The 141,875-nt window shown below is 41.1% G+C and overlaps 7 protein-coding genes across 13 annotated transcripts; 5 read left to right on the forward strand and 2 right to left on the reverse strand.

Moving 5' to 3' along the window:
• The first annotated feature begins 1,353 nt into the window (after positions 1-1,353).
• LOC137478067 (lipase member M-like) lies at positions 1,354-11,473 on the forward strand. The gene is made up of 10 exons (XM_068197594.1): positions 1,354-1,559; positions 2,993-3,104; positions 4,223-4,340; positions 5,049-5,247; positions 5,733-5,842; positions 6,568-6,704; positions 7,203-7,349; positions 8,373-8,444; positions 9,900-9,971; positions 11,083-11,473. Exons 1-10 carry the CDS (start codon positions 1,432-1,434, stop codon positions 11,314-11,316), a joined length of 1,329 nt encoding a protein of 442 aa, XP_068053695.1. The 5' UTR covers positions 1,354-1,431; the 3' UTR covers positions 11,317-11,473.
• A 23-nt stretch (positions 11,474-11,496) lies between these two features.
• On the forward strand, positions 11,497-27,283 carry LOC137478068 (lysosomal acid lipase/cholesteryl ester hydrolase-like). 3 transcript variants are annotated; one of them, XM_068197596.1, is made up of 12 exons: positions 11,497-12,341; positions 13,414-13,528; positions 14,317-14,398; positions 17,589-17,727; positions 19,006-19,120; positions 20,162-20,360; positions 20,982-21,091; positions 22,592-22,728; positions 23,317-23,457; positions 24,581-24,652; positions 25,522-25,590; positions 26,566-27,283. In XM_068197596.1, the coding sequence occupies exons 4-12, from the start codon at positions 17,596-17,598 to the stop codon at positions 26,797-26,799; spliced, it is 1,209 nt and encodes a 402-aa protein (XP_068053697.1). In that variant the 5' UTR covers positions 11,497-12,341; positions 13,414-13,528; positions 14,317-14,398; positions 17,589-17,595; the 3' UTR covers positions 26,800-27,283. The 3 variants fall into 3 exon arrangements, with proteins under 3 accessions (XP_068053697.1, XP_068053696.1, XP_068053698.1); XM_068197595.1 differs by lacking the exon at positions 13,414-13,528; XM_068197597.1 differs by lacking the exon at positions 13,414-13,528 and having other exon boundaries at positions 17,672-17,727.
• Positions 27,284-28,113: 830 nt separating this feature from the next.
• Positions 28,114-38,413, reverse strand: ANKRD22 (ankyrin repeat domain 22). 2 transcript variants are annotated; one of them, XM_068197600.1, is made up of 6 exons: positions 38,074-38,413; positions 31,944-32,135; positions 31,146-31,253; positions 30,753-30,830; positions 29,966-30,064; positions 28,114-29,211 (listed from the first exon to the last, which is right to left on the reverse strand). In XM_068197600.1, exons 1-6 carry the CDS (start codon positions 38,092-38,094, stop codon positions 29,134-29,136), a joined length of 576 nt encoding a protein of 191 aa, XP_068053701.1. In that variant the 5' UTR covers positions 38,095-38,413; the 3' UTR covers positions 28,114-29,133. The 2 variants fall into 2 exon arrangements, with proteins under 2 accessions (XP_068053701.1, XP_068053700.1); XM_068197599.1 differs by lacking the exon at positions 38,074-38,413 and having other exon boundaries at positions 29,073-29,211; positions 31,944-32,316.
• An 8,369-nt stretch (positions 38,414-46,782) lies between these two features.
• On the forward strand, positions 46,783-52,757 carry LOC137478069 (lysosomal acid lipase/cholesteryl ester hydrolase-like). The gene is made up of 6 exons (XM_068197598.1): positions 46,783-47,109; positions 47,948-48,084; positions 49,055-49,195; positions 49,912-49,983; positions 51,280-51,348; positions 52,524-52,757. Exons 1-6 carry the CDS (start codon positions 47,049-47,051, stop codon positions 52,755-52,757), a joined length of 714 nt encoding a protein of 237 aa, XP_068053699.1. The 5' UTR covers positions 46,783-47,048.
• A 2,687-nt stretch (positions 52,758-55,444) lies between these two features.
• On the forward strand, positions 55,445-77,102 carry STAMBPL1 (STAM binding protein like 1). Of its 2 annotated transcripts, none has more exons than XM_068197603.1 (11): positions 55,445-55,587; positions 66,813-67,006; positions 67,874-68,091; positions 69,479-69,554; positions 70,753-70,848; positions 71,454-71,808; positions 72,373-72,497; positions 73,357-73,494; positions 74,130-74,242; positions 75,754-75,853; positions 76,795-77,102. In XM_068197603.1, exons 2-11 carry the CDS (start codon positions 66,923-66,925, stop codon positions 76,849-76,851), a joined length of 1,362 nt encoding a protein of 453 aa, XP_068053704.1. In that variant the 5' UTR covers positions 55,445-55,587; positions 66,813-66,922; the 3' UTR covers positions 76,852-77,102. The 2 variants fall into 2 exon arrangements, with proteins under 2 accessions (XP_068053704.1, XP_068053703.1); XM_068197602.1 differs by lacking the exon at positions 55,445-55,587 and adding an exon at positions 55,905-56,128.
• Positions 77,103-77,526: 424 nt separating this feature from the next.
• On the reverse strand, positions 77,527-98,139 carry ACTA2 (actin alpha 2, smooth muscle). Of its 3 annotated transcripts, none has more exons than XM_068197605.1 (9): positions 97,938-98,139; positions 85,374-85,545; positions 83,545-83,673; positions 82,107-82,217; positions 81,528-81,612; positions 81,282-81,443; positions 80,845-81,036; positions 79,756-79,937; positions 77,527-78,975 (listed from the first exon to the last, which is right to left on the reverse strand). In XM_068197605.1, the coding sequence occupies exons 2-9, from the start codon at positions 85,500-85,502 to the stop codon at positions 78,832-78,834; spliced, it is 1,134 nt and encodes a 377-aa protein (XP_068053706.1). In that variant the 5' UTR covers positions 85,503-85,545; positions 97,938-98,139; the 3' UTR covers positions 77,527-78,831. The 3 variants fall into 3 exon arrangements, with proteins under 3 accessions (XP_068053706.1, XP_068053705.1, XP_068053707.1); XM_068197604.1 differs by lacking the exon at positions 97,938-98,139 and adding an exon at positions 88,068-88,217; XM_068197606.1 differs by lacking the exon at positions 97,938-98,139 and adding an exon at positions 86,500-86,658.
• A 4,867-nt stretch (positions 98,140-103,006) lies between these two features.
• Positions 103,007-116,308, forward strand: FAS (Fas cell surface death receptor). Its single transcript, XM_068198559.1, has 10 exons — positions 103,007-103,049; positions 103,222-103,802; positions 109,894-110,041; positions 110,608-110,742; positions 112,660-112,768; positions 113,284-113,348; positions 113,450-113,527; positions 113,664-113,734; positions 114,254-114,278; positions 115,096-116,308. Exons 1-10 carry the CDS (start codon positions 103,007-103,009, stop codon positions 115,509-115,511), a joined length of 1,671 nt encoding a protein of 556 aa, XP_068054660.1. The 3' UTR covers positions 115,512-116,308.
• Positions 116,309-141,875: the final 25,567 nt, after the last annotated feature.

Raw genomic sequence — 141,875 nt, forward strand, 5'->3', positions numbered from 1 at the left:
TGAAACCTGATTTTGTTACAGGAAAGATGAAAAAACTTGGACTATATAAAGGAAATAATGAGAAGATTCGAAAACATCCCATCCCCGGTGTAGAATCAATATTTGAAAACACTCTATGTTCTAAACTAGCTCTTTGAAAATCATTTCCTCTCCTAATTCACTGCCAGAAACTGAACTCAGATGTTTCTATTTCTCTTTGAAAGCCTGATAACAAGTTTTGTAGGAACAGTTCTTCTCCTGAGATTTTCTTTAATATTTCTTTCTGATCTATAAATACTAAAGAAAATAACTTCTGAGGATATATTGAATATTTCTGATCCTAACCAGAGGCAGTACTGCAAGAAGAAAGCATGCAAGCTATAATAAAAATAGAAATATGAAATCCTGCTCAAAACCTTAGTCAATGTTCATCTCAGTGTTTAAGATGATCTGTTCTATGTGGATGAGCAGTATTTGTGAGACAGAAAGAATATTTGGAGGAATAAAAATTGGGAACTGAACAAGAAAGAATAATTAGTTTCAAGATTTAAAAATACTTGGAACATTCACAATGAAAAACCCACCAGCTTTATATCAGGGTACACAAGTGGAAAAAAAGATCCTCACTCATACTTCTGCAAAGCTTGTATTGTTGTAGGGAGGACATCACTCATGGTGGAACACAGCTGCACGGGGCTTGTCCTCCACAAAAAGAAGAAACTTAAAAAGGTCACTGTCCTGAATGCCTTAAAAAGGACCTGTCTGGACTCCCTGTTCAGGCCTACCTAATTTCCCCTGCTGAACAATTCTGGCCTGCTCAGAGTATGCTTGAGACCACTGACACACGCATGCCTATCTCGGCAATGTTTTCTGAGTCTATACAGATTACAGAAAAGCCTTCTAGTTTCATAACTATTCATTTAGGGAATATCCATTCAATTCTATGGCCATTTAAGAGGTGAAATATAAATGGAGGAAAATCTCCCGAAACCAGTCCAGCAACAACATTGAATTATGGAACAGCAACCAAAGCATTAAAAAATAAAACAAAAATATGTGCAGTAACATCTGTAGAGGTATCAGAGTTCCTTTCTTCCTTTCCAGATAACATGAGAAGCTGGAATTGGTAGGTTGTTAGTAAAAGAGAAAATTGTTGCAGGTCTCTTGACAATTTCATTAGGTATGATAAGGTATATCTATGAATATATTTGTTTTCAAAATTCCTGATCCTGCTTTGCCACTCTACAGAGGCTGGTATTCTACTTAAAAATCCAGCAATCTGTGATAGTAGAAGAGCCTTGTTATAGTTGTGGTGGCTAAGGAGCTGAAAAGCATGAGGTTTGAGAATAAAAGGAGTTACCCCTCTCTGGTGCTGCATCAGGGAAAAGCTGAAGTGATAGTAGAAGGAAGGAGTAGTGGGAAAGAAACAGAGGCTTATTGTCAAGTTGCTGCATGATTGAGGAAAAAACAGTGCATGACCATCCTTTCACTGCCAGCACTGCTTCCAAACAGCAAGGAATTGAGTTTTCATTCTTCTGCAGCCACAGCTGCTCAGCCAAACACATGACTTTGGGCACAAGGTCAGTAATGCTTTGATTTATTTATGATCCAAAACTGGTGAAGGTTTCATGGGAGCTGCAAAAGATGGTATGAAACCTGAGCATGAGGAGTTGCTTTACTATTTGGGAACAAATGTATTTCATTGTTTTGTATTGCTTGTAAGTAGGTGAAAGTATGGCTAATATTGCAAGATTCCTTTTGCCTAAAGAGATTCAGGCCTGGCTCACCTAGCCTGAATTTGGTAACTCTGGGGTAGCTGAAGGTGTATGAGAAGATGGCAAGTGAGAGAATCAGAAAGTGGTGACTTTAAACTAAAAGAAGGGTGATAGCTCAGTAAAACAAAGGTTTCTAAAAGTCCCTTTTTCTACAAAAGGAACTACACACTTTCAATACACAGATTGTACCAGAATGCAGTGCTAGGAAGTGTATAAATTGTTGTTCTGTGAGAAGGAAAAAAATGCTATTCATTTTATTTGGGGGGGAAATAGTTTAAAAGTCTTCTTGAATAGAAAAACAATAAATGCAATAGATATTTGGCTGAATCAGTCTGACTGAAAGCTCTATCCCTGTGACAACAGATGTTTAGGTGTGGCCTCTGGGGGTTTATATAGTGTAGAAAAGGTGCTAATACTACCACTGCATTTTCTTTGAGCCAAGAGTATGTAGGTCTTCACAGACAGTGGAGCAGCTATGTGTGACTCTAAGCAGGACAACTATCTCTCAGGGGTTTTTTTGTTCCTTTCTTGCTTAACAAAACTGGATCCTGGTCCCTGTACTCAGTCTCTACCTAGCAATTGCATTTAGCTAAGTGTTCTTTTCCTTTATCCATACTCATCCTATGGAGTGGATAAATTTTGTCATTAAGCAGATTTGTATAAATTTTGCAAACATAAAGAACTGGTGTATTTACATTCTTAAGTTTTTTATTTAATGATAAATATTTTAATTTTTTCAATTTGCAATTGTTTTTAATTTTTTCCACTAACTATCCAACAACTTGGTTATCTCCACTTTGAAATCTTCACTGTGACGATGATTGATTTACTTACGAGTTACCCAATAACTCTGTATTTCACAGAGTTAGCCAGAAATTTTTCCTAATTCACCTACAGGTCAAATGCATGGTATGGTAATGCAAGTGACCTACTTCTCGGACAAATGGGTGAAATTCATTTCTCCAGAAGCTTTACTCCTTTTCCTGGATCCATTGATACTTTTGCCTTGATCAAGAGCAACATCCTAGCCCAAACCTGAGCAGAATTCAGGTTGCTGCCCAACGCCCTCAGACAGGTGTTTGAAGTCAGCTTTGTTCCATTTAATTAAGAAGTAGGGAGTACCAGACTGGCTCCATTCATTATTAGACAGCACTGTCCTCATAAGAAAAGTACAGAACCTGTCTGGATTGCAAGTGCAGAGGAGAACTACTGACAGATTAATATATTGGATTTTTCAGGGAGAAGATATGGCTGTTTGTTGCTGTGACATATTTGTTTCAGGGAGTTATTTATTCAGAAGAACTGGGAAGAACGAAGAGAGCTGTGGATCCTGAAGCCTTTATGAGTATTGTAAGCTGGTTGATGGAATGACCTGAGGATGGATGGCATGCATGACTTACAGCAGAGGGGTTTCTAAGTGTTAGGAATAACAGGGTAGATAAGCTGCCTTTGTTTAACCTATCCTCTCTAGTAATTGTATTTACTACTGCTTTCTCTTCTGTTCTCTTCTGCCTGCATGTGTAACAACCCATCTTCTCTCTGGTAGAAATTAAAGCAAATAGTAAATCTTCAGACTTGTTTTCCTTTTAAATATCAGTTACCAGCTAGCTATTGCTGCCGCTACCTGCCTGTCTCAAAGAATGACTATCTGGAATGTCAGCATTTCATCAGCAATGAAGTCTGTAAACAGCTAGTGGTGACCAGCAGAGACCAGAAATGGCCAGCTTTTCAGAAAAACACCTCTTGGCAAGCAAGCTTGCGTAGGAATTTCATTGTTTGTTAAAATCTTGGAGGTTCTATCCTGCATGGCAAAATACATTGAGTAATTCTCTGAGTACAAGTTATAAAAACCAATACTCTTTTGTAACAAAACAGATGGAGCATTACAGGTCAAAAGTAATATTTACTTCAGAGCTTAAGATGGGCTGTGCTAGTTTCTCTTGCAACTATGCAAATGCCTGATCTTTTTTTTTTTGCATAATTTAGTCAGCTTTTCAGCAGTGCTCACTGCCTCTATGCTGTTCACCACACCATAGTTGTGAAGCTGTCTGGATTTCTCTGAAGGTAGTTTAAATAAGCTGGTTCCAGGCTGTATCAAAACAAATCAGAAGCATTGCACCCAGACAGCTCCTTGTCTCAGCCACACACCTCATCTCAGCTCATAAAGTCCTGCTAGGAGCTTAGAGGCATTCTTATATCACCAGAATGCAAGGGCTTGTGATGATTGCATGGCAGGAGTGTAATACAGGTTTTATATGATATGTTTTAACCGGGTAGTAAAGTCCTAGATATAATATAAAAAAAAAAGGAAATTCGTTGTTGCTTTAGGGTTACATACATTCAGATGCTTAATGTATGTAGGTTAAATCCCCAGCTGTACCTGCTTTCTAACATTTCTTCATTGTGACTGTTTTATAATATATGAAATAGACTTGTGCAAGCAAATGCATTTGTACCTTCTCTCCTAGAATGAGCTCATTACTTACAAAGGGTACCCCAGCGAGGAGTATGAAGTGACGACAGAAGATGGCTATACAATTACCATTAACAGAATCCCTTATGGTACTCAGAATCAAGGAAGCCCAGGTACAGTTATTTAATATGACACAACAACAGCCTAGATAGGGCATATTCTCAAAAGAGATAACTTGTATTTTTAAAACATCCACCAAATACATGTATACTTTCATGTATACACTCATGTATACATGAGTGAAATCTTAGCAGAGTTCTGGCTGCCCTGAACAGCCTGCAAGATCTACAAAATAAATATCAACTGCCTATTTATAATAAAAGTCCACCATAGTATGAAGCATATGCTTCCTAGTAAGAGTTGATGAGTAAAACCTTTAAAAAAATTAAAAATAGGATAAAGGTTGCCTAATCAGCCTGTTTTGCAAAAGCTTTTCCAGCACCTAATTTTGCTTTGCTTTTGTTTACACCTGGTTAGTATCAGTGTCTGATTCATATTTTGGGTAAAGGAAATCTCTGAAAACAATCCCACACCTTCATCTCTCTATCAGTGTTGAGAATCTCAAGCTGATGTGTCTGAGCTCTGCAAACAATGACCAGAGGGTGCCAAGTTAGTTTGCTGTGGTGTCAGGCAGATCTTTCCATAAATTCTTTCAGAAGCTTAGAAGAAGTCTCTTACAGAAAGAGGGGTTTTGTTCTTATTATTTGTTGATTCAGGAAAAAATCCTAGTATTGAATATGAGACAATAATATCTCTGAACAACCAGGAAATGAAAAGATAAAAACAATTATAAACTGTTTTGGTTTTGCTTTATTTTTCAGCTTCAAGACCTGCTGTGTTTCTCCAGCATGGATTACTGGGAGATGCTCGTAACTGGGTCACAAATCTGCCCAACAATAGCTTGGGCTTCCTGCTAGCTGATGCTGGATTTGACGTTTGGATGGGAAATAGCAGAGGAAATCGCTGGTCAAGAAAACATCAGAAGTATTCCATTGATCAAGATGAATTCTGGGCTTTTAGGTAGACAGAACCACTGAAGGGGATACCCTTACATATTTATTTACAGGGATTTAAATATGCTACTTTTTAATAAGCATTCTTTGCATTTGCTTTGTCTGAGGTGCCCCTATAAAAGCATGTGAAGTGTAATAGTAATGGAGATGACTTTAATTACTGCTTGAACAGGTTCTTCAAACTAGAGGCATAGCAGCAGAACAACCCGGAGGAACCTGCACAGGCCATCTCCAAGCTGTGCCTCAGTCCTGGAGCCAGTTTTGGCAGCTACTTAGAAATACTAGTCTGTGTAATACAATAACCCCAAAAAAAATCTTGAGTAGTATCTTCCATATCCAGTGCCAGAAAAACAGAGAACTTAGAAAAATTGAATAATTCACTAAATCAGTCAGACTGTTTCTTTGCTGACAAGCTACTAATAAAAATGTGAATTCAATGTAAAGTCTCGGTTTTAATTTATGCATGCCTCTCTTTCAATCTCCTGCCTGCAGTTTTGATGAGATGGCAAAATTTGATCTTCCAGCAGCAATAAATTTCATTTTGGAGAAAACAGGACAGGAGAAGTTGTACTATATTGGCTATTCACAAGGTACTACCATTGGTAAGTTACACACAAGAGAGGAATTCTTCCAGAAAACAGGAGTAAAATGTGATTTAAGATACTGAGTTACTGGATGTACTTGAAGTTTTCATTAACTCTTAGTAGTTGTGAAATACTGTGTTAGTATAAGCAATTTTCAACATGTAGACATTTAAAATGTATTACAAAGATAATGAAGCATAATGGATCAAATGCACTGCTGCTGGAAATCTGTCAAGATTTATAAGAATTATATTGGAAAATGTTGTGCGTGGGCCATGCAAATTGTTTCTATCCAAGATGCAAGGGTGTGCCCAACAGCAGCTGGTAAGTTCACCAAAATAAACAAAACAGGAAGATGAGAGTACAGAAAGAGAAGTCGGCCAGTTTGGACCAGATGTACACATGAAAAAAGAAAATACAAAATTGGATTGATGGGAAGAAAAATTGCTTTTCCTCCCAACAGTATAAGAAATACATGAATGTACATCAGAAATGTACATCTATGTTTAATCAAGTCTGGAAGAAAGCTGCAAAATATAGAAAGAAGTTTCTCTGAGTAGAGGAAAACTCCTACAAGCTGGTAACTTATGGAGAGCAGGGATTTCATACAAATCTAGGTTGGACCATAGTCTCTGAAAAACTAACAAGGTTGATTATAAATTGAAAGTGCAGAATATATATTAATAATGAAAACAGTCTATTGTAAAAATATGGGGTTTTAACTCCTCTTTTTTTTTTTTCAGCTTTCATTGCATTTTCAACAATGCCAGAGCTGGCTCAAAAAATCAAATTCTACTTTGCATTGGCACCTGTCACTGCTATTAAGTATGCTAAAGGCCCAGCAACAAAACTCCTCTACCTTCCTGAGAAAATGCTCAAGGTGTGTGATATTTTGGTTTCCACTGTTTAACCATATACTTGTTTGTTCAGCTCTGAAAATGGATAAATAGAAAGTATAGGGCTTTGTGAAGTCGACTCATTTGCATGTGGGCAGGTTTACCTTGTGGTGAGGCCTTCAAGAGCTCAGACAGGGCAATAAGAAAAGCTTTCAGTCCAAGGAAAGCACAGGGACAGGTCACCTAGAGAGGTACAAAGATGCAGATCCTCAAAGGTTTCCAAGATTCCCCCAGGCAAAGCCACAACTGATATAAAAGCTTAAACTATGAATTGGAGTTAACATGTAACATATCTCTTCATTAAAATTATGTAACCCAGACTGAGTAATGCCCAAGCAGGCTGATGCAATGGAAAACCAAGTAATTTCTCACTTGTTTGTGGGAACATCATCTGACAAATGGAGAAAAGGTGAGTAAGAACCACTGAAATTGCTGGAGAAGTGTGTACATTCCTAAATTACTGTTACCTTTGTATTTCACAGGGTATGCTTGGCAACAGAGAATTCCTTCCCCAGACTGAGTGTCTAACAAGGATAATAGCCCCTGTCTGTAGCCACAGAGCTTTCTCCAGGCTTTGTAGAAGTGTCTTCTTCAATCTGGGTGGCTGTAACCTGAAAAACATTGACGTGGTACGTATAACTTCTATCAACTCTACTGAGAGTTTAAGCTTATGCTTCTCAAATTCACCTTCTATCCTGTAGTGTGAATCCTGAATTTCTATTAGTATTGCATTGCACGAAACAGTCCCCACTACTGGACAGCAGTATCTGCTGATTGCCCTATCTCTAGCGGGGAACCACTGCCTCTCCCCTCAGAAGAGCATTTGGCACCAGTTCTGCAGTTGACAGCTGCTCAGGGCCCCCCAGAATTCTGCAGTCTGCCTTCTGACAGACCTCATCCAGGGCACAGTATCATGGTCCATACTGTGGCTACTGGTCTCATCAGAGATATTTCACAAGCTGGCACACTGAAAAAGAAGAAATGAAAAGTCTACCTGCTTCATGTTTTCACTTTGAAGCACAGAAAGGAACACATATATTCCTCCTTGTCCTCATTCTCCAAGCCTTGGACCATCAGGGTAGGAGAGTATTAGGATGTACCTGGGCACCTCATGCTATGTCCAGCTGTAGGACAGATCACCTGGGAGTCAAAATTTTGCTCCAATCTTTTTTCAAAAAATGCCTCAGAAAGTGTTCATTGAGGAAGGATCACACAGCAGCTTGCTAAGAAACCACTGTACTACTAGGGTGTTTTTTTATTTCAAATATTCATGCATTTATCAGGAAATTACATTTCCCTTTGCAATTTTGTCCAACAGTGATCCTCTCTCACACAGAATCTGATACTGAATTCTGAAAAACACCACACAGATTGGGGTCTAAATTGCTGGGTTTCTATTCATTCTTTCTCACGTGTAGATTCTTTTAGATTCTTAGTTATCCTTAGTTATCTGGTTGGGGATTGCTCTTTCAGTGCTACTCCTAATCTGACATACTGCCACATGTGAGGTAAATCTGAGGGAGTCTCCAATCATGCTACTCCAATTTCTGCTGGTTTAATTGACACATGACACTGCTGTAGCAGTGTACATCTTTTGATTCACATCTGAATAGAAGGGAAGAAGAGAATGCTCACTGAATATTCTCTTTCAGAGCCGAATCAACGTGTATATTGCCCAAACCTCTGCTGGAACTTCTGTGCAGAACATAGTCCACTGGAGTCAGGTATGAGCAATCCCTGAAAGATAAGATAGGTACTCACCTTGAGCTGATTAGAGCTGATTAGAGAGGTAAGAGATTACCAGCTGTGAAGCCATTGCCAACTTCTTGGCAACTTGTGAATTGCAACTGAAAACTCAGTTCAGAACACTATTTTTCATTGCCCTTTCTTTTGCCAGCAGGATAGAAATGCTCTATGTGATACAGGTACATTTGAAGCCAACAATGAAGAGCTACATTTGAGTAAAAATATGTAGGCTGTGTGTGCACCTGTACATATCACTCTTCTTATTGTGTATCCAGTGCCTTTTATAAATGATGTCCACAGTTTGTAGGGAGTTTACCTTAAATTAGTCATGTTTCCAATGTGGTGTCAAGAAGTGAGCAGGATTTAGGCTGCCACATAAATTGTCACATTTTACTATTAAACCCTTGTAGTTTCTTCTCTCACTTTCAAGGCTGTCAGTGTCTGAACAGCAGTAGAACTATAAATAATGAATACTTTATTTAGTAGACTGTTTATATCCCTTACCTACAAGGTACTGCCATAGTACCTCTTCAGCTGCAGTGCTGATGGGAGCTGCCTTTCTGTCTTTGGGCTCACACTCTGAGGATCCGAGGTTTGCTGGCAGCACCACGGGCTCTGGAGCAGCACCGGAAGCAGCTGTGAGCACACAGAAATTGCAGGAGTGTTCATGCCCTTTTCAGCAAAGCAAACACACAGATATGTCTGAGTGACATCTGCACAGGCACTTACTCAAAATAAAATTATACTTTTGGCTGTGAGATTGCATTAGATGGTAGGTTTGAATAAATTGTTTTTGTAACCATGACCTAGACTTTTTCCTGTGAAGAAAAAGGGTTACAAAAGCAGAGTGGGGGGAGTTCTGCAAATTGACTCAGATGTAATTCAGCATCTAACCACAGACTGCAAGCATAAACATGCAGAAGTAATACTCCTAAGTCTTTGTAGTCCTTACTGTTATTACAACTAAAGGACTGTTATTACAACTAAAGGAGCTAACAGAATTTCAATACTAAGATTCTGGTGAGGGTGTCTCTCAGAGTAGGAGCAACCCATGCTGTAGGTAAAGCCAAAGGGAAGAACTTCACAGAGCTGAGTGTTGGCAGCATGACTGTAAGGATAGGACAAGACAGTAGCACTGAGATGAACTTGCTGACAGCAGTTGTTAACAGCTGTTTAACAAACTTGAATAAATTGCCTGAGAGGACATCCTTGGGTCTGTCTGCAGAAGATGTGAATTTCTTTTGTTATGACAAAAACATCTGACTCTTTTTACTTTTTGACACTTCTAATTAATTTACTACCAGCTCTTTCATAGCTCTTAGAAGAACTTCTGTTGAGGCTTTAGATTGGAGTCAGAGGTCCATCAGGGAAAGAACACACAAACTTCCCAAATGCTGGCTTTATAACTACCCTGCTCTTGTTCATCCTCTTAGGAGGCCCACTCAGGGAAGTTCCAAGCTTATGACTGGGGCAGTTCAAAGAAGAACATGGAAAAATACCAACAGGTATGTCTTGGTGAAGCAACCTTGGACAGCACAGAAACATACAGGAAGAGAGCAAGAACATAGAAGGAGACACATTTTCACAACATAAGTAAATGAAAATGTAATTGCTTTTCAGTTTGGAAGTCAACAGAGAAAGCATGCAAGCACTAGTGGCAATAGTAAATTTAATACATATTAAAAGAAAGGGAGAGGAAGAGAATAATTTTCCAATTAAATGATCAATAGGAATAAGAGGAAGTAAGGGCAGAAAAAATAGAAAATAATTTTGAAAGAGTACACAGAAAATAACAAAAACATCTTGCCTTCAAGTGTAAGTGAAACAGATGACAACATTAGGAATAGGACAACTGGAAAACTAACAGCCACCTCTAGATTTTGGCAGCCAGAGGCAAAAGGACTTTGTCCTCAAGCAGACCCTGAGGAACACCTTTTCTATTCAACACTCTAATCCCATCCTTAACCCTCCTACCCTTTAGGTCTCCACAGCAGCCTGTCATTACACGTTACATGTTTTAATGATGACTTGCATGAAATGCGGCTTCCTTTGGTTTGCCTTGAATTTGCTTGCTCCTGGAAAGTCATGGGATGCCTTCTAGGTTTTGTGTTTGGGATAATTACTTACAGTGCTCTTTCTTCATACCATTTGTGGTGTAAACCTGTCTCCTGTCCTTGCTCTGGTGTCTCTTTTCCAAACACAGCAGTCCTAAGCTTCTTTCCCTCTCCTACAGAAGCCATTCTATGATCCTTTTCATCCTTGTTGCATGTTGTGTTTTCTTTCCAGCCCACATCTTCTGGAACAGGACAGTACTTCAAAAGGATCATGGTGGGGGCATCCTGACACCTCTGTCTAGTTTCAGGTTCCTGCCCTAGGATTTCCAGTTGAAAGGGCAAAGACCCAACAATAACTCTTTGTCAGCTCAGGAGGTGTTTTACTTTTGGCTGTGCTACCAGTTGAGTAATCCCTGTGAGCACAGATAGAAAAGGCAAACAAGGGGACTTCCTTTCTCTTTGGTTTAGACACCTCTACTTCGAACAGTGACAGAAGAAAGCCCAAATAAATGTTTAAAGTTGCTGTGGTCTCCTGGACACTCATTCCTTTACTGTTTTCCAGACTATTCCTCCTCTCTACAACATAGAAGAGATGACTGTACCAACCGCAGTATGGACTGGGGGACAAGACCTGCTCGCAGATCCCAAGGATGCAGCCATTTTATTGCCTAAAATCAAGAAGCTTAGCTATCACAAGAAGATTCCTGAATGGGCACACCTGGATTTCATCTGGGGATTGGATGCACCTTTACATGTGTACAATGAAATTATTGACCTGATGCAGAAGTATCCTTAACCCACAAACAGAAGCCTTACCTGACTCATTCAACAGCACTTAGATTCACTCAGCAGAAAAATTCCTGTCTGTTGCATCTGGAGTCAGGGAAAGGGTTCCTCCTGCACACTACAGGTCACTCCAATGCCTTTTGCATCCTGATAGTGTACTTCATGCATTTTGTTTTTTTCTTCATGCACTTCATTTTCTGGCAGCTTTGTGGATCTGTAATATTTTTTCAATTGATACATTTTCAATTCTGCAATAATTATACTTTGCTAACAGAAGACAGGTTTTGCTTCCAGCCTACTCTCTTCTCTAGACTGTAACAGTAATGAAAGCACTTCCTTTTTCTGGATACATTCTTTGATTTCTAGATGTTTTCTATTCTTCAGATTATTGCTCAGTTTATTGGGCTGGCAGTTATTTAAAGGCATAGTGTAATCAAAATCTTATTCTACCAGTTGTGGTATTGTATAATTTTATTATTAAGCAAGATTATTAAACAAAAAAGTAAGTTAATACAAAAAAAAATAAAAACCACCTCACTCCTCAAAAGTAGATGTCTTGTCTTTGTTTGAAACAGGAATGCTCCCTGTTTTCATGAGGAAGAGCAAGGGACACAGGGTAGACAAACAGAAAACAGTAGCCAGTATCATGGTTCAAGCATGCACCTGGAAGCTGGGAAACTTGGCTTCAAGACCCACCCTGAGAAAGAAAAATCCTTGCTGAGTCAATCTTAATCTTCTAGGCAATGGCAGCACTTCCATGGGACCATTTATTTCCAAGTCACACCAGTGGAAACATCACACCTCCTGCTGTTTCACATGTAAGCTACTGGCTATGACAGAGCTGAGATGATACAACCTTTGTCAAGGTTGAGGAGCCTCTTTGGAGTTTAAACACTAAAATGAGAAGTACCCAAACATTGTTAGAAAGAATTCATTATCTTCATCCCATGTAAATTTAGAGCACTTTGGCCACTACTGGAAAGAGCTGCTTTCAAGACAGTGCTAAAGAATTATTCATCCTATTAATTTCCGGACGTAATTATGACTCTACCAATTTTGTTTCAAATAGGTAGTTACTGCACAAAACCACTCAGTTGAAGGGTTACCTCTGTGGTAATTAGGTTACAGCATTGTAGGTCACCATTCCTCCAAAACAAAGTTCCATTGGCTCCACTGTGAAAAGAAACACAGTGCATTTAGGGGTTTCCTTTCAGCCTGACACCCTCATTTTCCTTTTCAATGAAATGTTAATGTGGGCCAAGTCTGGGATGCTAGCCAGCACAGAGCAGCTGTTGCACTGGGACAGTTCACTGATGACACTGCAAGACCAAAGGAGCAGTGTCTCCTCTAAGTAATGGTTCATTAGCCAAACAAATTAACCATGGCTGTTACCACTTCTGCACCTTTCCCTTCCAAGAGAAACAACAGGCCTTTTTCATCTCCCGAGCCCACTGCTGAAGGCTGTCCTGTTTCCTTCTGTTTCACAAATGTAACTAGAGTTTGATCCAAACAAAACAGTTCCCTTCCAGACAAGGACATTCCCTCCATCAAATACAAATTCCTGGAGACAAATACCCTTCAGAGAGTCAATCTTTCAAGTAACTCACTGCTTGTAGGGAAAATGTATGAGGACATGAGACCTGCTTTATAAGTTTTAAATCCTTTCCATGCTATATGCAACAGCATCATACCTGAGAGTAGGTAGAGCATTCCATAAAGTCACCTAGAAAGGAGTTTGCAATTGTACAGCTGTCTTGCAACCTGGGACACCATAGAGGAGGCAGGGAGTTGAATTTTCTGGATAATCAGGAAAAGCTGGTTGAGCAAACAGCATTGGACACATCATGAGGACTGTTGATCCCACCTTGGGACATGAGAAGGGATTAGACATGTTGCAGAAGTCCTTCTGAGAGATCAGTTTATGGTTTGATGATAGTTATTGTCACTTACAGATATCAGAGAAGTCAAGTTATAATGCTTTTCTCTGAGAAATTATTGAACTACCTTTCCCACTATCCCAAACAATGTTCTTTACTTTGTATGTAAAGCAAAGCTGTTGCTGTGCCATCACCGACATCCTCTTGTTTCACTTCTTTCCTTCCCCCAGTAGTCAAAGGCATCATACTATGCAATGGTGTTCCCAAGAACACATCCCTCTTATCTGGTGCTCTTCTAAATGCTCATCAGTACATGATGAAACTCAAGTTCTCCTGAAGACACTTGTGGGTTAATTGGCTGAACAGGTTGATCCTCATGTAGGAGGATTCTTCTTAGTTTATAGCCCAGCTGCCCAAGGACATGGAACAAGTCCTTCTGCCCATGGTCATTGAGCCAATCTCAGTGAGGACTGAGCCCTCAGGCTGACTACAGCTAATTCAGCCGTTAAGCAAAGATCTCCAGATACTGTGTTTTCAGAGGTGATGAAAATGGCTTAGGATAAACAAGAACCCTTGTTTGTTCCCTCTCTGGGAAAAAGATTACATGTGTTCAAGCCTTCTTTGGCACTGGAGTGTGATTAATGCAGAATAAGGTGGGTTTCATGAGTTGTGCTGCTCACTGGAAAGCAGATTTAGGTCAGTCTGCAATGTTTAAGTTAACATAAACCAAATGAAAAGCAATAGCAGAGACAGTGTTCTTGAGACACTATGTTGAGAAAAGCTGGACACTTCTTCCTTTTCATCTTAAAAGATTACATTTGAAGCAGCCCCTCAGTTGGGCAACAGTACAGATCAAGGTCTGCCACAGCCTCAGTGAGCTGCAACACCCAGGTCCCAGCTAAACATACTAACCACTGATTTATAGGTAGTCTCTACACTCTCCTGCTCCATGGTGCGTTTTGGGGTGGTGAATTAAACCAGATCATCTTTTTCATCACAAAGATTTCCCCACTTCTGAAATACTGCCAAATCAGCACTCAAACACGCTCTGCAATACGTGTTGCCAGCTCATGACACTCACAGCTGCTCCCCTGAAGTGCTCATTTTGTTTTGACTTCCTTTTATCGGCGCAGGTTTCTGCCAGTGAATCAGTCTGCTGGTGGAGACAGACCAGTGACCGTGGCAGAAGACAGAAGCAAGGCAGTTAAAGCAGAGGTAAGTTACTTGTACATACATGCTCATGGTCTCTTCCTCTCTTTCCTGTCTCCATAAAGATGTGCTGCCTTGCTTTTGTGCAGTTGGTTGTAAAAGTAAGCAGTGTTTTTCCTCTCTCATCTGCAAGTCTATTGCTATGCACTGAAGTGCTTCTCTGCTTAAACCAGAAGACAAAGAAATTTGACCTGCACAAAAGGGAGAAAAAGAGAAACTATTTAATTTTTTTCCTACTTGTTTTCTTCCCTCTGAGAATAAGGGAATGAATGTGCAAGTATTGCAACAAGGTGTAATCTGGACCTCCTGTTCCTTCCGTATAATGCGAGTGTATGTTTTCTTAGTGAGTAAGGCAGCAAATTCTCATGCATATTTAGTCACAGTTGCTCTTCTGGTTGGTGTGCGTATGCCTTAGAGCTTCTATGAAGTAAATTCAGACTGCTTAAGGCACAAGGATAAATGGAAAAAAATCAGAATGGCTTGCATCTTAGCTTCACTAAATCTTCAAAGTACATAGAGGAACTTTCAAGGGCATTTCTCTCTCTGATATTTTTTCCATCTAAGCATATTCTTTTATGATAGTTTACCATGTTCTATAGTTACTTATGACTTCATCTCACTAGATGAAAACAGCTGTTCGCATCTCCTGTCTTTATTCCTAGAGATTAAGGGAGCAGTGACCTGCCAAGGTTGAGGCTACTTGAATATCTGGAAGTCTATAAGCCATGCCAGCTAAGCCAGATGATCAAAGAGTGCATTGAGGAAAGTTTACCTTAATAAGAGGATTAATTAAGCCTCTGCATTGCCTCAACTAATTTTGGTAGTGATGTGAAACAAGCTGAGATAATAGTAGAACTTTTTCTTGCCAAATTGAGATTCCCAGTGCAGGGAGATGCAGGTATGTTTTGCTCCCACTAGAACAGAGTGAAACAGCAGAAAGCAAAACAGAGTGTTGCACTGTTGGAGAATATAGTTGTGAGGCTTTCTGTTTTGACAAAAAATTAAGAAGTATTTGATATACAAAGGGAATTTAATGTGGTTTTATGCCAAATTTAAAATTCTGGGTGTTTCCAAATGCTGCCTCATTTCAATTGTTTGATGACTCATGAAGTTTGACTTCTTTAAATTCATTCAGTCAAATTTAAAGGTCAAATTGAAGATCACTAAAAGTCAAAACATATTTTCCTTGTTTACCTCTCTCTCATCCTACAAATTCTGTTCTTCTTCCCCATTATTTGATGGGTAATACTTCCTTATTTTCTCTTGATCTTGATATTGAACATTCCTGAGTACAAATAAACTTCACAGAGCATTATATCTTGTCATAACAGATGTCTTACGCTAGAAGCAGACTCAAGAAACATGTGGATACATGAGAACCTCTGTTCATCATTAAAAATTGCATTCTCCATGTCTAATGCCTGGTTCTCAAAAGACTTGTCTCCTGAGCCTGCTTAACTTTCTAACAAAAACTGTAAGACAGGAAGGTCTCCTACGAAATTCACTCACAAACCATGTATGGCTACTGTGAAGCTACATGGACTATGAAATGCTGACAATCACACTCTTGCTGGCTGCTCCTGAACATGACACCAGCTGCCTTTGCGTGCCTTCCCCCCAGCAAGGCTGAACCCTGTGGAGCTCCCTGTCCTCCCCTGGCAGTCCTCAGGAACTGCTGCGACCCCCATCACTGCACAGGCTTGCATCTCAGTGCTGGACTTGGCAGATATTTAACAATTACATCAGAAGTCAATTAAAGGATGGACAGGATGGTGGACACAAACACACCACGGTCATAGAAATGTCTCCTCTTCTTCTGAGGAAGCCCAGCCTCCCAGCCACTACTGGTGAGGCATTCTTACAAGATGCTGTGGTCACCGGAAGACTTACACTGCATTAAGTCCCACGGATTCTAAATATTTAGGTCTCCTGCCTGATCTTTATGGTTTTTATACACATGCAGAATGACTACTACTCTTCTCTTCGCAGGCATCATTCTCTCCTCACACATTAAAGCACAGCATAGAACAAAATTTTGAGGTATGATGTATGATGTGGCTTTTCCTAAATATGTAAGCGTAGTACTGAGCTTCATGAACCAATTGTTTTTGTGCAGTTCTTCAGAATGAAGAAGCAAAGAGCACTGAATTTGTGAGCTCTTGCTCTCCTCACAGTTTTAACCTATAATCCCACACTCAGTAACTATCTAGGTCACAGAATGTGTTCTTCTCTTTTCTAAGAGATGTTTGTGTCAAAATTATCTTATTGAAAAAAAAGTCTGGGAAGCTCAGAGAGAGCAGTGTACCTGCACTCACTGATCTGGGCTCTAGAAAATAAAGACTAAAACCTGGAAGCATACCTATTTTACATGGAGTTGGCATGAACTGGTACTAGATCGACTGCACTCTGTAATTTCTATTCAGAAATGCTAATCTGGAACCATCCATCATCCCGGGAAAGGGCAAGGTCTCAATTTCCCATAACCAATACAAGATTTGCACTATAGACAACCATTTCTAAGAGATAATGGACACAGGCCCTTGGCAGCACAAAGGCAGTCTCAGGATCTATTGCTCACTCCTCACGGCTGCTTGCCTGGTGGCCAAAAGGTAAAGCTGACTAGGAACTGATTCATGGGGATTTTGGGGAGCCACACATAGTCACCTTGTTTGCTCCATATTCTCAGAGCAACTGATTTTAAACAGAACTTGATTATGTTCTGGGGCACACCACCCTATGAGGGAAGCACAAACTGGCACTGAACGTGCAATCATGTTGTCCAACATCCATTAAATCTCTTCACAGAGTGCCTGAATTACTCCTGGCCCCTTCAAGAGCTTCATTATCAGGTCCCTCCTCCCAGCACACCACTGACAACACAAGAATAGCATTCAGTCCCAGTGGAAGAGAGGGCAAGCTTAAAGAGAGCCCATCCTGAACCTCTTTAACCTCATTCCTGAGGAGACAGGAAACAAACAGTGCTTTCTTCTCCCTTCACCTCTCCTGCTGGCAGAAGGGTGGAGACAGATAAAAGTCGACTAGCTGGGTGATGGTCATTTCAGGTGCTCACAGGTTCTTACTCTGGCAGCCCCTGGGGAACAGTTCTTAGGCAACCTTCAGAAGACTCTTGGGTCTTCCTGTGGAATTCCACACCACTTCCTAACACAAACACCCCTGCATGTGCTCTTCCACACAGCCCCGAGATGTGGTGCCTCCTCGTGCTGCTCTGCTGCCAAGGAATTGCCTTTTCAGCAGGATTCACAGCAGCCTCCGCTGCAGGTGTTGACACAAGCCGCTGCAAGAAGAGTCGCAACCCGGAATGTTTCATGAATGTTGTAAGTTGGGTCATCTTCTTTCCTTTTCTAAAGCTTCTCTTCCAGTTGCATAACTAACAGTCCTTGTCAGGAAAGCTAAGAGCCCCTTCTGCATCTCCTGTTTTCCCAGCCTGCTGTTTCCAAAACCACTGCCTTAGGGCCACTCCCACCATGAGGGCCAGCTCTGAATGTGCCAGGGACAGATGTGCCTCTTGCTCATTGCATGAGGACAGACATGTAGCACTGCAGTGGGGACTGCTGGCTGCTACCTTTGCTTCCAAGGCTAGGCAGCTCCCCAGAACCTCGTGAGGGGCACTGGAGATCCACACTACGTAATTTTGATCCCAGTGGCCAGACTCAGCCCTGGGCTGTGGGCAGAGCACAGACTACTGCTCCACTCCATATTAACTAAACAACAGACTTTGCTGTCTGCATTTAGGCTGAAGCCCAACAGATATATGATAAATGTGGAGCTGTGTCATGGCTCATGATAGCTGTTTGCAGTCAGCTTTCTCAACAGGTGTTGGTATTTCAGGCTACTGCATAACGGGAGGAATGCAAACCGGGCAAGAGAACAAGGAACTTTCCAGCACTAGCCTGGAAGAAACCTTGATTTTCCTATCCAGTCTGGGCTGCCACAGAGAAAAATTCCTTTGCAATGGAGGCAAAGGCTTAAGTGAAGCAAAAGCCTGCCCTTCCATAACAAACTGTTTGCTCAGAACAGTGGTAAGGGAGGTTGAACCCCTTCCTCAGATTCTCACAATGCAAACTAATCAAAGATGCCTTGCCATGAGTCACCAAAGATTTCCTCAGAGTATATGCAAAATTAGGTGTAGGTGGTCCCATTAGTTGCTTTGACTCCACCCTTGTTTGCTTTGCCTGTATGACTTGCCTAACCACACTTTGCCGAGAAGGGATTCATTACAGACCATCCCCACAGCAATTGGCATTGTCTTATACAGATATGGCTGCATATTTAATCTGTAGAAAGGTACAATCTGTGTAAGACTTGCATAACATGACAAATTACTTCTCAGAAGGGAGTTGGTCATTCAACACAGTTCTGCTTTGTCCCATAATAGGGGGATAAATGCCAGACAACCACCATCTAAACAGGTCTGAAGAGGACTTTGCTTCATCTTTTTACAAGACCTGTAATGTTTATTCTCAGGCATGGTCTCTGTGGCTGGGGCCTTGCTCTACCATCATAGCAAACCCACATCTGCAGCGCTCATCTTGGTTAGGCTCTAGAGCAGGACAACTGGCACATTTAACAAACTCTCCTTTGGCTTTCCACAGAGTGAAATTATCAGATATCATGGATACCCCAGCGAGGAATATGAAGTTACAACAGGGGATGGATACATTCTTGCTGTTTACAGAATTCCTGCTGGGAGGAATGACCAAAATACAGGTGTGACAGTTACAGAACACAACTGAGAGCCAACTCTTAGATGGATTCCCCATCCTTCCCCTTTTCCCCTGCAATGTCATGTTCTATACCTTTCCATTTCCATAAGATCACCTCGTCAGAAGTGTGACTTGAATCCTGAATCCGTCTGAAGTCCACACATTCAGTGTCTCTGTCCTTATTTCAGACTTTCCTAATAATTTTGTTACATCCAAGGGTTGGAGGTTTTTTTCCCTGAAATGGTCTGGCAGGTAGGCTGGTAAACAGGATTTGAGGAGGTTTTGCCTTAACAACTTAAATCATATACACATAAAAGAGTAGCCTGACAACAAAGCCCTTGAGGTTAGGCATATGAATAATTCCCAGGCTTCTGAAGGACAGAGATATTCTTAAGGAAGGAGGAAAAAAATCAGGTTGTCAGTGAAAAGCAAATGCATTTCATCAGTTTCATCACATTTTCTGAATTGAATAAAAAATTCTAGCTGGAATTTGTGGTACCCTGGGTACTGTTACTTTGATTATTAGTCCTTGTTAGTATTATAGAATGATTTATTTGGATGCCTTCCCCTAACTGCATATCCTTTGGAGATCATTTGGACTAGCCCGACTCTCAAAATAAGGCTAGCCAAGTTAGATCAGGGGCCTCTCAGCCCTGCTCAGTGGTTACTGAAGCGTGGATTTCCTTCTTTGGACTAATTTTTCTTTCTTTTCCATACACTGTTGTGCCTTCAGCAGTTTTCACCTTTGGGTAGATGGTTTCAGCATAGGGGCTGTAAGCTGGCTTTCCAGTGCAAGAGGAAGTAGGACAGGCATCCTCAGTAAATTCATTATTTGCCAGACCTGTAGTAAAATGCTTATGAAATGTCATTAAATGGTTCCTGCTTGCATAGAAAAAATCCTTCAGGTTTCTCAAACCAATATCTATGTATAGTTCTCCTGTGAGCTTCTAGAAGAAGGAAACCTCTCACAAACTGAACTCTGCACTCCAATATTAAATACACATTAATTGTTTTTACAATAAAAGTATATTTTAATATTTTTCAGGGCAAAGGCCTGCAGTGTTCCTGCAACATGCTTTTCTAGGAGATGCTACTCACTGGATTTCTAACCTGCCCAACAACAGCCTGGGCTTCGTGCTTGCAGATGCTGGCTATGATGTCTGGTTGGGAAACAGCAGAGGGAACACCTGGTCTTTAAAACACAAAACCCTTAAGCCCTGCCAGAAGGAGTTCTGGCAGTTCAGGTACTCAGTAGAGAGACAAAGACTCAACATAGAAACTCCAAGGGGACTAGATAGCTTCAGCCTGATGGCCTTTACCTAAACCAGCATCAGATCAGAACCTACACCAAGCCAGGAGAGTAAAAAACCAGACAAAGATGGATGCTCACTACTACCCAGAGTTGGGAGCATTGGCTGGGGAAGACATTTCAGAGACTGGGAAATGAAACAGGATGCTGAGGAAAAGGGAGACTGTACTCAAGAGGGAGAGGGAGAGCAAGAACCTCATCTGGAACTCGCTGAGCAGCCTTGTCTAGAAATCTGATCTCTCACAGTTGAATTCAGCCAAGGGGGAAATGGTTTGTAGCCCATGCAGGTGAAAGCACTGATTAAATTCGGTTCCCCAAGGGCTGCAGCTGTCAGGTGAAACTGGCACTCCATCCACACAGAGCCCAAGGCGTCAGGCAGCCAGGCTGCACAGCTGCACCCCTCTGCCCACCTCCCCAGCTCAAGCAAGGATGCAGACACAGTGTGCAACCTCCTCCTTCAATGGGTCCTGCTTGGTGCAATGAACAAAACTGACAGTCAGTAACTCACACTGGGATAGTCAAATTGTCTGCCAGCTTTTTGTGTTTCTCCCCACAGCTTCAATGAAATGGGTAAATATGATATTCCAGCAGAGCTGAACTTCATCATGAATAAAACTGGACAGAAGGATGTTTACTATATTGGTCACTCTGAAGGGTCAACTTCAGGTAATGTCAGGAGAATTATTGGCAAACATTTGTGTTCCTATTTGATCAGTAGTTGACTCTGCACAAATTCTGTTGTTTTTCTTGTTTGTAGAGTTAGAAAAACATTGAGATTTTTCTGTGTTGAGATTTGGAAAATATGAAAAAATTTTCTAAAATCAGCTTTGTTTACCCTTAAGAAGTGAATAAACTTAATAGAAGATGCAGTGATAGTTCAACTTTTCCAATAATTACAGACAACAGTAATTTACTGGGTACTTCTTGTACTGCTGTAGGGTATTTTTCTCATAAATGGGCATTTTTATGAAGTTCTTTTGTATTAAGACAGACAATTAGAATCATAGAATATCCTGAGCTGGAAGGGACAGAGGATCATTGAAGTCCAACTCCTGGCGCTGCCCAAGTCTGCCCCAACGTTCACACCATGTGCCTAAGAGCATTGTTCAAACGCTTCTCGAATTCTGGCAGAATTGGTGCTGTGACCACTGCCCTGGGGACCCTGTTGTTGTGAACAGGATGGAAAAACTAAAAAGATAAAACAGCCCCTATAATACATAATTTAAATTAATACCTTTCTTTAAATTAAATGCTCAAAGGCAAGGAAAAATAACCTTAAAATTACTAAGTCATGACATAATTTCAATCTTACCATTTAAATTGTAGTTCATGACTGGCTATAACTGGCCACATTGCTGTTTAAAAGCATAGTGTCAGAGACCAAAAATCAGGAAAGCAGAAACATTAATAGTTTATTTTCTCTTAGGTCCAGCCTTTGTCATTACTCATTTCATGGCCTACGAATGCAGCTAACTTTCTTTTTTCTTTAGTTGCAAGTTCTTGATGGTTATGGTTTATGTGTAAGATCCATGAATGGACATTGATTAGAAAGGAGTCACTGCCAGTTATTAGTGTAAACCACCCCCAAAAAAAGAGAAGGAATTGTGGAAAAATCATATATTGTCACAAATTCTAACCTTCTGTCTTTTTTTTGCCTCTCATAAGAGTATTTAAGGACCCTCACGGCAAAACAAACCAAGCATCTAGGCTTTCTTCATCTGCCTGTGATGCAAGCAATCAGTTGAAAATACTCAAAGCTCCCAGTATTCAGCTAATTATTCTGTAGTTTCATGAGAGTATAAACATGCATAGATCTTTAGAGACTTTAATTTGAAAAACTCTTTTTGTATGAGAATTTCATGAACTTTAGAGGGAGTTTATGATATCTTCAAAACCTAACCGACTTGTTGCCTATAAAAACAGTTCTGATAAAGACAATGCCCAGACATGCTTTAAACCTTAAAATGAACTTGCCTCCCAAATAAAATTAGTTTCAGGATTTCGCTTCAACACTTTCCTTTAGTAAAATATGCAGCACAAACACGAACAACAGACAGTGGGCTGTAAATCTACTATGATGTCTTGTTTGCTATCTGCTGTTCATGTATTTAATTTGTCTGTGGAGGATATCTTCATTAACTCAGGCTGTCTCTTCTGTGTTTGCAGGCTTCATAGCATTTTATACATACCCTGAGCTGGCTAAACGGGTGAAAGTGTTCTTTGCTCTGGGCCCAGTAACTGCATGCCCACATGCTACAAGCCCTCTGGTTAAGTTAACAAATCTTCCTGAACCACTGCTCAGGGTATGTAATTTTTTTCCTTCTAAGAGGTCCAATGCCTGACTAATCTTCACAGGGTTCCCTCAGCCTGAGGTCAAGTGTTCCCAAACAAGTGACATGCTGACACTGAGCTTGGGATGAACTGAGTGCTCTCGAAAAAACTGTTCCCAAACCATGTGGTGAAAATATTTAGGATATAGAGCTTGTAGCAGCAGCTCCCAATGAAGTAGGAGACTTGTGAAACTCTGTCCTATTTTAGGATTCCTGCTGTTTAACTAAAATTTTGCTGGTCTCATGCAGGAGGAGTTAAACCAGAACTGCAATAACAGGCATGACAATCTCTAGGACTTATTTAAAAATGAGTAGGCATTAGGGTCAGCACACTAGAAATGGAAGGATAGCTTGCTTGAGGATTGCTGATAGTAATATGAAGGAGGAACAATAAATGATGTGCTGTGGGGAAGAGGGTGTTTTAAGGGGTACTGTGAGGGTAAGCTGTTCCAGTATTCTTTGAATATTGTGTTATGAAGGCTGGGCTATTAGCAACAATTTTCTGCATTAAATTCTTCTGTAAGCAAGAAAAAAAGGTGTTGCACTTTTCCTTTCCCTCAGTTAGTGTTTGGCTGCAAAGGAGCTGCACACCAGATCGAGTTTCTGAAAGGACCCGTGACACAGCTCTGTACAAGCCTGGATAAGTTTTGTGCCCATGTTCTCTGTTACATAGCTGGAGGCAGTGTAAAAAATATCAATGCGGTAAGTATATGCAATAACACCTACTCAGAGCAAAACTAAAGGGATTTTGGCAGTTGCACTTGTGTACTATATCCTTGTCTAGTTACTGTCATGCGTGTAAACGTACACAAACCACAATGTAGTTCTCAGCAGACTGAGGGAACGCCAGGATGTGGTGTACTGTCAGCAGTGGCAGCATGGCTAGGGCTGCTGATGGGTGGGACCAACAGCTAGGCACAGAAAGAAAGAACTGACTTCAGACTGGAGCTGTACTGCACATGCCAGGATGTACCCCCTTTTGCGGCTAAGCCAAACAGATTTTTGTCACACATAGATGTTCTTTAAAAAGAGACAAAGAGTGATGGAGTCAGACTTCATGCCAATACAGCTGGCAGTTCCCTTCCTTAGCATATAGATACTGGAGTCCTCTGAACCCTGAAATAGCTAAAAGACAGAAGAAAAACCTCTTCTTCTTCCCATTTTTCAGACTATTTGCACCAAAAACTTGGTCCCAGAAGAACTACTGTAAGGGGCATTTTCCTGGTTTTGTTGACCTTAGAACTGGGCTCAACAGCCCAATCCACAAGGTGTAGAGCTACAGAAAGTCCTTCCACTGTGCTGAGGAGTGCAGCACACCTAGAGTGGGATTCACAAACACTTGTGCATCAGTCAGAGGGGACAGGAGAGACAGCAGAGTTTTCCCTCTGCTTGCCAATACTTGGATGCTGTGGCACCAATCCCCTTTACAGTGGCCAAAGTATGCAGAAGCTGGCCTGTATAATGTTTATTACTGCAGTGTCTGTAACAACTGGGCCCATTTTTTCATCTATAATCCTTTTTAAAAGCACATATGGGAAAGCAGTTAGACTCAAAGGTTCAAATCAAAATCAATTGCAGCTTTTGAGTTGCAGAGCTAAACCATGAAGGATATTTCCTGCCTCGCTTAAGTCACTAACGTGGTTCTCAGAGCAAGATAACATAGCTGAAGAAGAATCCAGGGAGATGGAACTGGGACATCTCTCTACCAGAACTATAAAAAATATTTTGTAAGCTGACTTCTTTAATAGGAACTCACTTTCTTCACAGTTTTATTCTGTCCCAGCACTGGATCCCAGTCTTTATAAAATTTCTGCTTTCTCTCCAGAGTCGAGTAGATACGTACGTAGGACATTCCCCAGCTGGAACATCGGCACACAACATTTTTCATTGGCGACAGGTATAATTGTGCACTGACATGTAAACAATCTCTTACTACTGCTTTTTATGCAAAAAGCATACAGGGAAATCCAGAGGCTTTGGATTTGGGAAACTGACCATCATACCTTTTCACCTACTGCCATGAGCACCTGCACATTGAATATGGTCTAGAATATAGATGTGCTCCTGAAGACAAAGATTCCCAACAGTCAGTCCCACAGGATACAACTAGGCAGGAAATGGACACAAACCATGAACAGCTAGTGACTCTATGGTCTGTTTTGCCAACCTCTAATGAAATCAAGTGGATGCAAAGCAAACACAGATACAGGAAGATAAAACAGCAAAGACAATGCACCAGGCAGATTTTTAGCACACACCCAGCTACTTAAATCCTGGAAGCAAAGATTTTCTAAACTAAGTTACACAAGTGAAATTATTTGTCATGTTTGTGCAAAAAATTAAATTACCAAAATAAACAAATAACTCCAGGTATTCACTCACCAGTCCTGCAAGGCATATTATGCAAGACTTTTAAAAGCCCTGGCACATTATAGACATTCAGGTTCTCTTTCCATGTGACAACTGGACCCAACTCTGCATTACAAACAGTGACCCCAACTATAGTTATCTAAGGTAGTAAAACAAAATTTTAAGTAAGAAAACATACTGAGAGTGGATCTGGACAGAAAGTTAGCAAGAGAAAAGGCAAGGATATCACTTACCCTGTGATCTATCCTCAGCACCCTGGAAGCCTGCAACCAGAGGAAGGTGTGGGAGTAACACAGTCCACTACTTGAGCCTTGACTTAATTCACAGGCAGGAATTACCTCCTGCACTCTACTCCTTCACCTCTCATATCTTTTAATTTTTCTGTTCTTTTAACAGCTAGCACATACAGACCGGTTTCAAGCTTATGACTATGGCTCTAAGGAAAACATGAAGAAATACAACCAGGTAAGGTAAAATGGATTCCCTCAGAACTTACCCTTGAGTCTTGGTGAAACTAGTAATAGAAAAATTCAAATTTTAGCACCTGTGAGTACTAACAAGGGGGAGAGATAATGTTTCAGCTGAATCACACACAAGTGTAAAAGTCTATTCACAAACAAGGCAGAGATAGACCCTTACAGACAATTAACAGAAGTTCATTTTGTTTCCCCTACTGATGCTGGGATGTGCTCAATGACATGTCAACTTACATGTCATTCAAAAATGAATGAGAACCACACCCAAGTCCTAGGACTGGGTGAGTACAGAGCTCTTCACTTGCCCAAAAATCCTCAAAGCCTGCCTTTTGTTTAAGAGAGGAAATGGATCTCACAGCTACAGTGATCTATCCAGTGGACTGGCAACCATTTCACTTTTAACCAGCACATTTGACTTGCACTATCCCGTGCTGTACCAAAATGCTGTTTTTCACAAGCAGAAAGGCTCCAGAGCTACAATCAGTCACTTCTATCTCGCACACCCAGAAATTTTCTAGGGTGAAATTATAAATGACCAAATTATTTCCTTTCTATTTCAGTTCCAAGCATGAAAACTAAGATCCAAAGTTGCACTCCGTGCACCCCAAAAAACTTACAGATTGCCTCACCCTGAATACACACAGGAAAAATCTCCACAGTTCTTGACTGATGAATACTGGCACTGGTCTTTCCATGCCCACACCTCTGAAGAGCATAAGCCAGGACCAAACTGCAAGACAACCCTTAGCCATGCTTTATAGAAAGAACAAGGATAGGATGGGTCATTCCATAGGCAGGGAATGGGATTAGGGCAATGAGCAATGAGAGGGTGGCCTTCATCCCTATGGTTTTACTGTGGGCAGTGCAGAAGCAAAAGACAAAGAGAGGTGCTTGCACAGAAACCTTTCTCTAAACACAACTTTGATACAGCAGCATTCACTCAGGTCTCCTCCCTGTCTTACAGACTGCTCCTCCTGAGTACAAGATAGAGGAGATAAAGATACCAACTGCTGTTTGGAGTGGTGGACAGGACACATTTGCAGACCCAACAGACATGGCAAGGCTACTTCCTCGGATTACTAATCTCATTTACCATGAGCATTTTCCTACATGGGGACATCTTGATTTCATCTGGGGCCTTGATGCAACTGAGAAAATGTATCTGAAAATCATTGAATTATTAAGAAAATATTTTTGAAACCATGAGCAGAGTGTTGATTATAAAAACCTCCAAAATTTCTATTTGGCAATAAGGGTGGTATGTGGGAAGAGGTAAACACACAGGCACACATAATGGATACTTCTATGGGTATTTATTAGTTCTTATTTATTTCTTGTTTTCCTCATAATTTGAGTTTTTCCATGGTGTTACTGTGACTGCTGTCTTCCCGAGAATCTGAGGTATATAAGAATTACAGCAGAAAACATTAATATATTTGAGTACATACTGCAAAGATCACTTTAAAAGTTTTAAGAATTTTAAAAGTTTTTATTTCTATGAGACTAATTTTCCTAAGCCTAAATTATGTTGTTTTCAGATAGGTCTTATTTACACAATTGAGGCATTCTCATTCCCAATTTTTTCTTCCTATGGAGACCCAAAAGTGTGATTTGGTATTTTTTCTGTTTAAATGAACAATTTTGTTTAAATTAAATTATTGATCCTCTTGACAGAGAACCTGTCTTTTTTGTTTTCCCGCCTCAAATTACGCTTAATGTCAACACAACCAAGAGATCTTCAAGCACAAGAAACTGAGCAGATAATAGGTGACTACAAAATATCAAGGAATCCAACCTCAAAAAAAATTCATTGAAGTATTCCTCTGCCCCCATGCCTACAAATCACCCAAATGTTTGTTCACACACCCTCAACCCCTCATAGTTTCAAAGACCATGGATGGCAGCTGTGGAATAAGGAGATGTAGACCCAGCAAGGTCCACTCCAGGCGGTACAGCTTCCACCCTATCAATTATTCTTCACACTGGCAATGAAAGCTGTTGCAAGCACTCTCAGCTATCAGCATTCACTTTTCCACAGCTCTGTGTCTGGGCCATTCTTCATTCAAGCAGTTCTTAAAGCATGGCAAAGCAGTTGGATGTTTTCCCCTTCTGGCCATCAGCCCTAAGAGATGGTGTCTTCATAGTCCATGCAAGTGCCTCTCCTCTTCTCACCTACAAGCTGATCTGGAGTGTCTGTCCCCAGACTGCACACAAAATGTTCATTATTACAGGCTCCAACAAGGAGCTTTATTTCATGGGGTGTTTCTGGCTGCAGCCTCAAGCTCATCTTGTCCAGGCAAGACCCTTTGTAGTTGGAGTTGACATCCAATACAATAGTGACACTGAAAAAAATATCTGTCTTTGCAACCCAGGAAAAGGACACTAGCTATTCCACACACCTACTGTAGCACCCATTAGCAATGCTGTACTGCACTTCTGACTGCTTACAGGAAAAGGCCAAAATTGTCAACAAAAATAAAGATCCATTAGACCAAGGAGGCACAACACAGCAGTGTATGAAAGAAGTTTCCCCTTTATTGCTGCATTATTAAATCACAAAGCACTGGACCACTTTAATACATTGCTTATTACTATAGGTTTTCTTCTGCCTTCACTTATGCAAGAAAAGACTCATGGATATATTATTATTATGATTGGTATTATCCCCTCCTGCATGCATCACTCTGTACATCATGCTATCCTGTCTAGTCCCATGGGAATGATACATCTGGTTTCCATCAACAGCATTTCATTTAGTGACTCCTTTTTTTCTTTAGTACACTGTTTATATTGGAAAGGTAGTCAAGAGACCTGTTTCTCTACTGAGCCAAACATATTTTCTGTACTCTTTCTTAATGCATTAAAGTGATCTGGGAATTGACTTGTTTTATGGTCTCCAGCAAGGCATTGAATCTCTTTTTGCCATTTCTTAGATGAAAACAAAAGAAGATAGTCCTATGCTATAAGATCCCTTGTAGCAACACAGTGAGAATTAAGGTGTGTGAAAACTGTAGAAAGGGCTCAGCTGAGAGATCTGTTTTCCTAGCCCCTCCCATTGTAGGAAGATAAATACTAAGAAGAAGGGTACCAGACCTTTTAAAACTGCTGTAGCATATTGTTTAGTTTCCCTATGGAACAAGTAGCACACACTCTAAAAGATATTTTATTTTTGCATTGGCTGCCAACCATGATATGCAATGTTTAGGCTTCCAGATACTTTATAGCTAGCTTTCAAAATCCACAGTCTGCAGAAGTCAAGTAATAAAACTGATGAAGCAGATGGAAAGGGCAATGTTTTGAACACTACTACACTATTGTAGTAATTCATGGCTTAGTAAAATAAAATGAACTTCATGGCCTTGGGGCACTGATGAATCTCACACAAAACTGTCCAGGTCTGCAGCAAGGAATGGGTGGATGTGGACTGAGTCTTTATCAAGTATCAGCCCTCATCCTCTGCAGGACTTCCGCTGTTGTGAAAGGTGCATTGTCAGATGAGGTAATTTTCTGCATGTTTGAGAATCCTTGATGGCTAAGAATCTTTTCTTATCATGCTTTCAATGTTGTGGAACTGTAATCTTCTTGCTATATCTAAGGGAGTCTCCCCATCCTGAAAGAAACACATGAAATACATTGCAATATGACAGATATGGGTCATGTACAAAGAGATTTCCTAACTTTGCCACCTCTGTAGGGTCCCCTGTCACTTCTGCTCTAAAATAAAGGTTTCAGGACATGCTGGGTCTAATACTCCTCTAGCTGAAGAAGGGAACAGAGACCTTCCCTACAGTAGGGAAAGCCTTTCCATTGTTTCCTGGGAGTAATATCCAAATATATGGAGCTCAGCTAAGATTTGATTTCAAGAGCAACATAGGTAATACACAGCTCACCTCAGCTCAGTAGTGCTGATACTGCCAGGTCAATATTGATTTGGGCAACACTTGAGCTGTTCTGGTAACAGAAGCAGCTTGACTTAGCCTCTCAGAAGAAGGGTGCCCAACAGCACAAAAACCACCTAGGAAGACTTTCATCTCTGCCCTGCAGTCTACATCTTAGGAACAACTGTAGAGTAGCTCTGAGGTAAGAAGAGGCAACATAAAGATAGCTAAGAGATGTGCTAAGCCAGGGGACATGCAGGCAGCGTTTACTGGTAGAAATCCAGCAGTGAAGGATTCATACTTTAAAGCTGCTCTAGTCAACAAAGGCAATGGATCAAAATTTTCATACCAACCAGGAAACAAATTGGCTGCCGGGAATCTGTGCACCCTTTTCTTTAAACTGCTGTGCACCAGCTAAGGCCTACAATGTACTTACTGGTTGACCACGATGATAAGCAAATACATTTATCAACTTCACCTTCTTACCTGATTCTTTACAGAAGTGTCTGCATGAGCTTCAAGCAGTAGAGGAATGACTGCCTGGTTTTTCATTTCACAAGCATAGTGAAGGGCTGTGCTGCCAGACTGAAGGGAAACAGAAGAAGATTAATTCTATTTATATGACTTCTTTAGTAGAGCTTGGGTAAGTAGGTTTGATACATTAGCAGGAAGCCAATAATTTCAGAGGATCACATGAGCTTGATCTCAGAAACTATATCTTAAACAATACTGTTTGCTTGCACTTCACTGTTTTAGAATTTCATTGCTGATAAAATTGGTGTTTCTCCTTTTCTACCTTAGAGAAGAGGAGCTCTTTACCTCACCCAAGTAGGCTAGTGGGTACATAATTTTGTATATGGCAGATCAGCATACTCTGAAGACCAAGAGAAGATACAGGGTCTTGCCCTGTAGCCCACAAACGTGTTCCAGTTTAAAATCTTATAAATGCTGATAAACTCAGATGCTTATATCACTAGAATCTTTATAGAATTGGGTATTTAATACATAAGTACCTGAGCCCAGCTTGCCTGGATTCTCTTATGAGTGCATTGATCAGAAAGGGAGGATTAGTTGATCAGTGGATAATTATTTCTGTATACACTATACATCTATTGCCTGAGTGTCAAGCAGAAACACTGAATTCTCCTGGTATATTAGGCAGTTCAGTCCCTGATACTCCTACCCCAGCTATGCTGCTAGAAGGTTCTGTAATCTGTTTTTAGTATTGTTTCCTGCATGTGAGCCACATTTGCATTTGTATAAACCCACTTACAGAGTCTGTAGCATTCACATCGACTCCGGCCCTAAGCAACATCTTGACCAGGTATTCATTCTGTTTTGTCTTTGAGACCTGTTTGGTGCAAGGGAAAGAGTAACACAGTAAAACAGTTAATCTGCACATAGTCTTAAGTATATTTGTGCTAAATACTGTAGGGTTTTTTCCGAAAGAGACATGGTCTCTGGAAATGTCAGACTGATGCAGTAATACAAATCTGTTCCTTCACCCGTTACAGCCACAGCAAAATCCTTGCTCCTTCTGTTGTGCACATTCCGTCTTGCTCTAAGAAAGCAGTCCATTTTCTCTAGAGGTTCCTGGCCTGAAACACTGCCATGAAAAATGGCAAGGGAAAGATACAGGGTCATTCTTGCTTCCATCCAGACTCACCATGAGAAGGTATCCAATGAGCATAACTGGCATGAGGATTATGATGAGCACATAGTCAAGGAAGGTGAACCGTTTTCTCACAGCATAATGGAGGCAAGTCCGGTCCTTCTAAACACAAAGCAGCTCTGATTAGCACCAGATTCAGTGAACTCACTCTGTTTAATATTGACTAGAGTAGATAATTTTAAATTCCACAAGCTTTCTCTTGGACTATCTAATAAGGAAATCTCCTGTGCTTTTCAAGCAGAAATAGACACATGCATCTTGCTTCCTTCAAGTTAAAGTACATTTAACACACAGAGGGTCATGGAAATTGGATTACACATGCAAGGAGGATGTGGGATCCAAAGGATTCCATGTGTATGTTGGCAAACTTGGACCTGGCTGCAGAAATTCAAAGGAGAGAGTGGGTATCTCATGTGGCTGTTGCTGCCACACAGCAAGGTGAATCAGAGGAGGAATCACCACAGCCCCCCTTCTTAAAGAGGTGCTGGCTACTGAAGCAAGGATATGTGAGACCTTAGGACATCTCTTCTGCAACATCAGAGAAAACAGGAAAGTAGTAATAACCACCACAGACTTCTATTGAGAGCAGAGTTTAAAAAAATCTTTGAATACTGAATATACCAAAGCAGCTAAAGGGCAGGTCTCCAAAGTTTTGTGCTACAGTGTCAAACTTGCTACAGGTTGTCAAAATGGAGCCTGATACATGGCCCTAAAATAAGCAGAGAAGCCAGTGTTCCCATTCCAAGAATCTGAAAGAACAGTCCCACAAAGGAAGAGTCAGTGGCCACTTACCTTATTTCTGAGGTTGACATCAGCATGTTTCCTAAGAAGATAGTTAACTATCCTGTTGTTTCCTTGTCTACATGCACAAATTAAGGGGGTGTCTCCAAGGAAGCTGTCCTGGACATTCAAACAGTTGCTGTTGCGCTCCAAAAGGAGATGAACTTTATTGAAATCGTTGTTATAAGCTGCCTGACAGATGGGCTGAAGTGAGAAGACAGCATTCATCAGCACGTGTTTCACTGACATCCACACTTCCCATTCTGGTTAACTACTCACACACCCTAGAACACTTGACAGAGGCTGTAGTTCTTGGTGCCTTCCAGAAGATGGTGGTAGGAGACACTTCTGCAGCTGCTACACAGCTCTCAGCCCCAAAGTCACAGCCTTTCCACAGTGGACTGGATTTTCTGTTCATTTTGGATGCTATTTCTATAATCCAGGAAATAAGTCCTGTTTATTTGCAGCCATTAGGGAAAAAAAAAAAAAAAAAAGCCCAAACCGGCTTCCATTCTCACAGGAGTTGGTCACTGTATTAAGCAGCAAGCAGGGACAAGCCCACGTGCCTGAGTTTACCTCAGGCTTTCCCTTTGGCTGAGCAGAATGAACCATTCCTGACTCATCCGTTCCCAGAAGAGAACTACATTTCAGGTGAAAGTTGAAAAACCAAGCCCCCACCAATGTTTCTTTTCTAAACCTTGAAATACCTAAAAAAAACCACATCCCAGGATGCCCACAGGTCAGATCCTGCTTGGCTTTTGAGAACTGCTGGCTGGTCAGCTTTTCGCTCAGAATTTCTACACATCCTTGACCTAAACTGCAATGCCTTCCCTCTCCAGTAGTAAAAAATCAGACTAAGGAGAAACTGAGAAGGGCAGGAGTACTGCAAGCTTCTAACAGCCTAAACCAGACAGAAACTAACATTTAGAAGTGGGGCAGACTGGTAGCATTTGAGCTCTCCAGTGAAAAACAGGATAAGTCTTTATTTTCTTTGATACTGAGGATTTTACCCAACATTTTCTAAAATAGAAATTTTCTTTAAATATTAGTTGTAGTTCTTCCTCTCCATTCTCCTTTTTTTCACTAAGTGCTCTACATGAAAAAGATCTAGTCCTGAAATCTGAGCTCCTTCCTCACTCCTCCAGATTGTTCCCTCCTCTCTGTCCTCCCCTCTACCCCCACACCTTCCTGCCTTAAAAATATTTACCTTATTTACACTTTTTCAGCCAAGCTTTGATCTACAACACAGGCTTATCTCCAGCATAATTACTGCTTGTTTTATGGACAGCTGTGTAAGAGAAGTGATTTATTTCCAAAGAAAGTATTTACATGCCTACCAGACTTTGCACCACTTCTAGTTTTGTTTCTATTATATCAGTCAAAAATCTACAAAGAACACATGCCATATTTTAAACTTGCACATCTGTCTGTATTTGTATAGAAGCCTATGCATACAATTTGGTATTTTGCATTTCACCAGAACAAGAACTGGTTTAATGATTTTGAAGAGAAAAGCCTATTTCAAACCCCTTTTGATGTAATTTGCACACAGGTGCCATCTAAAAGATCAGTTCTCTTTAGAACCTTGCTCTCTGTCATGTTGTTGTCTAGTACTGCATCTTCATGTCCAGGAAAATAGAAGATCCTGTGGAGTCTGTTTGCACCTCTGATTTCCCTACCACTCTTTTTTTTAGGTGTTGCTTTGCTTATTTAAAGATGCAGGAGATTTGCTCTTGGGTTGAACATCTGTTCAAATCCCAGTCATTTACCATATAAATTTGCTCCTTTCTAGGCTGGTTTTGCTCATTTAGCAGCTCAAGGATATATTCTGCTTTTCTTTCTGTACTGCCTCCAAGACTTTTACTTGCTAGGTGATTAAACCCAAGGCATTTCTGACTGATGCTTTCTTTGATCCATGGGATCTTTTTCTAAACCTTGCACTACTGCTGAACTCAGTTCTAGAGCCATGAACAATGATGGCACACAGACCACTCCCTGCGAGACCACATTATTTGGGGCTGAAGTCATGCACAGAGCCTAGCACACACAAGTCACACTTGCTCTTTCACCTACTGAAACCAGCTGTTCTCAGAAAACATCCAGAGAATGTAAGGAAACAGTTCTCATCCATTCCAGCAACTAATACCTGGGAAACTGATGTATTTAAAGTATGATGTAAAGTAAAGATGTATTTTCAATCCTTATTATTCCCCTGGAGTGGGGGTACTTTGTAGAAATTATACTGTCTGCATTAACATGTTCCATTCATATCTTAAAAAAAAAAAAAAAAAAAAAAAAAAACCAAAAAAAAAACCAACAACAACGAAGGAACACAAACTTTTTTCCCATTTGTATGGGATTTTTTTTGAGGCCCACTCTGCTGGTTTGTAGTCTTGAAAATACCTTTTATTCAAAGAATGGTGAAAAGTCTTACAGACCAAACTTGTAATATACCTCTCAAATTGGCTTTTCAATGGCTAGAAAAGCAAACATCATAGCAGAATATTTAAGTAAAGGAACAAACAGTATCAACAACTATAAATTTGTTATATTGAGATCACTAACAATAAGGATTCAGAAAAAAATGTGATAGGGAAGTATAAAGATAAGAAAAATTACAAATAGGTGGCAATCGGCCACTTGTCCAAGAAAGGCAAATGCTATATTAGGTAGTGTCTCGCACAGAAAGAGATGTTATAGAAGACACTTTCTTGGGACAGTGTGTAGAGTTCTTGTCATTTAGGTCCTACAATGAGATCAGACCATGGCAGGAGCATGAAGCATCTCTACAGCTGAGGAATATGAAGAGCCTGAAGAAAGGTTGATTTGCTTAGCTGAGCTAGGGACAGACAGCACTGTCCCTAGTGTTCCAAAATAAATTAAAGGGTCAGTGGTAAAGAAGACCAATTAATTTCAAGGAACATGGTAAAAAAGGTGATACCTCTGACCAAGAAATTTAGCATGAAAATTAGGAAGAGATTTGTATTCATAAGAAGAGTAAAGTAACCAAACAAGCTTCCAGTAGCAACAGATTGGACACAAAAACTGCCTGGCCCCAGGCTGGGGCTTGAGCATAAGCCAGGGTTTCTGTGGTTGTGAAGCCTCAGCCACAAATCTCTTTTCCACCTCTCACTATTTTTGGGTTGTCGCTCTGGAAACCCTATCTAAAGGAGGACTAACTCTGCTTAAGACTGTTTTAAACTATTCCCCAAAGTTTGCTCCTAATACAATAATAGAATTCCTTACAAGCAGATAGACAGCACCCATCTGGAGTATCAGCAGGGAGGCCAAGTAGGGAGGTAGAACAGTGTTAGGTACAAATGGTAGGTTCCATCCAAAACCCAAGAAAACATATTTCCTTTAAGTCTATAGAAAAGCCTGGAGGATAAGAGACTGGAAAAATCTCGCTCTGTTTTCTACAGTGTTAGAAGATTGCCTCAGTAGTGACACAGCCAGTTTCATATTTGTGTTATGGTTATTATTGTTGCTATGTTATTGTTATCCACTCATCACACACGAGAGAGAAATAAACCTATGGGATAATGCTCAGAGTACCTGAGCTTCACATGCCAGGGGCAAGCCATACCCAAAGGATCCAAAGTTCATGTCTTGGGCTCATGGTCAGCTGTGGCGAGGAGCAGGACAATGACAGCAGAAGTCTGATGGCAGTGGAGGACAGCCAGGAGAGCCCCTGCAACTTTCCTGGCTCCCAGAGATGCACTGGCAACTGGAGCATGGACATGTCTGTGGAGTCTCCTTTAGGGATGTGTGAGAAGAGAAGGGCTCCCACAAGTACAAATTCTGAAGAAAGCACCAATGGGAACTGAGTTCTCAGCTTCTGGGGACATTTGCAGTCCAAGACACAGAGTGGCTTCTCTTGCCCACACCACATCATTTATAAATCCCAGGGAACTCACTACAGACCTGGCCCAGCTCCATAAAGCAGCAGGGCAGACCCAGCACTGGCACAACAAACACTGCACCCCATACAGACACGGGCTCAGGTCTGAAGGGAGGGAGAGTGGGATCCACAATTCCAGCTCAGGCAAAGAGGACGAGAGGGCCTCTCGGAAAGATCTGGCAGCAAAGCCCTTCCCCTGCTCTCATTCAAACTTCTGCAGCACCACCCAGCATTCAGACAAGGTGCACAGGATGAACCTGACAGTGTGACTCTGCTCAAAATGTACGATGCAAGGGAGGGAAGAAAACAGAATCACAACCCCAAACACTCCTTTAACCCTCACCAGAGGTGCCTTTTCCCAGCCATAGCATCAGGGCTAATCATGAGCTACAGCACAGTCTGCCCAGCTGAAAAAAAAGCAGTGGGCAGACACTGGAGAATGGAAAGTAGAATTTGAAGATTAGATATGTCAATAAATCAGTGTTTAAAATCTCTCTTTCTATAATACTTTTTCTTCTGCAAGCCCTTCAGACCAGAGTTTAGTTGTTCAGTATATAAGGCTTCAGGAAAGGAGAGAAATACTCACAGGACATGCAAGGGTTTTCATGGCTGAGAACACTCAGTCCAAGATCATCAAATAAGTGGTGCAAGAAAGGCAATAACACTTGCACTATCAGGAAGGGCAGTTATAGAACCAATTTTTTTTAATTTTTTAAATCAATTGTGGAACATGATTGGTGCTAGGTCGTAGTAGTTTACCCAGATCTAGATGAACCACAACATCTGAACCTGTCTGATGTTTTCAGAGTTTCTTTCATCACACTCTGCTTAGCTTTGATGAGCTAGTGATAAACCTCCAGCTATTTAGCAAGTTCTACCACACAAGTAAAGGTTAAAGGCACAGTATGAAGGACAAAGCATTCAACCAATAGAGAGGAGGTGAAGGTAAAGCCTATCTTGCAACTTGGAGAGCAATTTCAGTTTATAATTGCTTCCTCCTTTAGAACTCCAGGGGATTGCCTAAATTGCATCAACTTTATGCAATTGTTTAGAAAAAAGGAAGACATTTTGTAATATCAAAATATTCTGAATTAATCCATAGCCTCTTCCTTTGCACTAAAATTATACCAAAAAGCATGCTCTGAACTTAGCAGGAAAGTCTAAATTATGTTTAGGATGCTGAGGAATACACTAATATCCAATACATGCTTCTCAGAAAAGGCAAGTTACAACTCTTTATTTTCAGTTTCCTAGCTTTCTATCCTGTATAAATGAACCATAGTTTACCCAGTATATGGTATCTCAAAATGTTTAAAGAAAGAAAATGAATTTATATGAAAATATTAACTAATAAGCATGAAAAAACATGGACAGCATTTGAACATTCTTTATACACCTGTGTAATTAAGCTAGACAACACTGATTTCCACTGCACTACTATCTCAGAGTAGTAGATCTGGAGAGAGGCAAGAAATCCTTTCAGAATAAGCTACAGTCTATTCAGCCAATCACCTTATGAATGCACAGATTCAAGTTTCTGGTAATACTGAAAGAGGAGAAGATGCCTGATTTCATTGAATAGCTTTTTGAAAATAAAAGGGTGGTTTTCAGCATGGAAATGTAGCCTTTAAAAGCACCAGCTATGTAATGCTACCTCCAGAAACACAAACACAACTGCAGCACACTCTTTTCACAGTCACAAAGGACCAAAACCCTCATTTGTTCCCACACATCCAAATGGGAAATTTATAACAGAATAGGTTTAAGTAGAATTTATGCTAAAGTACAGGAAAATGTTAAATGAACTGTAGTTTGGGGACAGACCCATAAAGATAAGATAAAAAATAATTACCTTCCTAAAACAATATGAGAGGAGCGGGAGGTTTTCTTAGGCATTAACTTTATTATCTGTATCAGTGTAAGCCACGGAGTTGTCTGCTTTTTGCAAAGATGTTTGGTGCTTGCACCATGTAGAGAATCGTTCTGATCTCAACACAGAACAGAAAGTGTTGAACACATTCTTAGTAAAGCCATGATAATTACGCCGGTTATTGCATTTTCTTTGCTTCTATAAACAATACTACTGACGGCTTGTAATAGACAAAGGAAAACATTTCCAAAGGGAAAACATTTCCAGATCTCTACAAGCCTGTGTATGGGAGGCTGCAAGGGGAACAAACCAAGTCCAGTGAATATCCATACCTTCAACAGCGTCAGTAACTGCAGAAAATGGTCACGTACCTCTGAATAGAGTATCCCCATGCCTATTCTTCACTCTGGAGTTCCTTCTTGTTCAACAGCCCAGCAAGTAACCCTCACTTGAAATGTGCTTGAGCTTGTTTGAATCTGGTTAATAGTTAACTTAAAAGTATCACTTTTTCTTAAGCTATGTTTCCGCTCAGTGCTTTCTACTTAGTAGCATGAAACAATTGTCTTCAGAAACCCAACCCAGGGAGGTAAACGTGAGAACAGCAGCTTATGGGAGACTGACAGAACAAGTTACAACACGGAAGCATTTTCTTTTGTCATTTTTGCAATAACATCCTCCAGTTACCTAAAAAGGAAAGTAGCAAAACAGGTCGAGGAGAGAAGGGAGAGAGAAGGGAAGAAATTTTCACAAGTAAAGAAATGGAGGACTGAAAAGAATAGAGAGCATTCCAAAAATAAAAACATATTCCAAACCTTTTGCAAGAATACTTCAAATGCTTGTCAGGAAAAGAGAAGCAACTAAATCCCACACCTTTAATAAAAACTCCCAGTATAATTAACCTCTCACTCTTTAATTAAATAGGCCGGCCGCTTTCATCACTTTTGCTCAGTCTTCTTCTTCTAGCCCAACCCAACCAATGAATATGATTCATGTTTTACCTAATAATTTTACATGCTAATTGGCAAGAGAATTATTGCTGATGACCCTGAGGATAAGATGCTGATGGCATTTCTGTACTACACTCAGTCTTTCCGAGCAAGGCATGTGTATTTCAAACTTCTGCATTCACCTCAAAAATCTTTTTCCTTTATAGTTTAAAACACGTTTCATGTATTTCAAGCAAAATTTTTAAAAAGTTTTAAAACATATGCATGTAAGCATGCATCTTCAATCCAAGCCCTCTGCCTTACATTTGAGAATTTCTATTTCCAAATAATTTTCATATTTATTCTCTGCGAGGTGGAGGACCATACCAGATTTCTTATTCTATCTCCAGCCTTCCCTAATTAAAGTAGTACAACATCACTGGCTGTAGTGTTCTTTTGCTGGCACCAGTTCTAACCCTTTCAGTGGCTGTTTATCAGAAGAAAGTTAGGCTGGCATGTAACAGACACAGACATAATACCTCCCTGTGACAGGCTCAGTGGGATCCTTACAACAAACTGATCTCCAAGAATGTGGTGAATATGACGTTGGACTAAGGACATGGAAGAGTGAGTAACACCTCAAAGCTGAAAAGGTCTTCCTCACCAGTATTTCATCAAGATCTTCTTCACATAAAGATCCTAAGATATTCACATCCTCCCACATCTATGGACCTGCTTGTTGGAATTTATAAACTACAACCTGTTGAAAGAAATATTGAATCACTAAGATGCTACATAAAGCACTTTAGTAGTTTAATTATTCTCTTCCTAACAAAAATAAATGTATGGTAATCTGAAAAAGTATTTCAAAAAACCCCAACAAACAAACAAACAAACAAACAAAAATCCTCTCCAAAGCAGAGCAATAGCTTCAGGCAACACTTTTCCCAAGACAGTGTGAATTACTATTTAATCCAGCATCACATCCCAGGTCCTCTTGAAAATCACTGAAGTGACTACTTTGGTCCGAGCTTCAACTGAAGAACACTTAAGCAGCCCAACCATGATGAGGTATGAAACTCATGCAAATATATATATTCACAGGTTCACTTCTGATTAACCGATTGCTTCAGTGCTCTTTGCCATACTTGTAAATGAAGATTAGAATCCTGAAAAACTTAGTTATTTTTTAAGAATAAGGTTTTTTTTCTCCAAAGGGTGCCAAGACAGTGCATGGGCAAACTCTTCCCTAGCCAGTCTCTGTAGGAAACATGATTCTTACTTCCTGACAGAATTCAACACTTCAAAAATTTCATGTGAGCCAGAAGGGAGCTAAATATTTTTCAGAAGGACCTTCACCAGAGTAATAATAAGGTAAACTAATTTTTAGACTAGATATCAACAGCTTAAGAACAGCATATTCAATACAAGTCACAGAAGATCATTTGTCTCTTTAAATTCCAAGCACTAGAATTTGTATTGCCACAAATCACATGAGTTATGTTACTCTCAGGAAAGTAACCTGTGGCTTGTTGGAGAGGTGTGCAGAACAGTCCTCCCAAATGCATATTCCCAAGAAATGCAGTCCTGGAATGGCCATTGTCTGTACAAGAGGGACACTGACACCTTACACTTTCCCTCAGAAGACTGTTAACCACTTGCACTACATCCTTGCAAGGGTCCCTTGCACCTCTGCTGCAGGACAGGATTGACTCAACAGACCCAACAAGCACAAAGAAACCCCTCCATGGCATGGACCAGAGCCTGTGTTTTATAACACTAAACTGAGTTCACGCTACGTCCAGCTCCAGGCCAGACCACCTGGACTTCAGTTTTGCCACAGCATTTTAAAATAGAATACTTACTATCTCAGCTGCCCTGGTTCTCTAAGTAAGGACTGCCCATCCTGGGAAAGTTTCTGTTTCTAGGCTTTATGGTTTTTATTCTCTTTTCATATGCATTACTTTCATTCTCTTTTCCCTTTGGGCTAACATATCTTTTGCTCTTCACTTGGCTCCCATCAACAATATCAGAAAATATATCCTACATCCCATATGCCACCACAAGGTGATATAGGTAAAATGTTCCAGATCATTCCCAGCTGGCAATTCTATAAAACAAAAAATGTAGGATGGTATTATCTGGGAATAGAGCAAAGTCTTCAATATTTCTCACTAAGTGGGGGTACCAGACCTGCTGAGCTGTCTGTGCTGAGCTGTGATGCTTTTCATTGAGAAATCACCTTTTTGGCTTTCCACACACTGTGCCCTACTTCATAAAGCAGAATTGTTTCTGTGGTGACTCTCAGGTTTTGTTTACTAACAAGCACTTACTTCATTCATTTTCCCTGGCAAGGCAGCATGTCATTAGCACCCACGTTTCAAAGAATTTGCTTTATTAAGAAGCCAGGCCAGTTTCAGTGAGGACCAGCCCCCCCCAGGCTGACTTCACTGAATTCAGTGGTTAGGCAGGGGTCTCTAATATATTGCGTTCACAGAGTTCATCAAGGTGGCTTGGAAATAATAATTGGCGTTAGCACCCTTTCTTGACTCAAAGTTTAAACAATGTTTTGAAACTTAATTCAGTTCCTGAGAATCCCTGAGAAGCAGAGTAATTCAGAGCAAATGCTTTTTTGTATGTTGTGGAGTTCACACCTTTCAAATCAGTCTGGTTTTGTTGTAAGATTATCTAATAAAGAAGGATTGTCCCCAAGCAATCAGCAATTCAGAAACAACTGGTGCGGAACCAGTGACCAAAACAGCTTTTGTACTACCCACAGCAGCAGAGATCACATTCACAGCTAGAAAGTTTTGAGAAAAGATGGATTCTTCCTCCTTTTTATCCCAAAATATAGGACTTACAGCACTTACTAAGACAGGTAGCAGTACAGATAAAGATCTGCCACAGCCTCAGGGAACAAGAATAACCAAGCTCCTCATAAGTATTCTAATGACAGGTTAGATGCCTCTTTACCTCACCAGATCCATGGTGCAATTTGGTCTTTCAGAATGTCATGCAACGGTGCTATTTATCACAGAATAACTCCACTCCTTAAGTACTGCCAAACAAGCAGCATTTAAACATGCTCTCCTATACATGCAGATCTCACACAGAACTCTACTGCTGCTCCTTTTATTGGCACAAGCTTCTGGCAGTGAATCGGCAGGAGACTGACCAGGAACTGCAGCAGGAGGTGCAAGCATGGAGTCAAACCAGAGGTAAGTTTGTTCATATGCATCCATGCTCTCTTTCTTCCTTGCCTGTCTCCATACAGATGTGCTGTCCTGGTTCTGTGCTGCTGGTTCTCAGGGCAACCAGCCTGCCATCCTTCCTGACTGCTGTGCATCAAAGGGCAGGTGTGCAAGAGGTAGAGAGGGAAAAGCCTTTGGCCCATGCAAATGGGAAAAAGGAGTAACTAATGGTTTCGTTTTGTTCTCCTTGTTTTTTTCCCCTAGGGATGTCACTGTGGATGCATGGAAATCTCAGCATTGAAAGCATGTATATAAATTAAATAAATCTTGTACCTTGTTCTTATAATTCCAAAAGCATTTCAGTTTTCCCTGTAAGTCAACCCAGAGATTCTGACATCTGCTAGCCTGGTGTCTCCCTGTCCCATTTATAGTGTATGTGAAGGCCATATGACTCCCTCAAAAATGCACTGATGAATTTCTAGAAGGTTTAAGGTTTGTTTTCATTAATATCAAAAACCTCCAGAAATGGCATTTTTGAATGTATCTTTCAGGCACCTTCCTCTACCTTTTTTTTTTTTTAAGTATTTCAGTTATTTCCAGTTTGCCATAGTAAATGTCAGTCTTTGGCATTGTTTTGTTGCATAAAAAGACTAGGTTATTATACAAGGCTCCTACAGTCATGACTTGGCCATTGAAATTAATGAGACAAGCCACACTGGCTTGTGTGCCAAGCCTTGGAGTTGATTGGTGTATTATGTCTGATTTACAAAGCTTCCATATTCAGTACAATGTATAGACAACTGCACACCATAAAAAAGGTAACAATTTAGCTACCCCATAGCTTCATCTTTACTACAAACTGTGATTTATGCTGAACTTCTTAGGTTTTTTTCCCAAATAATGCTCCACATGCAGAAAACGAGGAATGTGTTCTTTATTTTTGCTTGAACTAAATAAAATAGCAGAAAACAGAGAAATATTTACTGTGAAACTGTGCTTCCAGAGCACACAGGTAGGAGGATTTCTGTTGTATTGACAGAAGAATTGGAGTGTTCTCCTACAAAGTGGATAGACCACAATGAGTTTGGATTTCAATATTCAAAGTATAATACAAAGTATATATATTCTAATAATATATAATTATATATATTTTTTTATGTCTATCTATAATATTCCAATTGTGGCTTAATCCAAATGTGGCCACTCAAGGGATATGATAGATTTAATAAAAAATAAAAATAATTGACAACCCACTCACTCCCTCCCTCCTGAAGAAATTCAGAGGAAACAAATAAACATTTTACCTGTCCTTTCTACACTCTCCAAATCTTAATGATCTTCCCCATGGTGTTTCAGATAAGACACTCTGGATTTATGACCTGTTTCATCCATTCTAATTACAAAGGTGGCTACAGCCGAAAAGCAGGGCATTAGCTACACAGAGAGCTACGATTTCTGTTCAGACAAGCTTTACTGTGACCAACAGACAAGGCCTAAGATCCAGGAAAATTCAGCCTTTTCTCCAAGAAAGGCAGATTTACAATAGATAAGATGATGGAAAATATGTAGAGAGAAAGGAAGCATCAATATCATATAAATACAGGCCCCCAGGTCGGTTCCTTCTCATCCTGGAGCCTTCGACTCATTTGTGGTCCATATTAAATAGGAAAAGCTGTAGTCAATCCTGCCTTTACACAGGTACTTACTCCAGCAGCCCTTGGGGAACAGACCTCGAGCAACGTTCAGGAGACTATCCTCTTGGGTCTTCCTGTGGAATTCCATACCACTCTCTTCCTAATAAACAAAGAGCACATACTCTTCCACACAGCCCCAAGATGTGGTGCCTCCTCGTGCTGCTCTGCTGCCAAGGAATTGCCTTTTCAGCAGGATTCACAGCAGCCTCCGCTGCAGGTGTTGACACAAGCCGCTGCAAGAAGAGTCGCAACCCGGAATGTTTCATGAATGTTGTAAGTTGGGTCATCTTCTTTCCTTTTCTAAAGCTTCTCTCCCATTACCACTACCACTGCCTAACAGTGCCTATCAGGAGGCTAAAGTAAGTTCCATTCAAAGGGGTCCCTCCAGCATCATGGACCTAGAAGAAATGTTGATGCTCCTATCCAAACAGTCTGAGCTAGAGAGAAGAATTCCTTTGCAGTGGAAACAAAGGCTGGCTTCTACTCCCAAGGCCTGCCCTTCTGTAACATCCTGTTTGTCTAGTACAGGTAAGGGTGCTTGAGCCCCTTCTTCAAACAGCAGATTCTCACAACAAAATCCCTTTGCTCTGAATCAACAAGGTTTCCTCACTGTGGCAGCAGTGTAGTAGGTGGTGCTGTGAGTCTGAAATAGGAGATCCACCCTATATGGCTTGCTTAACCACACTTGGGAAAGAAAGGATTCACTGTGGTCAGATAGAGATACTGCTGCATGTTTACTGTCTAGAAAGGCACAACCTTGTGGTGGGGAGAATGAGCTTCAGACAAAGTTCATTAGAGAAGCCCTTCTATTGAGTCGTGAGGAGCTGAAAGGACCCCCTTGATTTCTAAACCCTTCAAAGGGGAGCTTGGGTGCAGGTGAATCCAGACTCTCACTGCTGAAGGCTAAGGAGTTATAAAGGTATGACTGAACCATTCTACAACTTTGTCCTGCAGGACTAACCAGATATATTTAGATTTAAAAAAGAATTATTTATTATAATTAATGATTAGATAAAAATATCCTAATCAGAATTTTTTACTACACAGAAGAGTAGCTAAAACTACTGGTATAAGATAATATAGGACAGTGCATTATAACAGAGAAATCATATAAAAGCAACTGTATTAAAGCTAGCAAAAAGAAACAATTATTAAAGTAGAGATTTATGTAACTCACCCTCACCCATATCAACTGTGGGCAGAATCTCTTTTGCTCAGCCTTGAGGAGTAACTTTGAGGGGTGTCCCAACCCAAAGGAGAAATCTTCATACACTCCAAGAAGGGATATATTAGAAGAACTTAACCATATGAAAATGGACTGGACTTTGACAGTATAAAGTGACTACCTTATGTCTCCAGGTTGGCTTAGCAGTTTATCTTTGCCAGATCTTTGTTTCATTATCAGGATGCTAATCTGGTGTTGATGCGTCAGACCTGTTTTAGCATAATTCAACTCCAACAGGAACACATGATGCTCCTTCTCAGCCCACCACTGATAGCTTGCAAAACAGGACATTATTTGAGTGGTTTGACCACATTCTAAGGCAGAATATCATACTACAGACCTGTGTCAGCCTTGCAAAACAGGATGAACTATCTCCCAAAAGGTTAGTCACTCACTTTGTCCCATAATAGGGAATCAAATTCCAGACAACAACCATGTAAGCAGGTCTGATGAAGTCTTTACTGCATCCTGCTTCTCTTATAATTCTGTGTAGTGCTTGAGTGCCACAGCTACAGCAATTACTACAATTTGAGTGATATTAAGCATTAAGTAGAATACACAAACCACTTCACAGAAATCCATCCCAACTCCTCTTGCTGCTGTTTGCATCCTCCAGCCTCCATGGCTACAGCATGGCAGCTATAGAATCATCCACAAAAAAGAGAGTCCTGGGGTTTGTTTTCATGCAGAAATCCCTATTGGTGTCCCTCCCCACCACTACAACACACAGCAGTAGAGGAAGGCTAGCAGTATGCTATCACATTTATCTTCCTGGCATGTTCTTGGCTAGCTTTACATTCCTGGGCAGAAGCAGCCTCTGAACAGTTCTTACACCAATATCTACACTGTAAATGCATGATAACAAACTTTCCTTTGGCTTTCCACAGAGTGAAATCATCAGATATCATGGATTTCCCAGCGAGGAATATGAAGTTCCAACGGAGGATGGATACATTCTTGGTGTTTACAGAATTCCTTCTGGAAGGAACAGCCAAAATACAGGTATGACATATAGGGTATAAGGACAGCCTGAGAGCCAAGTCTTACATGGATTCTCCATCCTTGCCCTTTGCATATGCAAAGTTCCATACCTTGCCATCTCAGCAAGGGCACCCAGTCATTCAGCCTAGAATGCAGCCTGAATTTTGTATATTGGTTAAAACACTCCTGTAAAACCAAATTCTGCACCTCATTTTTAACTACACATTCCCTATTACTATTACAGCCTAAGAAAATCTCTTCTGTTTTAGGGAATAAGCCTGCAGTCTTGCTACATCATGGTATTTTAGCAGATGCTACTCACTGGATTGCCAACCTGCCCAACAACAGCTTGGGCTTCATCCTTGCAGATGCTGGCTATGATGTCTGGTTGGGAAACAGCCGAGGAGACACCTGGTCTTTAAAACACAAGACCCTCAAGCCCTGTCAGAAAGAGTTCTGGCAGTTCAGGTACTCTGTGGAGAAAGAATTTCTGAAGAAAGCAACTTCCAGGGAACTAGCAAGATTAGGCAGTTGCTACCAGAATGCAGAACCGTTCCCCTTCTGGCTATATGAAAAAAAATTCCCTTCTGAATTATATGAAAACACTACATGTTTTCATATAATCTGACTTCAAGTGGGACATGCAACATTTAAGGAGACTAGACAAACTCTTTTCCACAGATGCAGCCACTCCTGGGCATATCAGGGAGGTTATAAGAAGGAATTGGCTGCATGTTCTGGATAGGCTCTTCTGGAATCAGCACACACTGAAGCAAAGCTGGAAGTACACAGATCCCCTTTTTCCATACATCATCCTGGTTTCTTTGGGAAAAGGCTTCCTAAACTGGGAGGCATCTGTAACCTTGAAGTCTCCCACCAGACACCATGTCCCAAGTGCAGAAAGGACAGGAGGCTGCTCAGCTCAGTCTAGAAACCTGATCTACTACAACTTTGTTGTTATCTGAGAGATAAATTTATCTGAGAGAAAACTAATTCTTGTAGCCCATGCAGGTGAAAGCACTGATTAAATTTGGTTCCCCAAGGGCTGCAGCTGTCAGGTGAAACTGGCACTCCATCCACACAGAGCCCAAGGCGTCAGGCAGCCAGGCTGCACAGCTGCACCCCTCTGCCCACCTCCCCAGCTCAAGCAAGGATGCAGACCCAGTGTGCAACCTCCTCCTTCAATGGGTCCTGCTTGGTGCAATGAACAAAACTGACAGTCAGTAACTCACACTGGGATAGTCAAATTGTCTGCCAGCTTTTTGTGTTTCTCCCCACAGCTTCGATGAGATAGGTAAATACGACATTCCAGCAGAGCTGAGCTTCATCATGAATAAAACTGGACAGAAGGATGTTTACTATATTGGTCACTCTGAAGGGTCAGCTACAGGTAATGGTAGAACTGTCTGGGTACCAAACAGTCAGTGTTAGTGTGTATGATTTATACATAAGGTCTGTGAACAGACTCTGGGGTTTATGTTACAGTGTACATTGTCCTTTTAGAAAAACAAACTCAGAAACAGAGGACAAAACTGGGGGAAGTGGAATTATTAGAAAATTATTTTCCTTTCTTCCCATATGTGCATTCTAAGAGCCTTTTTACAGAATTAGTAGTTCAGATGAGGTCACCACCTTTGTTGTCTTCAGATAATTATGTCAGCCAGCCAAATCCATCAGTGGAGAAATTTATATACATTCAGAAAACAGGATGGGACAAACCCATTTTAGCTTAAATACCTTCCTTATACTCTCCCTTTATGTGTGAATTCTCTTTCATGCAAGTATGTTTTTAATCACAAGGAAAATTTTATTCTTAATCTTCAGATAATTATTGTATTGCTGAATGACAGCATACACATTCACAATCTTTTAGAGACTGCAAGCTGAGAAACTATTTATTTTGAATTTAGGGAACTTTAGAGAGAATTTGAATTTCAAAAATCTGATTAATATACCTTTACAACTAAAACTGGCCATAACATAAAGTTGTCAGTTCTGACAAAAGCAGTATCATGCTCTAATAAGCTTGTATCCTTAGAATGAACTTTATCTTCCAAATAAAAGTTTTAAGCAAGATTCAAACATTCTCTTTAGGTCTGCAGCGCAGAAATAGAAAACAGCCAATGGGATGCTAATCTAGTCTCACTCCTTTGCTGCCTACTGCTTTTTTATTTATTTGGTCCGTGGAGATCTCTTCATCAACTTGATTTCCTTTTCTGAGCTTGCAGGCTTCATAGCATTTTCTACTTATCCTGATTTGTCTCAGAAGATTAAAGCATTCTTTGCTTTGGCACCAGTGGTCACCATCACACATGCTACCAGTCCTCTGGTAATGATTACCCGGCTTCCCCAGCCACTGATCAGGGTAAGTAATTTCTCCTTCTAAAGAGAAAGACATAATTGTCTGCTTTGTCTCTACTGGACTCACTCAACCTGAACTTTTAAGGGGTGATCAGTTAGAATTGAATTCAGCATATCAGACATCAGACTTTCCAGAGAGCTAAACTGCATGGTTTCACATGGTATCGCTTTTGCAATTTCTTGAAGGTAGCAGGCATACTTTCATCATTATTTATTTAAGTCAAATATTTCTGAAGAAAACTTTCAAATACTAGAACAAAAAAAAAAAAAAAAAAAATATAGTCTACTAAATCTAGCCTTAAGCACTAATAAAAACCACACATAAAATATTTTACATCTTAGTTTCATCAGACATGCAGATCATTTATGCTAGTAAACTATTTACTTGTAAACTGATAAATTAAATTTAAACACCAGAAGGTGTCAACTTAATAGAATCTGCTATGAATGTGGAAATCATGCATGCTATACTTTATGTCAAACCATAGAAGCACATCGTCTTTTTGTCCAAGCTGCACCCATGATGTGACTATAGAGCACTGAGCTCTACACCCTTCTCATTTGTCTCATTTGTCTGATCCCTCTTTACTTAGGAGTGGTAATTGCAGTACAGTTTGTACCTGCCAGGAAAAAATATTAGGGCAAAAAGGGACTTTCTGTATTCTGCAGACATCAGTGCAGCCAACTTCCTTTCTTACAGAGATCAGTACACTAAAAACAGATGGATAGTGACCTCCAGCACTCGTCTCAAGGAGAAGGAGGAACAAGTGGTCTGCCCTTGGGAAGAACACACTATAAAGGATAGTGGGATAACAAACAGTTTCAGCAGTTGTTAACAAGTAGTTTAATAGCCTTGCCTCTCGTGAAGAGGCAAGGCTATTAAAGAAGAGAGAGTGACTTAAAGAAGAGGGAGTTTTCTGCATGAAATAATCTTGCAACAGCTAAGAAAAGCTTTGCACTTTTCCTCCCCTCAGTTACTACTTGGCTGCAAAGGACTTCTTCAATACAATGAGCTGCTGAATGGACCTGCAACACAGTTCTGTGCGTGTCTGGGGAAAGTTTGTGGCAATATCTTCTGCTACATAGCCGGGGGCATGATACAAAATATGAACACGGTAAGCACGTCAATACAAGAAATCTGAAGAAGCTTTGAAGGGCAACTGGACAAAGATCTTTTTATCCTTTGCACAATTCATATATTTTCCTTCCTAAACAACAAGACATCTGACTCCTCCGAACATAAGAGATGGTTTATTTTTGCTTGCTACACGCTGAAACATTTCCAGCCAAAACTCAAAACTGTTTCTTCACACTTCTCCCGGCAGAAAGATTGCATTCCTTTACTCTGGCTGCTATCTCTTGTTCTTACAGACCTTTCACTTTTCTGTTCTTCAGTCAGTTTTCATCTCTCAGACTATTTAACAAGTGTACCCATGAAAAGCTCTCACACATGCAGCTTCATTATGCTCAAGAGAACTGCGTATTAACAATCTTTCTCTACTGATTATGCACAGCACTATTTAAAAGCATCATACAAATCATAGAAACTGGGAAAACAAAGGCCATACATGCTTCTCAAATGATGTTTTCTCTAGGGCTAAGGACTAATGTTGAAAAGATTATTCCAAAGGTAAAAAAATCCTATGTAATCATTCCTACTGTAAACTAGTGTATTTGTGAATCTTTCCTCAGCTTCCATTTTTATATCTGAAGAATGTCCCATAAAAATGGGGGTTTAACACAGCAGCAGTATGTTGCTCAGGGCCTTCACAGCTTTATTCTGTCACAGCACTGGATCTCTGTCTACATAACACTTCTGCTTTGTCTCCAGAGTCGAACAGATTCATACACGGGACATTACCCAGCTGGAACATCAGTACAGAATGTTATTCATTGGCAGCAGGTATAACTGTGCTGACATATCAACACTCCTAGTATGGCTTTCTATGCAACTGACAGCCAACAGGGAAGTCCAGAGGTGACAGATCTGGAAATCTGCCCATCACATCTCACCTGTCACAGAGGAAGCCCTGCTCCCCATGGCTCACCACACCATTCCCTGAATTTCCCCTTTGTCACCAGGATCTGAGATTTCCCCAGGGCACATCATGCCTCCCTCAGCTTTAATGGCTTCCAGCCTTCATCCTTATTTATGGAGATTTGTGCAGAAAGCTGCAGAAGTGAACACAAGCACAGTCTAGGCACTTGGCAGGTGGCATAAGTGAGAACTTTACAGTCAGGGATGAACCAAAGAAGTGATCTAGGTTAAAGCTTGTCTCCCAGAGGGTTAATTGCAGCCTTGATTACCTCCAAAAGCCAGTTTAATGCACAAATGCTTATGTTGACACAATGGCAAACTGGGGAACTGCCTCTTCTGCTGGTACCTCATGCCACTTTCAGACCTAAGCTTGTTCTGCCTGGACTCTAAATCAGACCAGGACAAGATGGCATTGGCTCAGAAACACATCACTCTATGTGAACTATGAACTTAAGTGAACTCTAAGTGAACTGCGCCATTTAAACCAGCCCTTAAATACATGTGTGCTGCTGTACATCCCCTGCCTAAAATTCCTGGTATCCAGACCAGAAACCCAGCACCCAGAGCCAGAAAACAGAGATGAGCTAGCAGATTTCTATCATATCCTCAGTTACTTAGAGGTTTAGATTTTAAAAAATGCACACACAATATCAGTAAGACAGGTTAATTCTTTATTATTTTGATATTCCTTTTAGACAAATCACAGAAGACAAGAGTTTAGTGCTAAGGTAATCACACCCTGCTCCCAATATTCTTGTATGCAGTTCAGAGCCTCTGATATCGCTGCCACTACTGTGAGCAGACCAGACCAGACCAAGCAGGCACACAAAAGTTGAGGATTTTGAAGAGGTATCCCAGCCTAGTGAGAGCCCTGCCATGCTCCTACATCACAAATAGCTATGTTAGCTAACTAAAGAGCCAATTAAGATAGGGCAGCAAGGTTTTTTATAACTAAACATAACAAGGGTGGTGGCTGAAGATCAGGAGAAAATGTTACCAAGAGGAAAGATGGTGAAATCATTTATCCCACGATCCCTCCTCAGTATCCCTGGAATTCTGTCTATTGCCAGAGACTTGAGTTCAATCACATGCAAGAAAACAACTCCTGCACTCTGTCTCTTAACATTTTCATTTTATTTGTCCTTGTTACAATATGAACAGATAAAACATGCAGACCAATTCCAAGCTTATGACTACGGCTGTAAGGAAAACATGAAGAAATACAACCAGGTAAGGCAACTCATTTTTCTGAGAATTCATCCTTAGGTCCTGGAAAAACTAAGAATAGATCAATTCATATATTAGCACCTTGAATGTTACAAAAAGAAGGAAAGGGTGGTCTTAGGTAAAGCTTCACCCAAATCTGATACTCATAATTGTCAGAGTCCATTCACAAACATGGCACATATAGATTCTTGCAGCCTCCCCTACTGATGCAGGGATGTGTCCAACAACATGTCAACTTGCCTGCCATTCCCAAAAGGCTAAGAGTCACAGCCAGGTCCTAGGACTGGATGAGTACAGAGCTCTTCCCCAAAAATCCTGAAAGTCTGCATTTCAGTTAAACATTAAAACGAGGATGAAAAAAAAAAAAAAAAAAAGTGGAAATGCATACCTTGGTTTTCAGAGGCTACATGCTGTAAACATTAAACTTAAGGGATGGTTCAGTATGGCACAGTGGAGACTGCTGGGGAGAACTAAAGTATCCTGTATGGAAAAAAGGAAACAGGAAAAATTTAGCCTGTAGGACCTTTAGTTACTGCGTAGTCAACATCTGAAAATGCTCTGCTCCTCTTGCAACTCTTATAACTCACCTGATTATTTTTTGAGGTTTGATCAGATCAGTTGACTTGTAGTGTGCTTTGTGAGTCAGGGCAGGTTATTTTATGGGGGGCACATTATTTTACAAGTGGATAAAAATTCCAAGGACACCTTCCTTCTCAGACACCTTCCATACACACATACGGTCTTTAAATACCTGAAGTTTAAATTTTGAAATGGGCAATGTTTTATTCCCAATATTGTGGAAGGTTAGGAAATGGCCCAAAAAGCAGTCAAGAAAAAAAGATAACTGAACCACCCTTTGATAAGGGTAAGTTTCAAAACATCTTGTGCACGGTGCTTTACCACACTGACAAATAACCATCCTGCATTAAGTCATTTGGTCCAGATCTCAGATGATCTCCATTTCAACCTTCTGTGTTTCTTAAACTTCTTCTGTGATGACAAGCAAGGCAGGGAATGGGGTTAGGGCAACGAGCAATGAGAGGGTGGCCTTCATCCCTACAGTTTTACTGTGGGCAGTGCAGAAGCAAAAGACAAAGAGAGGTGCTTGCACAGAAACCTTTCTCTAAACACAACTTTGATACAGCAGCATTCACTCAGGTCTCCTCCCTGTCTTACAGACTGCTCCTCCTGAGTACAAGATAGAGGAGATAAAGATACCAACTGCTGTTTGGAGTGGTGGACAGGACAAATTTGCAGACCCAACAGATATGGCAAGGCTACTTCCTCGGATTACTAATCTCATTTACCATGAGCATTTTCCTACATGGGGACATCTTGATTTCCTCTGGGGCCTTGATGCAACTGAGAAAATGTATCTGAAAATTATCAAACTACTAAAGAAATATGCTTAAATTGCCACAGAAGGATTTAATTCATGCAGTAGAAACCCCAGAGATTTCTATTTAGCAGTTAATTATTGGTATAGGGATAGGTATAGAGGTTTACAAACTACTGACAATTGGATTGCAATATTTTTACATTGCTTCCCTATGGTGTTACACTATTTTGGTGATTGCAGTCTTTCTGAAGAAGCTGAGGTACATGTGAATGACCACTGAAAATACTAATATATTAGATAGAACACTTCAGGGATCCCTTACTTTGGAAGACGGCAGTTTTTATATGACTGATTTTTCTAAGATTTCGTTTTCTGTTTCCTTGTTGATCTGCACTACATATTTTACTTGTGACAAAGGTGATCTCCCCTGAAAACCTAAAGTGGGAGATAATTTCTCTGTTTACTGAACTTTGCTGAAGTTGAATAATTTGTCATCCTGATAGCATTTCACCTGCTTTCCTCTCCTCACAATACCAACAGCAGCAATGAAGACCTAAAGCATTTTCACTTGTAAAACTACCCTGGCATCTAAGCAGACAGGAGTGTCTTACTCCAAAGAGCACAACTCTCTTCATGCTCATAACCTGGCAACTAGGGATTGAGAAGATGCAGGCATAGCAGCAAACTGTACATAAAAGGCAACTGCATCCATCTCAATTAATATTCCTGCCACTATCAGTAAAGAAGTTGAAGTTCTTCTAGGTCCTCAGCTCATCATGTCAGTGCTCACCTATGAGACTATTCCAGGGGATACAGCTCACACCAAAGGGTTCATCATTACAGGGCAAGTCAGGAGAGCTCAGGCACTGTGGGTGTTTCTGGGTGGGGGTGTAAGCCCAGATTCCTCAGTCAAGACTTGTGGAAAGTGAAACCCATTTGATAATAATCTGCAAGATAGAGAGCGAGATAAACAAAACATGTTTGTCTCTCGTAATATAGAAAACACATGCAAAGGCCACCTTCATGCAAACTTATGCAAATGACACACCTCCTCTAGCAACCTGTGGTGTCACTGGGAACTGAGTTCTCAGCTTCTGGGGACATTTGCAGTCCAAGACACAGAGTGGCTTCTCTTGCCCACACCACATCATTTATAAATCCCAGGGAACTCACTACAGACCTAGCCCAGCTCCATAAAGCAGCAGGGCAGACCCAGCACTGGCACAACAAACACTGCACCCCATACAGACACGGGCTCAGGTCTGAAGGGAGGGAGAGTGGGATCCACAATTCCAGCTCAGGCAAAGAGGACGAGAGGGCCTCTCGGAAAGATCTGGCAGCAAAGCCCTTCCCCTGCTCTCATTCAAACTTCTGCAGCACCACCCAGCATTCAGACAAGGTGCACAGCATGAACCTGACAGTGTGACTCTGCTCAAAATGTACGATGCAAGGGAGGGAAGAAAACAGAATCACAACCCCAAACACTCCTTTAACCCTCACCAGAGGTGCCTTTTTCCCAGCCATAGCATCAGGGCTAATCATGAACTAGAACTGATTCTATGAACATGAACCAGAGCACACAGCTCTGCCCAATCAAATAAAGCAGTGGGGACACAGTGCCCCTTCATGGAGGTGAAGGAAGGTGGATCTAGCAGCTCCTCAAAATCTGGTTGTGTGGACAGGGGTCTGAAATTAAGTTCACTCATCCTGGAAGCAGCCGCCCAGGGCTGCCTCAGGACATCAAGTTCAAACTTTTCTAGAGCATGCTGTACAACTTTTCTTCCCATGCTTTACAAGAAGAACCAGCCACAGACACTCCTTGCAAGAGGCTACAGGGAAACATTCAGGTCAGTGACCAACAGTTCTTGGGAAAGAACACCATGTGCAGTGTCTTCAATACTGAACACCTAAATCAATCTAATGTTCAGCCTAAGTTCACCTCTGACATAACTGAGTTTTACAAAAGAATTGCCAGTTTTTCTAACAGAAGACAGCTTCCAAATACCCATCTGATAAGCTCTCCATTTACCAAAGTTTCCTGCAACCAAACTTTATCTTCTTATTGCCATCCATCAGAAATGTAGCTCTGGAATGCACAGGGTCAACAGGAAAACAGGACATGGACAACAGGACATGGACACCAGGAATGCCCATTCTTTACATTTCCCCTTGGAATACCATTAGCTATCCAGACAAAATCTTTGCAGCACTGAAAGTGTCCCTTCCATGTCTGCGTCAGGATAGGATTATCTTAACAGTTCCCCTGAAAACCCTCCATGGCATAGACTGGAGCCTCTATTTCATAACTCTCTCAGCCAAACCCAAGACAACAAGGTAGGTGTTTGAACATACTGGATTTTTGTTGCTTGCCCAAATCAGACCCTCTTGTTCTTAAAGCCAGGACCAAGACCTGTTGTCTCACTCCACAGCCACTGGCACCAAGAGTGGCACTTTAAGGCTCGGAAGCCAAGCAGCCAGAACAGCCTCACACACAATGAAAGGAGGGAAGGAAAATTACATTACTGTGTTTGGGGGTGCAGGAGGAGTGCAGGATACAAGTATCTTAGACCATGTCTAGACTTCCATGTCTAGGTTTGGGGTCCAGGAAATGCATCAATATGATCAATACCTGCCAAGAAAGTTGAGCAGAATGACAAGAAGAAGGTCATCCAAACTTATCACGGAGTGAGTAACTGCTGAACATTCCGCGCCTACCTCCTCTGCTTTATAGGAAGAAGGCCCTCCTGTCCAGCATGCCTCTTCCCAGGTACAACAGCCCCACGCCGGCAACCACACCTTCAGTTTAATTTACGTCCTTTTCCTCCTTACCCACAGCTTCCTCCGCAACGGTGCTAACATTGCTTCCCCTCAGTTAGCCCTTCCCAAAGTTCAGGAGAGTCCAGGTGAGGTGTGCATACCCTCCGGTACCCAAGCAGATAAAGACTGACTTAATGATGGCCGGGCTGACAGCGGGACCGCGGGAAATGCGGAGGGGACACATCCCAGGTGCGCACGGACCATGCTGCGCCCCAGCACCCTCTGCCCCGGCCTGGCGCCGCCCACGCACGGCACCTCCCGCTGCCCTCGTCCCCCGCAGCTGCGGGGCTGCAGCGGCGGCCGGACCCCGCAGCGCAGAGCGGGACGCGGCCCCGCCGCTCGCCCGGCGCGGCGCAGGCTCCTCCCTTCGCCCCGCACCGTGACACGGCCCGGCTGCGGCGGCGCAGGGCGCTCGGTCCCCGCCGCCACCTGCCCGCCCGGGGCCGCTCCCGCGCAGGGTGCCCGGGGCTCCGCGTCCCGGCGGGGCGAGGCGAGGCGAGACGGGAGGAGGAAGAAGCGAAAGAGAAGCAGGAGGAGGCCCAGGCCGCCCCGGCGCTCCTGCCTCCCCCCGCCCGCGCTTTGTCCGCGGCAGCGGCCGCGCCGCCGCTCGCACGGATGCGAGACCCGGTAAGCAGCATCGCCCTTCCCGCTGCGGGCAGCGCGGAGCCGGCGGGGCGCTGCCTGCCGCCTCCATCCGCTGCTCTGCGCCAGCGGCCCCTGCGGGCAGAGCGAGCAGGGGCCAGTACGCCTTCCGGGGCCGTGGCAGCGGGGGCCGGGACCGGCTCCATCCGCTCCTCGGCCCGGCCAGCGTCCCGTCGCCGCCCCGGGGTCAGGTGCGGCGACCCGCGGAGGCCGCTCGGGAGCAGCCCTCCTCCGGGCAGGGCGGAACTCCGGGCGGGAGCGGCCCCGGGCGGGAGCGGCGGGGCCGGGGAGCGGCTCGCGGGGCCGGGGAGCGGCGTGGGCAGTGCGGTGGCACCGGGGGCTGGGCGGGGGGCGGCGGGCAGCGAGCCCGGCCGGCTGAACCTGCTGACTCCGCTGCGTCTACGCTAAGAGCTGGTGGCAGTGTGGTGGGGAGTCCGGAATGTTACCGTGTGCCAGAGACAAATCTGACTGATAACAATATTCTGGTTTTAAATTATCTCCATATACATGTGAAAGATGATCATCGGAATAGAAAGTGAAAGAATCCAAACCAGTAGAAATTGTGGTTGCTGAGCATCTGTAACTCTCTGATGAGCTTTTTCTCTTCATGTACTTGGTTTTGTACCTGCCTCCTTTTGACCTCTGTAGGATCTCTGGTGTCCTTCTGAAGTGCACTGAGGAATGTACCTCGCTCTTGCACATGCTGCCCGGTTTCAGAAGGATGCCAAAAAATCTCTTCTGGGGGAATTCCTCTTGATGTGGAATTATTTGTGTTTAATATGCACACGGTTCTGAATGCTCTGAGAAGTCATGGGCAGGAAAACCCCCACCTTCTACTGAGAATGGGAAGTAGTGTGATTATGAGATCTTGGATACACTGTACTTCCCTGGACATTCATTCCCCAGGTGAAAAATGGCTTTGAGAAAGTTCTGTCTTCACAGAAGTGAGGTTTCTCCTTATTGCAGGCTTAAGTGGATGACTGTCCAAAACTGTAGTTAGCATGTATTGATTACTTGCCTTAGACAACCAAGTCCTAGAAAATAAGATATAGACCCAGAACTTCATTGAATATTCCCAGGGGAATGGAGCCCAGGTTTGTTGTTGTGAGTGCTGCTCAGGCAAGATACTCTGAAACAGATGAGTTTTCTCGTGTACTAAATGCATTGTGGCTGGTATATTGCATGTCTAAGTGCTAAATGTTTGGATAACTAAACCATAGGCCAGTGTTTACAAGTCTGGAGTTTAACAGATCACAGGATACTGTAGGAATGCAGGAAGCATTCATCCCAAATTCTGAATAATTCTGTGGGTAACAATTTCATAGTTGGGGGTCCTTGTGTGGGTGTGTGTGTACAGTGTTTTAAATGGCTGTAAGTGCAGGGGGGTATTTTGTAGCATTATGTTTAAAAATTGTTTTGATCAATCCTGCAGTCATTTCTATTACTTGATACTGCTCTGCAGACTCTGCGAAGGCATTTCTTGTGTGGTTTTTTTTATGTGCATTAAGTATGCTGAAGGTTAGGCCTTCAGGCTTTTCCTGGAAGTTAATCACCAAGATCAGGAAGCGTATAGCTCAAGGTGAGGGGTGTTGTAAAATCTTCAGCTGCTGAGGGAATGGCAAGGTGACTTGTGCATGAAGGCACTGAAAAAATACTGTATACATAAGTATTTGGTCTCTGTTGCAATGTAATGTGTTTTTCTGGTTTTATCAGACTCCTGAAATTTTATTTCTGCACCAAAGGTTACACTTCCAATTTGTGTTCTGAAAATTAGTTTGCTGTCATGTAAAGGAAGTCTTTGTCTATACAATTTTAATAAAATTAGAACATTTATAATGTCATGCCAGAAAGCATATTTTCTGGTCATGCTTTCCATTATTAATAGAAGTATCAGTCCATGAGACAAAATGATCTTGCTTGTGCAGTTCCTGAACAATCCACGCGCAGTGGCTTAGAACTGTTGTTGCAAAGAAATTCCTATTATAAAAATCCAGCCTTTTCAATCTTTCCCAGCTGCTGATGCCTCTCAGAAGTGCTGTGAGTCAGGCAGCTCCTCAGACACAACCTGCTGCCTACCACTTCCTACTGGCAGCTCTGGATGAGTCACAGCTCAGCACACAACATACGGAATTGCGTTATGGAAGCTGTGGGCTCTCCACATAATCAACGTAGGAAGTATCTTCCTCTTTTAGCATCTCTGAACCTTTAGCATCTCTGAACCACTGTCAAAAAGCCTTCAGAGACATCTACTGCTCTATGTTGATATAAAAAGGAGCTTGTATAGGCTGCAAAGATCAATGGGCTCATCTTGAGGGGAAAAGCAAATACTATGAAAGGTTCAAAGGTAGACTGTGCATAGCTTCACTGGGATGAAGCTGTTGGCCTGCAGGGGTACAAAATGTTAACCAGAACCATTGTGCTCAGCTTTGATAGTCTGGATAATTCAGCTGACTGTCAAGCAGCCCTGTGAGCTGACTGTGTTACAGCCAGTGCTGCTATAAAACATGTGCTTACCACTGTCAATCTTAGAAACTTCAGTAAGAGAAATTAAATATTGTATCTATCCAAGTAGGACAAGAAGTCTAAAGCTCACAGAATTCTTCTCATAGAGCCAGACATTCATCTTGTTTTTCCTGGGTTGTTCTTTGCTCATAGCATGTTCCACCCTGAATCATCTAGAATAGGGGAGAAGGTCAAAGATTTCCTTACAAAATCAGCTAACTGTGTTATTTTAATATAAACATTGTACAATAGAATAATGCCAGATTGGTGTTGTTCATGCTGATTGATCACACTTCATCCTCTAGGTAATCTCACTATCAATTTCTTACCTGACCTTTCCTTACTTAACCATTTGTGTACAAAACAGTCAGAGTCCTTTGAACTAATGCCTCAAATTTTTTTTTCTAAATTTGAGGCAAAAAAAATCTTCATTCTTTATAGGCACTTTAATAGGCTTCAAATAAACTGTGAATTTGTTTGTCAGAAATGTCAAATAAATTTGGCTCGCCTTTATTTTGTCCCCTGTATTTTGAGCTATGGGAAGTAAGACAGCATAAAAATTTGTCATCTGATAGAAACAAAAAATGATTGTTGCAACCAGTTACTCACTCAATCAACAAGCATCCTTATTAGATGCTATGGAGTCTGAAGGTGTTCTAAAATTAGGCAGGATATATTTTGCCAGAAAAAATCATTGCATTTTATAGGAAGAACCAGAAGATTCTTAACCCCTCTAGCCTAGTGGGACCTTGCCCCTGAGAGAAATAGGGATACAGACAGAAAAAATCTGTGAAACCTTAAGGCTTTGCAAGGAATCATTCTTTCTTTGATTTTTGGAAGTCTATGAAGTTGCAGGCCTCTGTGCTGATTTTAACCTCTCATTTGTTTCCCTTAGCAACACAGCTTCTTGCCTTCATGGTGGAAGTTTCTTTTATTGCTGATGTATTGGACTGCAACTATCTCCTTTTTTCCATTATTTCAGTTGAACCATCAAAGAACAAACTGTGTAAAACCAGCTCTTTCTTGTACTTCTGTCCTCTTCTGGGTTACTGTGCCCTGGTGCAGTTTTCTTGGGGGATTGCTGTGGATTTCCCAAAGGGAGGAAATAGCACTGTTTTTCTACACCATGTCTAGAACATCCTTTTAGTGGGTCACTGGAAAGATGCTGCTCTGTGTTGCATAAGTATATTTCACTGACTGCCTAAGAAAGATTTTGCTTGTAATCCCAGACATTCTACCATGGTTGATATTTATCCATTATGTTAAAAATGCTTTTTTGCTAAAACTGAATTGTGTCACTAAAGAAAGGATGGGGGAGGGGGGATTGTGTTTTGTTTTAACACAAGAATTCAAGAAAGAACTGTCAATTCATGAATGCATGTTTGAATGTTTAATATTTCCAGTTAATTTTTGAGAATATTATCTTAAAAGCCACTAATATTGTTTTAGACAGAACTTGTTAATAAATCTGGTAGCGACCCATCATCTATGTGTACAGCTCAAACACATAGGGTTATGTTGTAGTAGCACAACCATACTAGATGTTGATTTCAAAACAGCCTGCATAAAAATGAATGAGAAAATAGTTGACAGTCAGAAGTTTCCTCTGTGCTTTGAAGCAATAGGAGAGAGAAGCCTGTAGGCTCTGCATTCACATACTCTGTGAAGTCAGGTTCTTGCACGTGCCATGCTGGACATTATCAGCATATTGTAGTGGTTTATCAGAGTCTTAGCAGAACTAGTAGCGATCTAATTCTATTAACGTAGCTTCTTGATGCACTAATGTTTGTATCTGTGCCAAGAGGAATGCTGTCCTTAGAAAACAGGTAGTCAATGATATTCAAGTAACTACGCTGACTAATTGCAGTAGTCCAAATATTTGCAGAACAATTATAACAGTCTTCAGACAATTAATTCAAACTCCATTTTGAAGCACCAAAGCAGACCCTTGTGTCACCCATTCTTTTTTTAGATGAAAATAAAGCTCAGTTTTGTGATGCAAGGTACAGCACTGAGTGGCCTAAGCATAAGCAAGGCTTGGGTTTGGCAGATCCTGTGCATGGAGGATCTTCCCTGCCTGTGATTTCTCCCTCTCAGAGCCCAAGCAGGTGAAGGTGCTACTGTCAATCCTCCACTGACACAGTTTGCAGAGAGGCCTCTGGGTAGTGTGCTGGGGCATGAGAGGCACTTCACCAGTGAGAAAGAGGAAATGTTCTTGACCCACTTCTGGGAGAGATGGTTGTATAGCTCAGCAGCTGCTTCTGGGAGTTAGAGGTGCTTGGGAGGTGGTCTTGGAACTGCTGTTTCAATGGAGCTGTGGAGCTAAGGAGCACTGTCAAACTATGAAATGTTACTGAGATGGGCTTTTCTGGAGCTGAGCTTAGTAGTAGCTGTAAAGAGCAACTTTTCTGTTGAAAGGCGCAGGGTTTTCAGGAACTGGCTCCCTGCAGTGATTCCTTTTATTGAAAGGCCATTCTGTTGAGTTTTTTTGATTGGGTATTTCCTCTTCACAAGAGAATGGTCTTGCCATGACATTCAGTGCTTTGTTGGGTTTTTTTTTTTCCAGAAGAGACTACTTCCTATACCAGCTGAATCACTTGCTGTGATGATGAATGCTTGTTACAAAAAGCATGTTGACAGATGAACATGCTGTTTCTTTTCGGAGAGAACCAACAGAAGGCAGTTTGCTATTTAGGCTGGTATTTAGCATATTTATATATCAAACCTAAGTGTGTGTGTATAAATAATCAATGTGCTGTGCCAATACATGGCCTGGTATTTCAAAAATAGCTGAATGAGATAAGTTCCTGTATTTCTAACCTGTTTTTCACCAAATTCACTTGAGTATCCACTTACAAGTACAGAATTTTAAGTATCTGCTTCATGGGTGACTTACTGGAATGGTCCTTTAACTTCATCTGGCAGTCACTGGTGTGACCTATTTAAAGTTTGCTGAGACAACTTAGTTCCATTATGGGTAATTGAAAGGTGTTACTTGCACTTGCTAATTTGGCTATTTTAATGAGAACTGACCTCCTTATGGTTTGAGATGCATCTTTATTCTAGGATTCTGTAATCATCACACTTCCTAGTATAGTAACATGAAGTATGATTGCGTTAACTTCTCATGGCAATATTAAAGGAAGCTTTTTCTTGCTATGGGATGGCTGCAGAACAATTCTCTCAAGAACAGATTCAAAAAGTAGAACTGTAATACATTTTGGCTTCTATATTAGCAAATATTTCTAGATATACTTTAAGAATCCTGATCCAAATTGAGTGAAGTTAATGATTTTGGTGGAAACCTCATCTAGGTTTTACATTCCACAAAAATATCAGACAAAAGGATACGTATTTCTGGAATAATCCACCATTAAAAATATTCAGAGAATAAATCATTGCATAGATTATTTTTAACCTAATCTTTGAATTAAGAAAGTGCTTTGGAAAATTTTGCCAGTGATCTCTTTAAAAAAGATTTTTTTTCATAAGACAATTAGTCAAAATATTGATAAATGTTATGGACAGCAGTGGAGTCTGTGTTATGATTAATTCCCTTGAAATTTAAAAATGTGTTACAAGAGGAAACTAATGTTACAAAGTAACTAATGTTACAAATGGAAAATTATATATTTAATTAATTTTGTGGAAGTTACTCAGTTGCTTGTTTAAAAATCCAAAAAGCTCATTCAACATTTCTTGTAACCTCTCAAGAATGAGCAACATTGCTCGTTCAACCTCTTGTAAAGAACTGAAGCCTCCAGATGATGACAAGGAGTAGAAATTCAGTGCTAGCACTCTGCAGTCAGTTTCTGGGATGTCGTGACACCCTGAGCTTCTCTTTGTGTCCTCTCTGAAGAGCTGGAGCAGCACAGCTCCTATTGGGGTGCCACAGTCCCCGTGGGCATCCTTGGGCAGAGCATGGTCCTGCTTGGTGTCCCTGGCTTGGCTGGGACAGCCATCTCCCAGAGCCAGGTTCTGTCAGGGAAGGACGTTTCAGGGTTTGTCCCAGCAAGGCACGGAGACACACTCCTCGTGCCAGGCTGTGCCCTGGCTGCGCTGCAGGCATTGCGAACACCTCTGTGCAGATCCAACAGCGCTGCAGCCGCGCTGTGCAGCCATGTGTGTCACCTCTCACTGTCACACCACGCTTCTGTAACGGGGAAAGTCAGCAGGGCCATGCCTCTGAGCACAGCCAGGGTGTCTCGTTTGGCCACATCCAGCCAGCCTGGCAACTGTTTGAAATGCCAGCGTGCAGCAAACCGTGAGGGCCTTGGAGAATTTGTGGTGAATTGTGATATTGCAGCTCTCAGAAGGGTTTGTTTGTGCATGCATTCCCCGATCTTCTCACACCACCTGTCTCACGAGCCTGCTCCTGAGGTACTTGATATTCTTATTCTGTCTTCATGTCCTACTCTTGGCATATACTTTCACTTAAAATTGCTCTCTCTGCTTTTCATTTCCCTGGTGCTTGGTACCATGCTTGTTAGCCTGAACAGAAGGAATCACTTTCAATGCTATTTAAAATGCTGTTTTTCTCAGTTTGCTCTGTTTTCTTGTGGCTGAATGGCTTTGATTTAATAAATCTGGATTTTTCGAGGATTAATACACATGATAATAAGATGGGACATATGGGAAAACAAATGCTTTTTGAGGAGGAAATGGGATTTGGTGAGAAGTGCTATTCCCAATGAAATCAAGTTTCTTAACCATTGAATTGATGTTAGATTATTATTATTATCTGGTACTGACTATCAGAAAATTCACAATTACAAAAAAAACCAAACTAAATTTGAATGCTAAAATCCTGTAATTTCTCCTCAAACAAACCTTAGCTAAGTCCATGTAAGTTAACTGGAATGCCTGAAATAGTGAAGTAGAAAAATGCATCTTTACTCTTAGAATTTTGAGCACTTTAGAGTATAATAGATTAAGACAGCTCCAAGCTAGCATTGGTATTTATCCCCTGTGGTTGAGTGTAGCTCACTGTATTAGCAAAGTATTTTGTATATTTGAGTATAATTAGTTTCAGCTATGCAGAGAGATTTGGTGTTTGGATTTATTTGAATTGCCAGAACTGAGCAATTTTTGTGGGAACTACACAAACTCTTTGGGTGCCCTTTCAAAGCCAGCTCATCTCAATCTAGGACAGCACTGCTTCAGAAAGTGACAAACCTTTCTGCTTTGCTGGCTTCGTGGTTCTGCCTGCTCCTTTGCATTTTGATTTTGAGAAGGAAGTAAAAGTCCATTTAATTTTAATTTGGACCAGCTACAACTTGCCTTGAAGTCAGTGGAGGCAGCAAAGTGAGAGTACAGGGAAGGGTGGCGAGGGCGAGGGGAGCCCCTTGGCAGTGCCTGCCCTGCGAGCAGCTGGAGGTGACTGTGAAGCTGTGCCGTGTGCGTGAGGAGCATTATGCACAGGGGCATTCCAGGCAGCTGGCAGACATGCCTCTGGTGGTGTTTTTAGTGAAGCTTAACTCTCAGCATTTTAATCATTCATAATTCTGCCAGTGTGTCCACGTGTTAAGGATAATATATTGGAGTGCAGTCATAAGTCAGCCCACATTCTTTATAGGAGTTCTTTTTCCATAAGTTACACTGCCAGCTGTAATAGTGAATATATTTAAAATCTTATATCACATTTTTGTAGAAGAGATACAAATTCATCTTAGTATTTCTTCTTTATTTACAGTGTCTCATTTTTAGTGTGTTCCTGAAACTAAGTTTAAAAAGCCAGTTTCTTCTTTTATTTGCAGACATTCTTCTGCTAAACTCTTGCACTGTGACATGTCTTATGTTTTTTGCAGAGTTTCTTCATCTTTTCCAGGCTCTGACACAATTTTGAGGAAGTGTGAGTTTCTGCTATTACCAGATGTCTCCTCTTTAAAATACCTGGTATTGCACTTAAAAAAATTATATTAACTAATGCTTCTTTAGTTTAAAAGTTCACTGAATTATGTTTATAACTTTAATATTCTTAGAGCAAGTTGAGAAATATTTGCAAGTAAAGGGTTCCATGATGTCTTCCTGTGGTATTTCTAAAGAGATTTTGACAGGGGAACACCATAGGCTTCTTTAATAAAGACATCTTTGGGAGTACTGCCCCCCCAAAAAAAACCAAACCCCTAATTAATGGCTCTTGTGTTTGCCACTTGCTGCAGTAACTTTTTTGCACTTACCTAGCAGCTAGATTGAAAGGTCTCCAAGGAGCGGTAACAGTTGAAAGAAGCATTTGATCCATATTCCATGTCTTCAGTGGGAAGCATCTCATGAGCCTGGTCCTAAATGTCCATTTCCTCTCTAGGCTTTGCAGAAGGACTGTTAAGGGAGAAAGCCTTCAAAACCAGAATGAAAAACTGCTACAGAAAAGCTTTCTTGCCAGAAGCTGCTAAATGAAATAAGAAATTTGAGAGAAATACGTTTCTGCACCTTTACTTTTGAACAACTTTTTTATATACATGAGTGACTAGAACATTTTGCAGTTTGCTATTCTTGGATGCATACTTTAGACCAAATCCATTCTTCCATTCAAGTATTTTAGCTGTCCCAGATGCTTCTAGGGGAAATAAAATTAACAATTCACAAGTGGTGGGTAAGTGAATGGATAAATATTTATAAAATATATGCTTTTTACATCTTTTTTGTTTGGTAGGTTGGTTTGGTATTTGTTTGAGTTCCACAAAGCATATGAATGCAGAGTCTCTCATTGAAGATTTTATTTTTGCTTAGAATCTGGGCTGCAGGGCCAGAAGTCTGACACAAATTGCACTGGGCAAGCTTTTAGCTTTCTCCTTTCACAGCCTTCCACATCTACAGTGCTTCAGTGAAGAAGGGTTTTGGGTGGAACAAGCCCTAAAGCAGAATGTTTCTTGGAGTAGGCTAAAGCAAAAATATTTCCTTATCATTGTCCTATGGGGTCTTTCTACAGTTTGTGAATAGGCAATGAATAGGCTCTCCTGCCAAGGTGATAATTTACACCAGAGCTCCAGGTCCATAAAATTGAATGGTTTAGAGAACTATTTTTATTAGCACTGCAACCACAACTAAGGTTGTTTTCTCAGATGTGTAAGCCTTGCTTATATTTTTTGGTTACAAATTGAGCAAGCAGTTTGAATACCTTAATTAGCAAAACCTCTTGAAAATGAATTGTAATAATGGCTAAAATTAAGGACTGATCTAATAGGTAGTATTGCTTTTTGGAAGAAAAATGAGCAAAAAATCAATACTTGAGAAATACAGCCATCTAAAAACACATTAGGGCTGTTTTCTTCAACCCAGAGTCCTCTGGCCTCTGGAGAGAGGTGTGCTGAGAAAATATCTTTGCTGAACCCACTCTGTGCTTTTACAAAAGCATGCATGCTTACATATTTTTTGCAAAATTTTTACATGTTTATTGCAACATATAAAGCACCTTTGACGTGCAAGATCAAATCTGTTTAGACTGAGCACACCAAAGTGAAAAAACACATTAGAAACTTAATTTTCACATTTCCTGTGTAATTTGAGTATTTCATTCCTCTCTCAGAGTTGGGTTTTCTTGTTTTGGTTTAGTTTCCTTTTGAATTTTTTTTTTGATGACCACAACATCTACATTTTTTCTCTTAAGTTCAAAGCTGTGCAAGGAGGAATTTTTGTTAGTTGACCCATCAGAGCTGATTGTATTTTGAGTGTTGAAATCAGCAAGCTGTGCAGGTGGAACACATGCTGTTTGAAGTATTTTCTTTCTGCTTTATATTACTGATACAAATTTGTGTATAAAGTTTTATTTCTCATAGTCTTAGCAGAAAATAAAGATACCAGATTCATATTTTTTATAAATATGTTTGTAAACACATGCTCAAGGAAGCACAGATTCTGTAATAAGTCCTCAAACTTCTGTGTTTTTCACTTAATACTTGAAAGTTAGGGGGTTTTTAAGTTGCTATAAAAGTTGTAAAAATAATCTATTGTGTTCAAATATGCTGAAATAACCTTAGTACAGGTCAACTAGTCCACAACTGCACTGTAAGCCGTTATGCTTTCCCAATTTAAATTCTAGACATCTGGTAAGTCTTAAATTATTATTAAATATGTAAGTACTGTGCCACCTAAGTAATCGTGGGTGCTGGCATGCAAACTTACATGACATTTGAATATATTTCTAATCTGAATGACTTATTTTTTCCAGCACACGACCACAATCAACGTATCTATATTCCAGTTCCCCTTGGGCTATTAAACCCCGAGACATCTGGTGGCAAATATTGAGCTCAGGATTGATAGTGCCCTTTTTGTCAGATGGAGACTTTGGAAGATAAGAGCAATCTCCTTGGTTTACAGGCAGACAACAACATGGAGCAGCCATTCACTGTCAGCTCATTGGTATGTATTACTGAAAAATGTTTCAGTGACTGAGCAACTTCTCTTTCATTTAGGAAAAATTTCAAGAGAGCTGTTCAGCAGTGGTGGCTCTCAGCTCCGTGGGTCTCTTCTTGCATGCTGCCTGACAGTTTTGTTGGAATTTATTATATTTCTGTATGTGTGATTTATGGGGTGTCAGCAACCAGATTTTTAAGAAGTTGAAATGAGCATTTTGAATAGAAAGAGTAAAAAATTTCACCAAAGAGGAAACAACCTGCAGTAGCCGTTTATTTATTTATTAATTATCAGGAAGGTAATGACCATAATAAGCAGCTATGGTTCTTCTTCAGTAATTAGTTCGAACTTAGTCTTTAACTGCCTCATTTAAAACTGGAAATGAAGATTTGAAATGAGCTGTTGACTGACCAGAGGAGCTTATTGCTCTTTGTTTCCTGAACTATTTCTAGAAGTCAAATGCTGTCGTGTAATAGGAGTCTGAGTATTCAGGACTTCCATCAAATTATTTCAGTAATTTAAGACAGAACCTTGTAGAATTCATGTGTGGGTTTTTTTTAAGAGGACACACTTTATACTGCCTTTAATAATTTCTACAGCAATTTACTTTTTTTTTTTCCCTTACAGGTGTTTTCCTAATTTTATCCTTTTTTTGTTGTTTTTGGAGGGCATAAGATCACTTTTCTTTTTGATCACAGTTTACTTGCAATTGAGAAATATGTTGGAATGTTTCAACTGTGGCTAGAGGTGGGGAAACCAATGCCTATTTTCAGAAAAGACTAGCTGAATATTTCCCTTGAGCTTCTTGACTGTGACCACTTACTGGAAGTGAAACGGAATATTCTCTTCGCTAATGAGACTGTTCTTTTTCAGAAAAAGCTGGTCGCTATTCCTGACCACACAGACATCTCTGTGACCCCAGAGGAGAGAGTACGTGCCTTAAGCAAGCTTGGCAGCAATATCACAATCAATGAGGACATCACTCCCCGGCGCTACTTCCGATCTGGAGTGGAGATGGAGCGAATGGCGTCCGTGTACATGGAGGAGGGAAACCTGGAGAATGCTTTTGTGTTTTATAACAAGTTCATAACGTAAGAAAGCAGTTGTAGCCATTACAGCTTATAACTCTGAGTACACTGAAATGGAGAGCTGCACTGAGAACCCCTTTAGATAAGGAGAAATTTGTTTAATGTGTTCTTGCAGAACAGCTTTGTTCTCTGGAGATATTTTACACTGAGCGTGGGCTTTGTTAAAACTTCCTGCCACCTTTTCATGTGGTTGTCCTATCCATGTGTGAACTGCCAGGCATGAATTAACCTAACATACAGAGGTTTGAGTTTACTCTGCCAGGCCATACCATGAGCACTGTTGCCCCCAGATTATTCTTTATATGTTAGCATGTTGGTTAAACACAATTTTTAAACACATTCAAAAGCAATGTTTAAATAAGCCTTTAGTAGTTTAAATAAGCCTTTAGTAGTTATATCCTATGAGTATCTGCTGATCTTAAGGATGGTAGTATTGCACAATACTTATAAACATGAGAAAAAGGGTTTTCTTGCTTCCATTTTATTTTTATTCCCCAAAAAAGATTAAGTATGATTTATAGTTTCTTACAGGAATAAATGCAAAATCTACAATGTATGTTCATGATTATTTTCCTTACCACAAAAGAACAAATCTGGCCAGCTTTCATTACAACTCTCAGAATAGACAGCTGAAAAATATATCACTGGCAGATTTAAACTTTTAACCTAGCTAATTTTGCTGTAGGATTGATTGGTTTGTTTTATTGCTTCAGAAAGGTTTGGGGGTTTTTTAATGTGCATATTTTAAAATTTTTGTAAAGGAAACATCCCTCCTTGCTCCTTGTTTTCCTCATATTCTGAAAACTAGACCAAACCTTTCTTAGCCCACCTATTTTCAAATGTATCTATCTCTATAAAAAGAGGGTCTGGAGGTGAATATTGTGCAAATTACTGAAAGAATGATAGCAGCAGTACATTACAAACTCTTTGCAGCTGAGTGTTGCCATAATTTATCTGTGCAGCTTGGTCTGGTAAAAATACCTGCTTTAGTGATAGTCATTGTATCATTCTTGTCTTCCATTGGAGAGTCAGCATTTTGGCTAAGAACAGATAAAGAGTAGAAATAGGATTTACTAGCACTGACTAGAGTGGAGGGTGTTTTTGAGGGATATTTTTAGATGCTGGCTGCTAGCTAGCCATTTTTTTTAACCTAACCCAGTACTAATGGAAGCCAAAATATATCAGATGTGGAAAATAATCTCCTGTCCTTATTCTGTGTGTCCCATACAGGTCCATACCATAATGTGTTAGTTGAAACATGTGTGTAGAGCCCTGGTCCAAGTCATCTGGAATTCAGTGTTTAACAATTACGTGAAACTGATTTTTCTGCCAATATAAAAGCTATAGTGGGTAGTCTTCTGACTAAACACATGCATGTTTAATTTTCTAGGTTGTTTGTAGAAAAGCTGCCCAGTCACCGAGACTATCACCAATGTGCAGTACCAGAAAAACAAGATATTATTAAGGTAGGGTTATGGTTTCCTGGTATTTATGAAATATTTTACTCAGAACCTCTTCATTTTTCCCAGCACATATAAGCCATAGCTTCTTTTTCTCCAGAGCACCCATAGCAGCCATCACAGCTTCAATTTCTGATACTTTTCTCCACTACTCATACATGTTTTATTTTGGAAATTAAATTATTGATCTAAAATGTGAATGAGAATGGTCTCAGTAAGTTATTAGGTTGTTGGGAGCCCAGGTACATCTATTTCTCAAAGTTTGCATATTAAAAATGCACATGTTAACAGTACTTAGTTTGATTCTGGTCACAGTTATATGAATGGATAGTGGTCCAAACTGACTATTGCATACAGAAGGAGAAATGTGTGGCATTACTGATGCCTGTGCAGTGTTTGCGCACTCTGCTAAATAAATAAAGTATATTTTTTCTTTCTTTATTACCAAATATGTATTTACGTAGTTATTACCAGATTTTTTCCCTCCTCTTCCATACAAAATAGTTTTACTTTTGTTTTTTTCCCCTCTAGAAAATAAATCCTAAATAAATTTTAAGTATAGCCTTATACTGAAGTTAAAACAGTTGGAACTGCCCAGTGAGAATTGCTAGTAGGACCATGAGTGTCTCTTGCTCCATGCCCTCATGTTTGCTTGCTTTCTCTACTGTTAAACTGAATGTTTTACTCAAAACCAAAATAATTAATGCCAAAGTTCTGACTGTGGTCCACTAGGAGAACATCTCTTGGAAATGGGCATATTCAGACATATTAGACATATTTCTGACTGGGAAGTTTCAGAGAAAAATGCAACGATCCTACCTGAAACTCCCTAAGTTGGCCTTAGCATTTTTTTACGATTTATGCCTACAACAAAAACATTAGTCATCACACACCTATTAAGTAAGACAGAGATAACAGACTCCTAGTGAAAGGGCTAATCTTTGCTTGAGATAAGAACAGCCATGTCACATGTTTCACTAATGTAAATCAACATATTTATTGAAACCAATGTACTATAGAAGTTTCATAAACTGATGATATAGTGTGTATTTCCTCTTTTGCCTTTTTTTTCTGTAAGAAGAGCAGGTTTTTTCTGTTTTGTATTTTTTAAAAATGTGTGTTACAGCTGAGTTTGTTTTCCAGGTAGCTCTTCTAAAAAGTGAAAAGTAAACTTATTTATCTTTTTCCCCATCCTACCTTAAAGAAATTGAAGGAGGTTGCATTTCCACGGACAGATGAATTGAAAAGAGATCTTTTAAAAAAATATAACTTAGAATATCAAGAATACATGCAACACAAAGTAAGTTTTATATGATTATTAAATGCTGACATTATATTTTTCTGTCATTTAAAAATTAAACAGTAAAATGCCAGTTTTATGAGAACCTAATAATTTCCTGAGCTATTTAGGAATGACTTTTCATTTCTTCTTCAGAATCAACTGGTCATTTAAAAATAAGTAATGCAAATGTGCAAATGTGCTGCCATATTTACTTAATAGCTGTCTACAAAGATCCAAATAGGTTTTGGTATGCTCTGAATCTGACTTATAAAGAAAATGAAATTGATACTCATGTCAATAAGTGGAAAAGATTCCTTGGCTCCAAATGTGCTCTAATTTGAATTGAGATTGAAGCTACTGAAAACAGGATCTATAGCTTAAAAACTTGTCTTGGAAAAAGCATCCAAGAAACATCTTTTTTGTTCCATCCATCAGTGCTATGTTTTCCATCCTACCTTTGGGGATATAGTTGTATTTTCCTGTTCAGTAACCAGGTTCCAAAAGAGTTCCTTTTTAATTACAGGATTTTATGGTTTTATTGAACTGTTAGATTGCTCCTTTCCTACCATTTGTCGTAGCATTTTTGGTGTTCTGAGAATGTCACTATGTTGTGCATGTTTCAGAACAAATGTAAAACTGAATTTCTGAAGAAATTGGAACACCAAAAGCTAATAGAGGCAGAGAAGAAACGAATTGCACATATGCGGCAGCAGCAGCTCGAGTCGGAGCAGTTTCAGTTCTTTGAGGATCAACTTAAGAAGCAAGAACTAGCTCGAGTTCAGAAAATCAAAGAGAGTGTGGTTATGTCTGAACAGATAGATGGAAGTATGCTGTCTTGTATTTCTGTACCAGAGAACAGTTCCTTATCTGCAGCGCTGCTGGAGAAAAAAGAGAGGCGCGGCACCTCTGGCTGTGCTGGACATTCGCCGCCAGTGGAACGGGTCTTAAAGCCAGCAGCTACTCTAAGTGCTGTTCAGAGTAAGTGCAGACATTTCTTTTATCCCCTATTTTATTTTATCTACCTGCATATGTCTTTATTCACTGTGAGGCTGCCCATACTGAAATAAGCATGAACAGGTTTGTGCAAACACAGCAATTCCTTGTCGTTTCTTCATTTTAAGAGGGAGTTGCACTGTTTCACATTTTCCGGTTGAGTACCAGTGGATTGGTACAGAGATTGAGATTTAGTGTTCCTGTGAATGAAGTCTGAATCTTGCCATGGGCTTCAAGGCAACAGAAACAGAACCTGCAGTGGTTCCCCCTGGAATGCCCTGGCCTGGGAGATGGTGGCAGCTCACTGTCACCTCAGGGACAGGCTAGTGAGCGTATCTTGTGGCTTGGTGACTTCAATTTAGATGAAGTGCTTGTCCTGTAGATTAATTCTCATTAGAAGTCTATGATGTGGTAAGTATAATTACTCCACTTGTAGTAATATAGTATACTGTGTGTATTTCCTTATTTTAGGGATCTTCATTGTGTTACTTTCTCTCTCTTTTTTTTTTTTCTTTTTTTTTTTTTTTTTTTTTTTTTTTTTTTTGTTAGCTCAATTGGCCGAAGCACTCAGAGGTGTCATTTTGCCCAGGGATCTCTGTCACAAATTTCTGCTGCTGGCAGAGGCAAATACAGTAAGAGGAATAGAGACATGTGGAATTCTCTGTGGAAAACTGGTACAGTTTAACCCTCACATTTGTATGGGGAAGACATACTTGATGGTGCTGTAATATCCTGTGATGTGTTGATATCAGAGCAAAAACAGATATAAAGGGTTAGCCTTCCATGTAATGAATTCATATTATAACCTGAGTGGTCATTTCATGGCTTGTTTTATTGGGGAAACATCTGCTCAAAGTACACTGCTATTGTTGTAAAGCCTAGCAAGTCTTTCAGCATGCTGTACAATACAGGCTTTTTCGAGTACTTTCTCTGGCATTCATCTAAGGTAAGTGAGGTTTAGTTACAGGACAATGAACTATAAAGACTGCCAGAATCCACTGGAGTCATCAAATTAATAATGGCACAACAGAACAGAAATCCCCCCATCAGGCTGTAGAACATCTGATTTTTTTTTTCTCTTTGACCTAGATAACATTTAATGTCCTTTGAGAGCAGGGAAAGATGCCATGGCTGATGCTGACATGAAGAATTTTAAAGATGATCCCAAGTGTATTTGAACTACATGAAGGGAAAGAACAGCAGTATTAGTCCTGTTCCAAGTTTCACAGAAAATCATGATAGTTTTCTCAAAACTCTTTTATGTGTTTTTAATTATTTTGAAGGACAGGCTTTTCCCACTGATCTGAGAATCGTTCAATACAACAGTCTTGTGTTGTGACTAATACCACCCTGTATGCATTCATGATAAAATGCTAAGGCATATTTTTAGGTACAGTATGTTGGTGAGCTGCATTGGAATCAGTGGAGCTGTACTGTTTTGTTTTAGCTGACAGGCTGACATCTTTCAGATTTTGATTCAGCATTTATTCCTTAGGCACTCTGTTCCACCCTAAGTCAATGTTTGTTTTTCAGACTCATAATGAATTTACTATTACACATGTAATAGTGCCAAAGCAAACTGCAGGACCAGACTACTGTGACATGGAGAACGTGGAAGAATTATTTGGTATCCAGGATCAGTATGATCTCCTCACTTTGGGTTGGATCCATGTACGTATGACTCATAGATTCTGCTTTTCCTATATTGGCTCTACATACTATGTGGGAAAAACCACAAATAAACAAAAGAAACAACTGGAGTAATACAAATTAGCTTACTGAATTCAAATTGTAGTGACATAAATAAGCACTCATGTTCTCCACAGAGAACTTCTTAATGCAATTGAGGCATCCTGTTGACATAATGGGCCTACTTTTGCTGGTGCAATTTTATTTATGTTGATTTGGGGGTATTTTATTACTTTCTAATGCCATATTCAAAAGTCAGGAAGGGGTATACTGTGTTGTTTAAACTTTATATTAATTTTTCTCTTAGGGATTTTGGACAATTAAGTAATTTCCATTTGTCTTGTGCTTCTTCATTCCACCTTTTCTCCCCCATGATCAGAAAAGTGCTTGTATATCTGATTGTGAATATGCCTTCATGAATCTCATCCTGAAAAGCCTTCTTTTCTCCAGGTTGAGCAATGTAGAACAATATAGAACCTGGGCTAAGAAGAACTTTAGAAACCAGCCTGGGGAAGTACTAATGCTTTCACTCGTAACAAATTTTTTTTTCTTCTTATGTTGACCTTGACCTGTAAGAAATATTTCATGATGTTGAGTTTTGCCTTTCTTTTTTGTAGACACATCCAACACAAACTGCATTCTTATCCAGTGTTGATCTTCATACTCATTGCTCTTATCAGCTAATGTTGCCAGAGGCCATTGCAATTGTTTGTTCACCAAAGCATAATGAGTAAGTTCAGATTTTTAAAGTAATATTTTGGTATTTTTCCCTGCTTCTTGTTATAGAATCTGATCAAATGCAAAGGCTACATGTCAACTCAGATGAGGGGCATGAACATTGTGTTGTGACTTTGTTTTCTAAAGTTGCCTAGACTTGCATTTCAGCCAATCTCTGTGCACAGCATTGTTTCTGGCTTCTCTCTCCTCCTCCCTTCACAGACCCAGGTTTTAATTTCTTTTTTTTTAATATATATTCTGCTCAACAAAGTAATAATTGCAGGAGCTATTCTTCTGGAGTAATCATTGCCAATGCCCTACCACAGATCTGTCTTCATTCTGTCTGTTTAAGAAGGTGGAGGGCGGTTAGGCTTATTTCTCTAGAATGATATGAAAATTGCAGTTTGCAAAGCAGAAGGGTAAAAGTCACTTTTTTGATAATAAGGATCTATTTTTGTATTTCATAAGTTACAAACTATGTATCTGGAAAAAACTAGAATAGTACAAATATTAAAGTGAAGGTTTGTAATGGAACGGGTTTCCCAGAGATGTCATGAAGTCTACATCCATGGAGATACGCAAAACCTGACTGGACATGGTCCTAGCAACCTGCTCAAGGTGATTCTGCCAGAGCAGGGGGACTGGACCAGACAGTCTTCAGAAGTTCCTTCCAACCTAAACAAATTTGTGATTCTCCTTTGGTGTGCTTGGCATTTCAGGTTGCCAGGGCTAACTCCATTGTTTAGAATGTGCATTTCTTCAGTCTTGCCTTCTGCCTCAGTAGAGTGAATCCTGTCCTGGTTGCCTAACTTCCTAAATGGGCCCTTCAGGTTGCAGAGATGCGAACACAGACTGAGAGGCAAGGGCACAAGCACTAGCATTTCTAACCCTGAGCATGCCTGCATACCTTTCCAAATTGCTTCTCTTACAAGCCTCTCTCCCAGTTGATGCTGATACCCTGTAACCAGCTCTAACCTGTAACATTTGTATTGTCAGGTGCTGCCCTGTAGTTAATAGGTCCTCTGTACAGAAGGATGGCTTTGTAACATTTTATTCAATGCCTAAAGAGTTGCAACAGTGCATTTTCTAATGCTTTATGTTACCTGATTACCTAAAAGAGTGGGGAGGATATACTCCTACTAGTCATTTACACAGCCGGTTGAAAGGCTGTTATCTTTAAAGTTGCCCTGGGTGAAGTGCAATCCAGAACGCATAAGTTTCTGGTTTGCATCTGTTCCTGTGTAAACCAGCCTTATCCCTCAGTGGCCTAACCTGCCTAACAGGAACAGCACCAGTACTGTGATCCTTTTTATCCCCTTCCCCTCATCATCTCTTCCTTTACAGGAATACAACTCCCCTTGATTTAAAATACCTTTAAAAAGCCAACTCAGCTGGGGCTCCTGTGTATTGGTCACCAAGCACCTTTCTGTTGTCCTTCTTTTAAGCTAAGCAATTTGTATGTGAAACCTTGGATGTGTACTATGGGAGCAGTATGTAACAGGAGTTTCCTGTTCTGCTTTTCAGCACTGGCATCTTCAGACTGACTAATGCTGGCATGCTAGAAGTTTCTGCTTGTAAAAAGAAGGGATTCCATCCACATACAAAGGACCCTAGGTTATTTAATGTAAGTATATAGTTTAACACAGTTTTTACTATTCAAACTCCTGACCACAGTTCTGCTGCAAACAGAAACTTGAGATTATATTTCTTAATAATTTTCCCCATTTTACTAATTCATTACCCTTCGTTCACTGACCAAGGTAGACATCAGGAGACTACTTAAGCAGTCATTAGCAGCCATGAGGTGAGTGTTAGAAGCTTCCATTCAAATGGTGGCTAACTAGAGGTAGTTACTATCAGTCACCGCTTTTACCTGCTTTCAGAAGGAGCAAAACCTACATTTTCAAACGGGAGTTACTCTTGAGCTCTTCAGTTTTTAAGCAATGAATCAGTTCATCTCTCCAATTTTAGTGCCCCAACAAAACATTCCAGCTGCTTTAAATTGCAGCTATAAGTAGGTTAAGTCCTATTTCCTTCATTGCCAAAAGTTTGCCTTGGCTTCTCTAAGCATTTCTCTGTAACTGTTGTATCTTTTGATGTTTCAGTAGCATAATGGTGTATGTATGGCTGGGCAGTACAGTGACTCAGAACCGTCTTCCAGCAAACACTGGTATTTCTGATAAGAGCCTTTACCTTTGAATAATTAAGGATTTGGGTTTTTTCAATGGGGTTCACTTCAAATACAGAAGCATCTCCTATAGCTTCAAATAAAATGATCCAATACAGAGAAGTCATGCTGAGAGACATTGGAAATTACTGTGTTTTCAGGCTCTCTGAATGTCAGCATTAGTCCTCAAAAGGAGAGGTCAGAGTTTTTTGTTTTGTTTTGTTCTTTCATCACTGAGTGTAGGGATAATTAAAAGGTAGTCCAACTCTGAAAAACGTTAAGATTTTATTGTTCCAGGTAGGCTCTTTTCAGTGGTCTTTTACAGACGTAGTTCATGGATGAAGTTATTGGGTATTTTACTGAGATTTCGGAGAGTAATGGGTTGACTTCTTCTGCAGCCATGTACCCATGTGGTTGGGAAAGACATAAAGATAATCGTGCTGGATCTGAGGTGATACAGATGAACCACATCAATGTACTCTACAAAAGGCCAAAAGAAAAAAAAAGGATTCCTGTTTTTTCCTACATTTTCAGAAATTACTTTTATATTTATACATTTTAGATTGAATGGTTTGGTATTTATTGCTCTAGCCTGTTTTGGAGTTATTTTGTTGCTCTGTCAAGATGGAGTTCAGTGGCATTAACCCTAAATCTGTAAACAAATCTCACCCATAAAACACAACAATAAAATTAACTTCAAACTACAGTAACTGTTGAAATAAGTAATGTTTCTTTTGTCACTTTTCCCCATTTACTGCCTTCTGACAATTAGGTATTTTTAGCAGTGGTTGGCTTTTTGTGACTTCCAGCTATGTACATCTCTTACAGTTTCAGTAAATTTAAGTTACATGTAGTAGAGGCAAATCAATCAGATTTCTTTTTCATGTTTTTCTCCTGTACAACATCTATAGCTCAAGTTTCAGCTGTTAAGGCGAAGATGCTTAGAAATATCCAAATCCTTTACCCGAGAGCTGATCCTCACCATTTTGGGATAACAGGGATGCATCAGAGTCCCTTGGAGAAATGTGAGACTTTAAACTGAAAACACTTTTCCTGAAAAGGATTTCCTCAATCTATCTAGAGTTAGATAAAAAAATCTAGACAGAATTAGAAGGAAGAACCATACAAAGTTATTTGCTTTTATAAGAGTTTATTTAGTCACTGTTCCAAGAACCCAGATTACTTATACTTTAAATAATAAGGTTAGTACAAAGAGGTTTAAAACACGTGCTAGCAGTCAGAAGCTGGACAAGATCTGGAACCCCGGGGTTATGAAGACATGGTAAATAACAGGTGCTGTTGCAAAGAGCTTACAGTTTGAAAGGTAACAAGTAACAGGCAAGTGAGGTAAACTATTGAGTTGAGAGAGGAAAATAGGTTAATGAAAATAAATAGCATCCTTTATCCTGAACTCTAATGAATATAGATTGCAGCAAGTTCCTTAGAAGTGACCTTTTCCAGGTCTGTCTCAGTTAATTCTTTATTCATATATATATATACTTCCAAGACAGTATTACTGGCTTCAGCTTCTAAGCATATACTTCTAGCTAATGTTTTGAAGATTATAAATGGAATCAGAAAAATCACAGGAAAATAAAATTGTCTAAATTATTTTAGCTGCTTTGAACACATTACCCACCCCCGTGTTTAAAAAAAAAAAAAGTTCTGAAGAAAAAGTATATTAAGCCAGCTTAATTATCCTTTATATCTTGCTAGAAATCACAAAATAAAAATAATAGGCTGCACTCATCCTGAGGGCATACAATAGGAAAGTCATATGTTTGACCTAGTGTTTAGATATGCTCCCAAAGGAACAGGTTTTATTTCTTTAAAGAAAACACAGGATTGTTGTGGTACATATCATACACCCCTGGGCCATGCACTGTAAGAAATTAGCTTTTCCAGCACGACAGCTATGAAGTAAGAAGTGATGTGGATAGATAATATTTCTGGATAGAGCAGATACAAAGCAGCGTGCCCATGCTCATCCTGATATTGAACAGTTGCTGTGCTCATTTGATACTGCCTAGAACTTTGTAAGAACCACAGCTGGTTCTGTCTGCACATTAAAATGTTTTCTGAGGCTAAACTTTGAGAACATGCAGTCTGACAGGTGAGCATCTTCTGGCATTGGTATCATCGAGCTAAAGGTACCACCATTTCTGTTCAGCCCAGTAGAGTGTAATAATAAATTCATGTCACAAGATGGAGCTTCAAGCCAGCTGTAATGGCATCTCCACACACACTCATGGCGTGCCTTTTGTTTTTGTTTTAAATAGGAGCAGCAATTTCGTAGCATATTTTAAATTTATTTAAGAAATACACAGTATCCAATTAATTAGATTAATTATGATGAAGGATTTATGGAATGAAATTATAAGAATGTACTTTGCTGAATACATTCACACTGAGGAGACACATAAAGAAAAAGCAATTTAAAAGCATTTGCGGTGAACAATGGATGGGCCAGCTTCATCATATTCCTGTTTGCTGATCCACATCTGCTGGAAAGTAGAGAGGGAAGCAAGAATAGAGCCTCCAATCCAGACCGAGTACTTGCGTTCAGGAGGAGCAATGATCTGTTTAAGAAATAAAACATTAAGTACGACTGTCTTCTAGGAATACAATACATTTTAATACAAAAATACTAAAGCAGTGATCTGTGATATTAACAAAAACACTGCATCTATATGATGGTGCTATCCATTGCTGCAAGCAGGAAAGTTTAGAATTTGTTATATAAATCTATACCCTCAAATTCTTTGTCTGACTCAGCCTCCTCAGTGACCCCTATCCCTGGTGCACTCATGTACTCCTGAGCATATATGAGAAAAGGGGACATAATTGCTCTGGAAACACATATTGACAGTCAGGTGGGCTTGAAAAAAATCGATGACCTATGGAGCACTCCTTTTGGTATAGCTGATAAAATGTTTGTAAAACAAAGAACAGAAGATTTGAAGCAGCAGAACAAAGATTAGTTTGTCAGGGCATCTTTCTTTTTCAAACTTGTAAGCCAAAGACAAAAACAGCATTTCCTCTCTTCCATGTCCATCAGACTAGAAGGGCTGAAGAAGCTCACATACAGCCCCAGAGGAAAATTTATGCTTCTGGGTTCATGCTGTTCTTTGGCCACATTAGGACATTTGATCAAAATCAACATGAACAAGGAAATGAGAGAAGGCTCTCTTCTTCCAGCACCAAAGTTACCAGTTGGTGATTATTTGCTAAGTAATCCAGATGTAAGTCAAAATATGTTAAAGTCACTTACTTTGTAAAGTGTTGCATGTTTCACTAGATCTTTGAGGACTTTGTAAATGCCAGCTCATATAGTCTACAAATGACTGCACCATACATACCTTGATCTTCATGGTGCTAGGAGCCAGAGCAGTTATTTCCTTCTGCATCCTGTCTGCAATACCCGGGTACATTGTGGTGCCTCCAGACAGCACGTTGTTGGCATAAAGATCCTTTCTGATGTCTATGTCACATTTCATGATGCTGTTGTAAGTGGTTTCATGAATGCCAGCAGACTCCATGCCTGGGGAAGGTACAGAAGAACACTGAGGAAGCAACTCCATACAGAGACTTAAAATTGTTAATGCAGAACTGACATGCTGTTTAGTGACTCTTTGGAAGACATCAGTCTCAGAGCTTTGGAAATCTGGAAAGCCATTTTGCAGTTGCCTAAATTATTTTCTTAAGAGTTCCTTGGTGTACAGCCCTCCTCTCCCCCTTACACACAACAACTTTTTCTTAAAAAGAAAGTTGGGGTGTGGAATAGTAAAGTTTCCATAGGCTTCTGAAGTTAATCTCAATTGTCCTAAGAATTCCTTATATGGTCTTGGAATAATTTGGAGTTGTTTTCTTTTTTTTTTTTTCTTTTCAAATTAAGTCAACTCGGAGACAGAAAAATCAAAATATGTCCTAATACCTCTAGGTATGCAACTGCTTTATCTCTGAGTTGAAATTCTGCCTATTGGCAGAACTGACACTGGATTTCTGTGTGACCTAGTTGCAAATCTGCCTTCATGGATGTTGATTAGCATGGCATTGTCTTGGCTTTTCTCCGGAAAGGCGATGAGCCGTGGATTCAGGATTTGGAACAGTCTTTTGGAAAAATAAAATTAGGTCTTGCTGCCTGCATGCCCCTCCCACCTCTCCCACTCCTGGCAAGCACGTCCATACATACAAAATGGCACAGGAACAATGCCAGAAGGCAGGAATAAACATAGTGGGTTTATTTTGGGAAAACATTTTGGCTAATTGTTTAACGTCAAGTTCTTCCCACCACATTAATAGACCTGGTCTAAAAGATTGTTTTATAATGGGTGCTAGGACACACTCTTGGGTAGGTCTGGGTGAGTTAGTAATGGAACACAAGCAAAAGGAATAGGGACTTGGTATTTCTGTGGAGTTTACCAAGGCAGAACAGTCACTGAACCTACCAATGAAAGATGGCTGGAAGAGGGTCTCTGGGCACCGAAAGCGTTCATTTCCAATGGTGATCACCTGACCATCAGGAAGCTCATAGCTTTTTTCGAGAGAGGAGGAAGATGCAGCAGTGGCCATCTCATTTTCAAAGTCCAGGGCCACGTAACAGAGCTTTTCCTTGATGTCACGGACAATTTCACGCTCCGCTGTAAAGAGGATTCAATCTTTAAAATGGCTTTCAGGAAGGACCCAGACCTGTTGACTGGTTGTTCCCTTTCATCCTCCAACACCCTCCCCATATTTTAAACAAATCCTCTGCCAGTCTTTCAAGGGACTTTCATGTTGGAGACCTCATGCCTTTTCAGCTGCAGAACCACTGATAGTCCTTCTGAGGCCAGTAGAACCACTGCCCATGAACAATGTTCCATTTTGGCCAGCAGTGTGTCCTTACCAGTGGTCACGAAGGAGTATCCCCGCTCCGTCAGGATTTTCATGAGGTAGTCTGTCAGGTCCCGGCCAGCCAGGTCCAGGCGCATGATGGCGTGTGGCAGGGCATAGCCTTCATAGATCGGCACGTTGTGGGTGACACCATCCCCAGAGTCAAGCACGATCCCTTTGAGATGGTAACATACGGTTCATTGCCATCATCCCCACGGAACTATTTCAAACATCTATGCCGTGTTCCCCAGAGGCTTACCTGTGGTACGTCCAGAGGCATAGAGGGACAGAACGGCTTGAATAGCTACATACATGGCTGGCACATTAAACGTCTCAAACATAATCTGAAATACAATTAAAATAATTGTCTTTAACACTAGAAGGTTTAGATTAGTTGAAGCAATTTACTGGAAAAGAGGTAGAATACAAGATTTTCTCTACGCTTGGTAAAAGCAAGAAAGGAAAATACAAAATCTAAATTCAAAATATTTGTCCTGTAAGGTATCTCCCTGTATTTGGCCTATATCTTTATCACATTAATATAGCCACATGCACATATTAAAGATAATTTTGTAATAGGCCTGGGCATAAAAACAGATTAAGATGACAAAGTTTGGACTGACTGGAGTGCTCACATTCAAAGTGGATACAGTGATTTTCTAAACTGTATGTAATAATATGTAAATATGACAGGTGGTCACTATGTACTTTCCATCTTCCATAACTGAGAGAGACTGCTGGACAATGTGACTAACTGGAATGTGTGACTGTGAATGTCAGATTCACATCCTATTGAATGAAAAGGTTGGACTATTCCATAGCTTCAGTGTGAGCTCACCTGTGTCATTTTCTCACGGTTGGCTTTGGGATTCAGCGGTGCTTCAGTCAGCAGAGTCGGGTGCTCTTCAGGTGCAACCCGGAGCTCATTGTAGAAAGAATGATGCCAGATCTGAGGATAGTGAGAGAAGCCAAGGGAAAGAAACACCATCAGTCAGCAGCTCAGCATCACTTCCAGACAGGTACTGAGCTCCAGCACTCTGCTAATAGCTCTAGTTATAGGCTGGTGATGTTTCTCATGCTGTTGTTCTTACTGCCTCCACAGAGACTACCAGAATTACTGTAGAGAGCAAATCACATCCTCAGGCTTTACTACCAGCAATATATGGCTTACTTTAAGGACACATAAGGAAAATTAATACAGTACTCTTACAACAGAAAAGACAGAACAGGACACACTTGGTTCCAGCAATGCTATTTCAATAATGACTGAAAGGGAAACAGTTCCAGAACAACTCAGAGAACATACACAGAGTTCAATAGATAATGAGTCTCTTGACAGTTTCTTCTTTTGGTTTGTAAGGGCCAGACCAAGAATTCATGAAAAGAAATGAAGATAAATGGTTTGTGAGGTTGAAAGCCAACTTGTGTTCATCACCTCCACATAACTTGTTCCTACTGTAAAAATCTGAAGCCAAATTAGGCAGTGAGGAGGTTAATACACTGATAAGAAGTAAAACAACCAGAGATTTCAGTCTGAAGGCCAAGAAGCTTTTGCTAAGCTTATTTTCAAGCTGGTGGTCATTAGGGACTGGTTGATATGTTTGGCATCTAAAAGATTTTGCTTTCAAGCAAATTCTACAATACTGAGACTTACTAAGTGTGGGTGACTCCACACACTTACAGTGTTTTGCGATGTCCAGACTGTTCCAAATATCCTTATTTTTACAGAACAACATTAAATGGAGATACCATTTTAGAATCTTAGATATTATATTATCTGTACAGACTATGACTATAAACATGATTCTGGAAGCCTTTCAATCAAATACTGGCTCTGAAATGGATGCATTGCACTGCAATATTGCTAATCTTCCAAGCATTAAAAACTATGTGTATAAACACTGCCCTTCTCATCAGAATCACACACATGCTTTGCATTTTTGCAGAAACAGATACCTTCTTAAATTCCATTTTTTACTGGCAATTTGATCTATTCCTTTTTCCTTCTTCCTTCCCTTCTTTCTCCCCCTGCCCCCTTCTCAATAACTAGCAAAGATCAGGCTGGAGTAAAAGAACTCCTGATTACAATTTTGGTGTACTCCTAGTGATATTCAAGCTTTAGATGCGCATCAACCTTGACTGTTAACAAGCTTCTCCTTGAATCATCCTGGATAGGATGACACTTTCATCTAAAATTTAGTGGATATTCTGTAAATATTTGGATCAAATAGTTCTGTTGATCAGTAGTACACATGGGCTTTTCAAAGCTGAAATACCTTCTCCATGTCGTCCCAGTTTGTAATGATGCCGTGCTCTATGGGGTATTTCAGGGTCAGGATTCCTCTCTTGCTTTGAGCCTCATCACCCACATAGCTGTCTTTTTGACCCATACCAACCATCACACCCTATAAAATAATACAAATTGTGTTAGTTTCTCAGGGAAAAGTGTCATAAAGTAGACAGAACATTATCTGGGAAATAAATTCAGTTACCAGTTATACTAGTTACGACATAATTTACTATTACTAATAAATGGAGTATTATGTGTTGCTCTTAAATTGCCAGTATTAAATGTTTGATTATTAAATCTCTGGAGTTCATATTTCCACTACAGTTAAGTAAAAAGAGTAAGTACAATATTAAATGCATCAAGATAAAGTGGGAAAACTGAGTTTGTTTATGTTTGTTATTATTTAGGGATGAACAGTCCGCTAAATGATAATAAAGTGAGGTAAAAGGAGAAAGTGATATTGTGCCATCTAAGGGTCAAGATGGAGTGATACACTTTACCTTTACATTTCCCAAAGCTTCAGTTTCAACATTTTTTAATCCTCTATTTGAATGCCATAATACTGTAATTAGGGATGGACGATTTAAATCTACTGTGTGGAGTTCTTTACAGATATTTTCATGGATCCTGTAGAAATTATTAAAGGACCAGAAGCTGGAAACTACTCTGGATATACACTAGTTTCTATGTTAAAATCAGAAATAATGAAAGAAAAATAGAATATAGTAGGATCCCTTAAGTGCATAATACTCCTACCAGAACTTAGTCATTACAGATTCTAAACCTTGGCATCTCTAAATCCATGTCTTAAAAAGAGGCATCCCAGATTTACAATTTTTAATGGGATGATCTCTCCTAAATGATCAGGAAAGAAATGTTCTAGAAATCTGTATTTGTTTCTACTGTAACTATATGGCTTGGTTTTGAGCAATTATTATAATTTACACTAGCTACAGATGGTGGCATTTGAATGCACTTTTCAAATTATGGTAATTCCCAGAGGCATCAATTAGCCCTCCAGTCTTTCTTTCTCTATTGAAAGGCAGGTATTTCTCCAATCCTGGAGAACTTAAAATGCAATTGCTGGGTATATAAAATCTTCATCTTGCAAAGAGCTTGCCTCTTTTCCCCCAGGGCCTTAGGTGACACAGAAGCAATTAGGTGTATCTGTTAATTACTTGGATTAGTTTGTCATGACCTAGAAAAGCTGCTCTAATTCATGCTTTTGGTGATCTGTCTCATAAACTCTCTATAATTAACAGCTCAGATAATAAATGCATTTTGCAAACTATTAAAATATAGTGGAATGCATCATACACTCAAATATAAACCTTGAAGCTAAAGAAACTCAACCCTAGACAAGTACCCATTTCTGGTACTTATTCATTAATGAATAAAGTGAGAAAGGTTAGGAGGAAGCTAACTGAAAACTTCTGCTTCCTCCTTTAGTCTTCCTAACATTACCTATTATCAGCTTTAAGGGCAGTCATAATTTCTACATGTTCCTGTGTTGGGCTTATTTGGATTTTGCGCTGGGTTTCTTTAAACTAGTTTTACTCACCAAGTTCTCTAGGTGACTCAAAATTAAGGGGGAGAGAGAAAAGATGGCATAGAAGAGAAAGAAAAATTTTAAAAGGATTTCTTTACAGGGCAAGAGACCTCCTTTGATTCAGGTGAGTGTGCTGCTGGACTCATTTTGCCTGGAAATACTGTGTTACACAGATCAGCCTAGGCTGGACTAGCCCCAGGCACAGACGGCCCTGGCTGAAGAGCTGGGGACGGGGCAGCAAAGCCTTCTACAAAGTAGTTCATCACCTGGTGCCTGGGACGACCCACAATGGACGGGAAAACTGCTCTTGGAGCATCGTCTCCAGCGAAGCCGGCTTTACAGAGCCCCGACCCATTGTCACAAACAAGGGCAGTGCTGTCCTCTTCCTCACACATCTTCTACAGCAGTGCCTGCTGGCCTTCCAGACAGAAAACAGCCCTATGGAAACAGCAGGGAAGAATTAAATCAAAACCAAAAATCCCACTCAGGTAGCAGACCACCCTGGCTACCAGAACCTGCAAGGAGGGGAATGGCCCCGGGCTGGGAATCACAAGGACTGCGGGGCTGTGGGAGGGAATGGGCTTCCTTCTGAAAGCATGAGAGGTAGCAACCATGTCTGTGTGCACTAGAGATTATCCAGGGAATTCCAGAGGAGACTTCCAGCCCTGCGGCACGGGCAGAGAGATCAGGGAGCAGCAAATGTTTATCTAAATTTGGTCTCAGAGATCCACGGCTGGGGGAGGGAGATAAAAGAGAACACTGGACTGACAGCTGCAAAAACAAAAATTCATTTGCATTGAATTCAGCACAACTTCTCCTGCTTTTCTATCACCCTGACAAAATCCTGACACATGTGGATAGCTATTAAAAGGTAAGAGCACTTCACCTTCCCCTTCTAGTTGTGGGCTTCCCAAAAACTAATTACATTAAATGCTATGCCTGTACCAGGGGTGTTTTCCTGATTTCCTGATGCAGATATTAATCCACTGGGGAAGATGGCCAATTAAGTTTACATTTAACCTTTTAAAAAGGTAGAAAATTTCCAAATGAAAAAGGGGGGATAAAAAAGAAGCAAGTCTTTTACAGTTCTCCCCTAATCAGTCAGAAAAATAAACCCACCTTTAAAATTAAGCCAGAGACAGTATGTGTTTTAAAAACAGGCCATAACGTCTGCTCTATCATTATTTCAAAGCAGCTAATAAACTACATTTGTACAGTGACAGAACAGTTAATGTTGGCTCCTTGGCTCAGTAAAAAAAAAAAAAAACTGTTTTCTTGCTCTGGCAACAGGAAGATAATACGGGTAATAAAAATGCCTTGAAGGCTTTGTATTGAAGTCAATTACAGAAACAAGCTCTGAATACCAGGAGTCAAGAAGAACTATTTGCTCACAATTTATAGTGTGGCAGGGAATCACTTGGCCCTCTCCAAGCCTGGGCTTCCATGCGGAGTTCAACAAATTGCAGTGTGTTAACAGCAAAGGGAGACAGCTGTCATCCACAGACCAGCTGGCTCCACGTGCAATCTCCAAAACCTTCTGCAGCAGGAATACTGGAAGTGCAGGCAGAAATGAGAATAGGCCAGCAAGAGCCATGGCCAGTGAGCAAGGGAGGCCACAATCTGTTTAGCCTCTACAATGGATGGAACAAGCACAGACAGTTCTCCCAAATGCTTCATTTGAGGTCCTGGGTCTCTCCCCAGCCAGGCAGCCACGAGACATGGCTGCAGCCCTGCTCCTGCAGGCTGCGTGGGCAGAGCTCCCAGGAGAAGACAAGGATAGGGAAATCCTAACTGTGTGTTCCAGATATTATATCATTATAACTGTGGGAGGAAAGTAAGTTGCAATTTTTTCATTTATTAAACTCCTTAGGCTCTTTATATTAAAATATTTACTGAATGGAGTACAACTGTTATCTAACATGAATGAACAGACTGGTTTGGACAAACCATTTCCTAATTAGGAAATATGCTTTTCAGCCGTCTGTTTTTGGAAGAGCGTTTGAGGTCAGGGGGGTTGCTCAAACCAATGCAGCTAATGCAATGCCAAAAATCACTTGGGGGAGGGGAAGAAGGGGGCAGGAAAGGCTACATTTCTGGGCTTAGTGGACTGTAAATGAAAACCATATTTAGTAATAAAGCACAAAAAGTTGAAAAATCAGACAGAGGGCTCTGCTACCAACCAATAAGTTACAGCTCAGGACTGCCATGGCAGGCAAATGTCACTGAGACTGTGGAAGAAAGGAAATTTTTCTCCCAAGTAAACAGAACAGTCTTTAGCCTCTTTCTTCTCCTTGTTTTGCTTGCAAATATAATCAATCACCTCACCAATCTCCACAATAAATTATAAGGGGAACTCCAGCTCCACAAGTGCTGTGTGTAGCCTTTTAGTTAATGAATATTTGGCATTTTACAGAACAGTTGTTTCATATACATAGAGACAAGGATGAATACACATGCATCCTCATTTTATCCTACTAGACACTGCTGATTTGCATACTTCCAGCTCTTCCTGCAGTCACATTCCATGAAACACTCTTTCATCTCACACTCGGTTGAAAGCACTGAAGCAAATCTGCTAAGAAACACTATTACATACCCCATCAGGAACTCTGTCCCGAACTAACACCCTAATGTCACACAGGCTCATTTAAACCAGAGTATATCTGCAATTCCAGCAGTGGCATTACACAAACCATTTTTTATACAGTTGCTGAAGTGCTGGTAGAAGCAGTAAAATTATTAGGGTAAATTATTAGGGTAACTTTTCTTTTTCTTTCAGAATATAAAATAAAGACAACTCAGTATAGATACTACAAGTATTTTATCGACTCAATTCTAATAAGCCTTTTAAGCAAACTACAGCACAGCAGTACATCCTCCTGAGCAACTTCCACTTGACATTATTTAATTGAAATCCTCCAGCAACCTGTAAATCATGCCATTGGTTCCGTGCCACTTACCCTGACAGCGCTTGGCTGAGGATGGCTGCTCTAGGGTGGTACACTCTGTATCTGAAATCTCAGAGGTTATATAGCCCCTTCAGCTCTTCTCCTCCCACTAGCCTCCCAAACAAGGAGCAGAGACAGACAGAGACAGAGCTGAAGTCTCTTACAAAACCATATAGGGACCTTAATACAAAAAACTCTAATCTGGGTGGCCACAGGCCCTGGGTTTCTTCCACTGCATTCCAGTGTAGAGCTCATGAAACAGGAGGAGACTTTCAGCTGTGTAAGATAAACACTTTAAAACTTTAGGAGAGTTGCTAAAATACAGAGAGAGTGTGCCCACAGTAGACATCCTCTGGCAGGAGGATCATGTGCTCAAACAAGAGAGGTCCAGGACTCCACTTTAACATCCAAGAAGCAGAATGAGAAATTGGAAGAGCAGTCATTTATAACAGGGAAGGTCTTTTTAAACAAACACCGTGCTGTCATTAAAGATTTTGATAAAAACAATGAATAAATATTTTTGGTCAGCTAAACAGCTGCTCAAGTTTTCTACAAAGTCTCTTTAAAAGCTTATAATTTTGCTTGTATAATAAATGTTGCCCACAGGCTTAAGGTAGTAAAAAAAGTACCGGCTGTTGTACAAGATTCACAGAGAAGTCTTTGAAGGTTGTGAAAATGTTCAGTTAAAAGACTGTTATGATCCTCTCTGGTCTGTGATAGGTTAGAATCCACTCTGTTTCTCTGAAAGCTTATTTTCCAGCTCTAGGCTCTTCAGGCCAAATTTACCCTAGAGCTGCTCCACTGATGCCCACAAATCTGGACTGCCAGAAACTCACATCCCAAATTGTTCATAATAAAGTTGTTGAATTTTATAAGCCCAGCTATCTTTTTCATGGAACGCATTTTTAGCAAACAAAGGACCAGTTCTCACTGTACAAGTTATTTTCAGCACAGGCCTGGATTTCTACAGCTGTAGCCAACTGTTCTGTGGACAGATTAATTGTAATGAAGCAGCCCTTTCACAGCCAACAATGTTTTGTCATTAAGTTTGTACAACAGATGAGAAACAGCATCTCTTATCTCCAATATCAAACCTTACAAATTCAAAAGTTCTCCAAGCCAAGAGAGATGTGATAGTCCAAGTGAGAGCCTTGCTTTGCAAGTCTTGTTACAACAGGGAGAGGCACCGTGCATTTGTTTGTGGAGTGCTGGCTGCCTAACTGAGAAGCTTTCATGCCAGAAAACCTCAGTGAAAGTTTTTCTGATGTGAAAATTCAAGGAATAAGCTGCTAGCAGAGATAGTAAATAGGCAGAATTATGGACTGAACACCAAAAGGAATTTAACTTTTAAGGAAAGGAACTTTTAAGGAATGTAACTGCTTTGGAGAGTCAGAAGCAGAAGCTAACAAGTGTTGGAACGTGAGCCATGCAAAAACTATTCATTATTCCACTTCCATCATCAGGGCAAAAGACAGAGATACTAAAAAAAAAGAAAAAGGGAAAAGAAAAAGAAGAAAAGGAAAGAAAAAGGGAAAGAAAAAGGGCAAGAAATAGGGAAAGAAAAAGGGCAAGAAAAAGAGAAAAAGAGAGGGGAAAAAGAGGAAAAAAAAAAGAGGAAAAAAAAGAGGGGGAAACAAGGGGGGGGAAGCAAGGGGGGGGAAGCAAGGGGGGGAAAAAAAGAGGAAAAAAGAAGAGAAAAAAGAAGAGAAAAATAAAGAGAAAAAAGAGAAAACCCATTGAGGTAAGCAACCCAAAACTGAAGATCTAAGCAGGCCCTTTTTTGCATATCTTCAACTGACTTTCAAAGGACAGCCAAAACCAAATTCTTTGGTTTTAAACAACACTCAACAACATAGCTGAGAAAACTTGCATACCTCATATAGAACATATGGTATTAGATTAGGGAACCCTGGTCAAGGGGAAGGGGAATTTCACACAGCAGAACCCTTCAGTGCAATATCATGTCTGATTTCGATACAAACATCTATTACCTTCTAGATCAGAAGAAACACGCTCCAAGGTTTTCAGAAACATCATCCTTGAATATCTAGACTGGGACAAAGATTCAAAAGAACACAAACTTTCTGCCTTACTGAGTAGAAGTTCACAATCCCAAAATAACTTGGTGGTGATTGTACTATGGTGGCTACAGCACAAGTGAGATCACAGAGCCAAGTAAACAACCCTTCAGCAGGGCTGGTACATCATCCACACTGCTCCTTGGCATAGCTAGGAATACAGGCAACAGTTCTGTACCTTTGTGAACATGAAGGAGACAGTGGCCATGCAGATACCAGAGACTGGACCTCTCTTAAGCTTCGTCATGATTGCTGTAACCTTACCCTGGTGCACACCACAATTACTGCTGGTGGCAGTGGTGGCAGAAGCACCCCCTTGGCTGCTTTTAGGAATGGTTATTTGGGTGGGGCTCATACATCACTTTCCCTGTCATGGGCACCAAAGATTTCAGGGTGCTCATGAAAAAGATACAGCTGACACAGAGTCTCACTCAGAGCAGGCAGTTGTTGATATGGTGATACAGAGTAAACACCAGCTCTTTGGAAGGAACTGCCATATGAAGGATATTTGTTAGGGACAGGCACAGGCGGACTAGAAGGAAGAAAGAAGCCCAGAGGCTGACTGAGCAGTAATGAATGGATACACAGCAACAGCAGAGGGAAAATGCAGAGGTGCTGCCCAGCCGCAGCTCCAGAGCACAATGAAGAGCAGTGCTCAGCAGGCAGCACATCTCTGCAGTGAGACATGATGGAAAATGCCAGGGCAGGCAGGAAGGAAGGCAAACAGGTGAACTATACAAGGAAATTAGGTCAGTCCAGCTCCAGGGACATTATAGAATAAAAGAATTTCTTTTCTTTTTAATGGCTCCATGCTGAAGTTATGATCACACAAATATTTCTATACATAAAAGCTCATGTGAGAAAAAAAGACATTAGTAGCTTACACCTTTCTTCTCAGTAACTTAGGTCATTGCCAGAGGGCTGAGGGGAGAGGGAAGAATGAACTCGGAAGAGACATGAATGAGAACCTAAAAAGAATTGGGTAGAAAAAGTTTGAGAATCAAGCCTGGGTGCTGGGGATCAAACCTCTGAACCCTCCTCTGCAGCTATGGACAAATAAGACCTCATCTGAAATATATCCATATAAATGGAGTGGGTCTTTGGGTTATTTTTTGGTTTTTTGTTTTTTTTTTTTTTTTTTTTTTGTGTTTGTTTTTCAAGGAAAAGAACAAAACACCATTCCTGAAAGTAGTGTAGCTTTCCCTCTGTAGGCCACTTCCAACACCAGCTTCTGCTGCCTTTCAGTCCTTATCCCACTCATTTGTACAGAGACTGCACAGCACAATTTGCCTGGTGTGTCTTTACCCCAAGGTTCTTATTCTTTCTTTGTATCCATAGCCAAAACCTATGGTTTTTGTTTAACTCCCCCTGAGAACTTCTTAGGTTTTCCATACTAAACCCTTTTGCAGTCTGTATCACAGGAGTATGTCTGGAGTATAATCACAGAAAGAAAAAGGATAAACTAATTTTGCCTCTCTCTTCAATATCTTTTCCCCTAATCTCTTAATGGAGATACTAGCAAAGCTCCAATGCACATTGAGAACTCTCTTGTCTTGACTTCCAGCATCTTTCAATATATCAGTGGAAATTTAACTACGCCTTCCTTAGTTCTTTCTTTTCAGTAACTGTGGATTGCCATATGGACACAAAATGTGCCTGGGACCACACAGCAGCAGGGGCTGTAGATCCACCCATGCCTAGAAAATGGCTCCAGCTGGCCCAAAGAATGCCATCTTGGAGGCCCAGCACCAGTGGGTAGATGCCATACTTTTTTGGTAAAGGAGGACAGAAGCTGCAGGCTTATCCCAGTCTATAGAAGACTGTGAATAAAGTAATCCTTTAGCTTTACTTTATAAGGGAAAACAACTTCTGAGATATGCATGGAGACCTTCCTGCCTCCATCCAATTGGCTGTTTAGGAATGAGGCTCTGCTAAATATGTCTCTGGCTCCTTTTTATTTGGGGATTCCTTTCATCTTCGTAACATTAGCAGAAGCTCTAAATGTTTTGGTTTGTCTGGCTTCAGGCCCTCTCTTCTATCTCATTGATAGGCTTTACACATCCCCACCCCCTATTTTGAGAAAGACAGGAATAAATAAGCTTTAGGGAGCAGAAAGTTGCTCTAATAACCTGATTCATTGCAGCTGTCATACAGTAAGCATCTGTAAAGTGTCAGATTAACCATAAACTGTCAGACCCATAGATTAGCTTTCTCTGTGGTTGTCAGGCTCCTGCACTGGTCCCTCTCTAACAACTAAGACAAAATTCCTCTAATAATTTTCAAATATGGCAGTTTTCAACCTTCAAAGTTTGGAAAGTAGTTTTGCCTGTGCTTTTCAAGAGCTAGAGGAGACAGTGTTTGCCATCTGGGCCTCTTAAGTAGGCTGATGAAGAATATTAATTCAGAACCTTCCTTCATCTTCTTAACAAGGTATCTTCCTCTATGGTAATGTGGTAAAATTATCCTTCATTCAAAATCAAAGGAACATGTTCAAAGCAAAAATGAGATAATGTCTCCCCCATCATCCTTCTTAGATAAATAAACAGCACATAAGCACAAGTCCTGCTGGGTCAGGCTGATATCCATATAGCTCAGCATCCTGTATCTGAGATTTCCTGATAGCAGATGCTTGGAAAGAAATGGGACACCTACAGCAGTAATTTTCTTCCTATAACCTCTCTCTTTCCTTATGTAAAGCAGAAGGACTTCTTGAGACAGGAGTATGTACCCATATCCTCACGCATAATAGATGCAGATATATTTCAAATTTTCCCTCCATAAATTTGACTAGTTTAAATACATAGTTTTGAATGGCCTTCAAGATTTTGAGTTGCATTTTTTTCTTGGTTTGTTTTGTTGTTTGTTTGGGGTTTTTTTTTGTTTGTTTGTTTGTTTTGGGGGGGTGGTAGGTTTTTTTTTGTAGAAATAAATTCTGCATTTTGTCTGCAAGGCATCTCCCATAGCTCACAATCTAACTGGTGTAGACATCCCTAATGTTACGAGGAAAACAACAAATATATCAGAAAGATAGTCAAAGGAACACTGTCTATACCAAGGGCTGCAAATCCAGCAGAGATCCTGGGTAAGCCCTCAGGCCACTGGCCAAGGCAGAGCTCTGACCCACTGCGTGCAAACTATCAGCAGCACCTCAGTACCTTGGTCACAGTTCATACTGACACAACTGTCCAAAATTACTCTGTAGAGAAGTCCTCACAACAATGTTACATTGGAACATCACTCAAGAGCCAGATCCCCCATGATCATTAGAACCTCTGCAGCAACAAGCTATCCAAACTTGTCAAAATGTAAACGACATCTTCCCACCGCAGCACGGTGGAAAACAAGCGCTGTACTTCCAGGGAAGTCAGACCTACACAGCCTGTGCATGGGACAGGGAGAGCGAAGGGGTCCTTCCTCCACAAAACTTCCCAGCTCCACAACCAACACATTCCCAGACTGACAGCAACAAGGACACCAGTTCCCCCCACATTTTTGCAAGTGGTTGTCCTGTTATTATCTCACCAAAAGCAAGGTTTCAAGAGGAGCTTGCACATTGTAAGAAATCAGACGGTTCCCATGAGAGAAATTTGCTGGAAGTGAGTTTCATGGAGCAATTACTTACAGATTAAACCTGTGCGCTTTGAATGCTTGTTTCTATCACAGCTCAACTCCTGTATGAGCCAATATGCCTGGCTCTCCAGCAAACCATGAGGAAAAGGACCTCAACAAGATAATTTCTTTCACTAGCAAATTTAATCATTTGCTGTAGTGCCACAGTTTCACATTTTGGCCCTAGATGATGGCAAATTGTGGAGTCACTCTCACCATAAATGTCACCAAGCTGGTACCTGCCTCACCCAAAGGCCCAGCCCTGGTCTCCATGTCTTGCTCCTGGCACTGGGTTTAGAGCATTTGGAGTTTAAGTGTCACTGCTGGGCAGGACAAGGAGATGTGGCCACACTGCAACTTCCTTGTCTTCTATATGAGTCATTCAGCACAACCTACAAACAGCTGAGAGCACAGCTGAACTTTTTTTTTTTTTTAAACTTCACAAGGACCACTAAATAACAGTAAAAGAATGAGCATTAAGTGGCAATGAACCAAAGAATGTACAAAATATACAAGGAGAAATCTACCACCTTTGTGACTAAAGTGAACACATACTTTTAAAAATACCTTTGGATAAAAAGGAAACCCACTTTTGGAATTGGCATGCCATTATATGAAAATGTATTCTGTTATATGCAAAATAAAACAATAATGCGGCAAATGCAGTCATATTTAATACATGTACATTTTCTGTATCAGGAAAAAGAAGTCAGAAGTCAATTCGAAAGTTTGCAAAAACTTTTGGGGTTTTTTTTGATTTCAACTCCACTGCAAGAGGACGTTAAAAGAGCCATCAATAAAGTTAAGCATGGATATTGCAGCAGGCATGAACAGCCTGCATCCACACAGATGTTACAAATTGGCCAAAGTGCCTCCAGAAAAATCAACACTTACTTTCATTAGCCCTTTAAAATGCTTCTGGGGTTTTCCCAAGGAAGAAAGGCAGTTTAACAAAAATTTCAAGCATGTAATGACAAGAAGTAGCTAATTAAAATCATGCCAGATGAACATGCCACTCTAAGTCAACCTATCACAGCTGCAAATACAGAATTCAAACAACAAAAAATAAAAGGAGAAAATATAATAAAAATTGAGAATAAGGCTGTATAAAAATGACTTCTTGTAAATTTTTTTGAGGAATATTATAAACATAGTTGTAAAAGCCCTCTAAACCCCTTTACATTCTAAAATATTAAAAAAACCAAATAACTGCAGATCCAACATATCCAGAGTAGTATGAGAGCTGCCTCTGAAGCTGAAGCCTTACAGCACAACAGTGCAGGGAAATCACTGCTGAGTGGGTGGAATTCTGTGGGAGCCAGCACTGGCTATACATCTTAATGCCTTTATCAGTGATCTGAACAATAATATAAGTTACAGAAAAAGGTCACAGATAAAAATCTGTGTGAGTGTGTACATATTTTTATAACTTGCTACAACCTACATTACAGATCTAAGACAAAACAGAGTTCACTCCAACAGAATCCTGTTAATAATAGGAAGCCTTGGGAAGGCTCTTTGCATTGTGACCTGTGCAGAAGGATTCTTACCCCATGCCCCCATGGTACTTTTGCTGAATGCCACTTTGGCTGATGAAAACACACCCAGGAACGGGGTACCTAACTCACTGCAGCTTGCAGGAAGGACAGGACGTCACTGGAGCTCTCCTGTGCCCCATGTGCAGTGCCAACCTGCTCTGTCACACCTCCCTGCACTCATCCTGGCTGCTGCTCAGCCCTGGGAAATCCTCCTGTTACAAAGTGTGGTGCCCCAGGAGACAGACAGCTGATGATGGTTGGTCACTTAGCACACAGCTGTGTCTCATGCTCTAGAATATTCAGTTTATAAACTGCTTCCCAAATGATGCTAAAGCCTCACAAAAAACTGAAGCAGGCAGGCTTTTGGTTCTTGCTTTGCAGATGCATCTCAGTTACATAAGGTTGTTTCTTCTTCCTCTTTCTTACAGGCAGCCATAAGAACTGTGGAAAAGTACAGATAATGTGCTATTTTTATTCAATAATTTCATTGGTTTTCTGAAAGTGTAAAAGCATTTTCCAGTCAAACTTAGGGTTTTCTTTTCCACTAAATGTACTTTACATGCCCAGTTTTAACTGCTTGCTCAAATTTCCTTACAGGCCAAAGAATAAAATTTTATTCCTTTCCTTTTATGACTGTAAGGAAGACTTAGATATATAATTCTGAAACAAACATAACCATCCTCCTGAAACATGGAAAAACTCAGAATTCTCAAAAACTTTTCCTCATTCCAGCCCATTTCAGGCCCAATTATTGTACCACTGGTCTCAAGGGGGATGAAAACTCTCAGGATTCAGGTCTAACCTGCCAGTGGGAGATTTCTGCAAACTTAACTGCTTTTTGATCCATTTTTGTTCTTCTTGCAAGCAAGTAATATCACTAAAAAAAGACAAGTCTCAGAATTATAGTTTCTACCATGTTGTCAGTCCTGTAAGTACTGCCTGAGTTTCCCTTTCTTTCAGTTCCTTGCTAGCAACTTGTTGAAGGCACAGTAACTCCCTTCACAGCTGTACAACACTGCTGTACAAGGATCCTGAAAATGTCTGGAGAGTTTCCACATCAGGATACCAGAACTATGTACAACTCTTCCAGCTTCCTAATTAAAGCCCATTACTTACTGCATTGTATTTAGCTGTCTCTGGGAATTCATTTACAAGGTCAAAAGCTCAGACCTCTTCAATATAATATAAATCATTTCCCTGCACACTGATTGCTCTGCACTACACATTGTTTAATACAAGGAGAAAATGATGCAATGAACACATTGTTTAAAACAAGGAGAAAATGATGCAATTAGCAGGTCTTCAGCACAAATACATCCCCCTTTCTGAATTTAAATAAAACATTGTTGCTATAGCATTTTATTGCAGTAGAGACTGAACACCACTCACACTGCAAATGTGTGAGGCCTTCTCAAGAAAAGGGGCTGGAAGGAACAGGGGACAACCACACTTGAGGAAAAGGGTTAACATCTGTGCTCTTTTTCTCTGCATACAATACAAGCTACTGTTTTCATGAGGGCTAAACCTTCCCTATCACCTTGTTTTTAATAACTTATTATCCTTTCATAACTTGTTTTTGTCAGATTCTGTTTCTCAGGTGGGCCCCCTGAAGAGAAAACGTGGGGTTTGTACCAGGTCACTCAGGAATAGTGGGGCAGTAGCTGCGAGGGCAAGGAATAAGCTCCATGTACCAACAGCCTTTCACTGCACCTAGCTGTGACACTCCAGGCTCTGCCATGTGCTCAGTGCAGAACAGACCATGCTGCCCCTTCAGGGAACTGATGGAGAAGGGGTTGGTGGTCAGCCCTGCCTCCTCGAGAGAGGCAAATCCCCAGGCATTGATATAAAACATCTTTATTTATGCTTTATGCATAGGTAGTGAAACCTTAGCTTCAGTCAAGGCAATGTCAGAATTACCATTGATCTAAAAAAAAAAAAAAAATTGAAAATCACGACTCTCTGAAGTGAATAACTGAAAAATGAGAATTCAGTCCAAAACCTCTACTTCCAGAAGGTAAGATCATTTCCCTACACTAATGGCAGAGGCATGTGAGTTCCTCTTCATTTCCCACATGAAACTGAGGAACTGCTCTCCTCTCAGCTGGCTGCCTCCAGGCAGGGAGGTTTCTGAGCATTCCCAAGCTGGGAGAAACACATGGGAAACCTGTGGCTTTAAGAGCCGTGGCCTGCACTACCACTTGACTCTGCTGCCCGTTCCAGGGAACCAGAAATGCATGTTCTGCTGTCCATCTCTCTGCAGTCCCTCATCCCATTCCTGCATCTGATCTGGCTCACAGCAGGAGAGACAGCTACTGTGCAGTGTGGAAACGATGTCTCTTTCAAAATACTGGCCTCCAAGAAGTATTTGGGAAATTATTCAGGTGAAAAATAACGCTGATGTCTTATCTGGGAATTGAACAGACTGCTTCAGACAGCTAACATCACTGCATTCCTTCTCATTATGACCACCTTTAGAGATGCACAGCTATCTAAGCACATCATCTAATTGTTGATGAGAACCACTGACAGAAAACAATCCACTGCATTTTGACAGAAATATAGATCAGTCTGTACTACACACTCAACCCTTTTGCTACAGCTCACAAAACCTTACTATGCAGTGGGCTGTGCAGCTGAATAGAGAAGATATGACTCACTCCTGTAGCTTCAACAGCTACCCAGGCCTCTCTGCTGTTTGTGCAAATGTGTGGTAGAAGTGGGGGAGTCGGTGAAGGCAGGGAACAGTGCTAACTCCCTGATCTCCAAACTCTGTTCCTACCACAACAGCCCCTCTCTACCAGGATTTAGCTGTTGAGCTTCTACTTGAAGCACAAATCCTGCTGACAAGCACAGTGCCCAGGAGACAAACATCCAGAGTAAGATCACTGCATCCTGCTCTGGCTCTGATGTCACGGCAGATGCCAAGCTGCATCTGAGATGTTAGTGGGAGGGATAAGGCTTTTCACATCACTGTTGTGTCTTCCCCACCCCCAAAGAATTTCAAAGGTTAAGTGATATCAAAAGAAACGAAAACAAGAGCGTTTGGAGTCTCAGCCACAAGACACTGCTTTTATCTAAGCTTGCTAGTCTCACCTGTCAGATGATAGCCCAGAAAGAGAAGCATGACAGAGCAAAGCAAAAGGGTGGAGCTGAATTCCCAAGATGTAATATTCCTTGCAATGTCAGAAACTACAGCATGCTAAGACCCTTTAAAATGTTTCCTTAGCTTCTCCTCCTCACTACCACATTTAATAAAATTTGTTGCCTTTAAAATTATAAAGAAAACTTCCTTGAAGGGTGGCTCTTTGAGCATCACTTACTCAACATGGGAAATGAAGCCATCTGGTGCACCTGTTAAGGTCATCTTCAGATTAACGGTCAAAAGCAGAACTAAACATCTCCTTTCATTCACATTTACCTTTTAACTCCAGATATTTCTCTATAGATCTTTCCTCTCTCATCCTTAGCACAAGGATTCAGACTTGGATTTATCTCACAAAAGGAAGAAACACACAAATTAAACCAGCAGTGCTCTGTCTAGGCAGTACCTGGAGGGAAAAGGTTTGAACACTTCCTCACTCACCTCTGAAGAACATTTAGCACCCCTAGCACATTATCTCCAAAGCTTTTACAGTTCTGTTACACATTTGACAGTTAGCATTTGCTGTACACCAAGCTTTGAAAGTATAAAGCATAATCTTAGTAATAGCATCTTCAAAAAACAACTGAGACCAATTTGCTTGAAAAAAAAGAAAAAAATATCACCAGCCAGCCTCTGAAGCAAAGCTGCCTGCTGCAAGATCTGGATGGATACAGAGCTCTGCAAAACAATTACAACAGATGCATTTACAATCTATCAAGTCACAAAGTCAAATTTTATGTCAGCCCATGTAATATGCAAAATATTTGGTAAATAATGCAGCATTTAGAATCTCAGCACTCCCTTGTACAGTGGGCTGGGACAGGATGGTCCCAATGTCTAAAATAAAGTCAATAATCAGCCCTAAGACAGAAACACATCTACATTTATGGTAAGGTTATGGTGATTGGCTGTAGGAGCCACCAGGCATCCAGCCAATTTGCTTTTCTAGTCTAAGGAAATGCTCAGTTTGTTTTAAAAATGCCTTTTTTTTTTTTCCCTGCTGTGAAGAATGCATTGACGTCATCAAACTGGGTCTGTTGAATAAAAGCATGGATCCAGTGTTGTGTCAGGAAGTTAAATTATGAGAAAAAGGACACACTGTTTCAATTTTCTTTTAGAATGACAGAGTTTATGGCCAATTCTCCTTTATCACCTTCTCCAGAGGAGAACTGCTAGAGGACTCAAGTGACTTGCTACAAGTTTCGGTTTCCACCCTGTTTTGTTCTAGGCTGGCTTTTTGTTTCCATTTTGTTTTTTCTTGCTAGTCTGGGGGTTTTTTTCAGACAAACAGTATCATCTATGGCTCCACAGGCGAGTATATCAGATCACCGTTACTTCTAAAAGAAATGCACTGCATAGCAAAACACCCTGATCTGTGATTTGATGCAACACCAGGCAGCACCCTTATGAAAAAAACCCACAGGGCCTTCATAAACCTCTCTGGTCACACCCTGCTTTCCCTCTCCTGTGCTGTCATATCAGCTGCTCCACACACAGAACACGGTGTTAGGGCCAACAGAGCGCTTCACTACCACATCAGCTGACAAAAACCTGTCACTACACCACAAACCCACAAATCACTTGGTGATTGCAAGTAGTGCATCGTGGTTTATAAACAAAGGAGACAACCTTCATTTGTCAGAATCTGGCCACACCACACTGCAACAAACAGTCGATAGCTACAGTGGTTACAGACCTTTGCTGGTCTACAGGACCATAATGCAAAGGGTGCAGCAAGGTCACTGTTCCAATGTTTCACAGAACTGGAAAATAATACAACCATCATAAAACTGTACTGGGCAAGAGCTGATCATTTAAAGACTGATGCCACTCTGATAATTTCCCAATAGTGTTAGCTGATGCTTGTGACAAGAGTCACATCACTGAAGAGGTTTGAATCAAAGACGAAGGAGATACCATCGAGCTGCATGAGCAATGGATCACTCACTCTAGTACTTGAACAAAAAGTCAAAAGTAGGTTGGTTGTTCTTAAACATATATGAGGGAGAGGAGAAGCAAAACAGGAAGGCATAAGAAAACAAAATATAAAAACTGAAACAAAGCAAAAAATAAACCAACAATGGTCTTCTAATGTGATTTTTAGGTCAAAGGAGAAGTTTGAAGGAACTACTTTGGTTAAGTTATACTACACAATTAATCCAATTGCCCAATCTTAGTACAAAAGAACTGCTAAAGACTACCAATATGCCAAAACAAATCTAAAACAAATATTTAGAAACAATTTTTTAAATTAAAAATCTCTAATAATTTAACAGAGAAAAATGTAGTAGAAAGCAAGTCAGATCTTATGCTTCGTCCCCCATTATCTTCCCTCTGGAATATAAATATGGATTCAATATTCTGAGGTGAGACCAATACAATGCACAGGACTCTGGGCCCTCAAGCATGTTTTATTGCACCTTGACAAATTTTTCTTCACCTGGAGAGACTAGCTAAGTTAACCTCAAAAACTTAGCAAACCACAATATCATAATACATCAACAGAATCAGCTTCTTTAGGTGCAAGCAGCTTTCTGGAGAGGGAAGAAAAGGTTTGATGCCAGTTAAGGTGTGAATAATGATTCCAACTCAGTAATACTAAATGCAAGAACACTGTGACTATGTGTGTCCAAAATTATTCTTTGGGTGGTTTTGCTCAGAACAGAATTTCCTATGACCAGTGTATATGTGTAGATATAAGACAACAATTACAAGGGGGAAAAAGAAATACAACAAACACAAACACAAATCAAACCATCATATAAAAAAAAAATAATCACTTTAATACCAGAACTTTACATTTTTAAAGCTAGAATTGCAAAGGAGCAAAAATCTGTGTTAACTGCTCCTCGAGTTGCATCCTGCCCCAGCCTGTTGCCTGCTCCCACATTAGGCGAGGCACAAGGCCATCTGCTGGCAGAGACATACCGCAGAGCCTGAACTGCTGAGCAGGCCGCTGCCGACACATGAGTTAAGCTTTAGATGAAGGAAGGGTGAGTAAAGAAAAGAGTCAACGATGCCACTTTTACCAGCTGAAAAGAAGCTACTGCAACACAAGGAACAGAGCAAAGATGAAAACACTGGCCTTATAGTCCTCACTGATACCAGTTCAGAATAGCCAAACTTTAGAATCGTATTTACAGGCCAATGGATGTCCTGTAAATATGGTTCCAAAATGAACCAGCCTAACCTTCTGGAACTAAAGAACAAGGTCATCTTTGTGGATAAAAAAGCTGATGTTGGAAGAAAAAAGAAGAAGCAGAAAAGTTGCTGACAAACTTAGGGGTGTCAACTCGAGTAAAATGACATCCACCAATTAGATTAAGAAAAAGATGCGTGCTTGCCTTGCGGACAAAGTAGAGCTACCAATTAAGAGATGCATGGACAAAACAGAGCTACCAATTAAAAAATGTGTGACTGTGCAAACCAAGATAAGAAGTAAATATGAACAATGTTTAGAAGCACAAGTGGCTTTTGCTTGATTCACATTAAATTGTGCAGTCCTTTGTCTTTTCTCCTCATGAAACAACAAAAAGTCCTCCAAACACATTTCTCTTTCTTCGTTATATATATAAAACCCCCACACAACTACAGTTATTAACTACACAAGGTATGACTTCAGGTCACATGCAGACACTGTTGTTTTGACATGAATCTGATGGCTTCTCAAACATCTCTCAAAGCTCCTTACCTAAGACAAGCCACTGCAGAGCAGCTACATGCACACAGTCATCACACCCTGGGGGCAGGGAGGAGTGCAAGCCACATGCACCCAACAGACTCCAGTGACATCAGCGGAAGGTATTGGACAAATAGTGCAAGAGGCACACCGAGGTGTCACTGAACCCTGAGCAATGCCTGCTGAGGGCCCAGCCACATAAAGTTTTGATTTTAGGACAAAACACTAATCTCCTTGAGTGATGGATTTGGAAACAATTCTACCAAGCTTTCTGCTGCAGCAACGATCCAGATATGGACAACATCGCCTGAAGTCCCTACTCCACCCCTACCCGCACGCAAATTTCCGCTAAAATTAGCAGCCTCACAGACACACTGATTTGGGTTTGCCCAGTAGGAACTAGAGACGTGTAACCCAGGCACTGCACCCAAGAGAGATGCCTCTCCTTTGTTACATTCCATGCTGTCACTGGCAAGGCAAAAAGTGGATTGTTCAAGGGTACTCCAAAGGCAGCATCTCTCAAAGTGTGTCAGCAGTACCTTTTGGTTTATCCGGAAGTGGTTTGAAAGCATGAAGTATTTAAAACAGTAGCTATTTTTTGTTGATGTTATGTACTGCAGCTAAGAGACATACCAGCAGAAAAGCTGAAGGGTTTTTGGAAATCTGAGTCATAAACCACTGAAAAATGGTGTTTAAAATGAAAATGCCAGCTCGATTGCAAACATGGTCGCCCCAAGGCAATCGAATCATGTCAAAACCTGAAAGATGAAGACACATATCAGTAACTAACACCATCATGTCATTTCTAACATTACAAAGGAGGCCAGACTAGCAGCATTTCAAACCTCTGAAAGCTTGCAGGAAAAACACAAGAAGTGACTGGAAATAGGTAGAAAATAGAAGTCATGGGCTTGAACAACCCTTTCAATAAGACAGCAAAGGGCTGCAGTGAGTTTAGCCTGTTCTGAGTGCCTGCTCCATTCTACCCATACGAGACTGCCTGCCACAAGCCCGTCCTTGGCAGTATTACAAAAGCAGAGTTCCTGCCCTCGGTGGGGAGGCAATTGCGCCGCCCAGCACCTGAAGCACAGGAATCGAATGTCTCATTCCCGGCACTAAGGCTGTTGGCTTGGTGACCTCGGGGCCGTGCCTGGCGTCCCCGAGCTGCCGAATGGGTGTCCCCGACCAAGCACCCGCGATGCCCGCGGCGCCCGGGACACCCGAGCGGAAGCTCCGTGCCCTCGCTCCCAGTCACCGCGGGGCGCTGAGCACGGCGAGTCTGCGGCTCGCCCGGCGGCCGGAGCCGGCAGCGAGTCTGCTGACCCGCCCGAGTCTGCGGCTCGCCCGGCGGCCGGAGCCGGCAGCGAGTCTGCTGACCCGCCCGAGTCTGCGGCTCGCCCGGCGGCCGGAGCCCCTGCCCGGGGCCGGATCACCGCGCCCGGGCTGCCGCGGGCCAGCGGCAGCGCTGCCCGGCCCCACGGCCGGCCCAGCCCCCCGATCCGTGCCGTGCGGTGCCGGGGGCGGGCCGGGGCGGGCCGGGCCGTGGTTGCCGGGAGGAGCCGGCGGGGCAGGGCGCGGGCAGCTCCGGCTGTCCCACAGGGACGGGCCACTTCCCGCCGGAAGGCTCCGGGCAGCGGCGGCATGGGGAACGTGCGGGACGGCGGCGGCGTGGCCCGAGGGCTCCTTGCCCTGCTCGTAAGTGTCCGCCCGAGCGGGGCAGCGGGCGGGCGGGCGGCGGGGACAGCCCCGCCCGGGGCAGCGGGGCCGGGCGGGACGAGGAGTGCGGCGCCGCCGGGCGAGGAGCGCTGCCCGGCTGCTGCTCGCCACCGGCCGTGACAGACTTGTTACCGACATTTCAGTCAATTCGTTAGGCGATGTTTTAAGTGGAAAAAAACTCACCTTCAAGTTCAGGCACTTCTGAAGGGTGCTCAGTGAAGTGCGTGTTGTGTGAAGCGGACGGAAGGGGGATGGATGCAGGTGGCTGTCGGATCGTGAGCTGTAGGTGGGGGGACCCAGGGACAGCTGGCACTGGTCCGCGGGCACCCATAGCGGCCGGAGACGCGGGCGAGGCAGATGGAGAGTGCCGGCTCTGCCAGCTGGGGAGGTGCGGGACCTGCCCGGGCTAAACCCAGGCTTGGTAGGAGCCGACCTGCGCTGCACCTCAGCGGTAGGGACCAGCGAGCAGCATAAAAGCAAATACCTGTGGGGGAGGAGTTTGAACCGCTCTGACAGTGACCCGGGAGAAGCTAGAGGAACAGTCCAAGCCTGGCGTCAGTGTGCAGCATTTACTGGCAGCAGTAGGGCAGGGCCTTCCCTTCTTGCCTGAGCCATGCCTGTGCACACAGTGAGTCCCTGCAGCTTCTGAGCGCTTCCGTCTTGTGTCTCACTCTCATCAGTAAAGTTACCTTGACAAAGATCCATTTTGAACGGCTGCCGTCAACAGGACAAGTAAGGCAGTGTGTCAGTGGCCAGCACAGGGATCTCCACTGGTACAGGTGCATTGCTGTAGCAGCAGGAAGCTCCAGGGCAGGAGACCTGGCGAGGTCCAGGGACGTGTGGATGCCCTGCGCTCAGGTAGAGCTGCCCCGAGGCAGCCCCGCTCCCCGAGCCCAGGGCTGCCAGGGGGATGAGGCGGGTGGCAGGGAGCCCTGCCCTACGGCAGAGCCACCACCTGCCTGGAAGTGTGGATGCAAAGCACATTGCTCCCCAGCCCCAGTCCTCCCCTTTGAGACAACGCACTGCAGCTGACCTTCGAAGTATCTTCGCGGTGTGGTTTTATTGCTAACAAACACAGTTTGTTTTGCAGTTTGTCAGGTTAAAATCAAGTCCTAATGTATAAACCACTCAAATTGTGATCTGATCAGCTGCATAACAGGTAGTAAAATATTTAAAGTATTTCAGAGAGCTCTATCCATGCCCCTGCACAAATCATCAAAGCATAATTAAATGCAAAGAAGGATTCTCATCTGCTGACAGAAGTGTGTATTACCTGTTCCTGTACAGGAGCAGCCAACTAGTGACAGAAATGTCAGTGTAGCTCAGTATGTTGGAACTACTCAGAATATATATCTTAAGTTTAAAAATACTTTCATTTTTAACACTGCTCCAGAGAACATATAATTTCTGTTCTTATTTTCCAGTTATTTCCAAATTTCAGTATACCTTAGACAGCGTAGCATTCCTACATAATTTCTATTTTTAAAATGTTTTTGTTTTAATTAGCATGTTGTTTCACTACTTATAAAATAGTAAACCTGGTCAGAGTTTGGCATATTATTTGGTTAAACCAGAACATGAAAACAGTTTGTTGAATGAGACCTCAATTTTGCAAGGAACTCCACTCTGCACTTAAGTAAAAGAAGATTTAGGGATAGTCATGCAAAAATAGCAATGGTCTATGAAGTGAGAAAACATCTCAGTTCTCCAGGGAGAAATAGCTACAAAACTATGTCCCACTGAGAGATGCACTTTTCTCAGTTTAGGGACAGATTTTAGGAGAAAATACTCTGGAATTAATATTTCCTCTAAAGAGAAGAGCTCCAATAATCCCTTTTTGCCAGTGGTGAAAGTGAAAAAAAAACAAAAAAAACCCCTGTTTATTAACAAAGCAAGATACCCACAAGGCACGGGAAAGAAAAAATAAATTGATCGCAATACCCCGTGCCCAGCCCAGTCACATGGCCAGGAGGCAAGGATGGTGGCTGCTTCCCTTGTCTCAGGGAAGGGAAGAAAAAAAATCCACGCAGCAGATCAGGCAAAAAGTAGGTAGGAACCTGTTGAGCTTGTGGTGTTGGTCTGCTCCTCACAGCAGCCAAAACTGGTGGGTTTACTGTCCTTTATTTGCTGGCCTGGGTCTTTCCCACCGCTCCCATAGGCTCCCTGGACTGCAAGCCAAAACAGATCAAGTGGAAAAAAACAAACAAACCAAAAAGAAAGCAGTGAAAGATCTCTGCTGAAGTCCAGGGGAAAAGGTGGGGAAAGACAAAAAAGAGCTCCTTGCCTGGGCAAGCAGGGATACAAATCGAGCAGAGGCAGTGAACTAACAGTCCGAGTCACAGCCCGAAGCTCGGCAGAGAGAGATGAACCCAGCCCGCGCCCGGCGTTCCCAGGCTCCAGCCCAGCCTCCTGGTTCATCCTCAACCATTCCTGGCCATACAGCAGGCCATTAGGGAATAAAGTACCACCATAAAGTCACCTCAAGACGGCACTCCAAAGGAATAGGCCAGAGAGTGAACTGTTACGTAAATATTTTGTAATTATGATATGGCTGCAGAGCAGGCAGTTTTGTGGAAGTTCAGAAGATATAGCTTTGAAAACAAGGCTCCCGCATTACTGCATTGACCTTTCTTCCTCATATAATGGAAAACTAATACACACATTTACATGTACATGCATAAATAGCCATAAAAAGATGGGATGACCCAATACTCAAGTGAAGAGTATAAGGGCCCTGATTCTGGAAACATGTCTGTGCATGTTCCACAGTAATCACCTTTATCTTTGCAGTAACTCACTGAACAAAGAGAAAATCATAAGAAAACCATTTTGTGTGACAAAAGGAAAAGGGTAAGAGTTCCTAGATTTCTATCGGTAAACTTCTAATTAATGCTTAGCCTCAACAAAGTGAGGTGAGAGCTGTTGATATCTCTCCCAACTCTCCAATAGTAATAGTTTACTAGGTGCTCAGCAGTACTGTAAGCAAAACCCAAAAAAGCAAAACCCAACAAAATAACCAATCATACAACTCCCAGCCCCAGTATGTTGTTTCAATTTGCATGAGAGTCAGCTGAGATATGAAAGGCTAGTGGATTGAATTTGGACAGTGAGTGTTTTGAGGTGCTGAACAGTCTGAGGCTATTTGCTCTCCCAGGCACTAAATATATATTTTGTGGCTGAGATTCAGCCTTGATGAGAGGAAAAAAAAAGTCTTGGAGGAAAAATTATACTGGAGGTTTTAGAAGAAGAAATTTCTTGTCATAATGAAAGAATTGGAATAGAGAATCCTCTTAAGATTACTCTTTGAGGGAAATTACTCTTTGAAAAGGCCAGCCTGACAGAGTTAATACAAGGGAGATTGATTACAGAGAAAAGCATATTAAAATGAAGCTAATTCTAGTAACTTAACTTCACGAGGCAAAAAAAAAAAAAAAAAAAGCAAGAAAAATCCCTCCTCCTCCTTTTTTAACACTTAGAAAGCCCCTGATGAGCTCATACACCTTGGTCCATGTAACAAACGTGGAGTGGAAAAATAAAAAGGCCACATGCTCTAGCCATCAGTCTTCTCATCCATCAGCATTTATAGATTAGAAATGGGAGAAGTGGCTTACTAAAAATAAAATGTGTTATAAAGATAACAGGAGAAAACATTTTTTTTCTCAGGGTTAACATTGTAAAGTTTTAAAAAGTCCTGTATGCAAATTACATGTTCACGCACTTCCAAAGCTGAGAATACATACCTTATATCTGTGTCTTGCAGAAGCTTTTCTGCTGAAATAGATTGAGATGTCATGAAGAATACTTTGACAGAGGAAGAACTGGAGGCCTGAGAATCCCAAAATGACATGAGTATTCAAAGAAATTAAAGTTCTAGTCACTGTGCCCTGGAAATGCAGATGAAAACAGTTTTCATAAAAGTGTCCTTAGCAAATACCTGTGGGTGAAAGCATTTTGGAGGACTCTGTTGGAATGAAGGAGAGGGAGCAGGTAGAAAACTCTTTTCATTGTCCAGGCAATGCAAATGCAGCAAAACCAGAAAATTTGGGCTCATATGATAATTTTTATGGGTTCTGCTAAGGGTAGATGTCCCCAGCTGATTGATCTTATTCCCATTGACTGCATAGTGCAACCTAAGTCTTCAGTTTAGATACGAAAACTATTTTTTTAGGTTGAGAAAGTTAAAAGAGAGTCTCTGTGAGTCATTCTAGGCTGAAAACATTCAACCACTGCTTGAGTGTACGTGTCATAAAAAGCACCTATCATCTCTGCCTGTACAAAAGCCCCTAAACTGCTTCCTTTCTGATATTAGTGTTTACTGCTCAGTGACAACAGAAAAAGCAACTAAGGTGTGCACAGGAAGCCAAATGACTATTGACTCTTTTCTGGTTTTTTTTTCCTATGAGACACACCAAAATTTGTAAATAGCAAATGAATTGCTTTTAAGAGGGTGCAAATCCAGGAGGAAAAAAAGTTTGAAAAAATTAGGATGTTGCTTTGAAAAAAAAAAGTCTTCACAGTTTTATCATTATTCCTTCTACAGGAAGATGTTGTAAGACATCCCTGCAAGCAGAGCCAATGTAGGTGTGTGGTGCTGCTTAAATGTCAAATTCTGAGAAATGACCCCCACTTCTTGTAAGCGTACCAGGAAGTTCATCTCCGTGAGCAGGAGCAGAGGGCATCCACCTAAAAATGTTCAGTTTCTGTAGCCTCTCATGCCAGCATAGCCCATTTGTATAAAAGCATAAACAAGAGGCAGAGAGCTTTGTTGGTGGGAGGGATCACATGTCTCTGCACCCACTGTGTTTGCAGGCATCTGGTAAAATAAGCAAGGCTTTGCTAGTATTAGTAATTTAGAAATATCATTCCTTCTTTGATTATATTCTATTTTCTGCGTGACACTCTGGACATTTTCTTCATACTATTTTAGGAAAAACCAAACCAGACTGGTCATACAGCCCTGACTATATTTTAGTGATTATTTTTTAATTGGACTTTCTAATCCAGTGTTTAGTGAGATAGTGCTCCTAGACAAAAGGAAAATAAATCACACTAATTTGACACATCCACTTGAAAGCTTCTGTGGAGACTTAAATTTTTTTAACATCATCATACTGAGATTCAGAGGAGAGCACCCTGAAAGCTTTGGCAGCAAAAGAAGAGAGCACCAAACAGGGGAAGTGATGGGCTGAGCATCCATACTCAGAGTTCCTCCAGCGCTAATTATGCTTTTTCAGCTGCTGGAGCTTCATCTCCAGTTGCAGAGAAAAGTCTTCTTAATTTCAGTCCAGTAACTAATATTATATACATTTTAAACAGATAGGTGCTAAGGAAATAAAATTCTTTCCACCTTCTCACTTGTGAATAGACTAGAGGATCAAAAGAAGTGGCTACCTGTAGAAGGCAGTGGTCTTAAAGGTTAGATCAGTTAGTTAGAAACAAATAACACTTCCTTCACTTGAGAGCCCAGTTTGATATGCAAAATGTTTTTTCAGTAATTTAACATAAAGGGTTTTCTGCATCTAACTGAAATTATGGTCAGGATCCATAGCTCCATTATATAGACATCGCATATTTAGTGCATGCAGAGTAAATATAGAATTCCCCAGAAAATATTGCTGAGAAAAAGACAAACTATACAAGGTTTATCTTTATCATTCTTCTTCTTCCAAAATATTAAAAACCTCGTGGTTTGGCCTCTGGGCCACTGTTTTATTATTATCAGGAAAAGAGGCAGGGCAGGGGCCACTAGTAAAGCTCTACTGCCTAATAACAGAAATAAAACCAACCAAACAAAAAACTCCCAGCACTATGCAATTTAACTTGACAGTGCAAGAAAATCAAATAAATGGATCAGTTGTAAATTAATTTGAAAGGAGAGTGTCTGTAGTGGTAGGGTTCATGACTTTAATATGGGCCCTCACTGTCCATTAAATCTAAAGTAATGAACAGTTTTAATAAGGGAGTGAATATCAATATGTTTAATTATAGAGTAACACTATTAACATGACTCTGCTAGTACTAAAACACACCTACAGTCCTAAACAGTTTTTTTGTTTAATTTTCTGTTCTCTCCTAGGTCGCTCTCTTAATTATTGAAACACAGTGCAAAAATGATACTGAAGCTCTAATAACATCCAATAGGAGGATCATTTCCAGGAGGGAAGTTAACTGCCAGGAGGATGAATACAATTTAGATGCTGACTGTTGCAAGAAGTGTAGAAGTGGTGAGTATGATTGTAAGACTGTGTTGGAAAGTCATTAACAGGGGACTCCACAGCATGCACAATTGCTTTGTGCTGGGATACTGAAGTGGCATGAGGTGGTTTCCTGGATGCAGTGCTTCATCCCAGCTGTATATTTTTTTGTTACAGGACATAAGCCACTTCAAAGATATTTCTTGAGCTCAATGAACCAATAGCTTCTCACTACAGAGATTAGTTCTCTCATAACCTCCTCGTTACAAAAGAGCCAAGAATTAACATACACATATTTGAAAGAGGTTGAAAAACTGAAAACACATGGTTTTGCCTACAGGATTCCTTACATTTGTGGGTTTTCCAATTTTTCATGTAGAGTTTTGCTTGGTGTGTTCTCCTTCAGTATTAAATTGGAGGAAGAGTGGGGATAATCAAATGTTATGTATACTACATTCCTGAAGTGCATCTACACATGCACAAAGAATATACATTCCATATTTGGAATCAAAAAGTATTAGGGATTAAAAATGAAATTTTTATGTTAGTCTTAGAGCTGGTGGCTTCTCTAAATTGTTGGTTTTCTGTCTCTACAGGTTTTGTTAAAAATGTCCCCTGCCCAAAAGATATTGTCAAACACTGTGCTCCATGTGAGAAAGGAAAGGAATTCATGAATCACCCCAATGACTTGGACAAGTGTTTGAGATGCAAATTGTGTGACAGCAACTTTGGTATGTCTATAGAAATAGCAACTGTAGCAATGACTCTTCTTTTATACAGGATTTCACTGAAAAGTTAGCATGTAGAGTCAAAACTTTTAGAGGTAGGACATGAATGAATTTGTGAGAAAGTAGTAAGTTTATCCTCCAGTTCCCTTTCATCAAGCACAAAGTAGGAAATAAAATAGTTGGTCCATTATTTCTCCATATATCTGCCTTTGCTTAGCCAAAGTCCTTGCAAAGCAGATACTGTACAAAGTGGTTAGAGTCAAGGAAGGCAAGTTCTCCCTCTTCTTCAGCCTCTGTTTAAAAGAGGGGTGTGAGGAGTAATGATTTTTTTTTTTTAGTCTTTCACGTAATTGATAATGTTATTTAAAGTTGATTGTTGTCTTTTGAAAGACACTCAAGGTGTTCTGTGGGATTCATGTGTCAAACTATAGGGCAAGCCCTCCTGGGGCAGAGCAGTGGCCCACCTACCCCAGTATTCTGCATTCAGCAGTGGAGGCAAGAGGTGCTATTTAGAGATAACACAAACAAAGCTGTCTGCTTTCTGTGGTCTGTTCCCCACAGTCTGTCAGCATTCACAGCTGAGGGAAAGGACATTAGAAAACCTGTCCCTACCTAGTCATTTCAGTGACTCTATTTATGAGCCCTTTGTTCATGAACCTGCTGGGTGACAGCAGAAATTCACTACCTGTTGCATAAATACCCATCACAGATTTTTTTTTTTTCATCCTTTAAACTTATCTCCTACCAGTTCCACTAGGTGTCCTGTAAATCTGCACTACTTGGATTTAGGGAATGATAGTTCTTCATTCCTTATACCCAAAATCAAGTTTAGTGAATGGAGAGACAGTTCTCAACTCCAATATAGTTTACTCAGATCACCTGTTGGAATATCAATCTTCAGTGCTCTCCCCTTCCTTTAGGACCTCAATATGGATGGAAAACTTTCCTCTCATTTGCTACTATAAAAAGCACTTTTGCATGGGTGATGAAATTGGTAAGAGCGAAACAATTCAGTATTTTATATGTGTCACAATTCAGTATTTTATATGTGTCACAATTATTAAAACTGAAGGGAGGAAAAGGGTAATGGGATGGCTAGTCACAATATTCCATGGATGATAATGTAGTTCACAAGAAGTCAGTAGACTGACAGTAAGCAAGAGAAAAATTGCCACTGAAGTTCCATGTGAACAATTCTTAGGATCATTCATATCTGCTATTTCCATGAGTTACTTCAGCACTGGTTTCACATTAGAACTTCATCAAATTTTGAAACATAAAGTAGTTTCAAATTACAGCAGGGCACTGAATGTAGTAACTCAAAAGTTTGTTCTATTCCTATATGCCTATGAAAGTAGCTTTCACAGTAGGTAGATACAGTAATTTTTAATGCAGAAGTATTTATTCATAGATTGAGATAGCATCATTGTATAAAATGAGGATTGGAGAAAATCAATCATTTGTTTTGATTCTTAAGAAGAATACTTAACTGGATATGTTAGCCAAAAAAGAGTGGAATTCCTCATCATTGGAGGTCTTCAAGAAAAGGTAAAATTTCTTGTCTGTCAGGGAATGCAAAGAACCCATCTCCATTATCAAGTAGGGAGATTGGCTGTGTGATCTTCTGAGTTTCCTTCTGGCTTTACACTTCTGAATGGGAAAAAGAAGTTGGGATTTGGCTATGCTGAATGCTCTTCTGGCGAGAGCTGTGTTGTGTGTTGAGTTTTCTGAGCTCTCCTCCAGCAGAGGTCTCTCTGACAGCTCCATCAGCCCAGCTCCTTAGAAAAGCTCTGTGTGTGTTAGAAAGTTAAGCCTCACCAGTTCCAGCAGAGGTGGAGCTAGCAGCAAGTCTGAGGACAAGACTTTGTGAGCAGAAGCCTGCTTTTTCAAACTAATGCACTTTAAGAAATCTATTTTTAGGTTTGAAGGTTGTGAAGAACTGTACCCCAGAAGAGGACACGCAGTGTGCCTGTGCAAAGAACTATTTTTGCAGTCCTGCAGGATGTGACAATTGCATTCAATGTAGCACGTAAGTTCATGCCTTCATCTCTATACATGAAATTGTTAATATGCAATCACATTTTTTCCAGCTGGTTTCAAGATGGGCTAAGGTAATCTATAACCTCAGGGAGAGCATGCTAATTTTCCTTTGCACCTGAGCTGACTGAGTTCAGTCAGCTCAATTTGCAGCCATGAAGGCTTTCCAAAGGCATGCAGAAAAAAATTATATATCCACTGAGTCTGTATATGCTTTTCAAAAGCTCTCATAAGGTATCTGAGCTTTCCTGTTGTCTTTGTGTGATCTAATGTTACACTGAAAAATAATTTCATACGTTTTCCCACTGCCACATATTTCCATGCCATTTTCATACCTATTAAATTCCAAACTCCAAGATTGGAGATTTGGAATATGAAACCAGCATATTTGTCAGCAAAATGTGAAATATTTTGCTGATAAAAATTCTTAGAATATTTTGATTTGTTCTCTCAACAGCTTAAGAGAGAAAAAAAAACCCTAATAATTTGTGTTCATATTATCTGCAGATGTGAAAGTGGTGTAATTGAAAAACAGTGTACTCCAGCTTCAGACACTGTATGCGGAACAAAAGGTACCATTTAAAACGTAGCAACGTCCAGCACGTGCTGTATTTTCAGAGGCAATTGCATTTCTTGACTTAACTTTCATGCAAATTTTCCAATGTTCCAACAGAACCAGAAACGCTGTGGTGGATCGTTGCTTTGGTAGTTTTGGTAATAGCTGCAGCAATAGCTGCAGCAATAGCCTGGTGTAAGTGATTCCCTACTTACTGCTATTATACTCTGAATAAGATATTCATATGCTTATTCAAATATAATTTTATATTCTTGAAGTCCCAAGGAGAGATATTTTGCCCTAGATTTTAAAAATGCTTTTTTTGTTTCAGACAAGAGAAAACAGAAGGGTCTTACAATCAATGATCACCCAATTAATGGAGTTTACAAACCAGAGCCTTATGTAAGTATTGTTGCTTTGATCAGAAAAAACTCAGCTTTATGCAAAGAACTTTTTTCCATTTAAATTGCACTGTGTCTCCCCAAACATTTGTGTGCCTCTCTTCTATGACATGAATGAAGTAAATTTCACCACAAGGACTCTTTTGGGAGAAGTAAGAGAAACCCTGTATTACTTCATCAGGATTGTTGGAATGCTTCCTAAGTCACATGACCATGATCAAAAATTCATAAATCATCAGGCCTCCCTAGCCCAGAATATTCCTGTCCCCATGCATAATTAATAATAAATTTTAAAAAATAATTTTAAAATAAATGCATTAGGAGGTGATTCCTCAAACTTACCCAAGTCAAAAGAGGTCTGTCTGTCTGGTCTGACTCTCTCACTCATAAAACAGGAATCATGGAGAAAACTAAAAGAAAATCAAAAAAGTATCATGAAATGCATTTATCCTCTTATATAAGCAAGGTGTTTTACAAAGCTTGTTTCTACTTATTTCTCTCTTGCTTTTTTTTTTTTCAGGAGAATGAACTTCTCATATATGCAGGTAAGAGACAAGTAATTTCTCAAAATTCACTACACAGAAAAAACAAATACAGATAAAAAAGTCCTAAACTAAAAAGTAAAAAAAAAAAAAAAGAGCATTTTTGTGTAGATTTTGCCACTGTCCAGACCTGTCATTCCAGCACAAAAATGAACACTTGCTAAAGTGCCAGTTCATGTAATGCTCATCAAGGCACTTAGTGGCATCATGGAAGTCTTGCCTCAGGAGGAATTTCTGTTGTATAGGGAGCAATTACTCATTGTCTACAAGTGAATTTCAGTTCTGCATGTGGTACAGGCACTAGGAAACAGCAAACTGTGTTTCTGTAACCATGGATATTTATGATAAGGGAGCAGTCCCACGGTGGGATTGAAGATTCACAAATCTACATTGTGTTCAGGGGAAAATCCACAGGAGTGATACACAACAGGAAAAAATAGAAGCTCCCAGACTGTATCACAACAGACCTGTCCTGTTTCATGACCTCTCCCAGCACTATTTTGAGAAAAACAGGTACATGAGAGGTGACCACACTTCCATGATAGAGAACAACAGAATAGGCTACAGAGGGAACTGATACTGTTTTAGGTGGCAGAAAGCAATATGGCTGCAAGCCTAAATCTTTGAAATACCTAGCATCTGGCAGGAACTTGTAAAAAGAGACCTGCCATGTATTGTAAAAAATCACATGTAAACCATACTGAGTCACAAATACCTGAAACTTAATCTGGTTTGGATAGAAATATCAAATGTGAGTGCAGGTGATAAAACCCAGTAAGATAAAAGTGCCAGGTGTATTCATTTCCTTTCATGCTCCTAGATGCTGACCTGAGCAGCCACATTCCTGGTATTGTGGAAGAGATGACACTCAAAGATGTCAAGAAATTTGTTCGTCACCACCATATATCAGAACCTGCCATAGACCAAAGCATTCAGGACTGTCCTGGTGATACATCTGAACAGAAGATTAGGCTGTTTCAAGCCTGGTATCAAAGTCATGGGATGAAGGGAGCCTATGGAACCCTAATAAGCAGCCTGAGGGAGTTAAAAATGTGTACTGTGGCTGATAAAATTGAGGGAAAACTGAAGGCAGCTATTTCCAGCTCTCAGGAAGGGGGACAGTCTTATAATCCTGACACTGAGCAAAGCAAAATTTGCACTCAAGAGGGCAGAAACTCTTACAATGAGAGTGCTGAGCTAAGTAAAACCTATACTGCTAGTTTGGAAGAGACCTAGCACAGAGGAATTTGAAATTTCTGAATTAATATTTTTCTAATATAAATAACAGAGTTTTAAAATGGCATTTTCATTGCCAGTTTTGATTGAACTCAAGTAAGTTATTATATGCAAAAGGAATAATTACAAATTTTGTAGCAATGTCATTCCTTAAAAAAAAGTTTTAGCCTTTTTTGGTTGTTAAGAACTGGAAGTTTTATGCCTTGTTTACTAAAAGGTGCAATATAAGACTCCAGCTATAGGATTCATTACAACAGGAAAGAAGTTAATATTTGAAGAAAATTAATGGTTTAAATGCACAGTCCTGCATTATTTAATCAATGTAAGGTTCTGCTTACATTAAAAATGCAGGATGTTCCTTTTGTTTTTTGAAGGGAAAGCTCTGGTGTTATAGTCTACAAAGTGTACCAGGAAGAGTACTTGAAAAAAGAAATTGCCTGCCTTACACCTGATTAATTTGAAATATAGGTGCTGCTGTGTAGATTCTACTCTGCTGCAAATACAATTTCTCTTTTTCATAAAAGCACTTCTGTGTGTATATGGAGTTTTGTATATGTATGCAAGTTTTCTATACAAAAAGCTCCCAGTTGTAGGTAAAAATAATGATCTCTGTTGTTCTCAGCAATGTTTGTAAGCCTCTTCTAATGTTCAAAACCTTCAAAGAAATAGGAGCTGAAGGGTTAGCAGCACAACAGAACCATTATTTCTGGCAGGCAACCTTCAGAGTGTATGATGCTTTTCTAATGCAGAAACTGATACAATGAAAACATCTTTTTCATTAAAAAAACCCTGCATAATACATGACTTCTGTCTTTCCTATCGTGCAGTATATAGATGTCATGTTTAGGTTTGCTTTTACTCAGGTTAGCAAATCAGAAGAAGGAGATCTTTCTCATGAAAAAAACACCTTACCTTTCTTCTATCACCAAGTGCAGAGGACTCAGCTCCTAAATTCAAAGGACCAGTATAGTGCTGGCAGCTTTGCTGTGAGGCCTTTCCATCTCACACACCCATTTGTGCAAAACTCACAAAGTCTTTCAACAGAAGGGGGGACTTTGCTGGAAAGGTTTGATTTTTCCAGATTAAACAGCAAGAAAAATTACTTTCTTTGGCTCTGTCATTGGTTCCCTAGAGGAAATCTCCAGCCAGTATCAGGACTCAGCCAAAACGGGAAGAGAGATACCTGGGCTGGCTCTCGCCTGCCCACCAGTGTGTTGGGTATGTGGGGTAGGGTGCCATGGCTGCCACCTGACCACAAGACCTGGAAAGGGCAAGGTAAGGCTGGCCACAGGGTGCCAGAGGCTGGCAATCAACCCCTGCCAATGCTGTGTGCCCTCAGCCATGTGGAGTTCCTCCAAAATGCCACATAGCTGGAAGTGAGGTGCCTGGGAAGGCAGTACATGGCCTTTGGAAACAGCTAAAATCTGTGCATGGCATCAAGCAGGAGCCTGAAAGGAAAGGGAGGATGTGGCTTTGAACTCATTGCTCGTTTCATAGACTTGACCTGTTAAAGGTCTCTATGACACAGAGCACGTTTTGCCCAGGCCCAGGGTATGTTGTACAGCTCTTAAGCACCACCCATGCTAAGCACTCAGAAAAACCTTCCACCCCACTTTGGAGCCTCTAATCTAGCTGCATTTTCTGAGTGTCTAATCCACTGCTATATTGCCAAAATCCCCACACTGTGCTGCTTCTAGAAGGAAAACCTTCAGGCTGCTGCAGTCAGATGATTCGACAGCCATGGGCCAAATTGTGCACTCATGGACTGATTAACACCTAGCACTGTGTAAATGGCCTGTGTCTGTGCTATCTGTGCACAGCTCTGACCCACTATGACAATGTGTTGCTCCTTGTCCTGTTTTGGCCAGGGTCCACATACCGAAGAGAATAAAATATCTGCCTTTCAGAAAAGCAGCACAGCAGTGGTGTCTTTTATAGGATGCAGTTGTGTAGAAGCACATCCAAGACATGAAGGAAGGCAAGCTCCCTGCTCTCACAAGCCCTGGTAGATAGGCTGCTCCCTATACCATGTCCCCTCCAGGAAGGCATGAATGTAGCTTAAAGCTGTGTTGGCAGATGCTTGACTTCAACTTTTTCTTCCCTTGGCTTCTGGCTTTGTCTTTCCAAGTGAAGCATCTGACCAGCGGAAATGAAGGTGGTACACCTTTCAGGGTTTACTTCCAGTGGAGCTGGGAACTGACCAATCTGAACTACACTGATCTTAAAATGGAGCCACAAAACCTCATCGATTTCTTACAGTGAAATAAAATTATATTTTTTTCTTTCATCACACTGGAATTCCCCAACCTCAGTATAAAAAGGATGGTTTAAAAAATGTCCCTGAACAATGAGTAACATTTTCTTTAGGAGAGGTCTGCAGGGCTCAACTCAGACTGCCATTAACTCTGGTGGTTAGCATACATCATAATTTTTTGTTCTCAACTGTAACACTGTGCATCAAATAGGAGGATTGATTATAACGTGCAGTTAGTTTTCCAAAGGAGTCTGTATGTGTCCGTATTTCAGCCAGCAGTGTAGAGTAGAGCTGGATGAAGCTTAGAGTAATTGGACCAGGGACTGAAAGTGATTTAGTTCTGCTGACCTGCAGTAACACATCCAGATTTCCATTGCCTCCTGCTTCTGACATCATTTTCAAACTAGGGCTGCATAAGAAAAAAGAAACCGAAGCTCAAACTCCCCTGTTTTATGGAAACACAGGATCAGAAAAGCAAGTGAAAACCGAAACAGAAACTTGCCCAGGGCATGACTTACCACGTTTTGAAAAGCAGATTACAAAGGAAAAGTTCTCTCTTCAGGAAACCAAAACTTTGCAAAACAATCCCACGTGTCATGCAAACAGTACACCCAAAACAATTGTTATTTTAAAATAACTACAATAGAAGAAAAGAAACATAGAAAAAAGAGACCAGAGGGATGATCTTACTCAAGTTCCCTGCAAATTGAAAGTGACCACGTGTGAGATGTGACCACGTGTAAAATTCCAAGGGCTGTTTTGCTCCAGCTGCTCATCCATGCTGCAAAATGTAGTGCAGTTACAGCTGCTCTGCAAGCAAACCAAACACCTGAAGATGACAGAAACAAAATCAATATTGCATTGTGGTACCAGAAGAACGCAGGAATGATTAAAGACAGCTCCAGTATACAGGACTGCTGCAATGTGAAATAAATTATTTTCTAAGTTATTCTGCAGGCTGCCAGTTCTTGAAAAGATGTGGCTGAAAAATGAAGTGCTCAATACAAGGAGTCTGAAATGTTTCTGCGCAGATAGCATGACAAGCATATTGAAGTGTGAGATCTCAGGCTTATTTCCTGAATTAAGGAGAGAAAAGGAAAACAACACCAACAAATTCCTGAGAAGAATAAAAGAGTATTGGGAAAAGCCTTGGAGATAGGCAGTTTTCCTGTTTTGAGGGAAGATATAACCTCAAAACTCACATCCCTCTCTTACTGTTTGTCAATACTTTGATTCTGGACATCAAAGGGAAGCTTGCATTCCTGCTATCCCACTGCTAGCAAGAGCAAAAATACTCACCATGTGTATCTAGCCTCCAGCATAGAGCTGTGGTTGAGAATTATGGGGGATGTGGGAACATTCACAAAACAACATACAGTCAATGTTTTCTGAAAAGCTTTTCAGTGGTTTTAGTTGAAATTCCCCACCAAACTGAAAGCAAGATTCTTAAAACTTTCAGAGTGCTAGAGAGTCCTTTCCCACCACTTTATATGATGGTCTCTTGCTCCCTCGATATACCAGCAGCTGTGATAAAGTGCAATTTATTTTCAACCTAGTGGGGAATCAGCAAAAAATGTCTGTGACCAAAGGGATGTTGGAAAAATAGGTCCTGAACAAATACAGGAGAGGAGTAAGTGACAAAAAGCATTGGCAGGAGGAAACCAAAGGTACAGACCTTGGAGAGACAGCACAAAGCAACCCACACCCCCGGGGTGTGCAGAACTCAGAGATCACTGACCCTGCCTCCCATACATCTTCCCACAGTGATGTCAATATGACTGGCTGTAGGACAGGACAGATCTACCTGTATGTGTGTCTTTGGGATATGAACAAGAAACTGGTGAAACACAAGTACCCAGTTTCATTTCCTACATATTTATCCTGCAGTCAGTGATGGGATTAACACATTCTCCAGATTATCTGTATTAGAAGGTTTATGTTTCTTGGTCCTTTCCTAGTCCTTCCTTAAAACGACATGAAGATCCCTCTCCAGACTTATCTCTGGGATAGCTGAAGCTGCAGGAATGTTTTATGATACTCCTCAAATTGCTGTGAAGCACAGTGAGGCCCCTGGCATGCCACTTTCTGTCCCTGTTGGGGCTGGCTGTGCCCTGGTGCCTGGCTCTGCTGGGTGGGGACCACGGCTGTGACTGCAGCCCATGGGAAGGATGGCCATGATCTGGGCTGTCTCAAAGGGACTCGAGGGGTCTGTCTCTAAGATACAAGGACAACACCTATTCCTGTACTTTGAGGAAGTGGAGCAGCAGCTACATACCAGACAGTGTCCCCTCATTTATCCAAGAATGAATAGTGATCACTAAGTAACTCAATATTTTTAAACTTCCCAATCACATCTCTTCAGACTTAAGCTCCTTTAAACTTGTTTAAACAGCCACGCCGGGCAGTGGGGGTTGTTTCGGGCTGTCCTTGCCTGTCCCCGCGGGCAGGTGGCAGCCTGTGTCCGCGCTGTCCCACGCGTGTCCCCAGGCCGGCTCAGCGGGGACAGGGCGCCTGCCAGCGCTGCCTGCCCCGCTCCGGGGGAGCGCCCACGGACACGCCATGCCAGCTGCGGCTGTCGGCATCCCGGGATGTTTCACTCCCACGGCGAAACGAGCTCGCACACGAAGCGAGCCGCAGACGGGTTTGACGAGGGCACGAAGCCTCTCTCTGGCAGAGCCGAGCCTGTCATTGTGCTGAGCCAGCGCCAGCTCTGGTTTTGCATGAGATGCCCCGAATCATGTTCCACAAGACTTAAAATGACACCTACAATGGCAGGAAAACTCTGTGTGACAGCTGTGTGACACTCCCCAGGTGTGGGGATGAGCACAGCCTGACTCCCTCCGAGCAGCCCTGGGATCAGGAGGCTCAAGGAGGTCTCACGCTGCGACGCCAAACTGCGCTGCTGCACGGCAGATCACTTGGCACCGCTAGTTTTAAACTTCATACCACATGGAAAAACGCTGTCATAACAACACATCCAGGCTGCAAACTGAGCTCTCTGAAATCTGTAATTGGCACTGCGACTGAAGTACGTGCTGCAGTACCTGTGCCAACAGGAATGTGCATTGCCTTAAAAAATATTCACTAATAAATTAAATCAGTTGAGACTTAGACATTCACTTTGATTCTAACTTACACAACTGCCAAAATACAATCAAAGGTAGGTGTTAGCAATGCCTGTGAAAGCCTAGGGAAGACAGGATGGCTGTCCTAAAGTTTGGCCTTCTGAAGGGTAGTCTTTGTATCACCATAATCAAGTGAAAAAGCAACTGGTGAAGGTGAGGGAGGAGAAGGAGTGGGTGGTAACAGTTTAGAGGCTTTTTGGAGGAACTGGCTTATGAATAATACCCTTAATTACTGCAACATGCTATTGTAAATGGTCTTGTCTTCTTTCTTTTCCAGACTTTAAAGTTAGCCTATCATTTTAAACAACTATACATTAAATGCAGTCTTGACTTCTCTTCTAGCTACAGAAATGTTGAGAATAACCACCTCATGAAGCTTGTTGCCAAGTTTTTTTTAATCTTACAAAATCTATGGCTTTTGCTTCCATCAGAAAAACAGGAACAACTATGTGTGCTTGAAAATATATAATCTTGTACCAGGAGACATCAGACAGAGGTAGCAAAATACTCCATGTCCTGTGCTTTTTTGTTAAGTCTATTTATGAATCTTTGGGAAACAACAAATCAGCAAGGAGCTGTGCAAGGTACATCGCTCCTTTACTGAGATGTCTTTCCTGAGAAAGCTCCTTCTTGTAGGAGCTTTATTCGGATCACCCTGCAGCACTCAAAAGCTTCTCTCTGACATCAGACTGGTATAAGGAACCCACAGAGTAGAGAGCAGCCCATAAAGATGCTATAAGGAAAGCAATGAGCAATGTTACTCAATGCCACCCTAATCATAATAATAGGTTACATGGACAGGTACTCACAGGCAGCCTTTAGGGAGCCAGGACAAGCAGTCTGGTGAACAGTTACATTGGCAAGTGCTTCCAAGGATTCCTGAGCTGTGGCCCCACTGCAAGGTCCCTGGGGCCAATGACTGCAGTTCAGTTGCATCTATCAGGTGACCCAGGGAATACACACGGCAGGGAACAGCACCATGCCTGGAAAACTCCCGGGGTTATATGTCCTCTTATCATTGCTTGCCTTTACAACTGTAAGGCTATTAACCTGCTGTCAATGCAAATTTTTAAGGTCTTTTCTTATTTGTAAGTGAGAACAGATGAGTAAATGAATGAGCTGGAATATGGGGGCTGATAAAGATCAAGCTAAAAGATCTGTTCTGCATAAGTCAACAGTCTTTCAGAGACCAGCTTCATTCTCCCTAGTCCAAAGACATTCCTACACAATCACAATAAAAATGCACATATCTTCCAGGAACTGCTGTTTCCAACATCCCCTAATTCATCCAGCTGTAAACCAACCACCAACAGAACATCCAAAAACATTTCTCATAAAGAAATACTGTTTTCCTACTTTTTTATCTCAGCTGTGGATGTATTTCAAAGAATGATAGTCCTGTATAGATTGTTTCCCTTAAATGCAGGAAATGGTTCTTCCAAAGGTAACTAATTCAAATTAAATCAATCCATTATGTTTGGACAGCAGCCAGCTGCAGAAAATTTTAGCAAAGTAAGTGTTAGAGGCTGTAAGTAGTTCAAATTAGGACTTCAAGTGCAGTCCTGCTCTACTTGGTTTCAAGTTAGCTCTTAGGATTGAAGAAGAAGTTCTTAGATTGAAGAGACTATTATCACTAGAAAGCAAGCAGAATTTTTCTTTTCTAGGCAGCATTCCACATGAGGATCTAATCAGTCATCAGCTTACACTCACTACTTAGCAAATCTAGGCAGACTTACAGAAAACCTTAAGTCCATAGGGCCATCCATGACAGAGTCAAAAAGCAAAACGAACTTTTAAAATCTAAAACTACTACAACAGCACTCTTGAAACTAAAGGCATTACTTAAAATGCAATGATGCCTACCTTTTTGATGTCTTGGCACATGATCAAACACAGAAATGCAAGTTCTTCCTCCTTCTTCCACTCTAATCTCACATTAATTGGTGCTGGAGATGTCAACACTGACACGAGCCATAGCAGCACGTGGCTGGAAAACCTTCTCTGCTCTGGAGTAGAAAATTGGAGGCAAGTCCCCCCCCACCTTCCAGAGATAAGTCTGGGCTATTTGAGGACATCTCTTTCCTCATCACTCTCATTGAGGCTGTTCCACTGTGTGTACTGAAATATTCAATGCTCTGTAAGTTTGAGATGGATTCTCTCTGTTCCAGGGTATCCTAACAGATTAGGTTAGCCACACTGGCTATCAGCTGGGCCACTTGTCACAGGAAAGGCAGCCAAGGAACTGTCATTTGTAAACCCAGCAAATGCTCAGGGGCTCAGCACTGAGAACTCACTTGTTGACACTGGCATCTACTGAGACGTTAGGTACCTAAGTTTTTCTGTGGAACTGTTTTGAGTTAGATTGCAGGAGTTAGCATGAATAAAAAACATTTTGTGAAGACAGTGTTACACTCTAAAGTTTCTTACTTGGTCACACTACACTGACCTTTGGGATTTTTCTTTTGTATTGTTCTTTTTCCTAATAAGGTGTCTGGGACTTTCTTCTTTGAGAACACAGTTCTGTTTAAAATATCAAACAGGAAATTAAGTCTTCCAGCTAAGGTGAAACCCAGGAATTTTCCCTGTTGAACAATGGACTCCAGAGAGAGTTCCTATTTAGATAAGAAAGGGCTGGAAATTCCAGTCACCTTAAAATAGATGAACAAAAGGCCTTCTGCTCCAAAAGCTACTGGTACTTTCTGAGACTTAAGGTCATTTATGCCAGTCCTTTGCCCTGCCAGTCCTTTGCCCTGAGGAAGGATTAACTAAATGTTTTTGTCTTATCTCAGAGATGGAGATTCCAAAACTCCCCATATTGATATTTCACGACCTCTACTCTTCAAAACTATGTCTTAATATCAAGATGAACTCTTAGTGTTTTTCCAGCCCTGCCATACTCACTACAACATAGGGAAGAGATGGTTCCCATCCTTTTAACAGCAGCCTTTTGCATATTTGAACATTATTGTCATGCTTTTTGGCTCTCCTATTTTTTTTCTTGCACCTTTAGTTTCTTTGAGGGGCATGTCTTGTATCACAATGACAAGCACACAAATATGAAAGGAACATTTTTTTTCTCCTTTTTTGCATGATGACATTAGCAGGATTAAGCAGGCTAATTCAGTTACCCTTGAATTTTCCTGTGGTTTAGGGAATTCACTACCTTTGAATTTGCCTATCTCTGAAACTTGCTGGTTCCTCTCCAAAGCAAGAGTGTACCTTTAGATGTATAGATTTCTGTGTACGTTCCAATCTACAATTCAACAAGTAGGGACTCCTGACTTTCCCTCACATGGCAGTAGGTATTCTTAGGGATATACAGTGTCTAATTCAGGATTCTTTTCGAAAATCTTATGCTCAGTTACTTCAATCTAATTCTGCTAGATCTCCTGTATTCATTGCCACCCCAGCAAAAGAAGCAGAAATGATGCAGTTAGTGTTCCAGTGCCACAAATGCTTGGCAAAAATATAACGTCTGAAATGAATTTCCTTGGCTCATAACCAGGCATGCTTTGCAAGTGTGAATGTATTTTACACAGGACCAAGTTTGCTGTCACAACCAGACCTTGGCTTAGTCTGGCTCTTTTTTCACATATCCTTTGGGAGAAATCCCATGGAGATGGGCTCTGTATGAAAAGATTGGGTATTACTATGCTTTGGATTTCATTTCCAGAGGAAATGCTGCTTTCATCAGGCTGAAGTCTGTATTCACCTAGTTTAGAGAAATAATCTAAAATAATTCTCTGTATCTGTTTCCTTTATTCTGCTGTCATGCTAAGGGTCTGCTGAGGAATTCTCTCTTTTCTGCCTCATCCTTATTGTAACTGCCACAAATATGCAGTTTGTTTCTTTAAATGGATGATTTTCTGTTACTGTGTCAGGTTGTAAATACATTCCTTAACTTTCTATGGAATCATTAAATCACTGGAAATGTTAGGATTTATGAGATCAAAATTACAAGAAAAATACTTTAACATTTTATGCTAACCAGAGACCTTTAACCCCTGCCCTTTGCTGTCATAGCTTTGCTGCTTTACCCAGCTTTTCACTATTTAGTTACAAGATATAGCCAGACCAGTACCAGTAATTGTGACCAGTCAAAAATTATCTCTTTCCTGGAATTAGTCTTTAATTTCAACATAACTCTTCTGCTCTTTATGACTGCAGCTCTTTCTGAATCATTGCAATGGCTTTCTGAATCATTATAATTAATCAGCTCCTTCCCTGCTGTTGGGACATTGCAGGCAGCCAAAGAAGGTGCTGACTTTTAAGACATGACTCTTGGTGTGTCCTGCCTGGGCTGCTGTCCCCACAGGAGCCAACACACCGTGCTCCACCACACACCATTGCTCTGCAGCAGCAGCACAGCCATGGGAGCTGTGGAAAATAACAGTGAATGAGACAGAAGAACAAATGAAATAAATACAATATATTTTGATTCAAAATTAAAGTTTTCTCTTGAATTTCAGTATCAAATGGTCAACCTCCTAGGAAACAACACCTTCCCTAAATACACTAATTTAGCTGTTCGTTCAGAGAAGGTTTTAGGATGTGTGTAGATAAAAACTTCATTGAGAACGCTGCTGAGTGCCAGAGGAAAGTCTCTTTGAAATACCTTATCACTAAAATAAGATCTGAAATTAAATTAGATAACTGGATATCAGTAATACTAAATGCATTAAACCAAGCAAAGCAAATAGGTACTTCTGTCCCTAATTCAAAGGCATAACTTTATACATAAATATATAATGGGTTATGAGAACACATGCAATAATTTAGATGAACAAACACTGAAGAATACTGAGAAACAGGCATCATGTGCCCTAAATCTCACATATCCATGTGTCCTGCATGCTATTCATTACTGCTGAGCTTCCTTTCAGGCCAGGGGTTGCCAGCATCTTTAATATATATCACACAACTAAGTTCTTACAGATGTAATTATTTTGTTCACTGTATCTGTCACTACCCTGAAGAAGACCCCTTGTCAGATGACAATGCTGAACCAGTTTATTACCAGTATAACTTTGGATTCCAGATAATTTTAGAGCTCAAGCCCGGGCAGACATCTAATCCTCCCTTTGGATCTACATCCCTAGGGATGCTCCATGACTTACCAACTTGGAGGGAAGCTCTGTGACCCAAGCTGTGCACTAGCTCCTTTGGCACCTTTCCCTACACAAGCAGTCAGACCTGCTGCATTCTGATGAAGTGAGAAGGAAAAGAAAAAGAAATACAGAAAATGTTTAACAGAAAGCCCATTTGAATACAAATAAAGTAAACAGCATGTGCCACAGCAACAGATAAATGTTTGGAAGAGCACAGTGCTAGAGGGCTGCCAGCGGTCACTCAGCTGAAACAGCTCCCAGATCTGGGACATCAGTCACAATGTTTACCATATGCCAAAACATAGCCCAGCTCACCAAACCAGCCAAGCACTGAACACAACCAGTATCTACAAAGTCATTCTGAGGCCTCTCAGCTTTGTTGCAGTTTGAGATACAGTGGCATCTGACAGAAGTTCATCTCAGCAGTGTCTCCGCACACCCCCTAACCTCCCAAAGCTCTGTATTTGTAGCAGCATTTGAATATCCCTATTAAAATACATGGAGCACTACTTGCAAATGCACTGTAATTGCAGACATATAGATATGTCATATTTTGTCCTTTACATACAATTTTTTTAGTGGCTGCAGTGGTACAGATGTTCAGAATACAAGCAACAGATGTCAAAATTCACTTTCTTCTTCTAAATATCTGATTTTCTTCTTCCATCTGCACATCTGTTACATTTAGATATGTCAGATAACAAAAAGCTACTGGCACCTCCAGAATGAAAGCAGCAAAGGCAATGGTTCATCACAGAGGCCGACACCTCCCCTGGTACCACAACACCAACCTAATGCCTTCCTGCCTTCCCCAGGGACTAGCAGCACTGCTGACAGACAGCAGGTTTCTCTGTGGTTATACTGAATTGCATTATCACAGGGCAGGTATAAGATAGTCTGTAGGGAGACAGCCCAAATAAATAGGAAGAACTGTAAATACGTGGTAGGAGCCCAACCAGCAATCCCAGCTGATTGTATATGGCATGCACACAGGAACCTAAGATGAAGCAGAAAAGGACCTTGCCAGAAATCAAGCTGAGAAGAAGACAGACATGATGACATGGAGACTGTATGGGAAGAAAACCATAGCTAAATTATTTCCATTTTAAAAAAGTAACTGTAAATAAAAGGAAAAAATCAGGGATGCTACCAAAGCACAAAACAACATGTCTTATGGCTGCCTGTATATTTGTTTGGCATTTTTCTGCCTTGGCCTGACCAATGCCTACATAAGGTGTTTCCCATGCCACTGCTGTAGGTAACACACCTAAACACAGCTAATTTTGGTTATGTAGCTACAGTCAAAGAAAGAGCTTCCTTGTTGACTACTGGCACTAATCAAGCTAGGCCTATTCGAAGAGTCCCTTGGAAATGAATAGATGGAATTTTCCTTACATTTAGATGGCTGACATAACTCATTCATTTTGATACAATTATGTTTCAACTTCTACCAGTGTAAGCAATACTGGAATTGCAACAGGACGATGTCTGCTTAGCACAGGACTCAGACCAGACCTTCCAGACAGCTGGTCTGGAAGGCTGTCTGTCACATTGTGCAATGGTTGTAGAAGCTTTCAGTTCCATCCATGTGTGGAAAGAATCAAAACAGAGAACTGAAGAAGAGTCTGGTTTTGAGATGTGTAGGAAAAAGCTCAAACCAAGGGATATGATGTGTTGCATTATGTGATACATCACAGGAAAAGGAATTCCTATTACCTAACATGCAGGAAGAAAGGAAAAGGAACTATTATATGTACAAGTCCGATACTTAATGAGATCTTACTCCAAAATAATTCCAGGACCTAAATTTAAATAGGAAGGTGTACTTGGCTTCTGCTTTTATTAACTGGATAAATGTCAATATTCAGTTTTGCCATTTTCAACTTTTAAAAAGTGAAACAGCATATATATTTTATGTACTTTCAGAAAACTAGATTGTTTCAAAAGCTGCAGCCATACCACATCAACTGCAAGATAAAACTTTTGCATGACAAACAATGCAACAGTAGCTTCACATAGGCTCTACCTGCAAAGATTTGGTTTTCATCCTTCACTGTTAAATGAAGGTGTCAAAAAATAATAGCCAAACTGCATAAATGGCCATCTACACTTCTTCCCATCTATCACGTACCTATTCTTAAACCTCTTAAATTTATTGTTAAATCTCTTTTCTTGGGTTGCACTTGAATTTCTGTCATGACCTCTAGCATCTCCAGTGTTGAGGACAAGAAATAAACTAGAATATCTCAAATTTTTGGTCGGCCTATTTCCACAAGAAGAGTGGATCTGCTGCTATTGCAAAAAAAAATTGTTTTTGTTGCATGCACACAATCTGGGTGGGCAATGCACAGACTGTCAGTGCTCCTTGAAAGCAGTGGAGCTATTGTTCAGGCATGGCACACCCCCTCAGTGAAGTGTGTGCATGCTTGGGGAGGACAGCAGCAAGGAAAAGGTTGCCACTGCCAGAACACTGTGTGCAAGCTGCTGGCAGCCACCTTCTTCCTCAGGGGTAACCTGACAGCACACAGGGACTGAGCCAAAGAATTGTTCTGGCAAAAGAAATAGCTTGTACCTGGGCACCTTGAGCTCCTCAGCCCCTCCTATCTGATGTTTGCCCATCCTTTTCTAGCTTGAAAACCACCATGTGCACTCCAGGATGACTGGCAAAGAAACCGTTCCCAGCTTTGTTTCCATAACCCACTAATACATTCCTGGAGCAAGCAGGAAGAAAAACATTGGATACTTTGCCTGGTCTTGAGGGCATCTGCTTCTCACCTGGCAGAGGTGCATTCTTGCCAAGGATCCTGCTCTGCACAGAAACTTTCCACATGCAAGACTGACCCTGGAAGAAAAGGAATTTTATCAATCTTTCCTTGAGGTTCGTCATTTTCTCTCCTCTGTCACAGAGTATGTTCTAGGACAGTGACAGGGACAGAAAACCTGTGGGCTTTGTAGAAATGTATTTTCTTCCAAACCCACAGCTTTTCCTGTCCTAAATAGCAGAAGGGACCAGAAATCCTACGTTTCAGGACACATTGCTTCCAGCACTTCACTCCTATCATAGCATCCACATTTCAAGCACCTTTGTGAAGAATTTCTAGAGATTTGCTTTTCCACTGTGGCAAACCTAGGGTGTCTTTTGCTCTCTTCCCTCAGGGAAAGGCAGTGACCCTCTGTGCCTGGTAAATTTGCCATGACATACACCACAATGCATCTCCCAAAAAACACTTCACAAAAAGAGCTTATTCCCAGTACTGTTGTCCAGACTGAGTTTGCTGGAGAAAAAAAAATAGGCTGTTTCCACAATGTCAGAATGGTTTTGTTTCCTGCTTTCTTAATGCAGACCTCTTAAGACTGCTTCACTAAGTAGTAACAACAAGGCTAGCACCAGTGAGAAGAAATAAAGACATATCCAGGGTATGTCTGAAGCAGCTGAAATTTATGGCATCAACTGAAACATGGACAGAGAAAGCATATTGGGATCAGAGATGGGGAGAAAATGAGTTGAGTGTACAGCAAAAGCTGCCTGATTGTGTCATGTTTCTGTGTCAGTAGCTAACAGAGATGCTGTAGAAAGGCATGTGCCATTGCAGGAAAGAGAATCAGCAATATCCCTTGACAGAAACAATTCCAGACTAGTTGGACCTCTCTGCCATTCTGATGAACAGCTCCAGGATGCTCTGTGTTCTCATTTTGCCCACAAGATGCAGGGTGTTCATCCATTAAGCAGCAGCACTAGACATGTTTATTCTGCTTTCATCGTTATTTCATGACAGGGGAAGACATGGATCTCAGCCCAAGCTCCTTCATTGCTCATCTGACCCAGCACATCTTCCTCCTCCTTAAAAGATGCAAGAAGAATCTTCTGCTTCTGTCCCTTAAAAAACCCAACATCTGGTCAGTCTAACCAGAGCTCAGTCCCTCCATCTTCCTATTTCACCACTTCTCACTTCCCCTCCTGCAAAAGGGTTTTATAATTGTCTCTGTTCCATGGTGCTAGTGGCAAAGGCTCATCCGCCCCCAGATATTCCACTTGATATGATCAAAAAGGAAGGAGAAGAACATGTCTCACATGGAATCAGTGTATGAAAACCTCGTGATCTGCCTGTTCCTCTGAACTTGGCACGGCACAGCGCCTGCAGTTTCCAGAGTGTTTACATGGAAGTGGTTTGGTTTTGTCTGGCTGCTTACTTGTCATTTGCTATCTCTACTTGTCTGTTTTCTCCCCTCTGTATTCTCATCCTGAGCAAAAGTCTTATTGTAGTGGTGGGAAAATCCTTTTTGGCCACTATAAAAACCATGCACGTGCTGCAGCCCCTTCCTCCCTAGTCTGGGCTCTCTTAAAGTCAGGTGCAAATACGAACATTAGCACTGGGTGTAAGTGTCATCTCAATGTTACAGGAAGTTATTTTTTGGTTTGCTTGTCTTTGGTTGGTTGGGGTTTTTTTGTTTATTTGGGGTTTTTTAACTGACCTTGCATGAGGACATTCAAGATCAGGGAACATTTGCTTTAGTTCCTCTCACAACATGCCAAGCAAGATTTCTCATTTCATTTTCCTGTGGGTGTACTAGCTCCCTGCCCCAGGATGCCGCGCACCTGGAGATGACACCAAAGCCCCTGGCAGGGCATGAAGGCATTGGCACCAGCCTGGCACTGCCATACCCAGACAGCTCTGGCTCAGTGACTCAGGAAGCAGCTGCCAACAGAACTGATGCCATTCCTGAGTCCCTCTGGCTTTCCTTGTCTTTTGGGCTGGCATTGTCCTCCCACCAGAAACTGGGGTACCAACATGTCCCCAAGGTCATTAGCAGAAGCTCTGATAGAAGCTCTCAAAGCAGTTTCTCACCTCACAGACCCAGAGGGACTGTGGATGCCAGTGGGGTAGGGGATCTACACATGCACATACAGAAGAACAAAACTATGTAGAAAAAATCCTCATCAAATTTGGAAACTACAGAAGCAATTACTTATATGCAAACTTTAATCTCATGTGTGGTTTGAGCTTTCAGTGAAATCACTTAGATTTTTCCAGCAGTCAAGGCCAGTAGTTAACCCAAAACCAATTCAAAGCTTTCAAGATTCAGAAGAATTTAAGTTTTCAGCTGAGAAAGTGGGAGAAGTACTTGTACATCCACACTGATGTATAAGTAAACTTGCTGCTCACATTGCTTAAACTTGTGTGGTGGCACTTATCTAAATCATCAGAATCTAAATATAAATTTTTCCTCCAGCTACTGCTGAGAAAATTCTAGTTCTCAACAGATCAAACTCAGTGGTCACTATAAAAGTTGCAACAAGCAGTTACTGGAGCTTGAACATCCACAATGTAGAGATGTTTTCCTACCTCAGAGACTCAAGAACTTCTGGTAGCATATTACAGCCAAAATGTTTTGTTGATTAATGTGGCAATTCATCTTCTGCGCTACTTTTTTTTTCTTATGAGAGAACTCTCAAGAGAATTATTCTCTGTGAGGGGGGGAAATTAGACCATGCAAACAAAAAGCCAAAACATAATCCTTGTTACAAAGTTCCAGCCAAAACTCTGTGCCTGGCTATTGCTAATAGGAAAACTATTTGAACATTTGGTCAAAAGTCGGGGGGTCAGTCAGTCAGCAGAGGTTACTCAGGAACTTTGCCACAGCAAATTAATAGATTCAAATGGAAACATAATGGGAAATTACAGTTTTTATCTCAAATAAATTCACCTGACCAGGAAGTCTCATCAGAAACAAAAGTGTTCTGCACTCTGCAACAGCCAGCCAGGCGAGTCTGATCTTGCATATGCTGAACTCAGTGGGAACAGCTCCAGTAGATTCCCTGGAAGGAGATCAAGTCTACCTTGACTAATTACAATTAAAAATAGAACCTTTTTAATTACGAATCTATGACTAGGATGCATTATATTATACTAATTTTCAAAAAACATTCAAAAGCCTGTAGAAAAGAAATTTTTATATCCCCTCATCAAAATTAAAAAAATTTCCCGTTTGGCATCAGTGAGGATTCCCTTGGTGCTGACTGTTTGGAGATAGCTGTAGGATAAAGAAGTCCATTTGCACTGGAAACAATACCATGAAACGCCCAGGTTTACTTCTGAACCATAATACAGCCACCACTTACATAAACACCCAATTTTACTGAGTTACAGACAAGTCCCCTCCAGTTCCCAGAAGAAATGACTGGGGCTTACACAGCCCACAGCTCACTGAGCCTTAACTTTTGCACTGCACCCGTGAGAGGCACAGCCCAGAGCTTGACCTTTAGACCTTCCTGAAGCTGTTGTGCAGCTAACAGCAGTTAAGAGGCTGGAAATGCTCCTGCAGGTAACAGGGTGCCCATACTTGGCAAGGTCCTTAAACTTGCATACTTTTCTTTTCAAAATTCTGCCTCAGCAGGTTGCTCTGGACATAACATTCAAATTATAAAAAAAGCCGCAAGTATTTATCTTCAAAGATCCTCTTAATGCCATCTAACTTAGCTGGCAACAACATCAATAATGTTACATAAGAATGATAAAACTGCCTGTTTGCCAACAGAAAATTAATTAGAAGTTAGTTATTGTTCTGACACCAAAAGGGGAAACTTCTCCATTCCCATTCAGCTACTCCAAAGAGAAACTGCCTGTAGTCTTGGCAGGTTCCTGGTCCATGGAGCTCTCTATAGGTCTGTTGTGCATATAAATGAACATTTACTAGACAAGGAACTATAGACTGTATGGCAGAGAAGCAAACAGATACTACTATGTCCCTCAATAGATTTGTGGAGTAAGAAACTATTTCTACATACCACATTGCCTTTTCAATTACTGCTATCAGAACACTTCTAATAAGTGTTTAATTTTTACTAAACTCATGCAAGTTAAGCAATAAAAATTATAGGAACCAGTTATTAAGCCAATAGGGTCCTATATGGATTCAGAGTTGTCCCAAGGGTTAGGCTAGAGTTATATAAAAAGATGTTGTTTGGCTTTTTCCACTTACCCAAATTAAATCCAGCCAGATACTAGCAACATACTCTTTAATCTCAAAGGAAAACATCAAGAATTAAAGAAGAACAGACATTCAGAATGACTGTGCTTACACTGCTCCTGAAGGAACTGATCATGTGGCTGCATTCTCAAGGCAAGGGCTTCTGGGGACGAAGAAATTCCATGAAGTGATTCGTTATTTCTGGAGAGATACAGAGGGAAAAGTCAGAAAATCTTTAAACACCAGCTTTCCTCTTCTTTATAGTAACAAAGGTTTAAAGGCTCCTGCTTTTCTGCAGATGAGGGCTCTGCAGTACTTGGAGGCCCCCCCAGAAGCAGAATGACAGAATGCTCAGTGCTGTTTGCATGGCTGGGGCACCTGCTCCTGCAGCCCACAGCAGTGACCTGCTCAAGAGGTTTATGGCATGGACAACTGAGCCACTGGCACAGGCAGGCAGCTCAGAAAGGTCCTGTCTGCCTTGGGCGAGGAAAGCTGTGCTTAGCAGGCTGGGCATGGACTAGAGGATCCCCCAGCACCATTCCTTCTGCTCCACTCTGCCTCCCTTTCCTGCCATCCCAGGGCAGTATGACAGCCACGTTCAACCCAGACTTCCCTGTGATCACTCTGACCATGTGTGGAAGTCAGTCTTTCATGCTCCTGCCTCCTTTTCCCACTGGCTTTACAAGCTCTGCCCAATCTCAAGCAAATCTGACAATAGGATACCAGCCACAGAAAAGGTGTTCTCCAGCTTGCAGATAAACAGGTAAGGAGGATACAGATTTTATAGTGAAGAAAGGGGTAGAGTGGAGATGTCACCTACATTAAGCACTGAGGAATCCAGGCACAAGGCACGACTGCACAAGACCAGCACAGCATTAACTCTGTGCTTGTGCAACAGTCTGTCAGTCAGGCCCGCAGGAACATTCAGTCCTTCAGGGATTCATCTGGGGAAAGTGGGTCTGTCGTCAGTACAGGAAGTCAAAATTAGTTCTTATCTGCATTGTGTTTTCATACCTGGAGAACCATGCTGTCCTTGAGACTGCCAGCCATCAGGTTGGCTTGAAGGCAGCCAGAGGCTGGGTAGGACGTTCATGGGAAAAGGAAACAAGGGGATAGCTGACAACTGTATTAGTCACTAACATAAATCTGTTTAGACAAAGATTACCGAAATAGAACAAAAGTAATTGGCAAAAATGAAAGCTACTTCTATAAGTGTTTACTTATGAAGCAGCTTTCATAAACACAGGACTTTCTCAAACCTGAACATAATGGAGATTATTTAATTCTCAAGGCAATACAAGTGTGTTATGCAAGCAAAGATTTTTCAAGAGTTCTCTATTTTAAACATGACAGCATTAGAGAAACACCTAGGGAAAATGAATACAAGATTAGAGAAGTCTTGGATTGCACTCTATAGAAAATTTCTGTTTGTGAGACTTCTGTCTTCCTCTGCATTTTCTGGTCTACCATTCAATAACTTATCAAGCATAAAATCAGTTCTTTTGTACCTGTAAGACATTCTGTGTGAAGGAGAAATATGAATATAATGATGTAGTAGAGACAGAAAAGCAGTGTGGTTATCCAGCAGTGTGGTTATATCACAGCCATTCTGGCATCTGTAGGAAAATTCATATTTTGATTATGGTTTTGTTACACAAAAACTATGTAGCAATACTGCCTTAGTGCCTGCTAGCTATTTAATTCTGGCACACTGACCTTTCCCACCATGCCAGACCATGGAATCAAGGAAGAGATCTGACTTTATAAAATAAACCAAAGATGACCATTTCTCTTTTTTCCCCCAGCATTATTTTCTCAGGGCAGACCACTTCCTGAGGCAGCTCACAGGAAAGCTGGGCAAACACTTGCATCAGTGCTCCTGAAAGACCAGCAACATTCCACAGGTGCCTGGGGTCTGGAGCTGGAGCAAGAACATCTTTGCTGATGTGACATTTAGGACTTCCTGCTGTAAATCTTCAGCCTCAGGCTCTGCCTGGGCCACATGCAAAACCCAGCTGTGGTCTCCTGTTGCCAGACTGGGCATGTCACAGGCAGATCAAACAAGCTGTTTATCCGTTCTAGAAACATCCCAGCATATCCAAAAAAGCTATGCCTGTTGGCAGCGGTGCCCGCAGGATTTATGGTAACGTGTGCTGCCAGTGGGACACGGGGCTACCCTGCGTGCGTTTCCATCAACCCATTCTCTCTCCCTGGTGCCTTCTGCTCTTCTTTAAACAGGGGTTTATGCCCAATGGTTTTAATATCAAATTTTCAACAAGTTTCTACAGATTACAACCTGATCTTGCCCTCAGATTTCATCTTCAACTATGACTTTATGGGTAACTTGCCTCAGTCCCTTTGTTTTGTGTCTGGCGCACTGTGTGACAGCTTCATATCCTATCCTTCTGCTGCATCTCATCCCACACCACGGTCTCTGCTTGGGAACTCAGTGGAGCTGACAGGCCTGTGAGCACTCTCAGGACACCTCATGGTGGCTGAGGGCCTCAGGGAGGTGTAATGTCACACAAGTGGCTTTGTGTGTGCTCCAAAGGGGGCTGGCAGGGAGGAGAGCCCAGGGTGGGGTAGGCTTGCAGGACAGCCAGAGACAACAGCACAGAGGGGAAGGTCTCATACTTGCCCATACTCCTGGGAGTTTATCCATGTCTTGAGCAGAACCCAAGAACTTTGCAGGTGGTGCTTTCCTGCACTCAAGAATAGTTTGTCTACCTAAGAAAAGCAGAAAGGATTTGTGGGGGAGAACAGAGAAGGAGGAAGAAACCCCTCATAAAACCAGAACTCTTGGGAGTCAGAATAACCTCAGCTCCCCAGTAATTCTAGGAGATAATTGAAGGGCATTCTAAGCTTCTACCTGGCTAGTAAAGAGCTTGTCCTTCCCACCTATTTAAGCTTCTCATTACTTTTTAGCTTTATCGTTGCAAACAACTCACACAAATTTCTGCTGCTCCTACCTCCTACCCTGTTGAAACTCTGCCTTTTGTGCCTTCTGCACCTCTGGACAATCTGCACATCCTCTGTGACAATTCCCAGCCTGACTTCACAACACCCTCTGGTCACAGATGTCACTTCTGCCCTAGCTCTGAAACAGGTCCCAGAGGCACACCTCTCACTGTGCCCTCTCAGCAGCCTTCCTCCCTGCTGCACATATTCCTCCAGCTGCATGCTTCTGGAGCTTGCAATGCCAGCAGGATTGGAGCTTTTGCTAAGAGGAGCAGACACAAGACAGCACAGCCCCAGCAAAGGCTACTGAGGGCAGCTTGCAGCAGGGGTGCAGTGCATACCAGGACACCTGACTTCCTCACTAGCCCTCTGGGGACACTTCTCCCTGTTCACATCACCCGGACCCATCTGCTCTTGTCTTGCCAAGTCCTGTGATGAATGGGTGCTGTACTAAGTCTGCTAAGGATATTTGAGGAGCCTCCTTTCTGCACTACATCTGACTCTCCTGCTGCTTGGCTCCCACCATATCAGTCCAGCCTGCTCACACAAGGGCTCCGGTCCAAGGATCACAGTGCCTCTCTGGCCACAATGAAACCATGCGTTCCAGAAAAGCAGCATTTCTCCCAGACATATTCCATACAGGGTCACTGCTCTGGACTGTTCAGTAAGTGCCAACCACCTCACAGGTGGCCCAAGCACAGAACCGCATCACTTTGGACAAATTAGTAGAACAAAGAGCAAATGGGGAGAAAATGACAAGTTTTATTTTCTCATTTCAGGATTATTGACATCCTCAGATAAAGCTGGATGAGCACTAGTGGCTTATTGATAGCCACAGATCCCAAACACAGAGAATTGACTGGAAGGCACTTTTTTGGACCATGATGTGACTGCCATGAATCAGAACCACACAAGTGCCCCGGGGTCTTGCACAAAAGCATCACATGGAAGCACTACAGGCAGACCATGCTGAAGGCTGATGCAGTGCAGTGATAAGCACACCTCAGGAGCAGTCACCTCTTCACCTCTCCAAGATTTGTACTTATCTCTGCTCCATGCACCCAGCCCCTCCAGCATGCACTGCAGCATAACAGGACCCATGACCTGGGGGGTCAAGAGCAGGCTGAAAAATATACCTTGTGTCTGACCATCAGCAAGACTTTGCCAGTGATTTTATCCAGTATTGTCACTCTGCAATCTCTATCTTGCATACTGCCTAACGCTGAAGGAAGATCAAAGACAGCAATGTATTTTTCTCTGCACAGAGGCTGCAGAAGCTTAGCCAAGCCAAAATCCATGCTGCGAGGGCTGCTGCCACATTCCTTGGTAATTCTTGGTAGGAGGCTAAAGGAGAACACTACTTTCACAATGACAAGATCCAAGTAATGACTAGCTCTGACATTGCTTAGAAAAGCTACTTCTCCAGACAGTAAATTATCCAAGAAACAGAAGTCTGAACCACTAAACTGCTCCAAAATCCCCACAAGGGAACAGACTATACTATCAGAAAATCTGTGAGACATTACTAGCTTATGCCAGCACAAAAATCATCATTTTCTTATGATTTTACTTACCAGAGCCAGATCTAACTAGAACCATAGTTTAAACTGTCTCAAAACTTTTAACCAGAAAGATCTGCCATGTCCACAGTTTAAGTACTCCCAAGAGCACATCTCACTGATTTCTGGTATGGTATGCAGACCTTATCATATCTTCTTCCAGCTTCCCTTTCTCAATTTGCCAAGACAATCAACCATTCAGTGAGTGTTCTGTTTATCTCTCCAGGAACTGAGTTGTAGATCAGATCAGGGTATTTTATGCTGGTTAAACCTGCATTAACAGGCAGGAGTTCCAAAAGAGAATGTCTGGATTTGCCAGAAATCAGAACAGGCATCAGAACAGTGACCTACAGTGATTCTTCTGCCCTTCAGAGCCATGGAGCCTTCAAACACAGAATGTTCCTGCTTGGTGCCCTCACAGTCAAGTAGAAAGGCCTGTACTTCTACCTCAGCCAGTTTTGGAAAGGTATTTGTATTGTCTCAATTCTCACATGCAGCAAAACAAAGCAGCCAGATGACCCAGCCCAGGCTATTTAAGCAATGAATGGGTCAGTACATCTCCTTAGTCTGTCACCAGAGCATTGCCACAGCATTTTTACCCATCATCTACCAGAGGTCCATTTTGCTATGCAGAGTTTGGTGACTTGTGGTAGCTACCCCAAAATTAATCTTTTATATTTTTACATCCTTCTGGGGCAATGAGAGGATCTAGGCAGGGGGAAAAGTTAGTGAAAATATATTCCACTTTGGAATTCAAGTACCAATTTCATAGAGGTGAACAACAAATTACTATTTATCTGCTAAATATTTAAGTGATTTCAGTGAGAGTGTAAGTGCTTAACCTCCTCTGTGTGACTCAGCTAGGCTTTTTAAGACAGACCAAAGTTATTTTACCAAAGGTAGGAGAATAAGGGGATAAAATCATGTGACAGGGGAGAACAAGAAAGAAAGGCAATGAGAGAAGAAAGTGTAAAATTTATAACTGAGTAGTCTTACCAAAGCCAAGAAAGATAACTTAGAATGTGACACATGGATCTAAAAGAAATATGTCATTGTTAAGTCAAGAACTTAAAAGCTTAGATTTTCTCAGTCTGGCCCATCTGCATGTGGGCAGCAGGAAGGGCTTTCCAACCCTTGCTGTTCAAGCACGGACACCAGCACTGAGCTGCACACTGAGGAGCTTCCAGGGTATCCCAGCACTTACACACCACGCTTACAAGAGTTCAGCACTTAAAGGCTGGTGACTGCACTGGAGAAAGGGGGTAGTGGAGACAAGGCCATGTCCCAGCTCATCAGTGCACTAAACAGAGGGATGAGGAAAGCCTCCCTGTTGGATAAAACCTTAAATTCTGAGTCACTTTAAACCAATAATGAAGACTAAAGATAAAATGCAGATAAAATAACATTTGTTCATCATAGCCAAGATAGACAGAAATTTTTAGCTTTTACAGAAATTACTGAGGGAAGCAGGAAATTCTTGTCCTGATATCCAGATTATTTGTTTTTCAAATGGGTTTAAGATATGGCCTTGACTGAGACCAGATAAAAGCAACCAGTTCAGGATGATGGTTAGTTTGGGATGACTGCCCCCCACAATCTTTAAAGCAAGCTATACTACACTTCCACAACTGTGTTTCTTGACATAAGCTCCACACCATACTTTGACAGATTGGTGGAAAACACACAGGCTCTCTCAGGATGCAGTGAGGTACCTTTCTGAGACAGAGAAGGTTAAAGAAGTGGGGGGAAAATTAAAAGTTTTCTCTTCTTCCCACCAACTGCAGCCCTACACTCTTCATGCCTCTCCTGCATCTTTTCCCTCTCCTAGGTCTGGCTCTCGACTCCTCACAACCAAGTCAAGTGTGGGGAATCGTCTCACAGTCCCTTGCCCTCATGAGTTAGAAAGGACTGAGCATGTTCTGCTATGAGAGACCTTCAGAAAAATTTGATCTTCTATTTTAAGAAGCTAGAGCTGATCTACTTGTCCATAAACCATATCTGGGACATTTTTCCTTAGAAAAGCAACATGTACTAACAAATTCAAAGGTCACCACCCTCTGTTGATATCTGAGGCTGACATACAAGGGCAAGAGACCACCTGAAAGATAGTGTCAGCAGAATAGTTTTAGCATTGCAAACAAAATAAATCTCAATCCCTAATGTAAACTTAGCCCTTTTTATTTGTCTGTTATAGGACTTAATCCACTGTCTTTAATTATCCTCAGTTTTATCCTCCTAATCTTACAGAATGATTGACATTGAAGTATTTAAAGCAGATTTTGTGCAGTGACTTTCGTGAGGAACTGGCTCAGAATTGTTACTGTTTATAGTTTCTACCAAAACCAAAGCTGCCCTTTGCAGTGTTGTACAGTTGGTAAGAGATCACATATCCCATGTAAACCTGCATGCAAAGATACAGGATTTTGGATGTCCTTTCTGACCAGATTCTTGCTTTCCATAGTTAATCGTATGTCACGCACATTTGCAGAGATTTGTGTACATTCCATGGATATATTCTTGCTAAAGTAGAATTGGTTTTGGTGTGTGGTCTGCAGAGACAAACTGTTGAAATTTGGCCTCAATGAAAATGTAAAACTTCATGTGAGATAGCAACTGTGATAGTAGATGGTCAACCACACAGTCCTTTTTGACATCAAAGTGTAGAAATCCTAATAATTTTCTTGAAAGAAATCTGAAAGCATTTCCAGCTTTCAGCAGATACTGTTTACAGTATTTGAATAAAAGGAAGGTCAAATGCACTACACTTGGCACTACTGAGAACTGGAAAACTTTTTGAGGAAAATCAAGGAAGGTCACTTAAAATAAAGCAGCTGAAAAATTCCCATTATTTTTACTACATAATAACTGAGGTTTCAGAAACAGTCACAAAAGAGCACAGGGAATTTCCCACCGTTTCAGGATTTGTTGCCTATTGTTCATATTTAAAAGCAAACACATTTTGTAACAGAAGGGAGACAACTATAACATGTATTATTAGCTAGCAGTTAATTTCTAGCTGAATATGAGATTATAAATGCAGAGACACAGCACAAGAAACCCACAAAATTCAGTCAGTAGAGAAAGTAACTTGAATTCACTAGAGAACATTGCTTCAGTCTTTCCAAGTTTTATCAAATCTGTTTGCTGAGATCACATTAGCACTCATCTAACACAGTTGGGCCATCTTCCAAACCACTCGAGCTGTCCTTATCTGAAATACTTACTTTCCTGGTTTACTAACAGTTCTATTTATAGTTTATACATGCTTTCCTTTTACACAGAGGCACAGAATGAGCAGTTCACCAGGAACTGGACTGAAAGCACCCGGAGGAGGAGAGGCAAACACGTGAACACAGAGGGGAGAGAGGGTTCAAGCCCAGGTTCACAGTATAAGTTAGCAGTGAGCAGCTGACAGGGCAGAAAGATGCCCCACACAGCATTTGACAGGTCAGTGCCGCTGGCCTCCACCAACCACGTGCTTCTGGGTTTTCCCAAGGACTGTACAGAATTGAGCAACAGGAAAACTCTGTTAATATATATCTGCTAACCAGCACTCCTTGTTTTAGGGCAGAATCACCAATCCACATGGATCTTAATGGATGTCACTGAACTGCTCTTTCTGATGATGATGGCTGAAAACTCACCACAGAATCATCTTCTGGACTTTCATGATCCTTAATGCTCATATGTCTTCCTGACTAACCAAATCTTCTTTTACTGCAGCTGAAACTCACTATTTCTATCCTACCTTTAGTAGGTATAGAGAAAAAAGGTAGCTGCTTCTACCTTTGAAGCAGCTCTTTGTGCACCTGAAGACCAGTATGTTTCCCTTTAGTCTTCCTTTTTGACTAAGGAACTCAAGTGCCATTTTTTTTCCATCTTTCCCCATAGATCATGTATTCTAAAAGGCTCTTTATTGCTACTGCTCTTCTCTGAACTGTCTCCAGTCTGTCTGCATCGTTCTAAAGCCATATTGCCACCACTACTCATGGAGCTGCAACTAACATTTCACTAATGTCAAGTGGAAAACTTTGATGTTCCCTGCAACCTAAGCTTTGTTTGTATGGCCCAGGAATTGTCATTTGCAGAATAGCAGCACGGTTTATGCCTTTTCATGTTTTCACCCACTCAGTCTTTTTTCTGCCACTCAAACTCTAGTTCCCCACAAAAATCTGTGACAGACTGCTTGATTTGTTTTAAAAACACATCCTATTTTTATCAGACCATTTCTTCAATTAGTCAAGACCATTTTGAATTCTACGGTCCTTCAAATGACTGCAAATAGGATCAGACACAAGACATGGTCATGAAGCACCCGATTCTTCCACTTTATTCATCCTGTACTAGGTTTATCTACATCACATTTCCCTGATTTGCTTATCTGAGGAGCA

This window comes from Anomalospiza imberbis, chromosome 8, assembly GCF_031753505.1.
Source record: "Anomalospiza imberbis isolate Cuckoo-Finch-1a 21T00152 chromosome 8, ASM3175350v1, whole genome shotgun sequence".
NCBI lineage: Eukaryota > Metazoa > Chordata > Aves > Passeriformes > Viduidae > Anomalospiza > Anomalospiza imberbis.

What these genes read in the sequence shown, in the direction of transcription:
- LOC137478067 (XM_068197594.1), top strand. Translation starts at nt 1,432, where the DNA reads ATGATTGAGGAAAAAACAGTGCATGACCATCCTTTCACTGCCAGCACT. An exon ending in CTGAAGCCTTTATGAGTATT is followed by an intron (nt 3,105 to 4,222) that starts GTAAGCTGGTTG and finishes CTTCTCTCCTAG; the next exon opens with AATGAGCTCATTACTTACAA. An exon ending in TTCACAAGGTACTACCATTG is followed by an intron (nt 5,843 to 6,567) that starts GTAAGTTACACA and finishes TTTTTTTTTCAG; the next exon opens with CTTTCATTGCATTTTCAACA.
- LOC137478068 (XM_068197596.1), top strand. Translation starts at nt 17,596, where the DNA reads ATGTGGTGCCTCCTCGTGCTGCTCTGCTGCCAAGGAATTGCCTTTTCA. An exon ending in CTCTGAAGGGTCAACTTCAG is followed by an intron (nt 21,092 to 22,591) that starts GTAATGTCAGGA and finishes CTGTGTTTGCAG; the next exon opens with GCTTCATAGCATTTTATACA. An exon ending in GTGTAAAAAATATCAATGCG is followed by an intron (nt 23,458 to 24,580) that starts GTAAGTATATGC and finishes CTTTCTCTCCAG; the next exon opens with AGTCGAGTAGATACGTACGT.
- ANKRD22 (XM_068197599.1), bottom strand. Translation starts at nt 32,180, where the DNA reads ATGTCAGTGAAACACGTGCTGATGAATGCTGTCTTCTCACTTCAGCCC. An exon ending in TCATTGGATACCTTCTCATG is followed by an intron (nt 30,831 to 31,145) that starts GTGAGTCTGGAT and finishes TGCACCAAACAG; the next exon opens with GTCTCAAAGACAAAACAGAA. An exon ending in ACACTTCTGTAAAGAATCAG is followed by an intron (nt 29,212 to 29,965) that starts GTAAGAAGGTGA and finishes TGTTTCTTTCAG; the next exon opens with GATGGGGAGACTCCCTTAGA.
- LOC137478069 (XM_068197598.1), top strand. Translation starts at nt 47,049, where the DNA reads ATGAATAAAACTGGACAGAAGGATGTTTACTATATTGGTCACTCTGAA. An exon ending in CTCTGAAGGGTCAGCTACAG is followed by an intron (nt 47,110 to 47,947) that starts GTAATGGTAGAA and finishes CTGAGCTTGCAG; the next exon opens with GCTTCATAGCATTTTCTACT. An exon ending in TGATACAAAATATGAACACG is followed by an intron (nt 49,196 to 49,911) that starts GTAAGCACGTCA and finishes CTTTGTCTCCAG; the next exon opens with AGTCGAACAGATTCATACAC.
- STAMBPL1 (XM_068197603.1), top strand. Translation starts at nt 66,923, where the DNA reads ATGGAGACTTTGGAAGATAAGAGCAATCTCCTTGGTTTACAGGCAGAC. An exon ending in GAATTCTCTGTGGAAAACTG is followed by an intron (nt 72,498 to 73,356) that starts GTACAGTTTAAC and finishes TTTGTTTTTCAG; the next exon opens with ACTCATAATGAATTTACTAT. An exon ending in TGTTCACCAAAGCATAATGA is followed by an intron (nt 74,243 to 75,753) that starts GTAAGTTCAGAT and finishes TCTGCTTTTCAG; the next exon opens with CACTGGCATCTTCAGACTGA.
- ACTA2 (XM_068197605.1), bottom strand. Translation starts at nt 85,502, where the DNA reads ATGTGTGAGGAAGAGGACAGCACTGCCCTTGTTTGTGACAATGGGTCG. An exon ending in ACCGTGAGAAAATGACACAG is followed by an intron (nt 81,613 to 82,106) that starts GTGAGCTCACAC and finishes ATTGTATTTCAG; the next exon opens with ATTATGTTTGAGACGTTTAA. An exon ending in TGCCTCTGGACGTACCACAG is followed by an intron (nt 81,444 to 81,527) that starts GTAAGCCTCTGG and finishes ACCATCTCAAAG; the next exon opens with GGATCGTGCTTGACTCTGGG.
- FAS (XM_068198559.1), top strand. Translation starts at nt 103,007, where the DNA reads ATGGGCTTGAACAACCCTTTCAATAAGACAGCAAAGGGCTGCA. An exon ending in CACTGTATGCGGAACAAAAG is followed by an intron (nt 113,349 to 113,449) that starts GTACCATTTAAA and finishes ATGTTCCAACAG; the next exon opens with AACCAGAAACGCTGTGGTGG. An exon ending in TGAACTTCTCATATATGCAG is followed by an intron (nt 114,279 to 115,095) that starts GTAAGAGACAAG and finishes TCATGCTCCTAG; the next exon opens with ATGCTGACCTGAGCAGCCAC.